This window comes from Erithacus rubecula (assembly GCF_903797595.1).
Source record: "Erithacus rubecula genome assembly, contig: SUPER_Z_unloc_6, whole genome shotgun sequence".
Classification (NCBI taxonomy): Eukaryota; Metazoa; Chordata; class Aves; order Passeriformes; family Muscicapidae; genus Erithacus; species Erithacus rubecula.
In genome coordinates this window covers 985,487-1,113,071 of record NW_027635650.1, presented here as the reverse complement: position 1 = coordinate 1,113,071, position 127,585 = coordinate 985,487, and the positions used below count along the sequence as shown (strand labels likewise).

General features: G+C 37.7%; 2 protein-coding genes across 15 annotated transcripts; both read left to right on the top strand.

Moving 5' to 3' along the window:
* Positions 1-27,155: 27,155 nt before the first annotated feature.
* On the top strand, positions 27,156-72,426 carry PTBP3 (polypyrimidine tract binding protein 3). Of its 5 annotated transcripts, none has more exons than XM_079331649.1 (15): positions 27,156-27,449; positions 31,026-31,117; positions 41,824-41,895; positions 44,472-44,635; positions 45,474-45,620; positions 48,617-48,781; positions 51,455-51,565; positions 53,717-53,891; positions 56,766-56,843; positions 57,497-57,627; positions 60,196-60,229; positions 60,861-60,953; positions 61,494-61,710; positions 62,747-62,824; positions 63,519-72,426. In XM_079331649.1, the coding sequence occupies exons 3-15, from the start codon at positions 41,871-41,873 to the stop codon at positions 63,649-63,651; spliced, it is 1,551 nt and encodes a 516-aa protein (XP_079187775.1). In that variant the 5' UTR covers positions 27,156-27,449; positions 31,026-31,117; positions 41,824-41,870; the 3' UTR covers positions 63,652-72,426. The 5 variants fall into 5 exon arrangements, with proteins under 5 accessions (XP_079187775.1, XP_079187777.1, XP_079187774.1 ...); XM_079331651.1 differs by lacking the exon at positions 27,156-27,449 and adding an exon at positions 27,535-27,604 and having other exon boundaries at positions 56,799-56,843; XM_079331648.1 differs by lacking the exon at positions 27,156-27,449 and adding an exon at positions 27,535-27,604.
* On the top strand, positions 63,908-122,476 carry SUSD1 (sushi domain containing 1). 10 transcript variants are annotated; one of them, XM_079331638.1, is made up of 17 exons: positions 63,908-64,047; positions 73,605-73,771; positions 82,929-83,060; positions 84,805-84,960; positions 85,623-85,775; positions 87,076-87,252; positions 89,177-89,356; positions 91,339-91,518; positions 96,717-96,811; positions 98,392-98,581; positions 99,558-99,652; positions 100,716-100,902; positions 111,521-111,614; positions 112,720-112,975; positions 116,439-116,478; positions 118,506-118,599; positions 121,387-122,476. In XM_079331638.1, exons 2-17 carry the CDS (start codon positions 73,687-73,689, stop codon positions 121,523-121,525), a joined length of 2,253 nt encoding a protein of 750 aa, XP_079187764.1. In that variant the 5' UTR covers positions 63,908-64,047; positions 73,605-73,686; the 3' UTR covers positions 121,526-122,476. The 10 variants fall into 10 exon arrangements, with proteins under 10 accessions (XP_079187764.1, XP_079187768.1, XP_079187771.1 ...); XM_079331642.1 differs by lacking the exon at positions 85,623-85,775; XM_079331641.1 differs by lacking the exons at positions 63,908-64,047; positions 73,605-73,771 and adding an exon at positions 81,123-81,223 and having other exon boundaries at positions 82,932-83,060.
* Positions 122,477-127,585: the final 5,109 nt, after the last annotated feature.

Below are 127,585 nucleotides of genomic sequence, written 5' to 3'. Positions count from 1 at the left end.
AAAAACTTCAGTTACTTCCTTTCTTTTCAGTCTGAGAGATCTTTTTGTTTATGGTACAAACTTATATAAGCTCATTTAATTGGAAACATTACTACTAATTTAAGAGGCATTACACCAGGCACAGTGAATGTATGGTACAGACTTCCAGGTACTCTGGAGACAGGGGAAGTTTATTCAATTCCACTAGCACTTCTAGATCTACTTCAGGGGTACTACATGTGCTTTCAGTGGCTCACATTATCCCCTCTATGATGATTGTGGCAGATATCATTTAGATGCAGGAAATTATGATATCAAGTGCCTGGTACAACTCTTGTTTGTTCAGTATCAGGACTTTGAACTGAATTATAGAAGATAGAAGGTTTTTTTAGAACTGGAGTTTGCAAATGGCGATACATTTCTTCTACCAGTGTTTTAAACAGCCAAGCATCTACCTTAAAAGCATCTTCTGGGGAAGATTTCTACAGACAGCATTACTTGCTACCAGTCCCTCACAAACCATCTGTTTAACACAGCAAGATCACCTTTTCAGCTCACAAAGATGAAAATATTAGTGACTCGCACTGCATAAATATATCTATATATATATATAGTTTTATATCTGTTACCAAAATGGGAAAAACAAGGCAGTTTCATGAATAAGTTGCAGTACTTACCTACTAGCACATTTAATTTACCAGGATTCATAGTACTGTTTCTTTTTAGGATTTGTTTTTAGCAGTGATATAGGCAAAGGCAGGAGACTAGTTACCATATCAAGCATTTGCATCTGTTCCAACTTAGAGAAACTCCCAAAACTACAGTTCTATTTAGCCAGAATTCCATTTATTTAATAAAAAGAATGTTTGAAATCTAGCTTTACTCATTGCTTAGATAACTCATCTCTATTCCCTTGCTTGTGGCCTTGTATTGGTTTCACATTTTGCCCAGCATTAGCACTGCATGTGCTCTAAGATTTTCTTTTTTCCCTCTTTTGCCTGTACACCATACTCCAAACTTTCCTGGAACAGTCCAGGGTATTTGATTATCCTTAATTTACGTCAGTGTTCAGAATAGAGGAAGAAGTAAAAATCTGCCAGCTCAAGTCTTTTTAAAATTATCTGTTAGATTAACTTTGATCTGGTTATGCACGATCTGGTTAATCATATCATAGACTAGCCAAATTAGTCCAGGTTTGTATTGTTACCAGCTACTTCTTCCTGTGACCACCAGTGCTCTGCATGTGCATCCACAACATGGCCCTCACAAAGGGAGGTAACCTACTTACAGAGGCAGATGCATGCTTTGCAGCCCTAAGTGGCACATCACATTGGGCAGAGGCAAAAATATGAGGAGGCTTAGAGAAGGCAGCACAAAGCACCACTATCAGGTGCCACTATCAGGTGCCCCTGCAGTGTTGCTCAGGGCATTATGAGGACCTTTCCATGATGGAAAGTGTTATTTGTGGGCTTGGAGAAAGTCACCTGGGGAGCTGAGGAGATTGTCCAGGAGATAGTGATCTGTGATCTGATCTATAGAGAGCAAATGAAACAAAAGACTGGCACTTAGAGATAGGGTTGATGTTCTCATGTGCCAGGTCTGCCCTCCATGATTTTTCTATTTAAGATCCCTACTTCTCCATGTTTAAGGTGCCAGGAAAACTACAAGTAGAAAAAAAAAAAAAAAATCCCCTCTATTACCAGCTGAATCATTCCTAGTCTCTTCCTGTGTTTTCCAACCAGGGTACCTTAGCTCAGCTGTGCAGGTATAAGATTGTGGTCCTGCTATGAACCAGAATGGGAAATGCAACCAGGGAAATGATGTCTTTTTCTTCAAGTTAACCCATATGAATTCTGCAACTTTGTTAAAATTAAAAAAAAAAAAAAAAAAAAAAAAAAAAAAAAAAAGCAAACAATGAAAACCAAGAACATAACCAAACTCAACTAAAGCAACTAAATCTCAAGCCACAAACCAAAAAAAAGACAACCACAACCACAAACCCACAAAACACAGTAAAATCTAAACAAAATAGCAAAACCAAAACAATAGAAAAAGTTATATTTTGTTCCATAATAATAGGAAATAAATAATGGGAGTTGGATACATAAAGCTGGGCAAGCATGGATCTTTGTGCAGAACAGAAAGTATACAATGATTGTATATGCCTTCAACACTGCTATGTTATTTAAGTTTCTTCAGTTTGTGGTTCTGATTTATCTGAAGTTGGCAAAGTCTTTACAGCTAATCATATACGAATTTCCTCAAATGGACAAACTGAACTATTTGTGTAAAGCATTTCTCTCTGTAGGATGTCCTCTGTCCTTCTGGAAACATCTCCTTGCCATTCTCCTGCCCTTGAGAATTTCTTCTGATGTTGAGCTGGGTGTGTTTCTCCTGAAGACCTCTAACCTACAGCAGTCCCCATGGTTCCTCACTTACCCATGCAGCTGACTTAGATATTATGTTACACTGGGATGATTAGTGTCGAGCTCAGTTTTTTTTTTTTCCTCAGAAACAGCTGGCTTAATTGCACATATCCTCTGATTGTCGCTGAGCAAAGTGGAGAATAGCAAACATCCTGAGTTAGGATAAGGATCCAGCTAAAACATAGAATTCTATCAGAATTCATTATCTGGTTAGGAACCACATTTTCCAGTGCAAGGTGGAAATTATCGATTCCAAACAATTTTTGAATCCCTAAAAAGGGATTTCTATGATCTTGCTGCAATGAAAACATCTTTCTCTACATTCCATAGTCTAAAATCTGAGTTGGTTGACAGGAATTGATGATTGAGAGAAATAGCAATGTATGAAAGTTTTAGAAACTGATAGATGGCTAAAGAGCTGTAAAATGGAAACTGGTCAACCTCATTATAGCTTTTACTCTCATTGAAGCAGTTTTCCTCTTAATGGCATGAGTGAAAAATACATGATATGGTGTGATATGGCATGGTATGGTGCAGTATGGTGAGGTATGGAAAGACCATTGTGCTCGCAGATAAAGTGCACAAGACTGCCTTCACATGAAATAGCTTCCCTTGCCAAATCAGACAGTGCATTAGTAATTCACCTTTAATAAGGATTTTTTGTCTTCTCTGGGGAATTTTTAAAGCAATGTCTCTTTAAGGTCTATTTGTCTAGATTTTCTGTTTAAAGCATGACTTCAGTGCTTACAGACATCATATTCATCTATCTAATTTGGTCATAGTGTGCAAGTCAACAAAGTTTATAAAACCTATGAGTATCACCGCCAGCCTGAAAAAATGAAGCATGTGTGGTGAGTGATGATTACTGTTGAATTTTTTTTTTTTAAGATCTTTGAGGAGGGAGCTGCTGCTCTGAAAGATGTGTGGCAGCTGGGGGAGGAATCATTGGCTCGGTCGGCTAGAGCATGGAGCATGCTCGATCAGCCGCGACACAGTCATTTAGCGCTGCACTCGGTGATCCTGGTGGATGTTTTCCAGCTCAGAATATCCCGTGATTCGATGAAGGTCCCCTGAGGAGGGCACGATGGCTAGCCAGACGATCCTGTTCCCGCTGCTGGACTTCAGGGAAGCGGGAGCAGTTAGGAAGGACGCAGAATTTGACCACACGGGGGTGCTTGTGAGAAGCGAGGATGAGGCGAGCGCCCGAGTGTTTCGGGAAGCACGACACTCGCCGGTAAAACCCCACTGTGCAGGGGTTTCCGCTGGCTTCACCCAGCAGCCAGTGAAAACAATCACCATATTGCCTATATGTACTCCAGGCAGGAAGGATAATAATGTGCTTGAAAAGCAGTCACTTTGAAACAGCATGTCAGACCTAGAGGGTTTTTACCTACAACACGAATTAAAAGATCACTTTTTATCACTTGGATAAAGTTAAAAAAACCAAAACCAAACCCAAAAGCAAAAACAAAAAATGCCAAAACATGGAAGAGAAAAAGAGAAACAAAGTGTGCATACAGTTTGGGGATGCTAGTCCAAGACACATAGAAGATACCCTGAAGATCTTAAACTTGTGTGTACTGCTGCAGCAAGGAAATGTTTCCTTAACAGCTAGCATAATGAGGACAATGCAGCAGCAGAGAATTAATCTGCAGAAGAGATCCTTCTTGATATCTTAGCAGAAAACAGATTTTGCCAATAGGCATGAAAGTCAAAACAAAAAAATTTGGAGGGTAATCTGTAATTTGTTTTGGCTGAGAATGTTGGTCTGCAGCAATAGCATTCTGCAAAAATATTATTAAAACTCATCAAAGAAAGAAGTAAAAGATATTTGAAACAGCTTGAAAATTAAGTAACATCCATCAGTTTTGAAGCTGCTGTATGCACTTTGTGGTGTTTTCTTCTCAGCCTGAGCTCAAATGAAGAAGAAATACATTAACTGTTTCTTGGGGAGGTGGAACATGAGGTCGTCTTGACCTATCTCAAAGATAGAGCATATTTCTAAACCCTTGATGTTTTTACCTGACCTTGAAGATAAGAGAAGAATCTCAGAATCATTCTTGACTTGAACATTTCTGAATCAGGTCAGGAGGTTTAAGCTGAAAATATTGCAACAATTCCAAGGAGAGAACATCAAAGTCTGTTCCTTTTTTCTTACTAATCAGCAGATAAAGGAAAGCCTTCCGTTATTTAAAAAAAAAACAACAAAAAAACCCCAACAAACTAGTGGGAGACATAATTATTATTAATTTGAAGTGAGGAGACAAGTCATGCATTCAAGAGGTAAAGGGTATGACTTTGATAAAGTAGTAGTGAATATGTAAGATGTGTATTCTTTTTGGTAAAATCTTGTTACATTCATTCAGCATGTATTGGCTGAAGCCAAGAGAAACTTTTAAGCAAGATATACTGATAAGTGTTTTGGCTTTGCCTCTTGTTTTTAATAGACTAAAACCCATGTAAAGGGAAAGAGTCATACAAAACCGTTCCATATTAAAAGACTGAGTGGCATTTCTCAGGGATTGGTGTTGGGGACAGTGGTCTTTGAACATCCTTGTTGGTTGATGCCCCAGAGAGTGGGATTGAATGCAGTTTGCCAATAACACCGAACTGTGGGGTGCGGTCAGAATGCTGGAGGAGGGAACCAGGAGGACCTTGACAGGTTTGAGAGCTGGGCTTATGCAAACCTCATGAAGCTGAACAAGGCCAAGTGCAAGGTGCTGTACCTGGGTTGGGGCAGTCCCAAAGACAAATACAGGCTGGGCAGAGAATGGATTGAGAGCAACCCTGAGGAGAAGGACTTGGGAGCGTTGGTGGCCGAGAATGACACGACCCAACAATTTGCATTTCAGCCCAGACAGCAAGATGTGTCCTGGGCTGCATCCAAAGCAGTGTGGGCACCAGGGGAAGGAGGGGGATTCTGCCCCTCTGCTCTGCTCTGGTAGGACCCTACCTGGAACCCTGCATCCAGTTCTGGGGTTCTCAAGAAAAGAAGGAGCTGCTGGAGTGAGTCCAGGCTACAACCCCTTTGGGGCTGCACTGCCTTTGAAGTCTGTTCCAAGACAAACCATTCTGCAATGAAAATTATAATTATCTATTTTGACACAGTAAATAAGGGAAGTCCAAGTTGTACAAGTTGCTGAAGACTACATCTATAGTGTCTAATCCTGGTAGCATTTTAGTGCATCTTTACTTCCAGTGTTTCAAACCTCTCACTGATATTCATAAAGCTGAGAGTTCCTCTTTTCAAGATTATAAGAAATATTTTACCAATATGACAGAATTGTTTGGCTCATAGGAATTGTAGTAGGATAAGATGCTATCAGACTTAGAAATTTGACAACTTTATACAGGTTTTCTAAATTCATATATAGGGTATTCTTTGGTTGCATTTTGAAAAAAACATTACCATTTGCCATTTTCTATGCAACTCTCTCAGGCTGTTTTGTAACAATATTGTAGTTCCACCAGGCAAATGGACTGTAAAAAAATGTGCTGTATAGCAGAATGATTTTAATTTAAATGTGTGGCAAGAGATTTCTGTGAAATAAAAACTGCATTAACAAAGCTGGCACTTGGCCACAATTGACTCCATTCTGGTGGCTGCAACCTGTGTCACCTGCAAGGTTGTTTACTTATGGAAACAGGTGGAGCACAAGTTGTCTCACTGCTGTCCTCAGGAGGCTCTGGTACAGGTACAGAATATATAGCCTAATCTCAGCTTGACACTGCAGATCTTTTGTGTCATTCCTACTTGTTATAGTAGGAATAGCACTCTTGCAAGTGTAGTGCTGTAGCTAATTGCTCTAATTTTCTTAGGGAAAATTCCAGTTTCCTACTTTACCTCATCCATTCTTCAGCCTCTTCATACAGAAGCATAACTGTCAGCTATGTCAGAGAAAAAATCCAGGTGAGGGAGTGAAGGGGTGAGGGAAGGCTACTTCTCTTCAAAACATTCCACTAACATTTACGATTAGGGTCTACTTTTAAAAAGCAACAGAACACCTCCTTTGCTTACATCTTGAAATGAATGCCAGTGTAATGCAATCGGGGTTGCTGCATCTTTGGTCTTCAGGCATGAATGCAAGGAGGAGGGTGCAATATTTTCCTCCCTCATTCCTTGGGCAAAGGATTAAGACTAACTGACTTCTGTGTTGAAATCTAGAAAACCAAGTTATAATGACACTTTCTGTGCATCCTAAACACAGAGAGTAAGTGAACAATTGGTTCATTAAAGGTTCTCTGTATGGTTTTCTCTTTGTAAATTGAAGTTTCTAATTTATTAGAAATTGACAACAAAAATGCAACAATGTACCTTTCACAGCAGTAGAGAAGATAGGTAACAGAATACAGAATTAATTAATCATTCCATGGCATTAATAAATTTGAAGTATGGGTGAGAAGCACAATTAGAATATGTGTTATGAAAAATAAAGTTTTGAAAATGAAGATGCTATGAATTATTTACTTAAAAGAAGAGAAAGTCAAATTAAAAGCTAGAACGAAAGAGAAACTTTATATATTACATGCTGTTTCTTTTGCTAACAGGCAGCTTATTTCTGCAGTGATGGTATAGTAAGCTACAAGCTGCTAAACAGATACTGGAAACAAAACATATTCTGTGCAGCATTTCCAGCATCAAAACCAGAGACACCTACCTATTAGCCACCTTAAAACTTTAGTTCATCTCCTTTAGAAAAATAAATAGTATTTTACAGTTAACACAGAGTTTTAACTGTGGGCTGGGGAAGGAACAATGCAAATTATCTGTAAAGTGTCACATAGAAGAAATACTGCTCTATTTTCCAGATTTTTAATTTTTTTTTTTAAATCTGACTGAGAATTACATTCTAGTTTCATTGACTGACTTAAATATAACTATAGGTAGTACAATATGAAAAGGTATACATAAAAAACCTAATGCTTCACCTGAGAGCTGAGCTACAGAACAGAAACTTGTAGCTGAGCCCCAGTTATTCCTTCTCTCTGCAGGTGTGTTTGGCCCCAATGGAGAAGATGGAAATGTAGTATCTTTGTACCATATTGTGTTATTTTTGGACTTCATAGGGTTTATTCACCTTTGTTAAGGGTGTATGTTAACAGAAATTAATGTGGATTAGTTAGTCTATTTGCATTTTGCTAAAGGGTAAAGAGAAAAGGTAATTCAGATGTTAAAGGATTTTCAGTGGAAAAAAGGGTTAATACAGTGAAGTGTGAGTGAAGAAAGGACTTTGAAAAAGAATGCAGCAAAGACACTGCAGACTGATTTTTTTGGCAATCACTACTACAGGAGGCATGTTCCAAAGGAAAGATTTTTCTAAAAGAGGAAACTAACAGGGAAATTGCTCCTGTCTGCCACACCACTGCCCTTCTGATGAAATATAACATTAATGGTAGCTGGAGAGATTTATTGCCCCACAGATCATACATTGAATCAAAGCATTACTCTGTCACAATTTTTTAAAAAACCCCATACAGACAATCTCATTGCAGTGTTTCAGAAAAGAAGGGAGTCCCTGAAGTAGCCCTTTAAGAGGCCTCTGGACAGGAGAGCTCTGCTTTTCCTGTCATTCCAAGTATGCCTGCCACTGGGCTCATCATCCATGACTGACTGTGTCTTGTCTGATCTGTTACTGTAGGTGCTCACAGACACTGGCGTTGAGGAGTCTCTCACAATCAGTCAAATCAATATAATATAAAACCACTGGCCTCCTGAACTCAGACAGACCTACTCTCATCAACCTTGCTTTTCATGTAGGATTAATTCTCTCCCTTTGTTGCCACATTGGCATGGGTCTGTGGCAGCCATGTTCAGGTGGCAGCAGTATCTAGGATCTCTGCCATGAGCTCCAGACTGAGGAAGCAAAAGGCGAGAGAAAGCAAAGAATAGGCACTGAGGTATACAAATAGGTTGGTTTCCACTGAAACACAACAGTAGATCATGAGAGTTTATGTAAAGACAAATTACAAACATTCTGCTTAGGGGTAAAAGCAGTCGTCACCTTAAGGTGGATGTTTCTAACAGTTGTTCTCAGTTACCTGCATTAAAACACTCATTATTTATTTTAAAATCTTTCTTGTGATCATTTCTCCCTGGAAATGATAAGAAATATATTATCTCAGCTTTCAAATGTGTCTAAATATTTACTAACAACTGTAATTTCTGTTTCCTGAGGTCAGATTATTGAAAGAGTTCCTACATGGAATTACCTCTCTCACATCTTTTGTAAAGGGGCGGGGACTTTTCCTTTCCTGCTTGCACAGCAACTGCTGAACCTGAACCCACACAGTTTACTTTCAATATACTGGGCCCTGTACTGCAGTAGTTGCACATTAGCTAATGTGATTTCTTTCCAACAGGGATGCAAATGACAGCAGGCAATGTTTCAGCTTAACCATAGCTTCCTTATTTCAAAGGTGCTCATGGTCCATGTTCTGTTCCATTTTCTGAATATAGCTGGAACTTTTGGTCCTTACCCTGCTAGGAATATAAATTAAAGGAATAGTGCATCTTTTGTTCAGGCAGTCAACCTGCCCCCTGAACTTGCTTACCACTTACTTCTGCATGTTTCCTGAATGACCAACACAGCCCTGTCCCACACAGCCTCTACAATTACCTAGGAAATGATCATAGATGCGTCATCTTTGTGTAGGGTGTCCCTATGAACCATGAAATATGGTCTCATATACTGAAGCAATACACAAAGACAAATACAGCACCATTCAACAACTTCACAATCTGTCTACTACTGCCTGTCTCTGTCTGTTGCCAGTCACTTGAATTAATATGCAGTGAAAACAGACATCTAAGGATTATCCTTCAGTCTGTGACTGAACAAGTTGCCACAAGCATCAAGTGGGCTGGAATTTTCCCATGTAGCTCTTAAATCCTTAAGCAGCAGAGGGAAGATCAATCTTTTCCAATTTACCACTCAATACTGAGTCACTCACTAAATACAAATGTTTGTAGTAACCCAGAAAAATTCTACGTTAGTCATCCATGAACAAGAATACTTGTGGCTAGAGGCTTAGCTCCTACAGTAACCCAGTCTTTAATTTTGGCTTTTCCCATATCTCGCTGTACTTCTGCAGATTTGCGCTGATAATGCCAGACTCACTGTGCAAATAGCTGAGTGCAAGTTCTTTCTACCTATCCTCTTTAGATGCTGCTACAAAGACTTTCATTCTGCATTTCTTGGTTCAGCTGATATTTTTTCAAAGCCTTATTACTCTATATAAAACAGCAGGGACCAGGTAATGATTAGAATATTGGAGTATTATGTTGCTTATACAGCTTCAAATGGAGTGTTGTAAATGGAAAACTCCTCTTTGCTAGCTACCACATCATTCAGCCCTATTAAGATCCAGTCCTGAAAGTGGTTGAGAATTCTTCATTGAAAGTGAAACTCAAACTTGAGTGCAAGTACACCACAAACTTGAACAAGTCATCAAACTCAGTGAGGAGAAAGATAAACTTTTGCTTGGTGCTGTGCATTATATATGTACATATGTATTTGTGTTTGTCTTAAACTTGGTCTTCCAAATAATAATGAGAATAAAAATATATGCGCAGGGAGAGGCTGCAGGATAAGTAAACTAGTTGGTCTGTAACACTTTTTTTCCAAGTGGAATCACTCCTTTGTAGCACTCCTGCACATTCTGATTATTAGGTCCTTCTTATTTTTATGTATCAACATATGTCTCTTTCTTGCTCGTGCTGTAAAAATCAGGAGCAATACTCCATGATGAAAAGACATCCTATGTAATCCTATTGTTGTGTAAATCAACCAGTGACTCAATTAGTAATTGCGTTCAGCTAAATACAGGCCAGTATAGGATTTATTCTGACATTCGTCACTTAAACAAATAGCCTAATTTTATTCTGAGAACACAAAGCTGAGCAAATAGAGCTGATTACCTAAGTGAGGCAGGACATCTGGCAGAGAAGGAAACTGTGCCTGTACCACTTCCATTTTTCCCTAGAAAAAAGTCAGAACAAAGTTACTACAAAGAAAAACACTCCCCTCCACACACACAGAGACACATAATGCTGTGTGTGAAATGCCCACAGCCATTTGTACCACCATGCAGCACCATTGCAGAAGGTTAACAATGGCTCACCTGGAGCGAGTGTTTCTAAACTAAGAGATGTTCTTGTTAATACTAGACAAAGTTCTCCCTAGTGATAACCAAAGCACTGCTTGAGCAACCAAATGTTTCTTGCTACTACACATCCACATAGCTGTCAACTCTTCCAGCCACAGTTCTAGAGAAAATTCTGGCTGTGAACACTTCCACTGGCTGAGGCCAACACCTTCAGCCTTCTGATCCATGCAGAAACCTCTCTGAGGAAAGGCACACTTTCTTTACAAAGAATTGCCTGAGACGCCATCTTATAGAGCAGTTATTTTGTAGATCAAAGGGAAAAGACAGGAAATGTGCCAGCAATCAGAATTGCTATCTTCTGATCTATGTGGTATTCTAATGAACAGGTCAAAGAAAAATTGTTAGAATATGTTCTAAGCTGTCTGCAGCACTTATCTGAACATTATTTTAAAAACAGTAATGAAACAGAGAAATTTAAAAAATCCGAAGCAACAAACCCACAAACAAAACAAGCAAACACAAAGTAAAATAAAGAAATAAAACGTTCCAAAACAAGGACATAAGCCAAGCCACTTTAAAAAATATCAATTAAAACTTCAGGAGAAGAGGAACTCAAAACAAATTAAGAAACCTTGTTTTTTAGAATAAACATAAGGACAATCCCACCATAGTGAAATAATATCAAATACCAGCAGGACTGCCAAAAATAAACAACATGATTTATTTTTGACAAGGGAAGTCAGTTAATAATAAGTCACAGTGAAACACAGTGAATGGAGAAAGCTGTGATGCTAATGCTTGGAATAATGACTGAGGTTTATGAGTATTCTTGATGAACAAGTATTTATTGGAACAAGAGAAATATAAGATAAGCATATTCAAATACACAGGATCAGTACTGAATAAAACAACTTCACATAAATATTAGTAATTAAGCTTATTAAAATAAAACTAAAATCTTGCATAAAAGGATGATATGAAACCGTGGTTTCTGTATGTGATTGGATTGAAAAAAATCAGTCTACTATCAGACTTAATGTCTGTTAAAAATAATCTGAAACAAGGGGAAAAAACATAACACAACCCCAAAAGAAGCTGGTAAAACTGATTTTTTTACCTAACTGACACCAGAAGATTATAAAATATTACTTCTCATTAAGCAAAAGAGAATTTATATCCACTGGTTTCAGTGATTTTTATTATAAGGAAAATGTGCCTTGGTCTGTGCAGTTATTTACATCAGATATGGTGCAGGCCCAAAGGTCTGACCACAGCATTCTAGCTATGAGCTGAGACTTGACAATGACAGCCTATGATAGTACCTGGCAGCACCCCCAAAAAGCCCTCCACCACTTTGCTGGTAAGGCACTGCACTCCTGAATCCTCAGTCAGCATCACCTTCCAGGCTCTAATCTGGGGCCTCTTCAGGTTTTTGTACATCCTCCCTAAATTACAGTTTAGTTTTCGCATAATCTTATATTGAGATTTGGATTCTGAAGTTCAGCTGTCCGTCCACTGTGTTTGGTCATGTCCAAGCTCCTTTGTTTCCCATTTGTGGTGTAAAGAAGTTGTTTACAAGAACCCCAGGAAAGTGAAACCCTCAGGTTGATAACTAAACCCTTCAGAACACCTCAGTTCCACGTGTGCAAATGAACTGATGGTGAGTTTTCTTAGCATTTCTAGACACATAGAATCATGGAATGTTTTGGGCTGGGAGAGACCTTAAACGCTATCTAGTTCCAACATCCCTGCCATGGGCAGAAACAATTTCCTTTAGATTGGATTGCTCACAGCCCCATCCAGCCTGGATTAGAACACTTCCAGGGATGTGGCATGCACAGCTTCTTTGTTCCAGTGTCTCCCACCCTCAAAGTAAAGTATCTCTTCAAAGCATCTAACCTAAGATTACCCTCTTCACATTTGAAGCCATTCACTCTGGTCCTCTCACTACATGTCCCTGTAAAAAGTCTCTCTCCGGCCTTTTTGTAAGCCCTTTAGGTCCTGGAAGGTGCTATAATTTCTCCCTGTAGCTTTCTCATCTCCAGGTTGAAAAATCCCAACCCCCTAAGTCTGCCCTTGTAGGAGAGGTGCTCCCGCCCTTGTTTATTGTCATGGTTTTCCTCTGGGCTCATTCCAATGGGTCAATGCCCTTATGCTAAGGACACAGAGCTGGATATAGGGTTCCAGGTGGGATCTCACCAGAGCAGAGCAGAGGGTCAGAATCCCCTCCCTCCCCTGCTGCCTATGCTGCTTTGGATGCAGCCCAGGATACAGTTGGCTTTACAGACTGCCAGCACACATTACTGGGTCATGCCCAGCCTCTCATGCACCCCAAGCCCTTTTCCTCAGTTTTCAATCCATTCTTGGTCCAGTCTGTGTCTGTGCTTGGTATTGCAGCACCTTACACCTGGTTTTGTTGAAGTTTATGACATCTGCATAGGCCCCTCTTTCAAGTCTGTCCAGGTCCCTCTGGATGGCATCCCTTTTTCTCCAGCATGTTGACTGTACACACAGCTTGGTGTCATCAGCAAGCTTGCTGAGGGTACACTGCCTGTGTCACCAATAAAGACACTAATGGCCATCCCTGAGGAACACTACCCATCACTGGTCCCTACTTGGACATTGAGCCAGTGATCACAATCCTTTGAATGCAACCATCCAGCCAACTCCTTCTCCACCACGTGTTACATCCATCAACTCCAGCTTAGAGACAATGATGTTGTGGAAGAGTGTAAAAAGCTTTGCACGAGTCCAGGATAGATGATGCCAATCATTCTTCCTTTATCCATAACTGCTGTAGTTCCATGGTAGAAGGCCACCAAATTAGTGAGTTATGATCTGCTTTTCAGCAAAGCCATACTGACTTAACTGCTTTTGCTTCAAAAAGGGAAGTGAAAACCACTAGAATGACCCTGAACTTCTTTCAGTGCAGTTTGTTCTTCCTTATAGCTCACTGGAAGTTGAATTGCTTTCTTCTAAGAACCAGAATTCCCTTCTCTCCACCCACACTGAGATGCTAAAAATTGTCTAAGAAAGCAAATAATCTGAATCCTTCCTTTTCATAACAGTGCATTTCCCTTCTCCTCGGGTGATTGATATGGTGTGCTTACAGACCTCTTCCACAATTTTCTGCTAGTGAACACGTGTTCTTCAGAAACAGTTAACTTGTTCTTTTCCAGCACATATTTTGTGATAGTGAACAGAAATCAACAGATTTTTATTACTAGTGTTATGCCAACGTCTCTGTAGAGTTTTACTCTGATATCACAGTGAGAAGAAAAAGCAGAAATGGGACTGTAGCTGAAAAGATTTTTATAAAGCATTATGCAGTGGTTCTCTTTGTAAAAGCAATTCAGGCCAGTACTGATGCAACTAAAAGCAGGCTGCTTTCCTTTCTTGCAAGCAAGATATTTTCATGATACACCATTTTTTAGTCACTGTTACCTAATTTTATACAGTGTCAAAAGGATTATTTATTTTTTTTCCCAGTGCAGCAACATTTAACTGAGCTGTATTCAGCTATAGGAGTAAGTAATCTTTCACATTCCTTAATCTTCATCATTCATGGCTGCAAAATCTTTTCAGTGTTGTGCACACCAAAATAACAGACAATCTAATGATCTGGCTATTTCTATTTTGACTGTGTTTCCACATTGCAGCATTGGTAAGGACAATGCACTGTATTAATTTTGCTTTAACTTATGTATGTAATAAACAGAAAACCAAGAGAAAAACATAGAAAGAATAGTTATGCTATAGTCTTCATAGTAACATATCTCAAATAAGTTGATATATGGGGAATACTGATTGCAACATCTGCATAACTAAATGCAGATGGTCAGAAAAATTTGTGACTAAGCCAAGCGTCCACTTGTAATTTCTTATTTCTGTTTGATATCTCACTGATTCAGATCTTAAAATTGTTTTTAAGAAAGCCAAGCTCACAGAAAACCAAAACAAAAAGCTGAAATAAAGTCATTACCTTCTTCAAAGTGAAGTTTTTAATAAGTCTGTAATAAATTACTGGTGAGTACAACTAGCATAAATGCTAGGCTAACAAAAATCTCACTACATAACATATTAACTAAGGTGCAGCCTCCCCTTTGTACATTCACATACTTGAGCATATAAAGAATCGAAGGGCCAATGTAAACTTGAAGATTAATTTAAAAGACTCTTGCTACATTCTTCCTTCATTTGATATGCTATGGATAACTTCAGACAAGGGCAGATCATCTGTGCCAAGCACAAAACTCACTGTTTTCATTCCCTGGTGCCTTTGAAAATTAGACACTCTTATTTCTACTGAAATTGTTTGTACACCTTTGAACCATGCGGGCTCTTAATAAATGTATCTTATTTTATTGCAGTCTGAAGCATCTGATTATGAGTAGCCATTTATGCAGAAGAAATTATATATTCTTTAAACATCATGAAAGCCATCTAGTGTTTCTGTTCTTGTAATTTTCTTCAGGAAGCTTTATTTACCTGGTGTTCTCATAACTATGGATCTTGACTACAGGATGGACAAGGAATGCAACAAAAAAGCATTTCTATGGGGTGAGAAATGCCATAGGGAAAGTGACTGGATCTCATCATTTGTCATGCTGTCAGCAGTGGAGAGAAGTAGGGCTGTGATATAACCATGCACTTCTTTATGAAGTACGTTTATGAATGTCAGAAAAGACATTTCATAGCAGGCAAAAATGGGATACTTTATTTTAGTGAGGCTAAGCAAAGCTGGCATGCAAGACAGCTCTAACATGCAAAGGACACTGCTGGGTTTCAGCTCCAGCTCAGCTATGTCACTCTGGGCAACTATTTCTATGCATCCTGTTCCTCTATGCATATGTTCCTCTGCCATATTTTATCTATCTCTATTGTGAACTCCATGAGACAGAGCTTTCCCCCACCAGTTTCAAGACAGCTGTCTGCACAAATGAGCCACATTTCTACTACAGGATAGGAATATTCTAAAATACCAATGATGACTAATCACACCAATTTTAATTAAGTCCATAGGAGAAGGACCTAAATCTTGGGGAAAAGTGAATACTCACTGAGGTTGAGAAATAGTGACTCTTTGTAAAAAGTTATTTTAAACAAAAATCAAGGTACCATTTATGAAAACCAGGTTCCTCAAGCTTTAAAAGAAGACTTGCAGTTTCAAATAATACATTCATTCATTATTAGTAATAATCATCAGGACTGTTGCTGCTGTCTTGTACAGGAATTTACAGAAATTAGTTGCAGCAAGATATACATTGGCATGTTATTAGTGCTCACATGCACTGCACTGTCAAAGAGCATACTGGAGGTTGAATGTGTCTCCAAATACCTGAGAAATACTTCAGTATTCTGCACCCTTCAATATTGTGCACCCTCAGGTGCACCCTTCTCTGTTGTGTTGTAACCAGGGTAAGACTTTTCAATCATACCGTTTACATTCTATAACATTTGTCTTGTAATTCTGACATCTGTGAAGGAGGTAGTATAATGCAGCATATCTCTCCACGGTTTACTGTTCTGCAGATCTTTCAAAACAGAGTATCTGTTATTCATATAGGTGAAATGCACTTCAGACCTTCACAAAATTATTATTTCTCTTGCTTAGTGTGTATTTAAACATTTCAAGGTTAAATAAGGTTTCTACCCTGTTGCCATGATGCCCTCAACAACTTCTGTCCCCAAATGCTACCACATTTAAAGTCTATGGCTTGGAACCCAGCTTAGGCTTTGAACCTACAGAAAGATCTGTCACCCAGATGAAACCTCAGTTTCTCTTTTATCTTACCATGTCTGCTTAGGAGATGTAGACACGCAGGTTTATATTGAATGGAAAGGAAAAAGGATGGCTGGAGGGCAGTTGTGAATCAGAAATTGCCTCTCTTCCACCCTTCAACAAGTGTGACTTCTGTAGGGTAAGAATGAATGCCTGACCATGCCCTCAGTGTCGTGCTGGAGATCAATGCAGAGCAACTCTGCCAAATCAGCAGGAGATTTGAATGTCCTATCACGTTTCACACAGATAACTGACCTAAAATAGTTTCATTCACAGCATCCTTACAAACTCTTTGAAAGGACTTCAAAACAGCACTAGTGCTGGAAACAGCCTGTGGCTCTGCAATGACACATATACTCATGTATAGTGCTCTGTCTCGAGGAGCCAGTTCCCTACTGGGAACTTGACAAGAGTTAGACATAAAAAGTAACAATTTGTGATCGTACTCTGGATTTTGTTCTCACTCAAGGTTATGCTAACAGGAACTAACAAGGGTGCTAACTACAGATAAGGTCTGACTTTGTTCTGAAGTCTTCTAGAGTGAGGTGAAGCATAGACCATTGTGTCACTCTCATCATCTCAGAAGGACACAGTTTCATAGGTAAAGAACCAGGTCAGCTACATGTTCAGCCCTGTTTAGGTAAGATGTACTGGAGGTCCCACTGTGCTGAGTAATACTGAACATTGGGAAAGCTGGACTTGACCCTAAGTGCATTGTTTGAAAACATTAACTTTTTGCCATGAGTTTGTTTGCTTGTTTGTTGTGAGTACACGTGCATGTAACTCTACTGGAGATTTTAAACAAATGGCAAGGTTACAAGAAATCACTTCAGATGAACAGTGAATCTGCTCCAGGTTTGCAGAAGTTACCTTGAATATATCTATGACTATTCTTGCATGCAGAAAGGTCTGAATATGTGGACTTACTGGATTTAAATTTCAAAATACTCACAAATATGAACTGAGTAAGTTACAACCATAAGGATTCTCTCAAAATCCCATGTATTAGTACTTAATATTCTTCAAAATACTATTATTGTTAAAAAAGCTCATAAGTAGTTTCTTTAATCTTATGTCCTCTGGCTGGAGTTTTTCAAGATTTTTTTTCAAGTTTTTAATTTTCAGGTCCTCCTGAACATGAGATAGTGTAATAAACCATTTCTTTCTGTGTCTCTGATTTTACAACTGAGTTACCTTGATTTTAGCCACCTTGCCTCCCCACTGCTGCCAAGTACTTCTTGGTCACTTTTGCAATAATAAAACAAGAAAAACTTACCATTAATTTATTTCTTTCTGACACAATGCCCATTCAAGCCTTCTCAAAAATGATTTCTGTTGGTACAACTGACCACATTTTATATTACATAAGTTCTGAGAACACAGTTTGAAACCAGAGATAGAAATATAAACACACTTAAGCCCAATGTCCCCAGCTCAGAAATTAACTCTGCAGTTTTGATCCAGTATCTCATACAGCCTGAATTAAGTCCTTGAATCTCAGTACAAAAGACTTGCAGAATTAGACTCTGGTTCTTAATGTACTGCCCTTACTGTAAGATTAAAATGACTGCCTTCCAGTGCATTATATAAATTATATATATTTTTATAGCCAAATACAGTAGGCCACTCTTTTATACTACATTTTTCATTCCTTCAGACTGTAAAGAGCTTTTGATACCCCAACATATTATAACTGAAATAAGATACATCCTCTAAATCTGAAGTCTTCATACTATGGTCAAAGGATATTTGTACTTGAGAACAATGGGAAATAAATATTACCAGGTATTCCTACTCAGTCCAAAAGGAGGAACACAAAAAAATGCCACAAGAAACATATAAAGAGACTGTGTATGGCAACTGCTTTACAAAAATTCTCAGTTTTCAGGCAGGAAGGAGCAAAAATGAAATCTGCTAGGAGCATATCTTATCCAGTCAAAAACTAGAACAGGCTTCCCAAAGGCAAGGCACTTAACAAAATACTTTAACTCTTGGTTAGCCTTGAAGGGGCCAGGCTATTCTATTCTATTCTATTCTATTCTATTCTATTCTATTCTATTCTATTCTATTCTATTCTATTCTATTCTATTCTATTCTATTCTATTCTATTCTATTCTATTCTATTCTATTCTATTCTATTCTATTCTATTCTATTCTATTCTATTCTATTCTATTCTATTCTATTCTATTCTATTCTATTCCATTCTATTCCATTCCATTCCATTCCATTCCATTCCATTCCATTCCATTCCATTCCATTCCATTCCATTCCATTCCATTCCATTCCATTCCATTCCATTCCATTCCATTCCATTCTCTCTTGTTGCTTATCTGTAATATATTAAAGTCTGAGTCCTGTAGGCCAGTTGCTGAGCAAATATAGAGTGTGTAACTAGCCCTACCCTGAAGAATGTGTCAACCTAAAGAGAAGCAAATGCTTGGGTACACAAAATAGCAGACCAACAATGCAGTTATTAATAGAGCTGTTGTAATTCTTACAAATTAAGATTTTGACAGATGTTCCCCGCCTTTTGATATCATTATCAGAGATATCCAACTTCCCCAAATGAGCATTTTCTCATACCTATGTACAAGTACAGTCATACACAAAACGGATTGGTCATTCCATAGAACTACATGAGAAAAATGAGTCATCAAGAAAGAAAAAAACAGAGGGGAAAAGCATTCTCCTAAAAGCTGTGTCAAATCTCTATTGTCAGCTTCTATTCCCCACACTCACTTCATCTCCTGCTGGATTATCACCTTTTCTTTAGTGCTACTAGGTAAAACATTTGTAAAACTAATCTGAGCTAGTTAAAGCAGTCTTCTTAAATAAAACTAAGGACATCTTTTTCATACTATTTTCTAACTCAGCCAAAAAGGCAAAATAACTCCATTCTCATGTTCATTTTGCAATTTTCTGTTTCCCCTGACAGTTAGTTAAAAAAGCAGAAGAGAACTATGAATAGAAATATATCTTCACATAGACAGATGTAGCCTTGTAAATCTGCCGGAGTATGGATAGTTCCCTGAGCAGAAATAACAGGGCTTATCAAAAGATCATTCAGGACAGTTATGAACAATTTGGTATATGAAATAAAGCCTAGGTTTAAGTCTAGGGTATACACTGTTACCAGCAGCAAGTAGAAGCTCTTCCAATGGAAGAGGCATAAGACAAAGCATAAAATTACCAGATTTGGTCTCGGTCCTTCTGCATTTTTCTAGGTATTGAGATTTTCTAGGCATTGTGTCTGATAACAGACACAAACAGACACTATGCTACAGCCTAAAAAGTCGTGGCATAAACAGCTTAGTTTAGAAACTACATATTATTTAGATCCACAAGGCTGCAAGAAGAGAGATTAATCTTCAGAAATTGCCCATATGACAACTGTGGTCTGTTTGTGACCACATATGACCAAAACAATGAGCAAACTTTAGTTCAAACTCCGAAACTCTGTGAATTCTTTGGTACTAATTCTAAAGAGTAGTGGTATAGAAATAAGAAGTTGTAAGCATGATACTCTTTTAAATTAATCAAAATCTGTAAGGGATAATATGAATACTAAGAAAATAGAAATTGACAGTTACCTACCAAAAATAGATTCTTTGAATATTGGGAAATGAAAAAAAAATGCATGCTAGACATATAAAATAAAGACCTTCTTCAACTGCTAGAGCCATGCACTGATAGGAAATTTAGTCCATTAATGAAACTTACTACCATAAACCCATCTATAATTGGAAGAATGTCAAAACAGTTCTTCAGGGAGAAAAAAAAAGGTGCTATGTGATAATGGAATATTATTAGAGAGTTAGAGATGCCTAATTGGCCATCTTGGAAGCTCTGATGTTTCCCTGGCACTTCCAAATACGCTACAAACAAACAAAAAAACAAAGCTTACCACTGGAGGGCATTTCATGTTAAGTTGTAAAAGAAAGGCACCTGGAGGTGCTAAGAAATTTATTACACAGCTGTTATGTCAAGATGTAGCAGAAAGGCACATGAAGGAGGTAACAAACTGTTATACCCATGTGGCACTGTTCACACAATGAAGTACAAAGGCTTCTTTACAGAACAGATGTGATAATTTCTCCATTATGAAGTATAGCAGTAATCTCTGTTGAATAAAAAGAGAAAACTCACTGAGTTTTACAGAAGAGAAGCTGTACTAGAAATCCACTGTGCCCTAAAATAGGCAAGATAGATGTTTCTCTTCAGTCAACAACCAAGTCAGCTAAGAAACCCTAGCCAAAGGATTTCCAGTAATCACAGTTTCATTACCAAAATTACTACATCCTGAAGATATTCTCATTAGCTACATTAGCTACATAAGTAAAGCAAAAAATGCAAAAAAGCCATTTCCATCTGGGGGAAAAATGGAGTGAGAAAAACTTGAGACAGAGTGTTTTGATGTTATCCAGAAGGCTTGGGGGTGGAATCTCTTTCAATAGAAGATGCTATCACTACTCTGTGGTGGGGAATACGAATATTTCTTAATTCAAAAGCAATGTCTGCTTTTCCAACAGGCATTCTGCTCAAAGGAACCTCTGACCATAAGTTTTCTCCCAAACAGCCCTCAACCACTAGCGAAGATAAAAACCTTTCTTCTGGTTTCTCCTTGACTTGATACCCCATCTTCCCTGACAAGCCCCTGCCAGAGTCCCCATCTACACCATCTGACTGGAGCCTCCATTTAACATCATGTCTGTGCATTCAGTCTCTGCTTAGCTACATCATAGGTGCACTTGCCCCTATTGTGCCTGAATTATTGTTTGGATTCACCTGCCTTCAGTGCCAGGGGTCAGTATTGTGTTGCCAAAGTCACTGCTTGGCCTGCCTCGTGGTTGCTCTCCTGTGCTGGTTTTGCACATTTGACATTTGGCAAGGAGGGAAGAAGCCACCCATGGAAATGATTTTTCTGAGAGGAAAAGGTTTTTTTCTGAAACCTTGTGGGAAACAGCCTCTTCTTGCTTTTACCTGACCCTTCCATGCTGAAAAGACACTTGCCTTCCTAAAAAAGTCCCACTTGTCCTTAGGACTGTAACTTCTGCCTCTGGGAGCCCTCCTTAACAACAGTCCTTAAATGCTTTTCCAGTCTGTCACATCCAGTAACATCTAATAGGTTTGTAAATGGTGGCAGTGAGTACTCAATTCAGCATAATAAAAATGCAATGGGAAACAGGATAAAATAATCCCTGACCATCTCCAAGTATGCATTATGAATTAGACTGAGAACATACCAAAATTTTTGATGCACCCTCAAAACAGCTACCTCACTGGTGATGCATTACGTACATATCCAAGATTCATCCTGATTGGATCCTGGGAAAAGAGCAACGAAAAGGACTAAGAATTAGACCTTTGCTGCCATACTCACTGCATGGACTCCTATTAAATTTTTCTACTTTTTTTTTTGTCTCAAGGACAGAGGGTGTCTCAAAACAGTCAGATACAGCAGGAGGTGTTTGGTACTATATTATCAGCATTGTCCTGAGAGCTGAAACATCAAGTACTCCTCTTGCTGTGTGCCTGTGTTTTGTCTCCAGATCCTCTGCTCTGTGATTCAAATTGCTACCTTTGAACTTAAAACATGGATTTGGGGTGATATTCTGGGTTTCCTCTGAACTGGCCAATGCCAAATATTTATTTAAAAACAAAATGTATTTACCTCACTGGGGATGGAGGGTTTATATTCCAAATTTTACAGATTCTGTCAGTTCTATGCACAAATACTGATTTTGGAGCATAATTTTACATCCCAAATTTGCTACATTTTGCATTAATGTTTTTCTTTAAGGTCTGGTAACAATTTAAAATTTTATATCAACAGGCACAATCAGAATATCTTTAATTTTCTGCCATTCTTAAATATTACAACTATTTCAAGCTCTTAAAATCCAAACTTGGTCTAAGACTTCTGTTCTCACTGGATCTTTTGCCACCTTCTAAAGCATCCAAAGATCTTGCCAGCTCTGGACTAAATTGAACAGGCTGTAGTTAACAGGCTAGCTCTGCTGTGACCAACACTGGTAATTTAGTTAGTACATTCCATTATACAGACATATATTAATTTGTCGTCATTTGCCAATAAATGCTATTTAGGTTTATTGTGATTAGAATGATTTTACAGTGGAATCAGGAGATAAAACATGGTCTTGAATAGTAGGTGAGTCCTAACTAAAAAACTGTTTTTCCTCATGTGAGATTATTACAGACTTTTATAGTGAAACACTATAGCTAAATCCTTTAGGTAACTTAATGCATGACTATAGCAAGAGCACATATATTTTAACACATTGTCACACTTGCCAGAACAGAAATTTCCTGAATTTATCTCAGGCAGAAATTTCCTGAGTTTATCTCAGGCAAGAAAAACAACCACTCTCCACTCCCGTGCCCCCCAACAAAAGCAAAAAAAACCCCACCAAACCAACCAACCAACCAACCAACCAACCAACCAACCAACCAACCAACCAAAAAAAACCAACAAAAAAACCCCAACAAACCCCCCCCCCCAAAAAACAACAACAAAAAACCCCCCAAAAACAAAAACCAACCAATCAAACAAAAATTCTACTGCTGCTGAACCATGGTCACACAGTGATTTCAGTCTCAACAAAACTCAGGTTTCTGATAGTAGCTTAGTAGCTTAGCAAAACAATTCCTCCCTTTTCTTTGCTGCCAGTAAAATTTCGTTAAAATTCGCACCCAGTTTTCCGCAATGCACCAGGCCTCTTAGTGGAAGACACAGAATGGTAAACCACAATATATAATTGTCACTTTGAGTGGTTCCCTTAAAGAGCTGGCTTAGTCAGAGAAAGAATCTATTTTTGTTTCTCTCCAAAGTGATCAGCAGAGTCAAAGCTGCTGCTTGTATTTGTGACTCTCAGTGCAGCCAGGAGTTCAGTGGAGCTGCCAAACCCTGCCAGGGGCTGCCAGCCTGTACAGTGCATGCTAAACCTGAGAGGGGTTGGACCATGGGAGGCCATGGCTGCCCCTTCCAGATGTCTGCTCTGCTACCCTACTGCACTAATACTTAACAAAAAGATGGAGGAAGTTACTTTTCTAAATTCTGTTTGTGGAGTGACTTTGCAGTTTAGTTGCACCAAAACAGGTGAGAAGCTGGTTAAACTGTAGTAAATTGCAAGGTTTAATCAGGACTGTTATTTCTTTCAGTCTCTAGTTGAAAGCCTTGTGTTGTTAGGCTGGAGCAAAGCTAAATGACCTAGTCAATGAGTACCCTGCTAAGAAATCTCTTAGGTGTTTTTCCAGGAAACCAAACAAAGAAGTTCCTACTAGAAATGGTACTGTATAGTATTCTCAGAAATCTAATGTATCTGGTTGCAGATAAACACATAAACACAACATGTTACAAAGAACTGGAATTTTAATAGGACAATTACCTGAAAAAAACCCCAATGTATCTATTTATTTGGAGTAAATAGGAGCTACATAAAATGGATAATAGGTCCTCATTGAATAGAGAGCAGCTTAGAAGACCTTTTAGTTGCCAAATATTGATTAAGGTCATAAACACTCAAACCCATGGAATTACAATTACAACTCCAAAACTAGAAATTTTTGTTTTGTTTTGTTTTCATAGTGTAAGCAAGTGTTGGCAATATGGACAACAACAACATCAGTATGAGAAAAATACAGTAGGTGTTAGTTTCTTTAAACTTGATAAAATAACATCAAAGACAAGTAATTTTTAGTAAAATATGGTGGTGCTAAAACCAGATAAACATAGTTTGTTTAAAATAGATCAGGTTGACTAATTGCATCTGTCTACTCGTATTTGTATGCTGAGCAGACAAAATATTGTGCACCCAGGCCTTGATGCTATAATTGGATCTGTGCATACAGATCTCTGTTCTTCCTCAACATTCTGTTTAATTAATTTACACTATATACCTCTTTAAAGTAAACAAGACCATCATTCAGTTTATATGTTCATATAAAAGAGGCAGCTGGAAACAACACATCCATTCAACACAATCACATACACTGAATTTATAGACAGCACAACTCCATGGACTTCCTGAAAGCTGCAAGAAACAAGAAATTGACATGGAGCAGGAAGAATACAGTTTAAATTAATGAGAAAAAGAGAAAAAGCAACGACATAAAGAATCAGACAAGCAAGTAGAAATTATTAACTAGATATTAAAATATTAAAAGTGGACCAATTAAAAACAAACAAAACCACAAATTAATAAAACCTCCAAACCCCAAACAAACAAAAAACCCACTAAAAGTGTGACAGGTGAAATAGGAATATAACTCTCAAACCCCAAGTTTGCTTTCTAGAAGTGTTTTCTCTCCTATCTCTGTCTTTTCCCTTCACTCCTTGACTCCCAGGAAGGGAATGATAAAAGTTTTCTTCCTTTCTGTTGTTCCCCGCTTCTGTTAGCAAACAGCTCAAAGACCCTATCACAAAGGATTTATTTTCCTTTTCTATTATAACAATCTATCAAAATTTCTATTGGCTTTGTGAAATGCAGTTGAAAGTTAATTTAAAAGCATTCTTCAATGGCAGCAAAGTCTAGATTACTGGCAAAACACACTTCTTTCTATTTTTATAGTGTACAGAGCAATTACAGGAGAACCCTTATAGTATTTTAAAATTACATTGTATATTTAACTTGTAACAAGAAACATGTGTGCTAAGGGATGAAACTGTATGTCATTTTTCACAATCTGACCTCTAATGAAAAGTTCTTTCAAAGGACTCCAAAATCCTTAATTTTTAGATTTATAAATGTATAAAAATTTAATAACTAACATATATAAAATATATTGAAATACATTGGAAATATTGAATATATTAGTATATTCTCATATGCCTGTATGTATGTTCTCACAGTAGCATATCTAAAATGGATACACCTATATTCTTACTTTCTTTTCTATAATCATAATAACTGACCCAAACATAACTATTTCTGGGTCTGCTGTTATGTCTAAAACTTATTTTTGAGCCTTATGTTAAGACTAAAATTCATTTTATTCAAACAGCTGCTCCCCAAAGTAGTTATTTGATCATGGTGGTTTGTCTTGTTCCTGTAGTTTGTGGGGGAAGAGAAAAGCAAACTTCTAGATACTCTTGTTTTCTTAGGAGTGAAGTCCATCAGACTCACAGGACATTCAAGGATTGTCCTGTGACTGTCATCCATTTGATTGAGGCTACACTTTCGTTTAACAACACAGCCCAGAAAAGGAGTTATCTCAGGGAAGTCCACCCTACACAGGAGATAACCAAAGGAACACAATTCCTTGGAGATACACAAAACAAAGATGTCTCTGTCTGGTATCTCCAGGGCACCTCCTGTCCTCCAGCACTCACTTTTAGGGAGCAGGATGTAGACGCAGCTCACTTGAACTGCACACAGCCATGAGTATGTCACCAGACCTTGCTTGGCATCACTCAGTTTCCTGCTCTACTCTCCAGACAGGGGACCAGACATCTGTCCACTGTCCCACCTATGGACTCTGGAGCTACCAGCTTGAGCTATTACTTTATTGTTTAGTTATTGTACCCAGAGGATGTGGATGTCTGAAACTCTGCTATGGGAAACCTGGGGTCAAGATGGTGAGGAAATCTGGTGTGACTCTGTGAGTGGGGAGGTGCAGCTGTGAAGAGGCCTTAGTCCCAGCTCAGGTGGTGCAAGAGTGACTGCCAGAGTGGCTCCAGGTCAGGTGGGGAAGTTTCCTTTACATATGGCACAGCAAATTTACAAAGCCACATGTCCAGCTTTAACAGAGACAGGAGCTGACCACCTTTTAATAGCGCAACAGCTGTGCCCCGTGGAGAGGTGGCATGCCCAGCATCCAGCTCGGGACTGGTACCTGAATCCTGTCTGGTGGTGCTGGGTGAGCAGCTGGCTTTCTCCCTCTGTCCTGGCTGCCCTGGGTGCTCTGTGGGGACCCAAAGGCTGGGGGGACACTGGGGCCCTCAAGGGATGGTGAAATCCCTGACCTGTGGCTGGCCTCTGAACCTTGCAGGGCCAGGGCCAGGGGAGGAGTGGATAGGAAGCTGCCCAGTAGAAAAGGACCTGGGGGTGCCAGTCTACAGATAATGGAACATGAGTCAGCAGTGAGCCCAGCTGACCAAAAATGACAATGTCATCTTGGCTTGTACCAGAAATAGTGTGGCCATGAGCACCAGAACAGTGACCACCCCTCTGTACTGGGCACTGGTGAGACTGTGCTTCAAGTGCTGCTTTCAGTGCTGAGCAGGAAAGACACTGGGGTTCTGGAGAGAGCACAGAGAAGGAAAACATAATTGAGGAAAGGCTTGGAGCACAAGTCTGATGAAGAGCAACTGAGGGAGCTGGGGGTGTTTATCCTGTAGAAAAGCAAGCTCAGCGGAGATCTCATCACTCTCCATAACTGCCTGAAAGGAGGCTATAGTCAGGCCAGGGCCGGTCTCTTCCTCCAGGCAACCAGGGATACGACAAGAGGGAATGGTCTCACGCTGTGCTAGGGAAGGACATTAGGAGGAATTTTTTTCACAGAAGGGGGGATTAAAGTTTGGAATGGGCTGCGCAGGGATGTAGTAGTCACCGTCCCTGGAGTGTTTAACGAAGGACTGGACGCATTGCCACGGTTTAATCGACATAGTGTTCGGTCACAGGTCGGGCTCGATGACCTCGCAGTCTTTTCCAACTTAAAGGATACTGATGCATCGCTGCCGCGCTCCCACGCCCGGGGCAGGCGGGCGAGCCCCTGGCACAGCCCGACCGCGCCCCACAGCGGCGGAACCGCCGCACTGCGCAGGCGCCGCGCAGGGAAAGCCGGCTGGGGGAGGCGGGCCCTCGGTGCGCATGCGCCACGATCCACTCGGAGGCGGCCCCGCCCGCTGGTCCGGGCCGGGCCGGGCCGAGCACGGGGGTCTCGCTCCGCCGCCGCGCCGGGGACGCATTCAGGGGCGGCCAGCGGCTGCTGCCCGCGGGGAGCGCCCTGAGGCTTCTACCTGGTGCCGCCTGGGGCGGGGCGGGGCGGGGCGGGGCGGGGCGGGGCGGTGACCAGCACATCCCGGCTCCTTCTTCCTCGGAGCAACGGGGGTGGAGAGATAGGGGCTGGGGGAGGTTCTCTCCGCCTCCGTCGGAGGGAGCGGAGCGGAGCGGAGTGGAGTGGAGTGAGGGGAAAGGTGGGTGTCGGAGAGGGGCTGGGTTTTGGAGGGGCCGGGCTTGGGGTGGGGATATTCCCGAGGGCTGCTCCGCCAGGTAGTTGTGGAAGGAGGAAGCCGGCGGCCGTCACCGACCTGGAGCTGAGGGGCTGGGCGCTGCCGCGGGGAACTTTGTGGTACTCGGTGCGTGCGGGTCTCGCTTCCGTTCCCTTCCTCTTTCTCTCTTTTTCTCACAGCGCGGCCAGACTCGCGTTTTCCCCAGGGCCGTGGCCGGGGTGGGTTTCCCGCCCCGTGGGGGCCGTGGCCCCGCGCCCGGCCGCCCCGGGATGCGCCGGGAAGCGCCGCTCCGCGGGGCGGAGGTGGCGGCCGCCGCTCGGGGCCTGCGCTTGCCCGGCTGTTAAACTTTATTGCGGAGTTACCTTTTTTGAGGTAGTAAAAAAGGTCCTTTGGCGCGCGGGTTTCTTAGCGGTGAGTCGCAGTGAGTTTTTGGGTGTTTGGGTTTCACGTCGTAGGTGAAGTTTACTACGCCAGGTCTGGGGCGTGCTTGTCTGTAGCAGAGAAAGCGTCGAGCCTCTGCTCCTTGCCTGGTCGCTGGTGCTTGGTGGAAGTGCTTATGTGAAAGCGAACTGATTGACATCTATTCTGCAGGGTTAATCAATAATCAGAATGGTTATTAATGTAATGCATTTTTATAGACCTTACTGAAAGCCTTAACTATGCAGAAGATTGTTACAGGGTGACGTTGTGACACCATTGTCATCCTCAGAAGATAAAAATATTTTAAACAAGTCTGAAGTATTGTTCTCCCATTACTAGGATAGTGTGATGGTAGCTGGCTGTTGTATGTCTTGATAAACTTTTTCAGCTTGAAACTAAGTAATAAACTCAAGTTCATTGTGTGTACTGCCAACTTCCCTCACTGCATTTTAACTGAAAATGTGGTTGCTGTTATTTTTCCTTTACCTATACATGTTTCAAAATCCGGAGTCTAGGAAGCATGACCATAGTGGGAAATTCAGTTGTCCCAGGGAACTAACCTTGCCTAATGTTTATTTTTTTTTATCATAATCGTATGCAGAGGTGAAAATACAAGTACTTACTGAAATCAGCTTCCAACTTCATGCAAAGATGTAGATATTGCATACACTACCTTGAACTTGCATCCTGCATCTCAGTGGCATGTAAAATCTTTGCTATTCTTAAAATCTAGGTATTCTGATACAAAAGTTAAGAAGGCTTCTTTTTCCCTTGTGATTCAAAAAACTTCCTGATGTCTTTTAACACATTTTGTGGTAGAAGCCTTTATAGGGAGATGTGTTGACTAGACCAGTCTTTTATAAATGCTGATTAATCAAACAGCAAATTGTTTTAAGAGGTATCTTTTTTAAGAATTTAAATTTTAAAATGTACTGAGTAATTCTGCTATGTTCATCATTTTTTCACATTTTCTTTAAAACTGCATGTTGCAAAATTTCAGGAGAAAATTAGGGAAGTTCTCACTGGAGTGAGAATCTTTTTTTTTATTCATCTGTCAAATGTGCTTATGGAGGAACTTGTGACTTTATTTTTCCTTTGTTCTATTTGAGAATACAGGTCTTTGGGTTTTTTTCTTAAGTTGTGGAATTGCTGTCTAATGTAGGTGTATGATTCCTATGCTGTCATACACCTAGTATGATGAGTCCCTTTTGCCAAGTATTTTTAAAAATTTTCATAAAGGTTTTGTTATTTTATTCAAGAAAGTAGTGGAAAAGAGTCGTCTGTCAGTTGATGTACTGCCCTGAAATACTAATGAAGATACCTTAATATTGACATTGATTCTGCTTTGGGCAGAAATGACGCAGGTAAAGTATACATAGTTCTTAAACTGTACAAATCTAACATTGCAAAGTAGAACTTCCCTAATAAACTTCCTTTTGAGAGAGTAAAACAAAGACTATAGATACATTAAAAGTGAATCAACTGAGTGTTTTTAAAGAAATTTTTGGAAGTAGAGCCTTTGTGTTTCAGTGAAGATACAGGTGGTTGGTGAAAACTGCAAGTTTGAGTATGCTCTCAGATGCTAAGTGCTGCCTGTGACACTTCAGGAACACCAGGGGGTTTTGGGTGATTCGGGGGTGTTCTTTTTTTGTTAGAAGATGCTAAATACCTTCTGAGAATTGAATATCGTTGGTTGATCACTTAACTGTTAGTCAAAAATGCAGGCTGTTAAGATAGGTGTTGATTAAACTGCTCTAGTAAACCTAAAGTAAAACAAAATTTTTCATAAGCCATTTTGTGACTTTTTATTTTCAAGGTAATTTACTTAAAAAAAAAAAAAAAGAAGTAAAAGAGGAAAAATTGCATTTCCTCGCTGCTTTAATACAGAAATGGTGGCATCGGTTTATTTCTGTAGAGTGTTGAGGCTAATTTAGATCCAAACCTTAAATTTAATGAGGATGAGAAGATGTTTAAGTAAACACAGAGAAATAATTTTTATTTTTATCAGAAAACTTCTGTAGAAAGCTGTCAACATTTCAGTTTTATGGCAAAGAAATTGTCTCTTTATTTAAGCTTATTGTGTTAGCAGGAAAATGTGACACAAGTTAAACTGGTAAAATGCAAAGAAACCAGAATGGTGTGAACTGTAATTTTTTGTTGGCTATGAAAAGCAGACTAGATATGTACCTAGACCTATGGGTGTTTGTAATTGAGGTTAGTGGCTTCTTTAAGGGTTAGTAAGAGGGCAACTCAGAGACAACACTAAACACAGCAACTGCACTTTATTTTCAAATTAAATTCCGTCATTCTGGTTCCAGATTAAATCTTCAGGTAATAAGACTATGGAATTCTGGAAGCTCAAGCTTTTGAAGAGTCATCAACAACTTCCTTATTATTATCCATGGATTTCTGGCTCAGAAGCCTTTGTTTATTTATTTATATTCTATATAGAATTGCAGAGTTTACTTTTTCCTGTTGTTTCTTAAATACTAGTTTTTAACCCACATGTGCTTGTGGGAAACATGTAGTGTAGCCTAGTATGAATAAGGTTACCTCTCCTGAGCTTGGTCTTCACTCCCCAATCTTGTTTACTACTGCTAGCTGATATAATCAGAAATGGAAATCATCTCTCACAATCAGAAACATGAAAATAGCAAAATATAAACGAATCTTCTAGTTTTCCTAGCAGCTGTCAAATTACTGTTCATTTCATTTTGTCTGTAGTCAAGAAAATTGTTCTGCTTTGTGTACCCTGTCTGGGGAGACAAGCAGTTGATTTGGGTTCTACCACTGAGTATTTGTCAGGTTTTCTGCTGAACTTATCTGTGTTAAGTGATAAGCAAAGTATTTGTCAACTGTCTTTTAAAGGATATCCTGAATAAACAAAATCTTGTATCAAAACATGAGGATGAGAGTTAGTTATATAATAAAATCATGCCTGCAAGGTACATTTCTTAATTATTTTGCACTCACTAACTGTTGCATGTAATTGCACTCTTACTTTTGGGTTTCCTGCTTTTGACCATTGTATATATTTTGTACTTCTGGTTTCACTTGGTGCTGCATATTTTTAATGAAAGACTATATTTAAGAGACTTTTTTTCCTTTTTCTCATTTCAGCATGTGAAAATTGTACCTATTTCTTCAGGTCTGTGGATGTGAGTTTCACTTTGGTGTTGGAGGCAGTATTTTTGAGACACTTTGCAGAGTGGGTAAGTGAAAAAGCATTTTGTCTACTCCTCTTGACACCACTCTTCCCTGCTCTTGCTGTTTCCCTCTTGGCTGAAGTTGTTCAAACTCAGGTCTACTGCCAAAACAGCTGCACCATCCTCAGCAGTGCATTTCTGCACCTCCCTCATAGTGTAGCAACTGTCATATGTGAGCTGCATGATAAAATAAAGTATTCTGGTACTATGCTGCCTTGCCGTTGTTAGTCACTGCAATGAGAGCCGTGAAAACACAAGGGTGAGGAATAGTATGACTGCCTTTGCTCACTGCAGCCATAGATCAACTTAAACTGTCCAGGAAACCACACCCTGAATTTCTTGTGAAAGCCAATGGAATGAATGCTCATATGATTCAATAAACCAACCATTATCTTTGCAATTAACTTCCTTAATCATGCTGAACTGCTAGTAATTTAACTTGTTGCCATTCTTCTGTTGCTATTCTTATTCATGAAAAGCCATGGTGTATTGCAATGGCTTTTAAAGTCAAGGAGAAGATAAATCATTATTTCTGTAGTGAGTAGTAGAAGCAAAGGAATAAGAATTGTGTTTGCATAGGTACACTCTCTGAAAGTGTGCATACTTCATACCAGTGCACAGTGTATGATGGGCTCAGTGATCTCTATTAGGATCTTACAATTTAAATGACACATTACTGTTTTCATGGAAGGTGGATTGCATTAATGACGGAAATATGGATGATCCAAAACCAGTTCATATAGGCAGAAATCAAATCATACCATGTTGTCTGCTTTAGGTGGGACCAGACTGTATGGCAAAACAGGGAAATGATAAGCCTTTCCTTGTCTGTCAGCTGCATGGTAGCTACAACTGAAGTGGCACATGAGAAGGATGTGACAAAATTCTAGAGTATTGCTCCAGCTATTGATCCAGCTTAGTAGATGATTCCTAGACTGCACTGCTTTGGAAAGGACAATAAACATTTTTTTAAAGCAAGAATTCAAAGCACTTTTTTGCACATGTCCAGAGTGATAACATAACTCAAGCACTGCATTTGAATGTGTAAATTATGTTTCAACACTTTGAGATACTCTCCTATTTTAAAGGTATTTTCCAACCTAAATGATTCTGTGATTCTACATGTCTTCAGGCTTTTAACCATCATGTTTTCTAGGTTAAAAACAAATACTGTTCAGCAGTTAGCAAGAAATGCATGATGGTGCAGTGATCCCAAAGACCACTGAAAATTAAAAGAATATAGCATCCAAGTATTTTATTGACTTGTAACATTAAGAAGTGATGTAATTTAATTAATAAGTTACATGTAGTCCCTCTTGGTGTTTTTAGGCCTTCTTTGTCTTTCCTGATTGTGCTCAGATTAATTAGGATTTTGTTTCTCTTTTTTTGTTTGGTTTTTTTCTGTAGGTTTTTTGCTGGTACACTTTCTCACTTTATTACACATGATACTGAATTCATTTTCTTACTCTTTTGATTTGTCAGTTCATCTGTTTCTATTTTCTAGTCTCTAGTTTGTCTTTCTTGCTCCATGTATACAGACAAGCTGTTTGTTCTGGTCTTATGTTACCAGGAAAGCTACTCTGGCTTCATGTCTGTTCCTTCCCCTTCATCTCAGTTATCCATCCTTTCCCAAAATATAATCGATGTTGGAGTAATTAATGGGAAGTTATTCAGTGCCATCAGTATATGACCTTGGACATGATGGAAGTTGTAATGCAAAACTTAGTTTCTCTGGAGGAAACTTCTTGAACTCAAAAGCAGGTGATATTCTAGTTTGTCATTTGATTTCTGACCCTGTAAGAAACGTTTTTGTGTGTAATAAAACCTGGTAGAGAAACTGAGTTGTCTTAATTGTCATTAGTTTGAAATTCTGTCATAGAAGAGTCTTGTTTCTATATAATTTTCTTTTACTGTGTACATCTCTGCTTGCAAAGGTACAATGGTTTTCTGAAATAGAAAACAAATGTATGGAAGTAAAATTAAATGCTTTTAAAGTGTGAAAGTAGCTTGGAAATACCTCTATATTGCTGAATATTTCCTGCAGTGCTCCATAACATACTGTCCATAGGGAAATCGGACATCTTGCTCATAGTAATTTTGTCTTGCTGTTGATGTCACATATCAACTATACATGTATATATTTATATGTATATACTGTAATGGGACTTCTGTGCCTATGAAAAGGTCACTGTATACTGTTCCTCTGTAGCATCTGCACTATATAGCTTGTTTTTGGTGTATAATGGTTGCTCTCTGTAGGGCTGAACATTGGACAATAAATGCAATCTTTGGTGTAGAATCCATAAGCAGTAACATTGTAATTCGTTAGAATTTTTTTATTTTTGTGAACTTTATTTTGGACACAAAAGTTCATCTATTTTGTGTACAAAATGATATTTTTAGTGCATGTGTGTGACAAGTGTAGTCTAACATGTTGTGAAGGATCTTATGTTCTCTCAGAGGAGCTATTTATCATGGCACAGATTGCCATTTCAGTGTGTACCTTAAAATATAATATGAGAGTAACTCAGAACACACACACACACACAAAGCAGTGTCTCAGCAGGATCCAGCGTTCTCAAAGCATGCAATCCAAGATAAGATTTGAACTGTCCTAGACTGAAAAGTGTTAGTCGTTCAATTTTTAACCAAATGGCCAAATTTAAAACTGTAGACTGTAGTATTTTATAAAGCACAGAGTATTAATAGGTTGCATGAATTTGATTATTGATAAAATTTAGGTGTTGTATTTGCTTCATAGGGTTTCTTCTCCAAATCATGTTTCTTGCATAGCTGGTTGTATGTTTTACTGTTAAATCACTTCATAGTATACTTTAATCAGGGAAAACTAATTTTTTTACCAGCTGACTTGTGTGTTCCATTGAGAGGTGGAAGAAATGAAGACTGTTAGATGATGTATCACTGTGAAGTAAAACTGAAGGGAAAAGTTCATGTTGTGTAACTAATGTAATATTAGGTGCAGGATTGAGCAAGGGGAAGGAGAAGTCCTTGGTCCATGTATACTGAAGAGGTGAAGCATTCATTTCAATAAAAGATGCATGTTTTCTGGATATAGGGCATAATGTAAACAAAAACAGGGGTTTATTGATGCTGTGCTATCTCCTGAGTCTGCCAACGGGCTGAGATTATGACTTTCCCTTCCCTTACTGTATTAATATGGAAACTTTTATCTAAAGGATGATCCTTACAGGGACTAGTTTGTTATGAAGTTTTCCAAAAGATGATGTGGAGGTGGCCCCGAGAAACACAGACCACCACATGAGAGTATTTCTCAGAGTGAGAAACTGATAAGAAACATTATTAAGGAAGCAGAGAGGAAACCAAATACACACAAGACAGAAAGCATCAGAGCTGTGGGATTCATAGGTTTGATCATGTTTTCCTTGCATACAACACTACTCTTCTAGAAAGCATTAAGGAGTAATTAAATATTCACCTTGTAGAAATATTGAATCTACTGTTGAACTTGAGCCAAATCTTTCACCTGCTAGAACAAGAGCTTATTCAACTCAGTTTGTGTGATGCACATCATCAAACAGACTTCTATTACTTTCCAGCCTCTTTAGTTTGAGTGTGTAATTCTTAGAGCATTTAGTCCTAGATTTAAATAATTGTTTGTGCATATAAATTTTCCTTTAAAAAATGTAAAAATTACTCTCTTTTGTATGAAATTTTAAATTGTGAAACAGAAAATTCTATAGTCAAAAATCATACAGTCAGGAATACACACCTTTAGAGTTTCACAGTTAATTTGAGACTGGAAAGATTTTTTTTTTTTTTTAACTATTTGTAAGACACTAAAAATTAAGTTTGATCAATCATTTAACTTCAAAGCATGAAACTACTTTATCTGTTAAGAGTCAAGACTTTTTGGTATCTTCCTGTGAATCTGTGATGGTTTTTGGATACATGGGAAGTGAGTTTGCTCCTCCCCTCACCCTCCAATGTTATTTTCTTAAACTAAGCTGTGTATATTTGATCCTGCCAAACAATAGGAATCAAAGTAACAAAAGCAGATGTCTTTTATGCTGCAAGGTAGAGCTGCTGATAAACACTATCCTGGAATTTTTCTGTTTCCAGAAGGAACTAGAGTTAAAAATGGGTGCTAAAAATGATGCTTTAGATAGCAATTTTGCAGAATATTTTGTGATCCAACCAGTTGTTTTCATTCTCTTTCTTCGTGCTGTGCAAGTTAAACTATTTCCTTTGCAAGAGAAAAAAAATAATCCACAGTTCATCACATTTTCTCTTTTATCACAGTATTTTTCTTTCTCCCTTTAGCTGCTTACCATTACCTTTCTGTAATTTGCTAACATCTTTCAAATTTTTTTCCAACTTTTTTAATACATGTTGTTACATAGCATAAGAGTTGTTACAGATCTCTTAGCAGTTGATTTAAGTGGAAGAATCTCTTTTATATCCTTTCTCATATTAGCTCTTTTGTTAAAACCCCTCTTGAGTTTTGCTGTTACCGTATTACTTGGCATTAGTGTCATGGTTTTGTCCTATTTCTTTCAGATCTACTCCTTTATTTTAACTTTTAAGAATAAATGATAAATCAGATTGTGCAGTTATGATAGTTTGTAAGGCTATGTAAATTTTATTCTGACCAAGTTCAAGAGAGACAGATTATTGGTGGTTTATTTGGGGTCCTGGGTGTTAGAGCATGACTTGTGCATGGTAAAGTATAAAATGATGCAAAACCCTACACGGAGTGGCATTGTATAGATACGTTTGTGACTTTAAGTATAAAATCTTTAAATTTAAAGCCAAGTCTCTTCATCTGTACAGCACTTAATTCTGTATAGTGTTTATTTTCCTATATTCACTTTCTTATTAAGAATTATAATTAAGACCTTTAGTAAGGAATGTGTTAAGTGTTCTATTGATAGTTGGGAAAAGGTATATATGTGAAAAAAATATATTGTGTAACGTAAGTAAATTTTCTTCACAAAAACCTGTGATAACTCCTGAGGAAAACTTAATTTTCATATATTTAAGGCTTAAGCTGGCTAGAAAGCATAAACATCAATCTTTGTTTTTAGTAAAGTTTGTATTTATACTGCCAGAAAACAGTATTATTGGAAATTGTAAAATGATGATATCACAAAGAAAAGCATCTTTGATGACAGTTTCAAAGAAAACTCTACGTCTGCCATGATGCCTGCTGGATCTCTGGAATATTCACAGTGGTGTTTGGGTTATTGTCCTTTTGGATGAGCTTAAAAGCCTTCACACTAATAGAGGTATTTCTGACTTTAAGAATCAAAATGCGTATTTTATATTCATTAAAAAACTAAGCTTGTCACTCTTAATTTTACAGTTTTTGATAATCAGCTCTCAAGGTTGCTTTTGCATGTTTTGCATCTTCAAGAGGAAAATGTTATTTCCTTATGTTCTTGCCCTGTAACTAGCATAAATGCAAAGTACATTATATTTTTCTCTTAACATTTTAATTACTGTTCTGTAACTCTTTGAAAGTGTCCAGTACCTCGTGACTGGTACAGGAGGGAGCCTCAGTAGCTGACAACAGAGGCAGTGGAGCCAGCTGTGTTTCTGGCAGACCCAATGGGTGTCCAAAGCTACAGAAGAGCAGCTATTGCTGCTAAGACAGTGCTTCTGGGGTGGCTGGTGACCAGCAGCTTGAGCCTGTGCTTGATGGTTCTCTTTATAGTGAAGGAAAGGAAGCTTGCTTGTTTGTGGTCATTGCCTATAGTATCCTTTTTCAGCTTACTGAAATGGTAGGCTTTATATGTGTACGATCAGTTCATTTTTAATACAAATATATGGTTTTGAAATTTCCTGTAGTTTGCCTCTACTTTCTTTGAAATCTTTTTATTTTGGCATCAACAGCATTGTACTTCATATTAAATCCCCGTTTTGGAAGCTGCATATTTTTTGCAAACATGAAAGAGGAAGAAAGAGTAAATGGATATAGCAATTATTTAGAGACATGCTGCAGAAGTAGAAGATAATGGAAATTTTCACTCTTTTCATGGCCCCCAGCTTTTGTTTTCGCAATCAGATTCTATAAAAATTAATAAAGTATGCAGTAGAGCAGTTAGTTTAAATATAACTATGGTTTATTACTGGTATAGCTTGAAATTACTATGTTTTGAAATTTGCCCTTTTGGGGGAAATTTCAAGTAATTAATTTATTTGCCACATAAACTCTTGCAGACAAAATGTGCAGTTTTAATTTACATGCATGGAGAGAGGAACTTTTTGAAATAATTATTTTCCCTTAAAATTGCCTATGCTCTTTTTTCATAATGAAACATATGATCATACTCTTCCTTATTGTTGTCTTAAAAATAATACCATAGAAAGATGACTAGCTAAATTCTAGGAAAACCATTAGTACAAATATAAGTTTCCCTGGAACTCTCCCATTTTTAGTTGAACTGAACTGAGTAATTTTTGACTTCTAGAAAATAAAAGAGAAAGAAAATATTGCAGTTGAAAGCTGAGGGGAGGGTAATAAGGGTGTTACTTATAGCTATTTTTTAAATTAAAGGATTGTTTATCAGATTCAGTGATTCCAGAAGTAATGCGAAATAGATGCCTGCCATAATTTTAGCATATGGATATGTTCTAAAGAAGAATTTTGCAGTACTAGACTTACCCGTCTGTTTCCAACTATATTCTACTCACAAAGATTTTAGAAGCTTAGAGTTGCTGACTTTCAGATGTTTGTTTTATGCTTTCGCTATGAACGCGGTGGGTTTTATCCTGGAATTGGAGTATAATTTCCATAAATTGCTATCAGACTTCTAAAAATTGTAGAACAGGTGAAGCAGTTTCAGGACAGGCACCTATTGCTGTAGTCAGTCGTGCAATATGCCTTATTAGTCAGGGAAATTGATGTGGTAGGTACAGAAGGATACTTTTCTTTAACCTATCATCGAGTGCCACACTTTGGGGTGGGCTCTTATTGGTCTGTTTACTCAGCATTATAGATGTTACCCGTTTTTAAAGAAATGTCCAAAATCAAATTAAGCTTTCTAAGAAACTGGTTTCTAGTTCCTTCTCAGTAATACAAGGAAATAATTAAGTTTATTCTAGATTTAGTTAATCTAGCTGTAGCTGTTATATTTCTCTTATTTTACTCGTCACCAAGTAATAATTCCCAAAAAATGTAAAGATGCTGCCTTGCAGTAGGAGAGGTGGAAAGTCTTACGGTGTAAAAAAAACAAGTCTTAAGATGTTAGATGATTCATATGGAATGATGGAAGGTGTGCAGGAACAGAGGAGGATATTGCAGCCTTGGTTTGGTAGCTGTCCTTGTTTTGAACAATTCCATTTGCCTCATTTAGCAGTCTAAAAGAGGGAATATTCACCATGTAATTGGTCCAGTCCTGGCACTCGGAAGGCACGGGCTGCTTTCTGTGAAGTAGGCTTTGTGCTGGAAGATGTGTTTATATGGGAAAGGTTAGGCAGTGTGGTTACTTGTCCTGCCTGCCTCTTCATTTTCACTGTGTGGCCTCACAGAGAGCTGGTGCAAACTCATTGAGATTAAGCGGCTATTTTACCCCACATAGTTGTGCTGTGAAAACTGCTGGACTTAAATCGTGGATAACTAAGAAGTAACCAGTGGAAATCTTGTATACAGAGAGAGATTAGGGACATAGTAGGACTCTCTAGCCTCTGTAGAAAGATTCAATTGGAATCCTGTAAGCCATTGTCTTGGGCACAGTACCCTCTTGTGTGGACTTTTTCAGCACTAAAGGCCTTGCAAACCCGTTTACCTCAGCAGTCTTTAGCAGATCTTTGTCATCACATTAAATGCTTTATGTTACAAAGTATTTTAAAAATATCTCTTTCATCTCTATGTGGGAAAGAAAGAGATTGAACCAAAGGTCTTTACAGACTTAAATTTTGTAATTTCTTTGTGTATTCTGTATGAGCAGAATTGTGAAAACATTGAAGAGGTAAATGTCATCTTTTTCATTAATCCAGAATATCTCAAACATACACATTTTGTACTTCAACTTGCACAACAGCCATGATGTCAGTTCATCTTTGCAATCTCCTAGAACATTTTTGCTTTCAGTCAGTGACTGAGAAGGTTTATAATTTATAAGCCAGCTAAATAAGGAGATGATGAAAAGCATCTTTTTGGTATTCTTGTACTTGAGAAATACCTTGGTCAGCCACTTGCAAAAACAGTGGCATTCCTAGTAGTTTTCATATACCACATCCTTCCAAGAGGTATGCTATAGTTAATAAATGTGCTGTAATTGTACGAGTAGGTATATAACTTAGTATGGATACAGAAAGTTAAAAAATGGAACAGTGTTTCATTGGAACATTCAGATAATTAAAAAATAACCATAATCTTCAGGTAAGATTCTAAATTCTTCTGTAAGAAACTGAGTTTTGTAGTCAGGGCTCTAGATTTAGGAAGCCTAGGCCACATCAATTATTCTACCATGTCTTGATTTAAACTTTGCTTTATTTGGTTTTTAATGCAAACATAGTTGAAAATATGACAATTTATAAATAATCCTCGTATCAGGCTGAAAATATGAAGACAGTTATGCATTGGAAATTATGATGGTTCCCAGTATTGTATGAAGGCCAAAGCTTTGTTGATCTTTTATTAAACCAAGTAAAACAATTGCATACGTGATGAGCTTGGAGTTTAAAGAGTCCCTTTGTGTTTTGGCTACTGTAGTGGGTTAATGGTTGTCAGTGTAATAGCAAAATCTAGGCAACTGTCTTAGAATATAGTGGCTGAATGATGTGTCAGTTTTAAGTACAGGCAAATGTCATGGATGAAGGATGTAATCTTGGTATAATTATTCTGTTGAAGCTGGTTTAGTCTACCATCCTGGACTAGCAGCTCATTGTGTGCTGCAGTGAGCTACAGCTTCAGTTTTATGGATACAGGCCAGTTGCACAGAGAGTTGTAACGCAGGTCACTCCAGCCATCTGAATTGTGTTTCTTTGTGTGTGTGCTAAAAATGGAAGAGATTGGAAGATTATCTTCTAAAAATATGAGGTGTGGTTTTTTTTTAATACCAGTGTATATAAAATTAAATATGAAATTGAAAGATATGTTGAACATGGTAATATGCCTGATTTTTTTCACAGCCTTCTGGAAATAGGCAGAGATTTCTTCTGTTGAATAAATGGTAAACTAAAAACCAAATTAAAGCCTCCACACCAGGAATTGCATCACTTTTTCTTCTTGGCTTCCAGTAGATAAAAGGAAGGCTAGATGTAATAATGGACCATCATTAATACCTTTTACTATATCTGCACATACAGCTTTTGTTTAATTAGCATGATATGCATTTTACAATCAAAATATGCGCTTTTGGTGCAGCACCTGAGTGCTGGTATACTCAATATACTGCTAATAAGAGAAAATTGTATCAGTATTGCCTGTTAATTATATTCTAGTATCGGTGCAAGTACGGTGTGATACACATAACGTCTAGTAACCATTTAACTGATATTTCTTTAAAATACAGGGTTTATAGTTTTTAGTTCCCTAATTGTAAAAATGATGTTGCTGTTTGCCACAATTAGATATTATATTTGAATATACTGTTAAGATGCAGTTTTATGCAGTTAAAATATGTCTCTACTGTTGCTGGAGAGGAATGAACATACTTATGTGTTGTTCCATCCCGTATTAACACCTATGCTCCTTCATGAGCAGCTAAATTTGACTGAAAGGGTTTTTAAGCACCCTAGCTTAATCACAATCTTCTGTTGTGAATGACTTTCCCACACTATGAAGCAGCAGGAGCACATGATTAACAAGCATGAAGGGAACCTAATTGCTCCTTAAAGTACAGACCGCATATAAGCCAGTACTCTGAGCAGTGTTTTTGCAGCCAACACAAAAGCATGATGGCTTATCCCATACCCCTTTCTTTGCAGAGGATCCTGCCACTTCTTAATCTCCTTTTCAGCTGAATAACTAATCTAACTCACCTTAGAATGCTGGCAGGCTGGAGGATTGATTTAATCTCAAAGGAAAACTCTTTGGCACTGGTCTTCATGCAAGATAAACAGTTCATATGCATACTGGACCAAGGGCTATGGGAAGTTCTCTTTCCGCCAAAGTGATGAGAAGCTGTTTGGATTAATTTATCCCGTCTTGTAGAATCACTCCCTTGGTCTCTATTTTTCATTAAAATACTTTTATGGAAGAGTGTGGTGAAAGTTTCAGGAAACTTAACTGCCTTTTAGAAGTGTTTTACTAGCTTGTTTATTGCCAGCATTTTGAAGATGATGCTTGGCTGGAATATTACAGCATAAGTAAATGGGCATAACTGGGGCTAGATGCTGATTTTTGAATGAAGGACCTGTAGTACTCTTCTCTGTCAGTAGTTAAAGCCTCAAATTGTTAATACTCTTAAAGCAAGTACTTTGATCTTAGTCCTAAGAATTTGATGGTAAGTCATATGTATTAAAAAAAAATGTTTATTTTCTTAAGGATGTGTTATTCTTGGTCTTTTAAAATGTGAACTGTAGTGGGATAGATTTAAATATGAAGTGTAACACAGCTGAATTTGCTAAATTGTTGGCGTTTTTTTTTTCCTGAAAAATAAGTTCCTGGCTGTTGTGGGTAATGTGTATAGGAAAGAGATGTTCTTAGGAAGAATAAGTAAAGCTTTTATATTGAGCTTTCTCTGTAATAGCTTTTACTAGTAATCTTGTCTTTTATTTCTTAGTGTGGTCCCGGCAAGTGTCTTCTGCTGTCAGTAACAGACTTTTTACCATGAGCAATTCCACTCCAACTACAGGTATACATAAAAAAAAAAAAAAATCAAAGTTCTTCAACTTTTCTTTCTCTCTTTTTTTCTCCCCTTGTTGTTTTGTGTGTGTTTGTGTTGAGGAAGATGCAATAAATGTGTATGTTTACCTGTAGTTTTAGATCAGACAAGAAGTTGAAAGTGAGAGAAAGCTGGTACAGCTTTTGTTAATATTACTTCCAGCATTAGGTGTACATGGAGTGTTACTGACCAGTGGTTGCATAAATTAACTTTATGCCAAATAAATTAATTAAATCCTGACATAGGCAATTGCCTATCAGCAGTGGTTTCCAAATAAAATATTTTATATCAGGGCAAAGGACAGAGCAGATTATCTTTTGGTGAGTGTCTAAGACTTGCTGTATTTTCAGTAGGGAAGAAGGAGGAGTCTGAGGAGCTAGCTTGAAGATATATTTCTTTTTCATTTCTTTGACTTGTGCATGTCAGGTTGTTTATACTTCTGCTGATCAATTCAATGGGATGTCCAAATGTTTCTGCTTGGTTTGGAATAGCATTAACTTATAGCTCAGCAATGTAATATCTGAAAAATATATTATTAATTAAGAGAACAGTAACTGATCCTTCACAGTGGTATCCAAGATGCCTAAAAGATATAGAGGTTTTTGGGATATATTAGTAGGCATTCTGATTAATAATAATATAAATCTAAAATTAAATATAATCACTGTTGAAATGCATGTTTTTACTTAATACAGCTGCTTCAGCTGCAGAACTTAGTTTTTGTTGTTATGTTTAGGGTTTTGGGTTTTTTGGTCTGGTGGGTCACATACCTAAAACCTGTACCTCTCTACCTCAGGTTACTCAGAGAATACATTTGTATCAGTCATGAACTGCAACTGTAATTAGCTTCCCTGTGTGTATCAGGAATCAATTTTCTCTTTGTTCATAAGGCTTCTTTTGGTCTGTCTGAAAGTGTTTTTTACTTTTACTCAATTGAGTGTACAGTTTAGAAAAATAATCACCTTGGCTTGCTTTAAAGAATTATTGAATCAATTTTGAAATTTGGATGCTGGAAGATAAAGATAGCTATCACTCTGCATCAAAATTAGTATCAAACTGCAGCTGGAGAAAGGAGTGTAGTTTAAAAATCTTGGAAGTTTTATATTTGAGATGTGCCAGCGTTTATTGCCGATTTCATAACTTAGCTAAGGTTTTGCAAGAGAAGAACGTCAGTAGTTTGCCACTTAGCTCCATTTTTGGCACCTCTTACAATGTGTCAGAGCCTGGAAGATGCTGCTTCTGCAAGAGTCTCCCATATTAAACTAAGAGGAAAATTCATCCTAGGCTTCATTTCCTGCTTTCTTTAGTCAAGCATTCCTTGACTTAGTCTAAGTCAGGGACATCTTGCCCATTTTGAACCTGAAAAGTAACAAAATTGGTTGTTAGAGTTTATTAGTAATATGTCCTTTCATGGCTTGATACCAAATGTGATTAATATGGTCATGTTTGTCCTAAAATTCACATTTTTCAGAATGCATACAGAGCATGTGAAATTTCTTGATGGAAAAAGCAGCACATAACAGACTTTTCAGTTTTGCAGGTGGAAGAATTATTACATGTGGTATGTCTGGGGCTTTGATCATCCAATTTGAAATTTTGCAGGCTTCCACTAATGAAAAGACCCTCTGTAAATGTCCTTATCTAAAATGACTTGTGTGAACCAGTTCTCAGCCTTAGACTGTATGCAAAACCTACAGCAAAATCTGAAATTTCTTATAAAGCTCATACAGAAATTTCTTCCCAATCTTTTCTGTTTTTCCTTGGAAGACTAAATACAACATATTAGGTATTAAGGCTATGTGTCTTGCAACTGCTTCTAGAACAGTATGCTTATTCCACATGTGGTGGTCTACTTAAAAGAGCTCTCAAGGATGCCGAGTAATGTTCTTGAAATGTAGTCGTGGGTCACTTACCAATCCAGATCAGTCGCTTACAGGATCCAAATAGGCATATGTTCAAAAAAACCCCACTTTTGGCAGTGTCAAAGTGGTAAACTTCCGAGTCTGTATGGATTTCATGCTACCTTTTTCAAAAACTATAAAATTTAAAATGATTTGGAACAGCAGGCTTTCTATAATAAAGTGAAAACAAACCCCAAACCTTGAGTTAGTAACTCAATCACAGAAAGATTAGTTGGTGATAAAAGAAAAATAAAGGTATTGCCTCTCAATTACAATTTTCCTCTTTCCTGTGTAACTGATATTTTGTAAATATTTTATGTAGGCTTTTGGGATGAGGTTACTGGTCTCCCATTTAAAAAACCAAAGCAACAGCAAACCAAAAACAAATCTCCAGAAAATAAACAAGTCCAAATCAAAGCCAAACATACTCCACCCTCCCCTTGCTATCAAGATTTGAAATAGCTGATGTCTTCTTACACGATCCCTTTGATAGATATGAAATATTCTTTCTTAAGGTTCAAAGAACTATCCCTAAGTCAATGTCAGTGCTGTGGCAGTAGTCTCTCTCCTTTAGGTTTTGCTGTGTACACTGTGCAATGGGTTTGTCTTGTTTACTTGTCTATTTCCCTCCCTAAAATATTTTAGATAATGAGAAGAAAAAAAGTAAAGGAAACAGATTGCCATGTTCTCCTTCACGTGTTCTTCATATTCGTCAAATTCCAAGTGGTGTTACTGGAACAGAAGTTGTTTCATTAGGTCTCCCTTTTGGCAGAGTAACCAATGTCTTGATGCTAAGAGGAAAAGGTCAGGTATGTTGTTTTCAGTTTGAATAATGAGCAAGACTGAAGATGTGGTTCATATTATGATAATTTTGATCTTGTGCTTGAGTGAATGATTGCAACAATGTCAAAATATTTCATTGATAGCAGAAGATTTTAATATTTTTAAGTATGAAAGGATGTTTTGAAATTTATTTTAAACTTTTAATATGCTTTTGGATTAAATAATGAACTAGAAATTTGTTGAAAATATTGCTAAACATTGTATCTACTTTGTGAGAACATACAGGTAATCAGGAACATGTCTTCAAAGAGCCTGCCTACTTAAGTTACTAACTTGCATTTTAATTTTTTGACATCTGTTTAATCCTGCTAGATGTGACAGAATAGTTTATCATGAAGAAACAAGAAATCTTGAAAATAGTAAAGGTTCGTTAAAAAAATTGTCTGCAGTACTGAGCTGGATTAATAAAGGGCATAAACTGATGGTTGCTTAATGTTCTGTTCCAGCGTTTTCAGTCAGTATCCCTATCAGCTATCTAGGTAATAGTGCTTGGTTTCAGGAATTTAACAAATTATTTAGCCGTGTGGTACTTTTAGCCGTGTTGTTTCCCTTATGTCATACTTATTTCACGTCATCTTAAGTGACGTAGTGTACTTACAATGTAAAACTCTCTAAGAAAATGCACAAATTGAATAAAACAGCCCCATAAGTGTGCACACACAAATGCATTCTAATGCTGAAAAAAATCTGTATTGTACTTGCACGTAATCTTTTTCTAGTGGGAGTGGAATTGGGAAAAAATGATGCTTTTTTTCTCTCTTGTAAACAAAAACAGCATTGAAATCAGCTATTTATTGGTTGCAGGCATTTTTGGAAATGGCCTCCATAGATGCTGCTGTTTCTATGGTGAACTGCTACACTCCTGCTCCTCCCCACCTCCACAATCAACCAGTTTATATTCAGTATTCAAATTACAAGGAACTTAAGACTGACAATCAACATAATCAGATTGTAAGTACAATATTTCCATTTATCAGGATATAATTGTGTGAGTTGTGAATGCACGTATTAATACAGGAAGTATTAAGGCCTTTTCTGCTTCTCACATTGTCCTGCCAGCGAGAGTGCACAAGAAGATGGAAAGGGTCTCAACTAGGACAGTTGATCCCAACTTACCCAAGGGATGTCCCACACCGTAATGATGTAGGGCTCAACACTGAAAGCTGGGGGAAGGATGGTGAGGAAGGGATGTTCAGAGTCGTGGTCTTTTTCTTTCCAAGTAGTTGTTATGCTCAATGAAGTTCCTACTTTCTTGGAAATATTTAAACACCTCTCTGCCAATGGGGGAGGTATTTAAACACTTAGTTTTGCCTTAATTGCACATGCAGCTTTTGCTTTGCCTCTTCAACTGTCTGTAAGTGAACCCATGTAACTGAAAACTGAGTTTTCTCAATTCCACTCTTCCAATTCCCTCTCCCCTTGTGCTTAGGGAAAGTGACTGAGCAGTTTTGTGGCACTTTGCTGCATACCGGGGTAAAACCACAACACTAGTAAATAAACAGGTTACTCTTCACTATACCAGTAGACAAATCCTGATATATATGATTTCAATAACTTCTTACAAGCAGAGGTTTCTCAATATCTGTAAAATTATTGTGGAAGAGCTCAAGTTCAAAATTAGTTCATCATGATGGCCATGACATCAGGTGAAGGTGGCAGGAGGACTGCTTATATGAACAAGGATCTCCTGACTGGGCATAGAAAAGTTGGAATCATGAACAGGTGCCCCAAGAGGATTATAGAGCATTATGTGAACAGGCAGGGATATGGTTAGGAAAATCAAAGGCGACATGGAGTATTGAATCATGTTTCTGATGACAGATGTGAAAAGTGTGAAAAGCAGCAGGTTTGGTTACTTGAAGTGTATCAGCAGTAGAAGTGAGATTTTTTTTTTGTTTTTTTTAAATATGTAGACCTGCTGCTGAATGGGGCAGGGACAAAGAAGGTGGAAAAGGCTGATTTACTGAGAACTTCTCAGCAGCCTTTCTTGGTTAAGATTTGCCTTTGTTTTTACCAAGCGCATAGGAACAGTGAGAAGTCTTGATGAAATAGAGTAGAATCACATTAGAGAACATTTAAACTAATTGGATAGACAAAAAGTCCATGGCCCATTAAGATACAGTTTTGAATGCTGAGGGAGCAGATTGATATCATTGCAATGCCACCGTACAATCTTGAAAATGTTGTGGCGGTTGTAAAAATTACTGGGGACTACAAAAAAGAAAATCCTTCCCTCCTCCTATCTTGAGGAAAGACAAGGAAAGATGAGGAAGTAGAAAAAGATCTGGGCAACCACTGCTTGATCAGCCTTATTTTGGTCCCTGGGTAAGGAATGGAGCAACTCATTCTGGAAACTGTCTCCAGACATTCTAAGGAGAAGAAAGTGGTAGTTATCGTCAAGCACAGGTTTTTTTAAAGGATGTTATGCCTGACCAATGTGATAGCCTTTTATTGCCAGATGACTGGATTGGAGGACAAGACAAGAGGATATTGTTTATCTTGACTTTGGCAAGGCTTTCAGTTTTGTTTCCAGTAATATCCCAATTTATAAACTGACTAATGCAGTCTAGTTAAGTGAGCTGTGAGGTGATTTGAAAGGCTAAAATGGTTGTGACCAGTGACATAAAGCTGGGGTCCAGTCATTGACAGAGTACCCTAGGGGTTAATACTGGATTTTGATTCCTGGATGAATTTCAGTTGATCTCCCATTCAGATACATAAGTTATATACTGTGATATATGCATATAGTGATATTTTTTTTTCTCTGTAAGAATGTTGACAGTAGTGATTTGGGCATAAATCATTCATTTATGCTGACACAAAACTCACCGAAGTCTTGCAAACATGTCAGTCTGGTAAATATTGTTTGTTTCTTTCCTCATCTAAGATTGCTGGATTGGTTTGTTATCTGCAAAACCAAATAAATAATAAGATTTTTGTTAAGGATGTAGTTTGCATAACAGCTTCAGGAAAAGTATATGTGTGTGTACATATATATATATATGCAAATAACACTCCTCCGGTCTCTGAGTGTTTTCAATTTGGTATATGGCACTTGCTGTCTTCTATAATAGCATTGTCTACTTTTAAAAATAAGCTGTTTGGCACTTATATTTGAGTTTAATCTAAATTTTAAAGAGACATTAGTAGAGCAGCTGAATATTGATACTGTCCTAGTCTCTAGGCTGAGCCCTGAAGTGCAGATTATTATTGTATTATTTATGTTTTTCTGAGACTAAGTAACATGTGCCATGTGCTTTAATCTATTTTCCAAAGAAATAATGTAGCTGAGACATGACTTCAGGTCACAATACTGCATTTGGAAATGAACATTTCTCCACAATCCTACTACTCACAGGAGGTATGAAGGCCCTTTTGGGGAAAGCCCATGAAAAGCCAGTGAAGAGACTTGTGTAATCACAGAAGTCTCATTCAAGGAGTGAGATTTGAACCTATTTTTTGTGGTTGTTCACTTTGCTCTGAAGGAAGAGTAAGGTGGGCACCTTTTAAGCTTATTCCCATCTTAGTTTCTGAAGAGAATGAAATCCTAGTAAAGCAGAGCAAATATTTTTGGTATGCTGAGTGGTTGTTAAACTATCACAATATTACAATATTGTCATCAATATTGTCATTAATAATTTTGCTGGAAAAATGTCTAGAAGGCAATGGTTTACTGAATCAAAAAAAATTTTGGACATTGCAAAGCAGTAGCAGTTTAACAAAAAAAATAGTGGTAATTCTGTGAATTGCACTGGCTAGTTGTAAGGGAGGAGCATGGAAAAAGAGAGTTAGGATTTATTTATTAATGTGGGATTTGAATCAATAATATAAAGGAAATACGCTTTTTGAAGTTATGTTTTATGACAGTTTCATTTAGGAGAACTTCATTTCAGTATGAATAATTTGTATATAAAATAACCATGCTCTCTGCTATGACTTAATTTCAGAGACCCCAAGCTGCATTGCAAGGTGTGAATGCTGTGCAGCACGGAAACGTGGGTATAACAAATGCTCTTGCTGCTGAAGGTGGGGTCCTTCCAAGTCATGGTTCTGTTCTTCGAATCGTTATTGAAAATGTTTGTTACCCTGTCACTTTAGACGTGCTGTGTCAGGTAATGAGGATTGCTTAAAAACAGTCACAATCTGTTCAAATGTTGTTACTGTAAATCCATTAATGTATTTTTTAAAAGTACCTGTGTTTCCTGAATCTTCTGAGTGAGGACTGTCTCTTTAAAATAATTTCCTGCATTTGGGGATCAAGGTTTGAAGTAGTTCTACATAAATGAAATTCAAGTAAACAGGGCTTCAGTACTCAGATTTCTATGTTGTCTTGTTTAGTTCTTTGCTGTGGAAGCAGCAACAAACTTGAACTATTAATTCTGCTTTATGATCAGATAGTGAAATATTGAATGTTATGAACTTGTGAATCCATATTTTAGCACCTTTTCTTGTGAACAACTTTGTAGTTTGCTTTATATATAGGGTTTTATGTTCACTTTTATACCCCAGTGCAAGTGATGTAATATGCAAATTTCTTGGACAAATGTTTTTGGTTGTTCATCTTTGGAATCACATTTGACTACCTCTGAAAGCTTAGCATAATGGTAGGCTGTAGTTATGAAAGACATTACTGTAACCTGCTAGGTGTTTGTGCTGTGCTGTTGAAAGCTCTAAGTTTAAAAGAGTAACTTTGAGACTATGTCTTTGCATCCAAAGGATTTGTTGAAACTTTACAAATATTGCAAAGCTTTTCATACTTGAAGCTTTGTAATTAGTAAAATTTATGCAGTAAAAACCATGCCCCACATTTAAGTTGCTTAAATAATACAATTTAGATTAACTGGGATGATTTTGTAGGAACCCACAGTCCTGGAAGATTCTTTTCCTGCTCTGCTAAGATCAATAGTTGTTTTTAGCAACACACTGTTTTTACTCTTACCTCTTAAAATTTATGTTTCTCTGTATCTCCTCTCCATGATGTTGATTAACTAGTGTATATATTAATTGTCACTTAGATGTGGTGATTTGCCTGATCCAACCTTCTTATGCGTCTTTGAGTGTTGCTCACTCATTACTGAACCTGTGCAAATACTATGTCAGCTGCTTAGGATTATTATTGCATTCAGAATAACCTTGGAACAAGCTCCTGTGGTTATGGTAGCTGTATTAGTTCTAAGAACGCAGCAGCAAAGAGGAAGTTTATATTAATTTACTTTCATTTGATTTTAGTCTACTTCAGGGCAGCACAATTGCGTTTTCAGTATTTGAATTGCTCTCACTCAACTACTTTTCCAATATGTCTTGAAAATTTAGCAGTGTTTGGAAAAGGATCTTATTTGGAGTTCTTAATTGGGGACCATCTCCTCTAATTAAAGCAGCACTTTGTGCCCAATAGCTACAATCTAGCTTTGTGTGGTAAGGTTAATGGAAATGAGTATTTTTACTGACAAGTATAGTGTCTTATGGCACACTAGTAGGCAAGCTGCTATCTCATACTTGGATTGTATTTTGCAAGTTGTCTTGCTTGTCAAGAAATTAACTTTTTTAAAACCCCAGTTCACCTTAAAATATTTATCATGAGCTGAAAATTCAGTGTTATATTTTTGTTCAGTAGATTTGCAGAATTTGTCTAATGTACAGAACATAAAGGTGGATAACTTGAAATGCAGTTTGCAGGTCCCATCTCAACTGACTTTCAGTAATAAGGAATAATATTGTTAGAAATAGACAGATCCATCAGGTCAACACGTGGCTCCGTAGTGTACTTGAATAAATTTTGGGGTTCTTGACCATGGGATAATCTTTTCAACACCTGTTCCATGGACACCTGATGTGACGCACCTTTTTCACTCAGGGGGGAAAAAGGATTCTACTGTAGGAGCTAGTGGGGCTTGTTGACAGATCTTTAAACTAGCTTGGAACGGGGAAGGGGAACATTATTGTAAGCTAGAGAACAAGAGGCTGGAGAGCAGTGCTGCGGAAGGGGACCGCATGGCCTGGTCAATGGCAAGTTGAATATGAGTCAGCAGCATACAAGATCTGGAGAGGAAGCCTTATGGAGAGTGGCTGAGGACACTTGGTCTTTTCAGCCTGGAGGAGACTGAGGAGAGACCTCACTGCAGTTACAACTTCTCAGAGAGAAAGTGAGAACAGCAGGTGCTGATCTCTTCAGTGTTGTGACCAGTGACAGGACTTGGGGAAATGGCATGAAACTGAGTTGAGGCATATTTTAGTTGGGTTGGAGAAGGTTTTCCACCCAGAGGGTGTTGGGCTCTGGAACTGGCTTTCCAGAGAAGTGATCACAGCACCAAGCATTACAGAGTTAAAAAAGCCTTTGGACAATGCTCTTAGGCACATGGTGTGACTCTTGGGGTGTCCTGTGTAGCCCTGGGAGCTGGACTCAATTGATGATCCTTATGGATCCCTTTCAGTGTGTTCTCTGATTCTGACTTGTGAAGTCCATTTCTAAAACCTCAACTCTGATTTATTACCCACAGTTTATCTGCAGACACTGGACAAATACCTGTTTGGACTGTCCTTCCCTTTTCTTAATTGATTAGACATTGCTAATTCTTTAAGGAAATTTTATCCTATTTTCTCATCTTTTGTTGCCTTCCTTGAATTTTTTTTTTTTTTACCAGAAATGAAATTCTGAGTTCACATAATTTTTGTTCAGCTCTCACAACAGAAATATTTTTGAGAAATGTATTTGTAATATTAAATGCTAGTTTTAGTGTGCATGAATTATTCACTGTTTCTTAAAGCCTGTGTTTTTTCCCTAACAGATTTTCTCTAAATTTGGCTTTGTCCTGAAGATTGTCATGTTCCATAAGAATAATCAGTTTCAAGCTCTGCTCCAATATGCTGATGCAATGAATGCATATTATGCCAAAATGGTAAGTATAGTATATTCAGCTTGATTTTGTTTGTTTGTTTGATGGGAGGGATTTCCCTGCTTAGGGATAGGGGAACCATTCAGAATATTTTGACAGTTAACTTTGTGGTTTCTCCTAATTCTAACACTCTTGTTGCACATTAATAACTTTGACATATCTCTTTAGTTAATAGGACAGCACTCTATCATCAACTGCAAACGAATGTATAGCATATAAGGCCTGCATGAGTCTTTCAAAATGAAAATCCTTGATTTTCTTGAGGCTGAACAGGCCAAGCTACCTCATCTTTTACTTGTGAAAGAGATGCTCCAATTGCTTAATCCCCTTCGTAGGTCTACACTGGACCCATTCCGAGAGCTCCATGTCTCTTTTAGGCTGAGGGCCCACAACGGAACACAGCGCTCTGAATGTGGCCTGACCAGTGCTGAGTAGAGGGGCAGGATCACCTCCCTTGACCTGCTGGCACTGCTCCTCAATGCAGCCCATGATGCCATGGCCTTCTTGGCCACAAGGACAGTTTGCTGGCTCACAGGCATCTTGTGGTCCACCAGGATCCCCAGCTCCTTCTCTGTAGAGCTGCTTTCCAGCAGGTCAGGCCCCAGTCTATGCTCTGTATTTGCCTTTGCTGAATTTCAGAAGGTTCCTCTCTGCCCTTCTCTCCAGCCTGTTGAGGTCCTTCTGAAGGGCAACACATTCCTCTGGGGTATCAGCCACTGTTCCCAGCTGTGTGTTGTCAGTGAAATTGCTGAGGAGGCCTCTGCCCCTTCATCCAACTCATCTTTACTTCTCGTATAAAGGGAGCAGGAGGTAATAAATAGTCAGATGTGTAGAAAAGCCTTAGCAATCTTTACATGAAACCTGTAATTTAAGTCCCAGGGAGGCAGACTGGATACCTTTCTAGACCGATGGTCAATTCAGCAGATGGGTGTCTCTTTTCACTGCAGCAGGGCATCACCCACAACAATTACGCGCCATTTTGGATGTTCTTGGGCACAGGATCTGTCTGTTCTGTGGTTTCACTTGAAGATATGACCAATTTGAGGGCTTATATTGGAAAATACCCTTAAGGTCATTGAATCCAATTATAAACCTAATGCTACCAAGTTCACTTCTAAACCATGTCCTGAAGCACAACATCTGCACATCTTTTAAATACCTTCAGGGATGGTATTTAAAACCTTCACCACCTGGCTGTTCCAATGCCTGTTAACCTTTTGATGAAGAAATTGTTCTTAATACTTAGTCTAAACTCCCCTCACAGAACATGAGCCCATTTCCTCTTGTCATGTCACTTGTTACATGGGAGAAGAGACAGACCTCTATGTTGCTACAGCTTCCTTTCAGGCAATAAGGTCTCTCCTGAAACTCCTTCAGGGCAGACAACGCCAGCTCCTTCCAGCACTCCTCATAGGACTTGTGCATCAGAGGCTGATTCATTAGAGTTCCTCATGTAAGGGCCAGCTCATATAGTTAAAATTTCCAAATTGGTATTACTAATACAGTTAAAGTTTCTGAATTAATATTCCTATTGACATCTGATATTGTATGTTCAGTGGGAGAGAAGTAAGGTTAGAAACATAGGAAGTTAAGTCATGCTTGAAGCTATGTTTTGTCCAATTTGCACAAGGTGATACAATGCTAACTAGTGGATTACAGTAGAACTCTACATAAGATGTTTCGGTAAGGATAGTGGCAGCATAATTGTCTACTTTGTATTTAAAAAGAAAGCTTAATACCAGAAGGTGAATTACTCTTTGGATACAATTGCAAGGTGTAAACTGAATGGTGGTGGAATGGTTTTGATTGGAAGCACCTATAAAGGTCATCCAGTCCCATCCCCTGGGGTGAGCAGGGTAACTTTAACTAGATCAGTTTGCTCAGAGCCCTGTCCAATGGGCATCAACTTCCTCTCAGGCCAGCCTGTGCCAATGTTTCATTACAGTCATTGTAAAAAATTCTTCCATATAGCTCATCCACATCAACCCTCCCAGTTCAAAACTATTACTCTTTGTCTTATGACCAACCTGCCCTACGAAAAGATCTGTCCTGATCTTACCTTCAAGTAGTGAAAGGCTGCAATAATAATATAAACTTACAGTGGTGGCTGCCATGATGTGTTTTATCTCTGAAAATGTAATTATTTTTATTCAGTCGCTAGATGGCTGTAGTATCTACACTGGATGCTGCACTCTGCGTATTGATTTCTCCAAGTTAACTAACCTAACAGTGAAGTACAACAATGAGAAAAGTAGGGATTTCACTCGCATTGACCTTCCTTTTGGTGATGGCCAACGAACCGTGGAGACATCCTTATCTACTCCCTTTGGTAAGAAACCTTCACTTCTAGTGCTAAATACACACTGAGATCATAATTAAGCATTTATGCTCTGGCTTCATATCAGATTCATAGAAGGGTACATTTTGCTCACATATTTATGTCCAGTAAAATTTGTATGGAAGGCGTGAAGTCCAAGTCATGGTAAATGAATATCTGAAACAAGGACTACTCGTGGGCAAATTTAAAGTGTTGTAAAAAAACTACAAATTATTACTAATATGCTGTGAGATGGTATCATTGATATTGGTAATGTAGTAAATATTGCATATCAGAATGGAAGTCATCACAAATTGACACTGGATGCCTGAATCTGCTTGAAAATAAGTGTTTTAAGGGTATTAGATTTCATTTGTTGATATTTTTGGATAATTGAGTACTGCAGGAAACAAAACTGTAAGAAAATCTAAAATTCTACAGTTATTTATGTATGTCTGTACTCATCTTCTAAAATACAAAATTAACAAAATTTTCTTAAATATTAGAAGTTATTTTGGTGTAGAGGAGACAGTGTCTGCTTGAAGTGACACTGGAAAAATGCTCACAACACAATTTGAGCAATTTTAGCTATTTTTCTTTCTAATGACAACCATTGGCAATAATACACAGCTAAGAACTGTCTTAGCTGTTGAATAAGTATTAAGTGCTGTCCAATTGATTAACACAGTAAAATGTGTGGGAGAATGATTCCCTATCTTCCTTTGCTTTTCTGTGGCAGCTAGGGCAAATACTGGGTTTGGTTTGAATTTTTTGGATAGTTGAGTTAATTTGGATTAGAATAAGAAACTGAGTTGCACTCAGTACTTTCTTGATTTTGCTCCCCTCAAACACAGGCCTTGGATCTTTATGTAATGGACAACTGTCTTTACAGTCTGGGGCAGAGGACGATGGTGGAATTTGCCATGCAGCATTATAGAGATGTGCTTTTACAGGTCTAATACATTCTAATCAATTAGACTTGCACTATTTGAAATGTCAGTGGGAGTGCAATTAGAGTAGTTTATTTCTGAACTTGCTTGTAGGGCAGAAATAACTATGCTTTTTGAGAATAACACATGAACACTTCTTCCTATCTTCCCCTTTACTCTTCCAAGCTTCTCATTTTTAAGTGCCTTGTTGTATTTTACTGTAAGAGTGAGAAGTGCTGGAATAGTTTGATGTCTGTACTAAAATTTGTCTATGTGCATCACAGTGAAGCAGCTGCAGAGATATTTTAAAAAACCAATAAAAAATAGTTGTAGACAGGGAGAAGCATGTTTCCTGGCCTTTCTGTCACTGGTGGGAATATACACATATTTCCATTAGCATATTTTGAGAGGCTTAATTACAGATGAGGAAAAGATATTCTAGTCACATATTTCCACTGTCTCTTATTACTAGTGGATGTAGTTTTGGTGCAGAATTAAAAGGAAAAGCTGGTAACTATCAGAATAATACATTTGATTTTTATTATAGAGTTGAAGTTATCTTAATAGCACAACTGAACTGCTCTTCACACTTTTTTTCTTCTCTTTTTTCTTTAATTCTCTCTTGCTTTTTGTAGAAAAGGTACTGCACTGTTAACAAAAAATTTTGTGCATATTTTACGTTTAAAGGGTTCTTGCATCAGTGAGCAGAAATACATTAATTGGCTTGCTTAGAAAGCTAGGCTGAAAGCCTTGAATCAAACAAATTAAAAAAAAAACCCAAAACAACAAAACAAAAAACCGAAAGAATTCCAGGTCATTCTGCATTAGCTCAGTTTGACAGTTTTTACGTTCCTGATTTTGGTATCAGGGTGCAACATGCAGGTCTTATTTGGCAGAATACAAGTTCTTGATCTATTTCTTCATTAATGTTTCCATTACCGTTTTTGGATTGTGAATAAGTGATTAATAACTATATTGCTGGAATACTAGTATAATGTCAAGAATGTACTTACTGCTTTGGTGTGATAAATGTGTTCAGTTTTTTTGTATGAAAGACACTTCGTTGCCACAGATAAGAGGAGGTGAAATGTGATGCAGTATTCATGAATACTTGATTTGTGGTGTCTGTTCCATTTCTTTTTGTAATTCATAATAGATACTTCTTTTGATATTGTATTATCCCTATCAATAATCATTTGCTAGTAGCTCTGTTTTAGTCAGTGATGTGGAGCTCTGAGTAGTAAGACATATCTAACCAACTAACTATCTAACTGCTTAGAAGACAGCCTTGTATGCTATCCTGGGTACTTAACTCCACATACTAGTGTGAAAATCACTGAGCTATCTTTCATGCTGGGACTCCCCATATATTGCCATTCCAAATGCTTGTGATTTCCAGGGGAACTATAAAAAACAGTGGTTATTTATAAAGTTGCACAAACTTGGAAAGTACATCTCTTTAAAATGCAGAATGTGTGTGCTTTATGCATTTCAGCAGCTAGTAAAACTTAGAACCTCAGATTAGCTGTAGAAGTTTGATTATCATATACTGATCTTAGTATTCAGGAGCTGTACCTCATCATTGCACGACATCTTTGACTGTATTTACTTGCAGAAAATTTCTAGAATATATGTCTATTGTGTGAATATTAACTATTTTATGGATAGTAATTGCAGCTGTGCTTTCTGTTTTAAACTTCTCTAATTTACATTTTGCCCTGACTTCATTTTAGAGAGGAATGTTGAGGCTGGCTAGAATATTTGCCTTCAAAAATGGCTGAAAATTGTCTTTGTGAAACATAGAATCTTGGACTTCAATGGGAGTTTGTAAACATCTGGAGTCACAATTAAGGTCAAAACAGCAGCACTGGTAGCTGATTCTTATTGCTGAATGAAATCTCTTCTGTTTTCTAAAACTTTTAAAATATGTTTTTAAAACTATGTCTGTTCTCTCTAGCCACCCAAAGTACCATCTTTCCATCATATACAGGGCCACCTGGGTTTGCCCCACCTCTGGGCTTTCCTCAGGGAGCAGGTAAGTTTGTTTTCTAAATATGTGGTGCTTGTAGTTATGGCTAGTGCCCCATCTGAATACATCTGTTCAGAGCCATTTGTTTTAAAATATAGCAATCAGAACACAGTATTAATTTGAGTAATTGCAATTCTTTCTCATATATGTACTCAATAAAAGAAGTTTCTGTAATAAAAAGCCATATAGTGATGTAGCTTATTGTTAATAAGCAAAGAACCTAAATGCCATGATCAAGATTACCTGCAAGAGAAGAAATGAAGCATTTGTTTTTTTCCGAATCATAAAACTGCTAAGGCATTCAAAGTAAATAAAGGGAAGCCTCCCCTTTTCTGGTTATCAGGTGAAAAATAGATACTTTTTTAAGACTATGATCTTTTCATTTCTAGCACAGGCTAAATTTGTGTGCTGAATTACTTTTATATGTTCTTGGGCTGCAATTTATGTCCCCTTTTGTTTGAGTCTGTTTGTGTACCTGAGTGTTTCTTTTTTCTCTGAAAAGGAGTCCTTCATGCTTTATTGGTCAGTTACTAGTAATAACTATATTCCTTAAAAATATTTTTCAATTGAACATTGATGTTTTTGCCAAATATAACCTGCTTGTGTATTCTTTCTTTTCTACTTTGAGATGTCAAGCGATGCTATTTATACCTCTCTAGGTCCTTCTGTTCCACCTGTTCCTGGAGCACTTGGTCCTCTTACGGTCACCACATCAGCAGCGCCTGCACACATGGCTATTCCTGGTATTCCAGGAAACTCAGTTTTACTAGTCAGCAACCTCAACTCTGAAGTAAGTTTGATTGGTGGAACTGATGCAAGTGTTACTTTGTACCACCTGCCAGAATCCTTGCAAACTTGCATTAGCTGAAGGAATAATAGAAATTCTCTATGCTGATAATATTAAAAAAGGATACCTATATTTTAAGGTAGTTGGCAATATTGCTGAGGTTTAAAAACTCCAGTCATCAGTGAAAACTTTATAGCACAATTTACTGTAGTAACCCTATGTTAGCAATGTAGCTAGTAATTAGAGAGAGTCTGTGGTCAAATATAAGAAATGCTTGAAGATGTAAACAACGTGCATATGATAATTTACTGGTGTCACTCTTAGTATGATTCCTTTGTGTATTGTTTTATCTGTAAAGGCAAAGGATATTTCCTTACATTGGGTAAAAACCAAGGAATTAAATGGAAAGGAGGGAACAGAAAACGGAATGGAAGCATGCCAAATCAAGTATCTTTCTAGACACCTGTAGGATCTTTCTAGTTTTGCAACTTTTTCAATATTGAAGCAAAAGAACACAGATACATTGTTATTGACATCACTCTACATTTATTTTTAAAAGTTAATAAGTACCCATGTTCAGTGTTCCTAGTACCACACCGATGCTTTTTCATATGGTGGCATAAATTACTAAGGACAACTTGGAAAGTCATTTTTGTAATGGAAATGACATAGGCTAGTCTATAATATTACTCATGTTGTTCGAACACTGATCAGTGCTCAATTCAAAGGAATATACATATTCTTAAAAAATTAAAATCAGAATTTACCAGGGCCATGACTTCAAACACAATTGTTTTTGGCTGTTGATAAGCAGTCCTATTGCAGCAATGTAAAATTCTTGTTACACACATTCAATATATTTCCTTAACTGTAAAACTGTTAGGATTTGTTGACACAATTGAAGTTTCATTTCGTATTCTGAGGTTTAAAAATCTGTTCACCAGTTTCTTTAAGCAATTGTTCTTTTTCTGTTTTCTTACTAAGAGCAAAAGTCACAGTAAGCATCAAAAACCCAGCTGTAGATAGGGCTGTAAGACAAGTCACTTTTTCTTTGATTTTTTAAATATATCAGTGACTTTCTGATGATGTGCTGGATGTGCTTTCTGCAGCTGACTATTTGAGATGATTTTCTGAATTTGAAAGGAATTTGACTCTTAGGAATAAGCACATGTGAAGCATAGGTCAGAACTCTTTTTAGGACATTGATTTACAAAGTACAGATAATAGCTAAGATTTCTTGTAGAACTTAGTGCTGTAATGTATGATACAATATAAATGTATTAAGTAATGCTCAACTTCTTAAAAGGATTAAAATAAGAATGTACTATAGCATTAATTATTGGAAATATGTTTCTTGGCAGTTCTGTAACACTTGTCCTTCAGTACTGGCTGTCTGACTCCTGTCACTCCATTTTTTTTTTTCTCTGTATAAAAAATGTGGTTGACCTTATTTCAGTTCATATTTCTCTCCTGTTTCAGGATTTCAGTGTGCATTTAAATATTCCTTCATGACTTTCAAATTATCTGGTTTTGTCTTTTGTTCTCCCCCCACCCTGCTTTTTTAAGTAGAAATATTGAGGTTTCAGTTGAATAAGAAATTTTGTTTCAAGAGCAGAAATCTCCATCCTGAATTAAAATATTTTGCCAGAAGAATAGACTCTTGACTAAGTTAAATTTTACATTGGTAGTAATTATTCTCTGCCACTAAATGCTGGTGATAGAGGGGTGTGGTCTTTCACTAGGCTGCAATGTCTTCTATTTTTGAATAATTTAGGTATGTTCGGTACACATTTGAAAAGTTGTGTTGAGAAGGAGTAGGGCTAGGGAGTGTAAGTAGTGCTTCTGATACACACTCATTAGTGGCAAAACCTTTGCCTCAGTTGAAAAAATGTTGGCTGCATTAGATTGTCAATTATCATCTTTGGTATCTGGCAGAGAAGAATTTAATTGAGAATCACTGAAGAAAAATAATTTCTTTATCAATATTTAGCTTTGTTTATAGCTTCTAATTGAATGCACTTTAAATGCCACTTTCTGTGTGCTCCATACATAAGCAGTTAAATTCTCAGTGTCTCCCTTTAGAATATCATAGCCATGTAGAGGGATGGGGACAAAACTGATGACAAAGCAAACACATTTTGAAGCAATTTAGTTTAGTTTTCTTGATATTGTCTTGTTGTTTACAACATACAAAGGAGTTCTTTAATGCTTTATTTTTAATTTAACAAATACCTTTCATTTTTTTCAGGGGATGGGCTTCTAGCTTAGAAAGGATAAGGTCAAATAATGAAGCTACTTAAAAAATTAATAGCTTCAGCATGACAGAATGACTCGAATGATGAAAATGCTTGAGCTGAAGTGTTTGCTTGTTTATGTATTTTACATGTGCATAGCAAATGTGTATTAACAAGAGTGCCATACACTGTGATTATTGCAGGGAATGGCTTTTGGAGAGACAGGTTTATTTATTAGTATCTCTTCCGTTCTTTTTGTTTACCCATGCACTTACGGAATAGATGTCTTTAATTGCATGGCTTTAGAAATAATGTACTCATTTTATCATTTAAACAGGCCATCACACCTTATGGACTTTTCATCCTATTTGGTAAGATATGTCAAATATACCTTGACAAACCACAGGGCTAGTAGTTCTTTTTATTTGACTCACGCTGGTTAATTGAAATTCCATTGCTCTGTGCACGTCCAGGAAATGCACTGAGTGAATGCAATGGTTTTAAAATGGCAGTAAGTTGAGTCAAGACTTAAAAGCCACAGATGCCAAAATGGAAAAACTGTTAGTGTCAGAAGAATTATGGTGTGGGGTCCAATTTGTTTACTACAAAAAATGGGAAAGCAAAGTAAGATGAAAAAACCAGAGATTGTATCAGAGGAAATGCTGTACAGAATTAGTTTGTATGTTAGTTGCAGGGGACAGTGTTTGGCAGAATAATATTTTAATATGCCTCGGTTAAGAGGACTTTGACAGCTATTGCACTGTTTAAAAACTGAACATAAACATGCAGTAGTATGACTTGGATCTGGGGGATTTTCCTCCACTTATGAGCCCTGGAAAATAATACACAAACTTTAAAACTCTCCTTATACTAATATTTTAACCAACCTGTTTAATGAGGTGATTATTCTCTGTAACACTAGTGTTAGTCAAAGGAAACAGACTTGGCCTTGTGCTTTTCACAGTAATGCTCTGGAAAAAATTCATTTCTGGATTTCCACAGGTGTGTATGGTGATGTACATCGTGTGAAGATCATGTTTAAGAAAAGAGGAATTGCTTTGGTTCAGATGGCTGATGCAACCCAGGCTCAATTAGGTATTGATTTATAAGCTATTTATAAGTTATGCTTCAAACTAACATGAATTTACTATAAAGGAGGAATTTGTCATCTGTCAGTGACAAGCATAAACAAATTAAATTCATCATTTTACTTCATTACTACATGCAAACTTTGATAATATCTTAGTGGTTTAGAAAAAAAAAAAAAAAGTCCTGTCAATCTCAATCTAGTAAATATTAGAATTAAAACATACAACTCTCCTGTCATTTATTTTAATAATGTATTCTATTGCTTTTCTGTAATTTATCTTTTATCTACCTATTTAAGAATAATCAACTGGTCTGTATTGAAATGTTGTTTTCTATTTTTTTGGCATTTGAGCTGAGATTATATTATGTCCTTTTACCATTTTTAAATATAATGTTGTGACATAGCCCACCTGGTAGATGTGGAAGCTGCAGTTTAAATTTAGAATGGGAAATTTGACACTAAGTAGAAAACAGTATTACTATTCAGAGAAGTGATTTTTCTTCCCCTCCATTAATTCCTGTTCAAATTACTTTTCCACTGGTTAGCTATCAACTACCTGAATGGACAGAGGCTTTATGGAAGGGTCATGCATGCTACTCTTTCAAAATATCAGACAATTCAACTTCCTCGTGAGGGGCAAGAGGACAAAGGTCTGACAAAGGACTATAGCAATAGCCCTTTACATCGCTTTAAGAATCCCTGCTCTAAGAACTTCCAAAATATCGTTCCTCCATCGGCCACCCTGCATCTCTCCAACATTCCGTGAGTATTTGCACGTGTCATCTTCTTGGAAAGATGTTTTTTAAGTTATGTTGTCAAATTTAAAAGTCTGACAGAAGTTTTGATTTTCTTTCCTTGAGCTTTTACAATTCACTCTGCTGTGGGTCATTCTGGTATGTAATTAACAATAAGTGAATCCTTTAACTGTCCCATTTTTATCATTAGCAAAGAGGATAACGGAAAGGATTATCGTCTTTGAGTTTTGATCAGCTTACATTTTCTTAAGAGTATGCTTTTGGTTTTTGAAATATTAAATCATGTGTCACATTTTCACAAAGGTTAAAGACATGTTTTTTGAGGTAATGTATGTGACAACAAATTCATCATTGACATTGCTATTTAATATAGATACATTTTTCAATAATTCTAACATGTTTCAAAGAACACTCTTTACAGAATTCAGATGTCTTATGTGGAGGGCAAATTCTGAGGAAGAAAATAGTATTTAGTATGCTCTTTAAGACTGAAATAACCTTTTTTATGTCTATAATCTTATCAGTAGTGTGTAGAGTAACAGCCAAACACAAGTTTTTACAGGCTTCTTTTGTTGGGCAACTGTGCAGGAAGGGAAAAAAGGAAACCATGGAATTTTTCCCAAGTAAGAAAGGAAATTATAAGACACTCTGAAAACAGCTTTTTGAGTAAAATGAAAATCTTTCTAAATTGAAAATATGTGAGGTGCACTTTCACAAATTGCAAGAAGAAATGCATTCCTTAAGCTTTTAGGATATTTTTATGTAACCTGAATTTTACTGAGAAAGAAACAGGGTTGGATGAAAAACAATAGGGTATTTCTTAAATATTTTTGTAGCACAATATGAACTAAAATGTAGAGTAAAAGGCAAGTGTTTCAGGTTGAGTGTTGACATAGTTTGAGTTGATGGATATTTAAATTTAAACAGCAAAAACTAGTTTAGAAGCCAAAATTGAGATCTTGATATTATTACCGAACTCTACTTTTCTATAAGTTGAGGGGAGTTTGTTTTGTTTGGTTGGTTTTTTTTTTTTTTCCAATTAGGCCTTCTGTCACTGTTGATGATTTGAAGAACCTTTTTACAAGTAAAGGATCTACTGTGAAAGGCTTCAAATTTTTCCAGTAAGTTCTCTTGTAAAATTGCTAAGCAAGCTTTCATCTTGAAAAATAGCTAATTGCTTTTTTGTGACTTTATGTATGTATCTAACTACAGGCAGAATTCCATATATAGCTATAGGAAAAAGTGGTACACCTGTCACAATTTTTATGGTACTTTCAGTCTTAAAATTTTATATTGGATACTGGGTTAGCATAACTAAACTAAAAATACCTAGCCTTTGACAGATTCCATGTGTGTTCAAAGTAAACAAGTTTAAGGAAAGTAAATGCTCACTTTTTGAAAAAATACAAGCTTTGTGTATGTAAAATACCATATAAAAAATGACTGCCATGATGATGCATATACATTGATTAAGGTTAGTTGGCAGCATTGTTCTGGTAAAATCATACCTGGTAGAATAGTCCTATCTATATGGACAATGCAATTATTTTTAGAGGTCTTCAAGCCTTATTTGACCTGTTTTTTTGAAGTCCAGTGTAATGAAAGAATGACATGACTTTAAGCCATAGATTTGCAAAATTTATGTAGTTTTGTTATCTTTACATTTTAGCAGATGGATAAAGAGCTCTGATTCTTTTGCTGTTGAAGTATGTGTGATATAGCTGAGAAAAAAAAACCAAAACACTTATGCCACTTTTCTGTGATGGCTAGTAAAAATTTGATTAGGATTAATAATTGTTTGTTTTTGTTCTTCAGGAAAGATTGCAAAATGGCTCTTATTCAGCTGGGTTCTGTGGAAGAAGCAGTTCATGCTCTCATTGAGCTTCACAATCATGACTTTGGAGAAAACCAACATCTCAGAGTTGCCTTCTCAAAATCTTCAATCTGAATTTTCTGTGAATTTTCCCTTTAAGGCAGCATAATGGTTTTAGATATAGAGACTGTGACAGTTGTGACCAACTCTATCTCTTGAAAGAAAAACCTCATTCATACACAAAGAATTAAGTGATGATTTATTCTGATTCTAGCTGAAAGTATGTCATCGATATAAGGATTCTTCTGTGAAATAGGTTTATTTATCATCAAATGTCCTCCTTAAAATTATATTTTGAGAATATCCTTTCAGCTTTTGTTTGAAATTAGCCTTACAAAACAATTTAGAGTGCTTTTACAATGTACCAAACGAGTATGTTTAATGAAAAAGTAAATCTACTCTGTGCAGATCGAACACTAATTTGAATGTGAAATAGTACTTGGATTTCTTGAAGAAAAGCAAACAGTAACTGTGAGTATCATCTAAAAGTAGTATTTATGTTACCAGGGTATGTGTCCATACTTTGGTGAATCTTTACAAATAACTTGTTGATAAAAATAAAATGTCTGTGCTGTTCTTATAGATTAAATTATTAGAGAAAAGGCAGTGCCTTCTCTCTGTGGAATAAAAGGTATTTGACAAGTTTCTTCAAGGTGTGGTATTGGAGAATTAGTTTGACTTGACTATGGATTGGAAGCTTGATTCCTATTTCTACTATGAAGAGATGTCTACCTTGGAGAAAATAAAACAAGCAAATGGCCTTGATTTAAAATATATTTTTTTTTTACATTTCTCTAAATAATTAAATGTTTGAAGTCGTATGGAAAATATTCAGGTCTATGATGGTTTCTCAACTTTTTAAGAAGCTATTTTTGCTAAGATCATCTTTCAGGGCAGAGAAACTAAACCTCGAGGTTTTTTACTACTCTGAATCTAATACTTAAATTACTGTGTATTTAACTAATTTCTTATTATGTGCCTTACTTGTGTGTATGAAACAATAGATTAGAGTGTTGTCTGAAGTATCTTGCAAAAATATTGTGAGCTTTGTGAAAATTCTTGTCTTGCTCTTTTTGGAAATGTTTTCTATTATACTTCAAGATAAATTTTTTTCATTAATTAATACTTTGAATTCTAATTTCTTGTGCTTTCTTATGGAGATTGGATAAAGATGGGAATGAGGTTTCATTTGTTGTGAAATCACATAGGAATTCTTTAAATTTACCTTGTTGCACTTCTGTGATGGTAGTTCTTCCCTGTTAAAAAGTTCACACCTAGAAAAAATATACTACAAAAATGAAACAAATCTATATAGAAAGGCCAAAAAGCAAATCCCATTAATTTCCTACACTTCATCTGACTTTTTGAGAGACACAGGCTTTATCAGAATATTCTCTTTTGGATTTCTGCATTTCTCCTTTTTTTTAATACTTTACAGTATTAAAGTTAAGGTAATAGAATGCTATCATTCTTTACTTTGTGAGTATGAAAAAATGTTTGATACTGAACCTTGATTCCTCTTTGGGAAATGAGCTGAGATGCAGTTAGGTTTTCCCTAACAGATGAATACTAATGACTTTTGATCATATTTTAATAAGGTGAATTGCATTTTAAGAACTTTTCTTTCCTAGTGTTTTCTTTCACATAAATTAATTGAAAATTGATTTAATTTTATTTTACCACATTCTGAAGACCAATTTCTATCCAACATGGTATTAATTTACTTCTAGCTATTGCAGAATTTGTTTCTGCTATAAAGTTTTGCGATCCATAACTGTTTTTGTTCATCTGATTTGTATGGCTTTGTCTTTCTAGAAGAAAGAGTATGTTTCTGCCATGATCTAAATATTCTGTAGTGAGCTTTCTCAAATTTTCCCTTTGAATTATTTTTGCAAAATCAGCCTTATAGTAGCTTGCCAGATACTGCCTTGAGGTATGTAAACTGATTACAGGTGTATTGTTAAGGAAACTTCCCTGCTGACCATCCAGGAACCACTCTGTCAGTCACTCTTGGACCACCTGAGCTGGGACCAACTGTAGCTGGATCCTTCCCAGCTATGCCCCCTCACTCACACAGTCACACCAGGCTTCCATCCTCAGGTTTCCCATAGCAGTCTCAGGTGTCCCAATCATTAAAATAGTTTAATCACAGTACAATTATAAGCTAACAGCTCGAGCTAGTGTCTCTGAGGAGGGACATGGAACAAAGGAGCTCCTGGGCTTTGATCCCCTCCCTGTTCCAAGGTGAAGTTCTGGGCTCGTGGGCTCCTGCCGTGTCTGAGTCCTGTCCCCTGGTTGGGCCACAGGTCCCCGGCCCTTGTTGTGCCGAGGGTCAGCTCTTCACGGCCTCTGTGCCTGGGCTCCACCAGCCAGAGCTCCACCTGCAGCTCCCACTGCAGCTGCACCCCCAGCTACCTCAGTGAACGTGCTCCTCAGCAGTAGCAGCCAATTTGACTGCAGAGATGTAGTTATAATAAGTGCTGTACCGCACAACTATATAGATATGCAGAATGTACTATGTACTGGAAAGTCCAACTGGCTTAGGAATAACATTCCCCTAAGTGATGTTACCTTTTGTATTTCACAGAATCCCAGAATGGCCTTGGTTGATTTTATGTGGTTCTCACAGGCTTACTGCTAAGTCAGTCCAGGTTGTTCTCGTTCCTATCCTTTCCTTCCAAGTGTGTTGACTGCACCACAGACCTTGGTGTTGTCAGCAAATTTGCAGAGGGTGCAATTGATTCCACGGTCAATGTCACCAACCAGGATGTTTAAGAGTTGTGGCACCAGTGCTGTTCCTTACAGAACATTGCTCGTTATTGATTTCCACTCAATCACTAAGCTGTTGATCACAAAGAATGTGGCCATTCAGCCAATTCTTTTTCCAGCTGGAAGTCGACCTATCATATTCAAGAGACAAGGAAGTTTTGTGGGACAATGTCATGCTTTGCACAAGTCCTGGTAGATGACATCAGTTGCTCTTTTCTTGTCCACCGTTGCCATAACTGTGTTGTAGAAGGCATGATTTGCCCTTAGCAAAGCTATTTACTTCATCATCTTACTGGGAACCAAGGTGGGACTTCCAGACTTACAGTTCCCTGAGTCTTTCTTATTTCCCGTTTTTCAAATGTAGGCTATATTTCCACTTTCCAAGCAAAGCTTTAACTTTCAGGGTTTCATAGACTTGGGCCAGTCAGAAAACCACTTCCTTCCAGGCTACATGTTGTTACTTCAACCCTCTGTAGCTTTTCTTTTAGTTTGAATTAATCCAGGAATTCCTTGTTCATCTAATGCCATCCTGATCCTTTTGCTTGACTTCCTTTTTGTAGGGATAATCACTCCTGACCTTGGAGAAGGTGATCCTTGGATACCAACCAGCTTTCCTGGGTACCTCTTTCAGGCCTTTATCCCATGATACTCTACACGACATATCTCTGAGGAGGCCAAAGTCTGCCGTACTGAAGTCTAGGGTAGTGAGCTTTTCTGTGCACCTTCCTTGCTGCCCTAAGGATCTCAAACATCATTTTGTGGTCCTTGCAGTCAAGGCTGCCCTCGAGCTTCACATTCCCCACCAGTCCCTCCTTGTTGGGAGAAAAAGGTCCAGCATAGCACCTCCTGTCCTTGACTCCTCTATCACTTGAAGAGGGATGTTATCATCAATGCATTCGAGGAAGCTCCTGGATTGTTAATGTGCTTCTGTGTTGACAGATATTAGGGTGGTTGAAGATCCCCATGAGGAGCAAGGTTTATGTATGTTAGAGTTGCCCTCTCTGTCTATAAGGGGCCTCATCTTCTCTGTCTTCCTGGTCAGAAAATCTGTAGCAGACCCCCACTATAAAGGCTCCTGTCCCTTGCCCGCCTTTAGTCCTGACCCATTAGCTCTCAGTCAGCTCCTCATCCATCCCCAGCTGAAGCTCCATGATGTCCAGCTGGTCATTGACATAGAGGCAACACTGCCTCCTTGTCTACCTTTCCAGTCTTTCCTCAAGAGCTTATATCCTTCCATTCCAATACTCCACTCTTTGGAGCCATCCCACTATGTGTCCATGATATATCAATGGGGTCATAGGCATCACCACATCTCTAATTTTTCTTGGTTTTACTCTTCTTATGTGCTATTTGATAGACACTCTGAAGATGAAACCCTAATGAAGCTGACTTACCGGCTGGAGTAGCTGGAATTCCTTTGTGGTGTTGTTCTGGTGCTTTTGTGCTGACCTGTGATCCGTCTTCAGGCTCTAGAAATCTATTGCTGGCACTGGCACCAAACTGGTAGGAGTGGGATAGACAGAGGTTCCCTTCCCTGTGGCATTTTTAGTTTAAAGCCCTTCTCACCCTCTTGGCAAGACTGTGGCAGAAGATGCCCTCTTGTGACAGATGGACCCTGTCAACCATCAGTAGACCCAGTTTCTGAAAGCAAGTCCCGTGGTCAAAGTAGCCAAACCCCTGGGGGACAGCTCCAGAAGCATTTGTTGATTCACCAGATTTGACTGGCCCTTTCAAAAACCTTCCCTTTGACTGTGAGCATTGATGTGAAGATTGCCTGCAGAATCATAAAGATTTTTAAATTCGGAAAAATCTGAAAGTTTACTTTCCAAATTTGGAAAGATCTGAAAATATATTATGTTACCTTTTTGGTTTTTTGATACAAGTATTGTGTATCTTTTTTGATTCACCTTCAATGTTCTATTTTTGCAACCAAGTTATTCTTGTCAACATACTTTTAGATTTATGTGTATCTGAAAGATGCTGCCTCTTGGGGAGATCGCTTTTACAAGTTATGCAGATAAGCTTTGGAACTTGCCAGTACATCTTTAGCATTTGCTTAGCAGTATGAGGGCACTAGTTAAGGGTACTTTTTCCCTTTTAGTATTCCACCTTGAATAATTGAAAGCACAAACATAACACCTTTGTTATTACAATGTATTGTTAGGAAAGAATCATGGCAGAAGGAATATTTGTTATACTTCATGCTTGACCCAATAGTGCCTGGTACAAAAGCACAGTTGCATCTCAGTTCTTGATGCTCTAAAGCCAGTAATAGCAGATCCCTTTATCTGTAAAAAGGGCAGGATTTAGGAAAGAATGTTATTATTCTAAGAGTCTTAAAGTGATGTGGATGGAAAAAAACCTCAAAAGGCCTTAGTCCTACCTTTCGGTCAGATTATGGACAACTTTAAGTAGCTACTCAAAGAATTGTCCATATAAACCAAAAAAATCAAATGGAGCAAATTTTCTGTTCCTCGCTGTTCTGTTTGACAGTCCTCACTGTCAATTTGCTTCCTTAATATATGACTAGGCTTTAAATGTACTGCATTATATATCTTTTGCCTTTTTCCCCTGTTAACTGTGTAACTCTGAAGAGGATTCTGCCTTTATCTTAAATTGCCAAGCATAGGTTTGTAATTTCTTTAACATATGTTATTAATTTCTGAAGTATCTGGTAATGTACACAGTGTAGGTTGCTATTTGGGCACATGGTGTGGTTCCTTGGAACTATCTTGTGCGGGGCCAGGAGTTGAATTCGATGATCCTTATGGATCGCTTCTACTTCTGCATATTCTATGACTGTATGTTTATGCCTCTGTATATGTCATGTCCTTGAATCAATTCTGAGTTACCTCCTAGACCATTTTTTTTTGATGGATGCACACTTGGTTCAAAGCTTAATAAGGCCTTTTTAACAACCCAGGAGCAGCTAAGTGCCTTTTCAAATGATCCTTCATTTATTATATAATGGTAAAACTTCTGCTTTTTGAACTTCTGCAGAACTCTTAAAACATCAGAACTAATTTCTGAAACTTTGACTCATAATTTGACTCAGTTGCCTTGTCTGCTTGTCCTGTAAGTTGCACTGGTTTTGTGTACTGATAAATTGAGATCCTTTTTATTGGGAAGATATTCCACACGTCTGTGGAGACTTTCTTATTTGTGGCATTTTCTGATTACAGACAACAAACCTGTTTGTATGCCAAGAAAACTATTAGTCTTTGTGGATAGTGCTGCCAGTGAAGTCTGTCTGATCAATTATCTTGCCCTCCTCTGATTCATGTCTGTCAGATAGTGGTACGTTGGAGTTATTTATAAGAGATGTAGACCTATGACTTGCCATTTTATGCTGTAGCTTATACTTCTGTTTTTCAAATGAGTGGCCGGCTACCTACAAAAGGATTTGTTTTGCCTTAGCCTTTACCCCTAATACTTTGTTAGAGCACAACTACCAGACTTAATCTTGGTAGTGTTATGCTGAAACAATACTAGTCAGATTGCACAGAATTTTTTCTTTAAATTAACTATCTTCTGTCTTCTGAAGTTTGGTTTGCTATATATAAGATTGTTTGCTTGCTCTTTTCAAAGCAAATCCTAACAGAACATAAAATTTCTGAAGTATGTTACTTCAGGGTTTTATTGATTGGGGATGTGGTATAGGAACAAAATTGGACCAAAGTTTTTGTGCCTTCAGTAGTTTTATATGTAGGATTTTTCATATCTGTAGGTGTCTTAAGTAAAATAAATACATTTTCCCCCTCTGGAAAATGTATATTGTGAAAAATTAATGTTGTCTACTGACTATACAAGAAGTGAACTACAATTGTTTCAATACACATTTAATTATTCTACTGTCTTTCCCATTACAATTTTTTCTTTTGTACTGCAGTATGCAGGAATCCAAGTATAACTCACGTTATTTCCAACTTCAGATAATAATGAAATGTTGTGCTTGGAGCAGTCCCAAAGAAATTAAATGCTTACATAATTGAAGGTCCTTGATAAATGAAGAAAGCTTTTACTTTAGTAGATTAATGTCATCACTGTAAGCAGTTTTTCACTCCTTGGAAGCTCTGCTTTTTTTATGAGTGGGAAGCTACTACACATAAATTTGATTTGAAGTGCTTTCCAAATCTTTTTGAATATGTTACCCACTTTCTGCTGAAGTTCGCTATAGAACTGCAGCAGCACAAGACAAAAGTTGCTAACCAAGTAGATTCTTTCATCAGAGTATGTCACTTCACTCTCTCACCAAAGACTTCTGGTTTTACTGAGTTATACAAATATCTGTTTTCTCTCATGCTCCTTTCTGACTGGAAGACCCAGTGCAAAGTGGCCTCTGTTTGAGGCTATTACTGGTGGTAGAAACAGTGGAAAATGAGATAATAATGTGAACCAAATGATGTGAGAGAAGCAAAAAGTTAATATGTTGCTTTTAGTACTGTACTCAAGTAAACATATCTAAGAATTGCTGTCATTCCTTCATTTCACATGATCTGTTCATGAAAGTTCCCTTTCAGTTTATAAAAATGTTCATCTAACACAAGAAACACAAGAAAATACTGTAAATATTTGTAACATCATGTTTTGTTTGGTTTTTGTTTTTGTTTTTTTTTAATCTGGCAAAAGAGTGTTTGGGGAAACAAATGGAAATGTAAAATGTTTTTATATAAAGATTGTCTGTATATTTTAATAAGCAAAAGCTTTCATTTATAAAGCATCTTGTGGCATTGCATGAAAAGTATTCCATATTTGTGGAGATGAATTAAAACTGAAAAAGATATTAAGATGTATTAAAGAAACCTATTTTGTGACTGTGTAGTGCATGGTGAACTTGATTTTTTTTGTGCTGTAATATATTTTGTTTTTTTAGGTTAGTAGGTTTTCACATGATATCTATACCTAACTAATTTCCTGACTCTAGTAGTTGCAGCATTTAATAAATGTAATCATGACTGTACTCTCTGAAATTTTCCTGTGTTCTTGTCTATTGCTTCATTTTTTTTCTGGTCTTATAATTGTGCAGCTAATAACATCTAATTTTCTATTTTTTCCTTCAGCATACATGGGCATCTAAACAAAAGCTTTTCATATCAAAAGTCTTTAAGGGGGTTAATGCACCTCTTCAGCAAGAAGTGAAAGTCAGCAGCACCTACACTGTTTCCTGAACTGGGCAGAAGTTCTTCTTTTCAGTAGGATGGAAATATATTCTACAATTCTAAACCAAAGTGGTTGATGATTGTTTTGGTTTTTGAGTCAGGGATGAGAGGCTTCAGTGATGAGAGATTTGAGGCCTTATCACTGAGAATTCTTTTATCTTTTACAATGCTGTACTCTTTTCTAGTCTTAAGATCGAAATTCATATCCTTTGCACGAAGATTTAAAAAATGTAAATAACAGTTTAAAAAGATGGTCTGCTTTCAGCTTCCTGTTTCTCAACTGCCTTGTTGGTTGCTTTCCTTTCATACTCCTTTGATTGCCCTTCTGTAAATTAGTGTTGCACAACATTAATTTCGACCCTCTAATTCATGCATCCGAAATTCAGGATTGATGGTAAACAGATAGTCTAAGGCAATAAATAAAAATATTAGAGGAGTGCAGCACCTCTTTCTGAGCTAAAATTTTCAGCTAGTCTGGCAAGGGTTTAATTGTCTGCCACCTAGTAAATTATGCTATTACGAATCTCTGAGTGTAGATGCTTTTGTAGGGAGAAAAATCTGATTCTGTTTAGACTGAATTGCTGGTTTCATCAAAATGCCTATTCTCCATAGGCTACATATGAAGTTGCCATGTATAACTGTTGATTTTTTTCCTTGATACTTAAATACTTAATGAGCATTCTGGGGAAACTTGTAGCTCTTGGTGGCCATAATCTGGCTTCTTTTTTTTTGATGAAGACTGCCTGAGAATGTATGAGAGAGTGAAATTCCTGACTATTGTCTTCTCCCATTACTCCTTAACCAAAAAATAAATAACATCTTGAATTCTTGTCTCCTCTTGTTAACCCTGCAATACAATCACAGTAATTTTTATTCCTTAAGCAGTTTTTATAAATGTCTGCCTTGGAAAATGAAAAATAAAGTACAACTTTTAAATAACACATATATAAAATTTTTTATACCAGAACTTTCTCTGTTACTTGCAAGCTGAAAGAGAAAGGGCAGTAACTGGTGAAGTTGCCAGCATCTTAATTCTCATATGGTTTGGATCAGTCCCAAAAGATTTCTTTATAGCTCCAGGACTCAGCCATTTGCAGAGCTGGAAAGAAGATAATTGTATGCTTTGAAAATAAAAATTCACACTTCCATTTTCTTAACTGTGCTGAGATATTTATACTTGAGTTCTTTGACATGTAGCAGGTGATTACAAGGATGTCTAAACAAAAGATAATGAAAGCAGAAATTGGGGTAGAATGTAGGTGAGAGAAGGTGTGGAGGGAAGAACAGACCTCAGAAGACTTAGTCATCCCAGAGACCATTTCCAGACCAATGCCCTTGCTGTTATCCATAAACTTATCTCAGATACTGAAAAAAAACCTGAGAGAAACAGTCCAGTGACAATGAGAACAAATGCCTTTGGGCTAGTGCTAAGGTAGCAGTATGAGTTATCTGGCTCAAAAAAAGCTCTTACAACAAGAGTAATACTTCAGTCTCAGGTTAGAGATCATTCTTCTTCCATAGTATTTGCTGTTTCATCAGGGTAGCACTTTTAGGTCCTGTGTTTTATTTCCAATCTGTTTCAAGTACAGCTACTCTGTCCTTTTGTGAGAATCAGAGCTTTTAATGGAAGCAAAGTATACCTTCTGTAATTACTCCCTTAAATCTGCTGTGTAAAGTGTTTTTCTAGCTGTGCACTGTAGGGAGATACAAGAGGGCTGGAGAGGGATTTTTCACAAGAGCAGTACGACAAAAGCAAATGGCCTTAAACTGAAAGAGAGCAGGTTTGGATTAGATCCTAGGAACAATTTCTTTAGAATTTCTGGTGAGACACTGCAACAGGCTGGTTAGAGAAGTTATGCACTTCCCATCCCTGGAAGTGTTCAAGGTTAGGTTGGATGGGGCTTTAAGAAACCTGGTCTGGTGGAAGGTGTCGTTGCCCATGGCAGGCAGGTCAAACTATATGGTCTTTGAGGTGGCTTCCAAGAGAGACTGTTCTATAATTACAGTAATTGTTTCTCATGTGTGTGCATATTATTTGTACAATGAAGGGTTTGTAAAGGTTTTTATTGAGGGTTGTCTGTGAGGTTTTTTTCTCTCCAGAGCCCTTCTTGGTCTGCAAAGCCACATTGGTCAATGCTTGGAAACTTGTTTTAAAGGACAGTGGACTAAAGGATATTGCATAATGCTGCAGGCTTACAGCTCTGGGGTTGGATACAGCTTCCATTTCTACCATGTGCTGCCTGGCACACACCTAGAGAATATATTCAGTAAGTGTCACTGCCTGTAAAAATAAAACTGAAGCTCTTTTTGAAGCAAAACATTAAAAAAAAGACAAAGGCTAAAGAAATTAGGACAACCGCTGTTCAGTACTCTGAACTCTGTTGATGGTCTGGAGAAAACTGTAGCTCCATGGTCTATTTTAGTTAATGCAATGTGGGTGGGTGCTGGAAAAGAGGGTTGTGGGTTCTTTTCTAACTAAAAACTTCTTACAAAAACCTGAAGTTGTCATGTTTGGTTCTTACCAAAAAACATGGCAATGTTACTGGCTGACTTTTCAGCATTACTGATCACCTCTCTTTCTTCCCTCTTCCAATTCTCTCCTATGGCCAAATTGTCCAAAAACAATGAGAGATTTAGTAGCAGCAATACAGTACCTTCAGAATGTCATTTCTGTGTATGCAGAATTTGACTTATCTGGTCATCAGATTTGAAGTATCTTGTGAATTGTATAACTATGGCTCATCATTTTGAAAAGCTCTGAAAGTAATTTTTTTATTTAAGGTAAAGTAAAAAGTTTACTATGCAAGTAATGTCTTCTATCACATCTATTAACTGAAAGTGGGTTCTATACTTTTCTCCATATGTGATGTTTGGTTGTGTGATGTTGTCTTTTCCTTTTTGTGCATATGTTTGCATTACAGCTGTACAGCTTAAAATTCTGTCTTGCTGAGGTTTAGTTATCTTTTCAAAAGCATACAGGGTTTATACTGTTGTTGTTTGTGTTTCAACTAGTTTATCTGCTCTCTCAGGGCCTTCATTGGTCTATCAGATACTGAATTGGTTGAAGATTTTTTAATAGCAGACCTCCCACTATTAACTCCATCATTGTTGAATTTGTTTGTTTCAACAGCAAATAACTATGCATTATATTCTTTGAGCATTTGATCTTTCCATGTTGATTTAACTACAGAGACACAAAGGTTAATGAACAGCATGACACTTCTTGATGCTAAGACTTGTAATGGTATACATGTCTTTTTTCCTGCTCTGGTTTGGTACTGCCAATTACAGCCTGTCTGACACAAGATGGCCCGAACTAATTTCTCCTTCAAGGCATGCTATATGTGCTTGTAAGATTCCCAAAGAACTTAAAACTCTTTGTGGAGCTCCTTATTCACCAGTGCAGAACTATGCTATGTATGTGAACAGTTTTTCATTGAGGAAGTTGTTAAATCACTGTGTATCTCTAGCTTTTACACAAACTGTTTATTCTCCAGGGCTTAGTTTCTCCCAGTTTTATGTAATGGGAAGATTGCATTTTTCATTTAGGTTTTTTTTTTATGCATATGATTTTAATCAAGGCCCTTCAAAAATATTTTAGGTCATTGTTGCCATTCAACATCAGGAAAATAGATAAGGGAGAGGTTACTTTTGAAGGGTCTGACCATAAGATGTTAGCAGCAGCATTCTGTCTTGCTTGGGCTATTTCACTCACTTACTGTCTCATGAACAGGAAAATTGCTTCTAACTTTGCAGATCAATTGTCTAGAAACACTGGGCATGATTAAGATGCTGAACTTTCTCAATCCTGCTCAATAATCTTAATTCTGTCCGCATTGAAGACTAGTGTCCAATCTAAACAACCACACTTCTAAACTGACATACACAGGATTTCTTACTCTCCAAATGATGGGACTGTACCTTCAGCCAAAGTCTGGTGTACATCTGTGCATCAAATGGGTATAAAATAAAACAAATTGTAATTGTAATTGTAATTAGACAGTGGCTTCATGTAGCACATAGCAAGAAAAATTTCTCAGCCTTGTGCAGGCCTGAGTGGTCAGTCATCATTTAGTTCTCATGGGCTTACATTATTTGAATGCCAAGTCTTTCTGCTGTTTGGAGAGTTCATGAGCCAGTGGTGCCCTTGTGGCAAGCAGGTCCATGGTATCCTCAGTTTCATGGGAAGGAGAATAGCCAGCAGGTCCAGAGAGGTGATACTGCCCCTCTGCTCAGCCCTGGTGAGGCATCACCTGGAATGCTGTGTCGAGTTCTGGGCTCCTTAGTACAGGAGAGACATGGAGCTCCTGGAGTGGGTCCAGTGAAGGGCAAAAAAGATGATCAAAGGACTGAATCTCTCTTATGGGGAAAGGCTGAGAGAGCTGGGTGTGTTCAGCCTTGAGAAGAGACAACTGAAAGGGTGTATGAGTGTCTGAAGGGAGAGTGTTGAGAAAATGGAGCCAGGCTCTGCTCAGTGATGCCAAGAAATAGGACAAAAGGCAGAAATGAATGCACAGAAGTTCCACCTGAACAGAAGGAAGAACCTCCTTACAGAGTGAGGGACAGTGCACTGGAACAGATTGTCCAGAGAGTTTCCAAAGTTTCCCTCAATTGAGATATTCTGGATGGAATCCTGTGCCATGTGTTCTCAGATAACCTTGTAGGAGTGGGGAGGTTGGACCAGGGTCCTCCAGTGCTCCCTGCTAACCTTTCCCATTCTGTGGTTCTGTGATTGTAAGACAAACTTGATTTCTTGCAGGTACTTTTTGAAGATAAATAGGGCTTTCAGCTTTGCAATTCAAATTAAAAATAAAAGAAAATACTGGGTGGCCTTTTTTTTCCCATAGAAATGCCAATCTTAAGTCTTTATTACAAATTCTAAGAACACAGAAATGCCATCACCCAGGGTGTATTTCTCCTCTGATTGCCAGTAAATGTAGAAATAATAGTTACACCTAATTTAATTTTTCAAGACCAAAGAGCAGAGCTTGTGCTGGTTTTATACCATAACAAAAGGATTCTCTTTATTTATTCCAATGAACGTGTAATTTTATGTATTTAAAATCCAACTCATTCTGCTGGCTTTGTATTCCCATGGTCTAAAAATATAGTAATTTTAGGTAGTTTCTAATTGAGATAAAAACAGCTACTTTAGATCGATAAACATGTTGTAGAAGTTGTAATTGCTAACAGAAAAGCTCAGGGAGCGAAGGTTGAGGTATTTACTATGAAAGGTTTGGTGACTAGATTACCTTTTCTTTTCCACTGCACAGTATTGATGCAAATCTGAGATTGCCTAGTGACAAAATACAATTGGTCCATAGATAAAGAAGCCATGGCAAAAGAATTCCCAGCTGCCTGAACAGCTTCAGAGTGGTTTGGTTTATTATCTCTGGTCACAGGACCATGGAATGGTTGGGGTTGGGAGGCACCTCTGGAGATCATCTGATTCAACTTACCTGCTAAAGCAGGTTCACAGGAACATGTTCATGCAGGATGGCCAGGAACTCATAAGATGCAAATATGGAATTTGTCTTCATAGGTAATACAATTTGACAAGTTGCCGTATTTCCCATCTAATGTTTTTAGACTCACTTTTAGACTCATCTTGCCCATAAATACAGCAAAGCTGATGGTGAGAAAAGGGATTTGGGTTTTCTCCTGTACTGTCAAAGACATTGTCATTAAATTTTGACTTACTGACAAGCTGTTAGTAAGTTTTATGCAGCTGCAGTAGAAAGGCCAACACCCCTGTGGATGAGCTTGGGAAGTCCGGCAGAGAAGAAAGCATTAACCTTGTTGCCAAGTTCTTTCTCTTTAGAAATTAGCAGATATTTTAGGATTTGAAAGGAAAAGACGTCTGTTCATCTACTTGGAGCTGAAAAAAAATCACAACATATATTTTATTTAGTAACTTTTTTTTTTTTAATGTATGAAGGGGGTGCTGTTAGTGGTCCTCTCTGAATTTTCCTTTGTGCCTATCTGCTTCTTACCTCCTAACAATGGTCTTCAGTAGGCACAACCCTCAAAAAGAAACAGCATGAAACAATCAGAAGCAGTGGCTATCAGCAGTATTCTTGGATGATATTCCAGATCTGACAATACTAGGACACCCCCCCATAAATACACACTAAGTCCTTGTGTCTTAAAGACTTCTAAAAAGGAGGTATGGAAAGGGGGCTGTGGTATGAAAGCTTCTACCAGAGGTTGTGTTTCATGATACATACTTATGTAGGAATACTATCCCAGTTACACATCTAAGTGGCAGGGAGAAGTGAAAAGAGGCAGAGAGAGGTTATCTTCAAAGTTCCCAGTGGGTTTGTGGCAAAGCCCAGTTTGATCTCCTATGCTAAAGCCCATAGATAGCAGCCCTTTTGCTCTGGAGAGCTGCTTTTCTGATTAGCATAACTGTCAGCTCAGCAGGCTTTATCACTTAGTATGCCTTGTTATAAGATAGATAGGACATATGCTGATATGTGTTACATCCAAGGTCTATCCTCTAAGCAAATAGTATAGAAGCGTTCAATATTTAAGATTCAAAGTCAGGTATCCAAAGCTTCTACAGAAACATTTTCATCTTGACTTCATCTGCTAGGAGTAGAGACCATGACATAGACACCCTGAGAGTACAAACAGAAATACTGCAAACAACTTGAGTGATAATATTTCCTTTAAGAAAAAATTGTACAAGATACTGCTTTACTTCTGCACAGCATTTACTGAAGCATTTTCAATAGAAACTGCAGAGGGTCAGCCAATATTTGCAGTTATTTCTGAAATTTGGAGTTATTTTCAACAATTGGTGTTTCTTATTCTGGGAACTAAATTTGTAACCAGAAACAAGTTATTAATTTGATTAATTTTAAATAGGCAAGAGAGACAAAATTCAGATAGAAGGAATTTTCCATCAAGCTGCAGTTACTCTTTTCATTGCTAGTTGGGAAGAAGCACTTGAATAGCAAGCTGTTCGAGAATGCAACTGCACTATGAATAGCTGAGTGATCTGCTAACAAGGATGAAATGCATTTACTCACTCTGGCCGAAGATGTTTGCTGTGGTTTTAAAAATGTGTTTGCTGAAAGAGCTATTAGTATCAAATATTTTGTCTTCATGTGTCAAAATAAGCACTGTAATCTATGCCAAAAATCTTTAGGAGAAAAAAACCAAAGAGATTTAGATGGCATGGTGATATTCATTGTGTGCAAAGGAGACAGAACAAATACAGATGGCTGAGAAGATGTTTAATCCAGTTTGCCCTTCTGATTTTCAGTTATCTGCATTTAGACACTTGCCATCTAAAAATACACAGGAAACTTTGAAACATCTCTGGATGAATTTAGTTAGTTTGACCATCACAACTACTTCTTTTTCACAAAGAAGAAAAATTGAAGAAAGTACTGGTACATACATCTTCTTCATAATTTAATGTTAGGGATGAAGGAAACACCATAATTACAAAGCTTCCTTGAGGTTTGACAAGGATAAGATTAAAATTTTTATTCTATCCAGAACAGAAAATATAGGTAAATATTAATCTGTGTTTTCATTAGAGAGATTTTTATGTGAAACAAGCAAGATTTGCCCAAGATGTTAAGGATCAGCATGTTGGGACACTAGCCTGTCTTACCCTCCTGAATCTTTAATTTCTTTCTGTACCAATTAACTAGGGCTTGGGCAGGTGACCTCAGGGCAGAAGTGATCTGTGATGATCTCACTGGTGGATTCAAACTTGAAGTAGTGGAAGAGATTGTTTGGGAATGCTGTGAATTCTATATCACTGTCAGCATAAAGAGCAAATTAGACAAGTATGTCAGGAATCACAAAGTTGACCTTGGTGTAGAGCAGAAAACAGAAAAAATTACCTCTCAACATCTTTTGATTATTTCATATGTCCATGCATTGAATTTAAAGTAGTCTTTATGTAGTTTAATTACTTGGTTCTGAAGTATGTCTTAAACACAGTTAATTGTCTGAGACACAATGGACAGGAACATAATAAGGAGGTTAGTTCCAGTCAAGGTCCTGTACTTTTTTTTCAGCTGATACACATCTTTGTTACTTTCTTTAAAGAATGTTTCCATTACAATTTTTAATTTGTTCTCTTTATACATATGATGTATTTCTTCAGGCTTCATGCCAAAAATATTTTCCTGTTTGCTGCATGAGGTGTTTATAATTATAAAAAGTTGCTTCCACTACTTTTTATGAAAGGAACAGTAGAAATTGCAGTGATTAGTAGGTCTGCTACACAGTGGGCTGCCAAAGAAGAGGAAAATTGTGATCTCCAAACCATTTTAATATGTTGTGCAGAACAATTGTTCTCTGAACCATTCCTTATAGTGATAAGCTATTTAACACAACTGACAATGCATACTTCTGATTTCATTAATTTTAAGGGAGAAATATGCAGTAATGACATCTGTAATGTGAACTTCCAAAGGCAGGATCACTTGTCACCTGGCTGCTGCTGAAGAATCTGGTCAAGATGAGTAAGTGTAGCAGAAGCTGTTTAAAAGTGTATACACGGTTAAGTGGTCAGAACAGTAATTTAAAAACAACAAATGAAAAAACAAAAACAACCCCCAAAACAATGAACCAAAAATCTAAAACCTGTAAGAGAGCCATTTATGTAACTAAATGAATAAAGCTGATAATTCTATGAAACTGGGGTTTGTGTCCCTTGAGATCAGACAGTGATAGTTTGGTGTTATAATACAGCAGTAAAAGATCAGGTTGTGTCATTTAACTGCAGTGGTGATGGAGGACTGGGCTGAGTTAGCATTCAAGGGCGTTAATGAAAAGCCACCATGGCACATGAGCAAAACTTCCTCAGGAATCTCATTAGAGCAAATATACCTAATTCTGCTTTTGTGTTGGGCTTCTGCAATTCCTCACCTTGGCACTCCTCTATTGTGGTTATTGGGGAACTGCATTTGTAGATGGAAAGTTTATGCAGCTTTCTAAAATGTGGGCTCACAGACACGAATGAGAACCGTGAGCTCTAGGGCTATTACTGCTCTTTAACAGCAGCAAACTCTTCAGGCAGCGCTACTGGTCCTGCCCAAACCCGAGGTTTGGGGATTCACCTGAGCTTCTAAGGCCTGCCCTGAGACAGCTTTAATTCAAGCACTAAGGGCTGCGCCAGCTTCTTACATCGCAGGGCTGATGTGCCATCTTGACCCGGGGCTGCAGCTGCGAGGCTGCAGGCCCCATGTCCCGCCTACAACAGGTGTGTCCATCCAGCCGCCCTTCCCGGGAATCGCAAATAATCCCACCATCCGTCTCTGCCCCCCGCCCCCGGGCTATGGACAGCAGCAGCCCTTATCAGCCTTGCCACCTGCCTGGCAGGGGCAGAGGCGGTGTCCCGGGAAAGGAAAGGAATTGTGCCAGGAGAGAAAGGGGAAAAAAAAAAGGAAAGAAAAAAAAAAAAAAGAGGAAGAAAAATAGAGGGTTTTGTGGGCAGCGAGGCCGGGGAGGAAAGGGGCCTCTCTGAGGGTGAAAGGCCCCGGGCGGCCAAGGGCGCGGCGGCGGCGATAAGGGCGTGCCGCCCGCTAGCCACCTCCGCCCGGACCCGCGGGCTGTGCCCTGCCCTCTCTCCGCCCCAGGCACGATGCAGAGGCGCCGGGGCCGTGCGGCCATGAGCTCGGGGGGCCGGCGGGCCGCAGCGCCGCTGCTGCTGGCGCTGGCGGCGCTGGCGCTGTGCGCGGGGCGGCGGCGGGGTGAGTGCGGCCGGGGGGACACCGACAGGGACAGGGCACCGGTCCTGCCCGACCACAGGCGCTGCTGTGGCCGGACAGCCCTTAACGTGGTGGCGGAGCGGTCCTTGGTGGTGGTGCTGGGGGCAGCCCGTGCTGGGGTGCGTGGCGTAGTGGCGGAGCATCCCGTGCCGATGGCGGTGATACTCGCGGCGCTGGTGGCGGGGGTGGCTGGTGGTGCTTCCCTTTGCAGTGGCTGGTGTGTCTCCTCGGCACCTGCCGATAGCGGTGGTGGCAGCGACCTCGTGGTAGGACCAAAACAGTGAGGTGGCAGTAGTGCTGGCATAATAAATTGTGTGTTGTGAAGGACAAGTAAGTAATAAAATTTCAGCCATAGTAGTAAAGGAGTCGGGGGTTGGAAATATGTTTTTTTATCTCCTGAAGCAGCAATCTGAGGAGGATACCCTCATGTCTTATCAGAAGATTGAGGCATCGTGAGAAAGTTCTCTCTATGGCTGTTAGTAAATACAATTTTCTGGTCTGTGTTGGCTGCCATTGCATGCTGGCAGTTTTTGTTTTGTCTTCTTATCAGAAACACGCACGCAAGTATATAAAAGCATGGATAAGAAGTAGAAATTTATGATGCTTCCCACAGCCTTAAGACACTCCTGTGAGTAAATCAAACCACGTACATGTGGAAGGGCAGTTTTATCACATTGATAATTTGACGCATAAAATAATACTAGTGTTCAACTGCTTTCTCCTTCCAGTTATGGAATTTAGACATGGTAGAATATTCAAAATTTTGTTGAAGATGCTAAATATACAGTGATGTTAGTATTCTTATCAATTTCAGCTATCTTAGAAAAGTAAGAAATTCCATACTTCCGTGTCAAGCACCATTAGACATCAGCTTGTGCAGTCTTAGTTCTTTCTTTTAAAATGTAAGAAGGCATTAGCATGTGCATGCTTTGCTTACATTAAATCCATCCATTCTGATGGATTTAGAAAGAGAGGGTATGTGTGATAACAAAGAGATTATAAAAAAAAAGGAGGAAAGTGAACATAATGCCCTGGAAGTATGAATACAAAAAAGAGAGCAAATTTGAATTTTATTCTAATTTCATGCATATTTAAAGCTCTATCAAATTATAGTAAATTAGGTTGTGTACTTCTCAACCACTTTTGATATAAATTAATTTCTAAAATTACTTTATTGTAAGTCATTTTACTCCTGGCAGCATTCACAACATTTTTATGAATAACATTTTTACTGTATGGACACATGATACAAACAGATTGATAAGTATCCCAAATGTCTATGTGTAAATAATAGAAAAAAAAAACCCCACAACAGAGGAAACAGAAATAAAGACATAAGAGAAAAAATGCATATGGAGAAAAGATTAATTATATTGGATAGAGCTATGTACTATGTGCCTTCTAAACCTTTCTAATTGCTGAAAAGCTCTTTCATTATTGGTAAAGAAGAGAAGGATGAACAAAATGCTCAGTGTAGTTATTTGTTTAGTCTTTTTTGTTTATTTTTCATTTTTAGTCTTTTTTTATAATAGCTGTGGTTTTTCTACAAGTTTCAAAATGAGGTGGTGGTCTATTCAGTGTGTTTTAATCTGGATTGTATCTCCACTTTGAATTCTGTGCTGGTTATCCTACCATGTCACTTGTAAAGTACTTTAAAAAAGGTAATTGTGTTTTTTTGTCCTTAAAGCAGTTGTGAACAGATCCATTTCCGATGTCTGTGCAACTTGCCACATTCATGCAACATGTCAGCAAAGTGGAGGAAAAAGTGTTTGTATCTGTAATTATGGATTTGTAGGCAATGGAAGAACTCATTGTCAAGGTAGGCTGCCTGTTTATAAAATGGAAAAAAACTCTGCAAATATCTAAAATGCTTCTTCTCAAGTAATTTTAATTAATTCTTTGAAGCATGCTAAAAACTTTGTCATTTCCTGGCAGAATTTCCCATAGAATGTATTTGGATTGTTTTTCCTCACCAAGAGGGTTCAGAATTGTTTAATGTTTTGTCACTGTGGCTGATAGTGTTCCTCTAAGAGGTCTCACCCATGACAAATCAGTATGTGAATCAAAGAACAGTGTCAAATGCTGTGTCACAGTGTCTGTAATAGCTTACCAGTGCTTCAAGGGGATGGTCCTTCACCAACCATTTCCTCCTCTTCATTTCTTCTTTCGCAAAGCACTGGCAGCATCTGGATCCTGCACAGAGTTCAGGTATCTCGTTGTAGGAAAAACATAGAATCATAGAATGCTTCAAGTTGGAAGGGACCTTAAAAAATCACAGAGTTCCAGCCCTCTTTCCATGGCCAGGGACAGCTTCCACAAGACCAAGTTGCTCAGAGTTCAATCCAAGCTGGCCTTGAGCAGGGATGGAGCATTGGAGCATCCACAACTTCCCTGGGCAACCTGTTCCAGTGCCGCACTATACTCACAATGATTAATTTGATTTATACCAAATCTAAATCCATCCTCTTTCAGTTTAAAGCAATTTCTACTGGTCCTAGAATTACAGGATGGTGTCTAAAGTCCCTCTCCAGCTTTTTTTGAGGTCCTCTTTAGGTACTGGAGCATAATAAGGTGTCCTCAGAGCCTTCTGTTTTCTAGACTGAACAACCCCCAACTCCTTCAGCCTTTCCATGTGGGAGAGATGCTTCAGCCCATGGTTATCTCATTGGACTTGCCCCAACAGGTCAAAGTCCTTTTTATGTTGGAGACCCCTGAGCTGGATGCAATGTTCCAGGTGGGGCCTCACCAGAGCAGAGCAGAGGAGCAGAAATCCCTCTATCAACAGCTGAGAGGGAGATGGACACTACTGACTGGTGATCAGAATCCAAATTTACTGTGAGCTGTATATGCTTATATACCATTTTTGGAAGGGCAGTAATTTTTTACTACATTGATTGGGTTAAACATCAAACTTACACATTTTGCATCATTTCTCCTTGATTCAGTCTTGTTCCCTGTTGCCAGTCTTGATCCAATCTTCTTGCTGTGTTTGTTCTTGCCAAGGCACCTTGGTTATCAAACTGCTTGTGCTAATTAAATCCACAGTACTCTCTAGCTTGGATCTCACACCCCTCCCTCCCCTGCTGGCCACACTGCTTTGGATGCAGCCCAGGACTTGTTTGGCTTTCTGAGTTGTGAGTACCCATGGCCAGATCATATCCAACCTCTTACCAGCATCCCCAAATCCTCTCAGCAGGACTGCTCTTGAGCCATTCTCTACCCAGACTGCATCTGTGCTTGGGATTGCCCCCACACAGGTATTCCATGTACTGCTAAAAACAGTGTACACTGTGAGGAAGAGCAGAAGGAGAGAGCAGGACCCTCTTGTTTCAGCAGCTCTTAGATGCTTTGATCTACTTTAGCTGTGTCACAAAACTGTATTCATATTTTCATCCAGGGACAACACTTTCTATTGTTCTCCAGTTTACCAGCAGTGTTTACATCCCAAATAATTTATAAAGAAAATCGCTAAGGAGAAGACTGGTTACTGGAGCATACGTGAGGAGAGGAGGATACCTCACTTTTCTTAATTCCTGTCTGATGTTTTTTCAATGTACTCACAGATAAAGATGAATGCCAGATTGGAGCCAGCAAGATCTGTGGAAATCATACTCTGTGTCATAATACACATGGAAGCTTTTACTGTGTTTGTCTTGATGGATACCGAGCCTCCAACAACAACAAGACATTTATTCCCAATGATGGCACAAACTGTACAGGTAGACTTCGCAAAGAATCCTGAGCATGACAAATCCAGAACTTAATTTTCTACTGCAAAGGTTTTTTTTCTTTCCTCATCACTGTAGGACTTCTTTTCTGAAACTATATCAGAGAACTTTTTGTTGTCGATGTGCTTGTTTGACATGCAGGTTCCGAACAGCTATGAATTATTTCCATTTAGAAGTCTGCCATGTTACAAATCATTGCTTCACAGTCTCATTCAAACAATGATCTTTTCAGAAAAAGTAGCAGCAGCTAGATTAATGACATAGGATGATACTTAAAATTCTCCAGATAGTAATTTTTTGTGTTTAGTGTAGAACATTAGCCAGTTCTGTGTTAGTGATGGAACTGTTGTAACTGTTCAAGAGATGCCCAGATACAGGATTTTTCTCCAATTGTTTGAACAGCATATAACTTTGGAAATTATTTGTCAAACAAAGAAGCAGTAATTCTAAAGAAAGCTAGCTACAGAATTGCAGCAATCCTCTTTCCAGGTGCTTGAAGATGGGACAATAATAAGCTCCTTTGTTTTCCTAGAAGTGCTGTGAGAAGCTATGTAGAACTCTTCATGGAAGAGATAAGCTTGGGCCACATTTTACTGAATTAAAGCAAAATAACCCCTATTATGAAGTGCATCTGCTTTTCTCTGAATTTTTAGATATAGATGAGTGTGAGGAGTCTGGGTTGTGCGGTCACAATGCAAGATGTGTGAATACTGAAGGAAGCTACATGTGTTACTGCAATGATGGTTATAAATTACAAACTGGAGAGCATTATTTTCATCAAGATGGAAACATAGTTTCATGCAAAGGTGAGAGTCTTTAGATGCCGTTTTTGCTAGCAGATAAAATCGTGTTGCACCATAGTGCAGTGCCTGTTCTGGCCTGCACTCCTCTAGGGCAGAAACCCTTTCTCTGGACTTTGCTTCCTGTATGATTTTTTTTCTCTTCTTGCATTTAATTTGTTCCAGTGATGTCAGGATCCCAGAGTCAACCCCAAATATTCCTACAGGTTCTCAGCAACACTTCAGATGTGCAGGTTCAGAGAAGCTTGATAATGTGAAAGTTATGTAGTTAGTTTCTGAGTGGAAAGGAAGTGTGTTGTTATCCAGTTATTTATATAATCACACCACATAAAGGGGAAGAGAACAGAAGCTAAATATTTAATAAGAGAAGTTAGATGAATGAAAAAAGCCTAGGGGAGAGGAATAATAAAATAACAGTTTAGCTATTTATTATATACTGTGCCTTCTGCATATTTAAACAGTTCAATTTATGTTGGCATAACAATAAAACCTCAACCAAAACCAAGTTTCCAATTTGAAAGTATGTCTTTAGTGGCAGTTTTCACAGATGCAAACTGCTAGCAGAGTAAGCTGTGTGTATTGGAGCATATAATGAACACAGGTGTCCCAGGTGGAGGGAGCTGCCTGGATAATATTCAGCTTTTATTTCTGAATTATTGCCAGAACTGCCAGTAAAGCTCACGGCCTGTAATTGCTCAGTTTTTCTGACTGGAGTGCTCCCCTTTGCTTGCCAGAATTGCTGATAACCCTCCTTCTTATCTCACTGACGTGCCTCTCCATATTCTGTGGTGAAGCAGAGTGTCTGTACAGATTGTGTTCCTTGAAGAGTTGCAAAAGGGAGGCCTGTCCAAGCAGATGTGCTGGAGGAGTGGAGCTTTTGTATGCAGGCTGTTTCAATGAGATGAAGAATTTGAGGGGCGGAACATTTATTTTCAGTTTATCTGCTGCAAAGTTCTTCACTTTGCACAGGAAAATAAAGCTGTGCATGGGGGCCTGAAATTTTCCTCTGATGTTGAAGTATCATTCAGCCACTGCTGTAATGAGACTGGCCCTTGCAAAGCACTGTCCCATTGCAGTGTCTCATCTTTGGTGAATGGCTCCAGGTGTTGCTCAATAACTGCTTCCCTGTGTTCCTTCAGCTGTGGCCAGGACAATTCTTCAAATCTGATATTCTACCCCTTTGGCAACCCTTCAGATCATCAGATGAGGTGTATTTTGTGATATTACCCTCTAGTTCAGCTAATTTTAAAGTGCTCAAGTGTTATGATTTATGTACTGTTTATGTACTGTTTCAATCTCTTTGCAGAAATTGGATGTGGCTCCCCTCCTGAAATGAAGCATGGCTACATTGTGGGGAACTACAGCTTGCTACCAGGAAGTGCAGTTCATTATGAGTGTCAAGAAGGGTTTTACAGCAATGAAGGAAAGGTCTCATACTGCACTGCAAATGAAACTTGGGAACCTGCTACTTTAAGCTGTAAAGGTGAAAAGAGTCTTAAATCTTTCTTAAGTTCTTCATTAAAGGGGTTCATGAATGGGAAGTGTGTTGTGAAGATAGTGGACTGTTTCCAAAATCTGAAGGATATATTTGTTCAAGATCTGGTTATTTGCAGAAAAAGAAGAAAATAAAAGGACATGTTATTGTCCTTGAGTGTAGTGACATTTTTGATGCTGATCCCTGCATTTTTACAGACACTGCAGTGTGCCCTGCTTGTGAGCTGAGGCCTAGAAAACAGCTAGATTTCTTTAGCATTTTGCTGGACAGGCTACTGAGTTGGAAGGCATCACTGACCTCTCATGAAAGCATCAATTTTCCTGACACCTTGTGGAGTTTTGTCTGAAGGTTTGCTGTAATTGCAAAAGAGAGGCATGATAGCACTCATCATCTCTGGGTAGTCTTCATAATTTTAAGAGCATTTGTGCATGAACAAACACTTCCACATCTCTGAAGAGTTAAGTTTCTTATGACTGTCTTTAAAAGGTTCACTTCCTTTGGTGTTCTAGTTAGCCATTCTCTGATAATATTACTGCTTATGACTGGAGTATTCTTTTTGTGCTCCCATGAGTTGTTAGAAAGCCTTTTTATTAGTTAAATGACACTTGAAGTGTTAGCTAACAGAGCTGTGTATATCACACTATTTATATACACTGTGTATAGCAATTCTGCAGGGCAGAACTCTCATCCTGGAAATTGTCACTTAGTGAAGGGAGTACTTTCTGTCTCTGAAATGACAACAGTCCTCTTGGTTTCCAATTCTTTCCCTTTCCTTTTTTAAAATTTTTTTATTCTGAGAATGGATAGAAATGTGGCATTTATGGGAAGTGAATAAAATAAAATAAGGGTGCTAAAACAACGTAGCTGGGAAAAGCAAAATGATGACTATTACTAGAAATTAATAAGAAAGAAAAGATAAAACAATTATAAAACAATGCAAGTAACACTTCCCCGCAAAAAACATAAATAAAGGACAATGAATCTGAAAACAAAAAGGGAGTGCCCAGAGTCTCAAGTGGTCCCTAGAGAAAGATTGTAGAATGCAATTCTTGTGAGTTGTTGATGTATTTGTTTTTGTTAATATATTTGTTTTTCAGAAGTTGTTTTTTCATATGCTTTTTAAAATTTCTACAATCAAACAGTACCTCAAGTCAGATTTTCTCAGCACATCTCTTATGCTTAATTGAACTAAAATACATGGTACGCCAAGAAGCAGCCAAAAATCTGAAATATTAAACTTATTGCCTCCTTGTCTTGCAAGTTCTTTTCTTGGTTTTCAACTAGGACTTCTCTTGTGGAACCAGCAAATCTGATTTTTTTTTTTATTTTAATACTAGCAAATGTACCTTTAACAAATTATTTTCTGTGCATGTGTGTGTATGCTACTTGATTTCTTTGTTTATGCATTGCGTAGGCTCTTGCTTTAATACGAAACTTTAGTATTGTGTGTTGGAACCTTTTCTATGGTTTTGCATTTTTACAGTTTTTGTACACTTTTAAAAGTTTTGCTTTCTCAAGGCAGTTTCTGCTCATTGGTCTTGAGTGATGCTCATTGCAAATACTATAGAACCACCTTTTCTGATGGAATCAGGTTTGTAGAAGCAGGAGAATCTAAAGATTCAGAAGAAAACCAGGACTTTTCTGTATACTAGCAGCTAGACTGAGGATGGATTCATAGATTTAGACTGCTATTCTGAGAGACAGAGAAGTGTCCTTTTATTTGGAAGCAGATGATTGGAGTAGCTACAGCACTGTCAGTCATGGTGGCAATATTGCAGAGGACCTGAGGAAGTGTTGTATTACTACAGGAGAAGAGGGTTAGCTGGTGAAGATGAAAGAAATACTTACGTGAGTGCTGCTGCCATTGCTCCTGCTGGGTGACTAACAGGACTATCTTCCTTCATCCTCTCAGGTGTGGACTGTGGGGTTCCACCCTCTGTTTTGAATGCACGTCCAACATCTGTGAGTGGGACCACCTACAGAAGTGAAGTTACTTATGAATGTGCTCGTGGTTTCCTGATGGCAGGTGGCAATCACACTGCAGTCTGCAATGCCAAAGGACAGTGGGATGGGCCTGATTTAGTGTGCAAAGGTAAGTAAAGTCTGCCTTTGGATTTATTTACCATAGCTACCACTTAAGTCACTCTGATAAATATCAGTCATCCTCTTTGGGTGTTCAGTTTATACAGTCTTCTGGCATAGAAAGTTGTCATAAAACAAAAACTGCATATTGAACAGGTTTTTTTAAAAATCTGTGTTGCTAATGAAGTTGCAATAAATTATTAAAAGTTAACATTCCAAGAACATAATCCTAATGCATGTCAGAAATTGGGATTACCTTGAGATGAAAAAGCAGCCTACATTGCTGATGTTTTTTCAATATCACTCTACTTTTCTGATAACAGTTGAAGCCACTATCAGAAATTAAACTGCTATTAGTTGTTAACATACCTTCAAAATTCCTGTAGTTGGACAGTTTCCAGTTGCAAACTATGATTGTTCAAGTGTGCTGTTGCTATTTGAGATGAGTCTCTTATAGTGCTATGATTTGGAAGAATGTAGCCTAAAGAGTTTCTCAATAAGATGGAAGACATAGGTACATTAAAAAAAAAGTCTCCTGTTTTTTGTTTTTTTTTTTTTTTTTAATCTGGGCTCATATCCTGAATTAGGAGACCTTAGAATAATTAAACTTTTAGTTGGTTTTCACATTTGCACAGCTTCACTTTTCCATTTGTTGGGTTAACAATATCTTTTCAGCTGGATCAAGTTTCAGTTTATTGCAATCAAATGTAGTAATTTCTTTGAATGATCCATGTGTATGCTATAACCACTCCCCACTTTTAGAATGACCATTAATATTCTTATTCTGTGTCATGAGTCTAAGTATAAAGTTTGCACTGAGTTTCAGTCTGCTTGCAGAATGGTCATGGGCAGGTAGCTGGAGCAGCAGGAGTTTTTGTGTCTCATCACATACTGTCCTCGTATGAGTTAAGGACATGCTTGCCTGTGCATTAGTTATTCCAGGTCTTGGTCTGATGATTTATAGTAGATACATTTATACTCCTTGGTGTATTAAAAGGAAGCTAGTCATGATTGTGGATGTATTGTCCATTGCAATACATATGTTTAAATTTTCCATTAAAGGTTGTACAGATCACGAATATATAAGCTTTGGTTTTTACTTCTTTGATTTTCTTTTTTTAAAAAATATAATTTCAAAATCACTTAAAATTATTGAATAGTTTAAAATGGTTCTTTTAAAATGGTTTTAAAAGAAAACTTGTTTGCACCAAATATGCTTTAATGAGGGTAATGTTTTAATTTTTATTGCTTCTTAATTCTATTACTTCTTATGACTGAAGTGGTTTAGAATCTTTTATTAAGGTATAATATTAATTGAGAATTGAAAAGCAGATTTTACCCTAAATAATACCATTCCATCTACTTGATTTGCACTTTTTATCCTTTTTGTTCCCTGTTTTATTATGCAGCCCCCAAAACCGTAGCAAATTAATTAAATTATTAGTTAATTATCCCAGCTTTCCAATTATCTGTAAAGTGGCTTGCATAATCTATCAATTTTCCCTCAGAATTGCTCATTCATCTTATCTGTAGCAGGTTTTTTTTTCAAAACTTGAGTTAAATCCACTGACTAAGAAACATAACCTTCTTGATGCTGTTCTTTCATGGTACTTCTTGGTCCATGTGTCTTTTTTAATGTCTACTGTTACTAATGGTAGGTAAAATAAAGAATAAATAGCATGTAGGGGAAAAGACAGTGTTGTGGGAAGATAGACTTATTCATAAAAGTATGCTTTAAGATACGTGCTTTTCAATTCTGATCATGACACTGTTTAATTTTATGGATCATCGTGTAGCATAAACGCCCCACCTCACTAGAAAATCTCCAGCTACAAAGTCCTGGGTTCTGATGTACTGGTCTGACTTCTAGAAATCTCTAAGAAGTGGAAAAAGTGTAACTTGCTGGGACAGTTCATCCCTCCATCTGTAACATTTTTATGTCTTGCCTGTTTTCATTTCAAGCTTTTGTTTTCCTGTTTTCCTCTGTTCCAGAAATAGACTGTGGCAAACCTCTGCTCATTCCACACACGACAATGACCTGGGACAACTCCACCACTCTGTGGAGCAGAGTGTACTATCACTGCAAAAAAGGATATTATTTCAATGGGGACAGGAATTTTTCAGAATGCACAATAAATCAGTCATGGGAGAATATTACATACGTATGTAAGGGTAAGTACTGATATACAAAGTTGCTGTTTAAATTGCAGTTTAATTGATTTTTCATTCCTGTTCTGAAGTTAGGAGCTGGAGGAAGAATGACAGCAATAAATCCCCTTCTAGTTTATAATGTAAGGAATGTGGTGGTACTTTTGGATGGAAAGGCCACAGAAGAGAGTGTTGGGAATACAGGAGGTTCTACTAGATGCCAGGGATCTTTCTATAGCTGTCTTGCTTTTTATCTCAAACAGAAGGAGACTAATGCAACTGGAATTTTATTTTCACTGAGAAGATCCTTCAACTTTAGAAGCCCATGGAGTGTCACCAGAGGAGCAGAAGGCGTTCGATAATATCCATTACTATAAAGTGCACTCCAGTGAAAGTAGTGGCAATTGAATTTGAAGCCCTTTATCTCTCCCCTGCCTCTAGTTTGTATTTTGTTCTTTTCTCATAATGACCAAAGCAAAATTTGTTTGTGGTTGCCTTTCCAGCCTAGATGCAGTTGTCTGAATTTCACTCCAGATTTATTTTCTTATACTGACATTTTATTAACAGCCAGAACTAGCAAATGTTTTGTACTATTGGCTGTTGTGCTCTTTAGTGTTCTTTTGTGTCTGAAAAAGGAGTTGTCTGCCACGGACTAGTTCTTAAGTAGCAGTGCCATCTTTTGCAGAAGAAAGTGTACATTTAGCTTTGAAACATCTCCATGGTTTTCAGAAGGACTAGAAATGCATCCTTGACTGCTGCCATTGCACTTCACACAGTTACTGCATGAGGCCTCTCTTGCCTCACTTAATTTCTTGAGCATCTACTGTGAACATAAAACATGTGACATCAAGTAAAATGAGTATGCAGAAAAGCAGTTCTTTGTGCTGTTAAAGTGCCCAAGTGAAAATGGAACTGCTGTTGTTAGAAGTCGTGATTCATACTTCATTTAGGAAACTCGCATTGCTGCATTTTGTGAATTGATTTTGAAACCAACATTGTGTAGAGTGATTAAGTTAGATCTGTCAGTCTGCTGAGAGTTGTCTTGAGTGCCCTGAAGCTATGAAGAGCCTGAATGTGCAGACTGCAGCCACAGGATTATCGTGGATTTCAGCAAGAGCTTTGCCAGATTCCAGCTCTAGCTGCTGGAACAGAGTCAGATCAAAAAAGTCAGTTATGGTCAAATGGAATGGTAAAGAAGAATTACCAAATATAGCCTAACTAGTCCAGACTCCTCTTAAAAGAGTTAATCATCAACAGGAAATTGTTACAAAATCTTTCATCTTCTTTACTTCTACATTTTTCATATTCACTCAAGGTAACAAATTGCTTTAAAATTGAATGAAATTTCTGTTTATGCAGTGATGCCTTTGAGATTTACATGCTCTTAGCAGTGTGTGTATAATTAATTGGTAAAGCACATTAAAATGAGAGAAAGTTATGTACCATTCCAAAATAATTTATGATAGATGTTGAAAAAGCAATTGTCTTTTCATTCTGCCTCAAAAATTCCATTAGAAATAATGCAGTTGAGAACATCTGCAGGAAATTCTCTGTGACAAATAATTTCTTCATTTATTGAAAAGTGATTGATATGAATTCCTTTTATTTGCATTGTTTTGTGCATTGTCTATATATGGGATATATGGTAAATATATATGTGTGTATGCAAACACTTTTCTAAGCTGCTAGTTTAGGTATTAAAAACTGTCTTTACAAAGTTAATTTTACTTGTGATGCTGATTGGATTAAGCCATCAATAAGGTATGGCAATAGTAAAATGGATTGCAGTTTTTATCAACCTCTTATTTATACATGTAAAATGTGGCAATTGAAGTGCAGAGAACAGACTAGCAATTAAAATACCTGCTGTCTAGTTACTCAGTGGGTGATCCTGGACATCTTGAGTAGCTGATCCTTACAGAACTTCTTTCCCTGTGGAGTGCTTGGTTTCCCAGAATCAGAACAGTTAGTGTTGGAAGGACCTCTGGATATCATCCAGTCCAATCTCCCTGCCAAGGCAGGGTGTCCTAGAGCAGGTGATACAGGACACGTTCCAAATGGGTTTGGAACATCTTCCTGCTTCCCTGAGCAGCCTGTTCCACTGCTCTGCCACCTTCAGTGTAAAGAAGTTCTTCCTCATATTGAGGTGGAACTTCTTGTGTTTTAGTTTTTGGCCATTGCTCCTCATACTGTCTCTGGGCACCACTAAAATGTCTGGCACCATCCTCTTGGAACCTATCTTTGAGTTCTTTTCATTTATTTCATTGGAAAAATGTGGTCTGTATTAGTAGCAGATGGCATTTTCAACCACTTACAGAATTAACAGGCAAAAATATACAAAGAAATCTGATACCTGGGTTTTTTCTTTCCACTACATTTCTTGTATGCGTAGGGATAGGTGGCAAGAGTTCTGTAAATGAACTTGCATGTGTGGATTCCCTTTTAGCTACTTGTTGAAGATAAATGTCAGAGTGGAGCGGATTCTATTTGCTTTCTGGTAAAAAAAAGTTGATATCTTGAATTTCTTGACATAATTTCTCCCCCTCCAATACTTGCTGGTGCTGTTGGTGTTGTGGCTGGTTTTTTTTGTGTTTTATCATTTGTGTTGTGTCTTTCCTAACTGCCAACAGCCAGGTGCTATCTATCCTCTCCCAAATCTGCCTTTCTGTATTTGACCTCTCTAGGATTTTTTTTCACATTTCACTTCTGTTCTCCAGGCATTTTTTTGCATGTTGTTTCTAGGACACTTTCTCTTGAGATGAGAAAAAGATTGTGAAGTTAACCTGAAGATCAGTGGAGTAGCAGTGAACTTCACTCACTTTGGTTAATCACAAGTTAAAATTTATAGTGCTGATATACAGGCAAATGGAAGGGCTTTGCTTCTCCCATTTTATTTGTGAGTTTGAGTGTAATATAATGATCAAAATCACACACATTTAAGGCCTGGATCCTACTGTGTGTTTCACAAACCGAGTTCCCAAACTCTCTGAGTCACTGGCACTGTTAGATTTCAAAGTGGAATGAATGTTTCAAGGAACCTGTCTCCCTCTAGATGCAGAGTACTTTTTTCAGAGAAACCTTTGTGCTGTTATTGGATACTATGTTTATGCTACTGGGATTAATGTTAAACCAAGCCCTTTCTGTATATTTGGTTGTCCAAACAAAGAATGTGTGATCAGTAGGAGTAAAGGAGGAAAAGCAGTCCCCTCAGAAAGCTGAAAACTTTGTTGTGGTAATTGCTCTGTGCAGGTTTTCATGCTCTTTCACTCACATCCATTTAAAGTGGAAACTTTTGAGAAAAGATCTGCCAGCTGTTCTGTGAATTTATGGTCATTGCTCGGTGGCCTTGTCCTCAAAGTTCGGAAAGCATAACAAAAAAAAAAAAGATGTAGTTACAGAAAAAAGAAAAAAGCTACTGGTTCTGCCATCTTCCTTCCACAGAGGCCACTGTATAAGATTTCTTTCCTTGCCTAAATACTCAGAACAACCACTTTTGTTGTTTGTGGCTTTAGTTTCCTTTTGTTTTCTTATTTTTTCTTTTTTCCCCTGTATTTTATAAACTCAAAAGCTGCAGATTTTCTTGCTAAGAAGCCTTGCAGATTACTCCCTCACTTGCACCCCCCACCTCCTTGTTATGAATTTTAGTTCTCATGGGTATGGGAATGGAGATATCATGGATATGGAAACATTTTCCTTCTCTCTATGAGTCCTTCTTGCTATCCACTCTTTTAATAAAACTGTTCCTGATTTAAGGAGTACAACAACTGAATGTATTATTTTGCTTTGCTTGGCCTTAGATTGCAGGACTGTGAAACAGATAACAGTAAAAATAAACAGCCCTTAAATATTACAAAGCTGTTTGTAAGAAATTTGCTCTAGAGGACAAACAGATTAATCTTTTTTCTGTCCTGGAAACATGGAAGCTTTCAACAACATTTCCATATACAATGAATGTGGAATGGAGGAGTTAAAATTTGTTGGAAGATAAACTGGTCTAGTGAGTGAGGCATCTGTTTGCTGAATATATGGAGTGGACATAATGTTAGAAAACAGGTTTATGGCAGTTCTAATAATCAAAGAAAAAAAAGGAAAAAGTACTGCAAAATGTATTAACAGTTAAATTGTAGTCCTAAACAGCTGCCTAAGTATGAAATGCTAGAAACTTAATGTACTGATTTAGTCAGATGCCTGCATGCTACAAAGGGGCCCCTGTGGGATGCTAATGAAGTTTATATACAGAGGAGGGGTGCCCTGACCTGTGCTTGCAGAACAGTACACCAACTATTTTGTGAATATTCCCTGAAGTATCTACGAATGCTGTCCTATAAATGTCTTTCAATTTTTCAGCAGCTAGTAAGTGTTTTTTGGCTTAGAATCTATATCTAGATTGGGTTTCTATGACCTTGGTCATGTAGTGAATGTAATAAGAAAATAAGGTAGAAGGAAAAAGAAATGAGAATTTGAAGAGTGGTAAAGGAAAGGAGTATATTCACTGTCGATCTGAGCTGTGACCAGAAAGAGATTTGTTCTGAACTGTGTGAGAATGTTATCTCTTCATGTGAGAACAACTGTGCTGTGTCTAATGACAGCAATGAGAGAACTGGAAAAAAACGTATGGATGAGCTGAACTTCCTAACTGTGCTTTTTCTCTGAGAAAGCCTGCTCTTGTGTGTAAACTGACAGGTGTGTTGAGGGATGTATCTCTGGTTGCTAAAACTGTACTTCCTACACACTTGGTTCTGTGGGCTCCATTGTTTTAATCTAGTGTTTATTTTGAAAAGTGTTCTGCTGTGTTACTTAGTTTTATTTGTTCTACAACAAGAAAAAATGTCAACACCTTTTGAAAAACAACTCAAGTAAATTAATTCAGTGACGAATTAACTCTTTTCCAGTCTAACACAGAACCTTTCTTAAAAGCTCCTTGTGTGAGTTTATGTAATGCTGGCTGTATGTTTAAAGAGTTCACAATCTTTAGCTCAGGATGTGCTTCTTCGGTTAACCTGTTACTTTAAGTTTAGGAGCCAAGACAATTGAGAGAAAACTTTCTGCCTAACATGTACTTACCTTCCTTGGTTTTTTTCCTGTTTGGACAACAAAACAAAGCAAAGCAAAAAACCCCAAGACCAAACCATAAGAAAAGTAAGAAATAAGCAATTTCTCCCAACATAAGATTTGCATGAGTAGTAATGATTTTCTTCCTGTGTTCATGTTTTTGGTCGCAGAGGAGGAATTACTGAGTAATTTATCCATATTCAACGAAACATGTGTGAGGTGGCAAAGGAAAACGAGAAGACTGGGAATGCAGGAAACATACACAGTAAGTAATAATGGAGGTATTTGAGATTGGGATTGACTTTGTTCTTGTTATGTCTGTTGAATTGGTGGATATTTGATTTGTGGGTTTTGCTTATATGGTAGTTTGTCTTGATCTTCCCAGTGGAATACCTAGAAACCTAGGGGTGACTGGCTGGGTTAGGAAAGAAGAAAATTCCTGTCCTAAAGCTTCAGGGTCTCATTCCACTAAATCACCTAAATGCATGCTTGAACCTCTAAGAGGTTACAGCATAAGTTTATGTTTTAGTAAAGTCCCATTGAAAATCTCAGGCTTACATTGCCATAGAAAATATTGCAAAACTTGGGGTCTGTCCCTGTCTTTGTCAAGCATCTCAACTGTACTGTGTCTCACTTGCAGACACTGGATAAAACATGTTTTAGAAATGCAAGGTATATTGGAATAGTGTGCCTTGCTCAAAAGGTTCAACTAATGTATATCTGAACACTTTAGAACTGTTTCTCTTGGAAATTGGAAACAACATTTGTAGCTGCTTTTTTTTTTAATTTTTTTTAAATTTTTTTTTCATGAGCATAAGAATAAAAATCAAGGCATAAATTGTCAGAAACAAAGGAAATAGTTTGGTCTGTGTTATTGAAAACCTCAATAACATGATAAGAATTCCCATGTTTTGACAGTAACATCCCAAGAAAGGTGTTTTTTCCTAAGTGTGTTGTTTGGATTTGGTTTTTTCAGTTTTTTTAGTACATACAAGTAAGGAAGAAAAATAAAAGATTATTTAGGGTGTCCAGGATAAGTACATTAATGTGAAAAACATTTCAAGGTTGGATAACAATTTTGGAAAACAACCCATCTTTTGTGTTTTGACCAAAGTATTTTTAGTATGTGTACTTTCATTGAGCACTGCTGAGATGGAAAACACAGCTTCCCAGTTCTCCTAACAGATCAAAACTGGGTTTATGTAGCCAATGGTAACTGGTAAGCTGTGGATCTCTGGTATAATGTACTCTGTGCACATGCTTTTCCTTAATTTAGTCATCTGAAAGACACTCCAGAATATCCAGAGAAGGTGAGCTTTGTCTGTCCCTTCATGTCATACAAACAACAGATTTCTTTTTCACTACAGTGGTACAATCTTAGACAAGCTCGTCTTTTACTGTTGTTTGGCATTCCGTCTTACTACTGCTTCTGTGGGGTAAGGAGGAAAACAAGCACAAGGGAAAGAAAGTAACAAGTAGATGTAGATCCTCTATCTGTGTGCTGTAAACAAGAAACTGTATTTGCTTACACCTCACTGTTTGAATAGGACATCTTAGTAGGGTCAACAATAGATTAGGTTCCTAATAGATTGGATCAGATTCCATAATAGATTCCTTCTACCTCTTGTAGAAATATATGAAAAAATACGAATAATTTTAACAGCCATAAGAAATAAAGATCCAGTTTATTAAGACCTCCCATGGACCCTATTTATTTTTCTTGAACTGATACTCTTAATCAGATGTAATGCTGTGTTCCGTTTAAGAACCAGTAAGATTAAATAAAATAGTATTCTGAATTTTGGAGAAGCACAACGAGTTGCACTATTGTCTTTGTTTCAATAGTTTCGTATACTGGGCCAAAGATTGGATGAGAAGATATTCTCAGAAGATGTGATATTTAACATCAGTACTAGTGAAGAGAAGCCAAAGGTGTGTTTAGATCTGAACTCTGGAAGTAACTACGTGGTGAATATAACAGCCATTTCTTCCACAAACATCACTGTCTCAGTTACACTAGCAATTCAAACAAAGGGTATGTTGTGTTTTGTGTGCTTACAAAAGAACTTACTGTGCTGCAGAGTTCACTGATTTGAGTCCAACAGACAGGAAAAGGGGCTGTTTCCTAGACTTCATAATTCTTTATGCTGACTATGTGCATGTAGCCACTGTCAGCATCCTCTTTTTCTGCAAGATGTTTTTTTTTTTGCTCACTTGGCCATTGACTCTATGAGCAAGGAGAGCAGTGGCAGTAAGAGCACTTCAGAAAGATTTGGCAAATTTGCTTTTTCAGGACTTGTCTTCTGGCTGAGGCAGGATTGATGCAGAATTTTGGTCCATGGTGCATGACTACCAGTTTCCATCTCTTCTCTTGAAATATGGTTCTCTGCCTGTAGGAGAATTCCCCATTGATTGGCAATTTGATACTAATCTGAGTGGTATGAGCATTACAGACAATGCTCCTATGTTTAACAGTGATTAACAGGGTTCTTGTATTTACCAGTAATGTTACAGAAGTTGTGTTCTAAAAGTGGATTTCAGTAATGGAGACTTCAGGCTTGCCTCCTAATTCTCCTGGTACTAATTCTAGTGAGACAGACCTTGAGAAGTAATTGCTTTTGGGATCCACGAAAATGTTTTTGCGCACATGCTTTTTTCTGGAGGGCATCAATTAGAACAAATTGTTCTGTGATAATTTTATTTACATCAGGAGGCCTGAACCCTTGATTCTTCTGTCATTATAACCTTCTAGGCCTGGACAAGTAAATTGTGTATTGGATTTCCTGAATAGCATGCTTGGGTTTTTCTGAAAGCGAATTTCTCTGGAAAATGATCATGCTTTACTTACCCTGTTTGTTCATTCAAAAAGAAATGGTAACCTACCTTTCTGTCTCAGAAGAGAATGAAATTCAAAACTTAAAAAAAATTATTCTCAGCTACTCATATTCAATTAAGTTGAAGGAGGTAAAGTTTTTAAAATAAGTTAATATCTTTTTAAATTGTCTCTACAGTAAAGGAAGCTTTCAATAACGTATTAATTTTTAATGATACCTGCTTGAAGTGGAGGAGAAATGTCAGGGGAACTGATGTGGAAGACAGATACTCAGTAAGTGACAATCTATATTTTGAATCTAAAAAGCAATTTTTATCAATCAAAAACCTAGTTTTTCAAACACTCACTGCTAGCATATATATAAACACTATAATAGTGTTTCATAAAACCCCAAAGAATAATCTTGCATAGCAGCCAAAGAGAGACCATGCTCTCTTGTAGTCCCCAGTTTCTTGCTTATTTTTCCCATACTTAGTTTGCTCTCCTTATCTGTAGTTTTGAGTTTGCCATATTCAGGCAAACAACTCACACAACTCTATTCCGGTTCCACTGAGTCAGTTCTCTTTGCCTTGTGGTATGCCCTTATCCCAGTGGGGAATTTCTGCATGAACTACTTCTGCCGGGACTCCTGACCACCTGCTATTGTCTCAAGTTTCCCTGTGCCAGGAGGCACCAAGAAAGTATCAGAAGGCATAGGAGCTATTTAAAGGAAAATTAATGTACCATTACTATCCGTCAAGCATTTTAGTTTTCATTAACAGAGAAATCATTTGATCAGGAGAGGCCTTAAGTTAGTGACTTCGTGATCATTTCAGTCGTCAACAATAAAACACGAAGCCTTACTGACACAAATAAAAGAACACATGGTACTGTAAATTTCCCTGGAAATATAGGTGTCTGTAGACAGATCCCAGAGTGCAGTTGACATTTTGACATGCGTCACAATAACTTGATTTTGTCTCAATCCTCATGGTGAAACTGGAGAGGTGTGTGTCACACAAGCTTACTTTTATAATACGACAAGAGGGTATACTTCAGGGAAAATCAGCTGTTATTGAAGCTGATATATTAGCAGGAAATATGGTCTAGGGGGAATTAATAAAAAAGAGGATAGACTAGGAGGAGAAGTGAAAGAACCAGGAAAATATCAGATCTGAGCAAGGCAAATCAAATTTTGGAAGCACTGGAATTTGAGTAACTGTCAATTCCAACAGTTTTGACACATAATATGCAGTGCTCTCTTCTGCTGTTTCTTCTAATTAAGAGCATGAGATGGCTGAATGCAAGTAATGTATTATAACATTTAAATTTTCATGCTGTGATTGTTTGGTTACAGTTTCATGTCCAAGGCCAGCGTTGGTACCAGAAAAACTTCTTTCATGAAATGACCTTTGAACTTTCCACACACAAGCAAGCTCCTGAAGTTTGTTTAGATTTGCAACCAGGCACCAATTACTCTATTAATATTTCCATGGTAGCTTTGAATTTTTCACTGCTTGTTTCTATGACAACACAAATTACAGGTAGGTCTTGCCATTTATTTTATATATGTACAAAAGCACCTAGTGGGTGTAACAGATTCAATTGAATCTGCATTGTTAATCTCAGTGTTTTGTGGGGGTTGTCAAAGTATTCTTTCCATGCTCAAAATTGTCCATTGTTTGTTTTCATGGATTTTTTAGAGTTCAGAGGCAGAAGGGGGAGAGAAATTGAGGTGCAGATTGCTAACATGTCATTTTGGGACGTCAGGGAAAAGATAGTTTGGTGGGAAGCACACTAGAGTGATATCTAGGACAGCTGAGTTAAATTCCCTGCCCTGTTAGAGGCTAAGTTATTTTCTAAGAAAAAGTTCTCTCTACTGTGGAGTTAACAGCTCAAATGCACTTTGTATGGGTACTTGTGGAAACAGAAACAGATACTACTAAAGTCTGCAAGAGTCCAAAGTAGAGTGTGGGAATCTGCAAGTACCTCATACAGATACTTTTGCCTCTAATTGGCAAAGAGCAAAACACAGAAGGCATTTAAGCAAATAAGCTTCTGAAGGTAGAGCCTCAGCTTCACAATTTAGTGAGATGTATGTCACTAAAATGCCCTGATGAGAAACATCATCTGGGTCTTGTTTTGTTTAGAACTGTTTTCACCAACCTTGTACTGTCAGACTCTGTGTATTAGGTGAAGTGCAGTGCAGTGTTTGATGATGGTACCACTCTTCCTATCAAGGACACAAATTACAATGGATAAGAAACATGAAAGATCTCTGAGCATCTGTAACTCTGTTCAGCCACTAGATGGAATCAATACTCTTCTGACTGCTTAGGAAGAGCTGGAGATTTGTGTTTTGAAATTGATAGTGTTGCCGTATTTTCAGTAGTAAATCTGATTGTTTTAAGCTTCGTAAAAGGTAAAACATTTCTTGTTTCTTAAAGCTGCTGTTGAAGATATACAATGAACTGTCTGGTTGGTTTTTTTACATGAAATTATAGTAATAATTTGGTAATTCTTTTTCGCAAGTTTCCTAATTGCCACTCATTGCCCATAGTTCATGAGGATATGTGTCTTTTCAAAAAGAGCTGGTAAGATTTTGTTGATAGAGTTAATTTTTTATTACATACTCAGAGAAAAGGAAAAGCTGTTTACTCTGTCATCCCGTGGTATTTCCTCAATTCTGCAGGATTGTATCAGGTTACTGACTCAGCATAGTTCTGGAGAACACTTTTCAGCAGGTGCTGTGTGAAATGGCATTTGTCTTGGCAGCTGGCATACTTTCATCTCTGCTGAGTTACTGCTTAACTAATGCACATACCTAGCTCCAGGAAAGGTCTTTGTGTAATAGTTAGGTAATTTCCACTTTAAAGGAAGATTTTTATTACACAAGCCCATTTATACCTGGTAGTTATCTTATTCAATAATCAATAAAATACAGGTGTTGCTCTATCATATTAGGAATCTCTATCTAGAACTTGATGTGCAAACACTTCTAATTTTTAAAATGCTATTGATAAAAACATTCACGTATGTATTTTTGAGTTTCTGCAGAAATTGCAGAAAATTAAAAAGCCGATAATGAGCTTGCTGCAAAACTTACCAAATAATGGAATTTTAATGAGATTAATTGTGCTGTTATCTCATCTAAGATGAAGAGGATCCAGCTGAAATAATTCTTCTGGCAGTGCTGCTTTGACTTCTGTGTCTTAAGTCTTGGAATTGCATTACCTATGGAAGCAATTTAATTTATATGAAACTGTAATTTAAGAGGAGATGTATAATTTTCATCTTCATTTGCCCAGTTATTTTGTAATCATGAATATATTTTCCATAGTGGATGAAATTATCTCAATTTATCTACCAAATTAATTCTGAAAAATGGCTTTATTAGCTCTGGGGAGTTTCTAGCTAAATGATATTGTAAAAATGCAAGATATGCCTTAAGCAGAGAGGCTCTAGGGAAACTGAGACTTAATAAGTGTTTTAGTGATTATGTTCTCATGGGATGTTTAAGGTTTCATACGCCATCCATTAAGAGGTACATGACCAGTTTGTTTCCACAGCTGGAGGCAAATACAGACATTGTGTCTCCTTTACTTTTACTAACATTCTACATTTTAAGAGTTTGGAAAATCTTAACTCTAGAATTTTGAATAGCCATGTCCCAGATAAGTGGATCATCACTGCCTTTCATACCTAATTTCCTGACAAAGATAGTGATTGTATGAATTTTTAGACTGTTGCAGAATACAACGAGTGTGTACAGGCTATTAGTAAATTTGGGTGTTTTTTCCAAAAAACAAGATTTATGAATGCATGTTATGAAAGTTACTTCTATATCGTGAATATCCATATATATGTCCATATTAATTCTGAGTGAGCATACCTTATATTACCTTATATACCATATTATTTGTAAAGAAAAAAGCCAAGAACTTAAAAGGACTTAAAAGCCTAATTTTCTCCCTGGCAAGTAGCATCCTCTAAAAAATAGCTCTGTACTGAGCACAAAGTTGGTTTTGCCCATCATCTTGTGGATGGTAAATACAGTCCAGCAAATGCTTTATGGATCACTGTAGCAGACATCTTGCACTGTCTTTTATATTGTCTTAACATTTTAAAGAAACTCTTGCCACTTGTGTACTGGAAATAGGAAATTGAGTCAGTTATCAAAAATTAATAGGCGGTTATTATATTGTAGCTGTAAATGTATGGTAGCAAGATTGTCCTTGAAGCAAAGAATCTCATGTCCCTTTCCAGAGAAGGAAAGAAATGTCTTGTGGGCCATACTTGTGGTTATAGTACTTACACATAGCTCTGTTCACTTTCCTTTTGGAATATCCTTTATGAAGGCATGCTCAGGGGAGGCATTGTCCTTAATTTCACTACCTGTTTATACTTACGAATTTAAGATGATTGTAACTATTTTTCAAGGGCTTGAAAAACAGAGTAATAAATAAGAAACTAGGTCTATTTTACTTTCATTGCTAATGTTCTAAATAAGAGTAATTTTTCAGTTAAAATTCTATTGATATTTGAATCTTTTTTTAGCTTTACTTTGGGTAGATTATGAAAACTGTAGTGTTTGGGGAGTTTATGGATACCTATGTGTTTACTGAGTCTGGTTTGCTTTTTTTTTTTTTAATTAGAGCAGACAACTATGATTTAAGACATAGTAAGACAGAAGTGTTTCTGGACACTAGAAGTAGATCTTTTATGCCTGAGTTACTGATTACATTTCCTTCTTGTAAAATAATTCATATTAGGTTCTCATCACTTTTCCTCCTCTTGATTTTCTGCTTAGAAAGAAGCTGTATTTTGAGTTTGTTCAAGGTGTACTATTCACACATGCTGCAATTCCTTACATATTAGTACCTGTACTTTCCAGGGGGGTTGAGTAGGTTTGTCCTTGAGTCTGTGTACCTCAGATAATTGTAGTACTTCCTGTGTTTCTCAGCTGCTATTCTTTTTTGGTTTAGCCCTGGATTTACCTGCATGCTATGTACTCGTGTGTGTCTCATCTCTGTACTCATATGAACATGAGTGAGAAAGTAAACTCACAAGCAGAGAGTCTAGAAAGTGACTTGAATAAGAAGAATGCATTCCATCACATACTAAGTATAATCTTCAAGAACCCTGCCCCTTTGTATTGGTGTGTAGAAAATGTACGAGATTACAGATCAGATTGTGATGTCTGATTTGTTCTTCTGCCTATGAATGTACACACACATGAAAAGGATAGACTATTATTCTGAAGTGTTGAAGGATGGAAAAAATTTACACTCATTCTTTCATAAAGGGACTTTTTTGAAATCTGGAAAAGGAGGGAAAACCCAAAATCTACTTTCCAGTGAGGAACTGAAAGACTGTTGGAGGTGTGGTGATCTGACAGCTCTTACTCTGAGACCACATCATGTACCTCCAGGAAAGTGTCAGAGCATGAGAATTGCCAAAAAGGGAGTTTCTGATTTATGTAATGGGGAAAGAGAAGTGATGAAAACAGGAGCATGATTACTTTTTTTTTTAATGTAGAGGGAAATTAGCCGCCAGTCATGTAAACAATTTCATACATGTGCATGCACTTTGTATTTTTCTGAAGAGATACGTGACATTCAGATAATTTCTCTTATTCTCTTTACAAAGCAGTTGATATCGGTGGCACAGTCTATGGTTTACAGACAGTGCTTTGCAAGAGGAATGAAACTCTTATTTCTATACTGTTTGCTTTGGGTGGATTGCTCACAGAAGAGAAACAAGCAAAAGAAAACGTGCTGTCTTCTGTCACGCCTTCTAGTTGAAAGCGTCAAAAGCACTTTGCTGAGTTTTTCCTGACCAAATTTCCCTCCTCTCCCATGGCCAGGATCTCGGTGCATATGAGCATATTCCAGAGTCCTGCCACACATCCCATTTAAGCTGCTCCAAGTTATGCAAAGGATCACTGCCTTGGTTAAGATCCAGGAGGAAGGGAGAGCTGCAGAGTGCTGAGCACAGGCAGGGGATGCCGGAAGTAGGTGTCACTGTAAGCCTGGGTGCTTGCTCTGCAGGTCCAGCGCAGTGCTGCACCCCTCTGCTTACCCAGGCAAGACCAGCAGCTCAGGAAGTGGGGTGAGAGAAGTAGTGGCTGTTTACAGGGTCCCAGACCAGACCTCTTTCACTGGGAGTAGAAGGCTCCAGGAGTCATACCAGGTCCTCTCTTGTGGAAGGACCAGGCAGGCCCCTAATGCAAACACCCTGAGCCAACAGCAGTTCTGCTGCCAGACCCTCAACACCTCCCCCTGGTTCTGCAGAACAGCAGACCTGAGCACTCCCCACTCCTCACTTTGTTCCTGGAGATCACAGGGGAAAGGTGCTGCAGAAAGAACCAGGGCAGATGACAAACCATAGAAGTGTTCAGGGAGGGATGAGCCAGGAGCCAGGGATGGCCCTGGCTCACCTACACACAGGGCAGCAGCTCAGGGGACCATAACGCAGCCTAGAAAGGAGCCATTCAGGAAGCAGGAAGATGCGGGCAAATCTCATTGTAAAGGTGGAGTTCCTGGCCCAGAGGTGCTCTGCAGGTGCAATGGGGCCTCTTCAGGCCCTGCTGTGACCCAGAAAACACCCACTGGGCACGGCTGGCTCCCTGGGTGTGGTGTGGCTGTGAGTTGCACTCGCAGGGTGAGGGCAGCGCACTCGCTGGCACGGAGGAGACCGAGAGGGCCCAGCCAAGGTCCCTTAAAGCATCTCTCTGTCCTTCATCTTTCTTTCTCCTTTCCTAGGACGTTTCCCTCCAAAGGCATGCTGGCTCTGGGTGGTGTTGTCCCAGAGAGAAAGGCCCGTTTGTGCAGCAGAGCTCAGGCTCCTGCCTGGAAGCCGGGCCCGCAGAGGCCGGGACACAGCTGCAGGCAGAGCTGGGCCTGGCTGGTGACAGCGCACTGCGCACGGCTCCTCTGCACTGCCTGCCCTGCTTTCAGAGCTTCTGGGGACAGGCAGCATGGTGTGATGTTCAGCCACAGAGTGGTAGAACAAAGGCTATAGTCAGCAAAGGGAATCACATGAGTGGGGTTTCTAGAAATGACCAGTCTTTAAAGAAGATCCTAAATTATTTTTTCTGTAGAGGTGGTCTTGATTTTTCCTTCTTCCCTCTGCTTGCATAATATTCCTCTCTAAGTGAAAAATCTCTTCTCACACTGTACTAGGACAATTATATTTAAATATGTACAGTAAAGTTAATTACTCTTCAAAGAGTAATGCAAACAGTAAACAATGTTTTCCTGTGCATTAACACCTTCACCTTATTTTAGTTTTACTTTTACTGCAGTATTTTTTACTTCCTTGTTTTAAATTTTAGCAAAAACCCTTTGGACATAAAGCGCTCAAATAAATATGTGATGCCCAAAAGATAGACTGATAATAAATCCTCATAGACTGGTGTCTGTAGAGCAGGTATTTGTGTATTGCAGTGCTGGTGGTGTGGGGGCTGTCTCCACCTAATTCATCCTTTGTCGAGTGCTGTGGTATATTTATACAGTAAGTTTTGCTTAGTGTTATTGTGTCACTATAAGATTATCATTTATGCACCAGACCTTGTTTGGGTAGTATTGTCTCATGCTTATAAATAGTATTTTTGTACCTCCCCAATTTGGGGGTTGTCAGGGGTCTTCGATGAAGGCTTCCAAGGTCTTCTTTACATCTGAACTTTCTAACTTTGTCTTCGGAATCTGCTGTTATAGTGTTCTTGGTCTGTCTAACCAGCCTAAGTGCACTATTTTGTGGCTAATTTGTTTTATATTTGCCAATTTCTCATTAGTATTATATTTATCCATCTCTATACCTATACATCTGGTTAATTTTTTTTCTGCTTTTTTGTCTATTCAGCATTAAGCAGCTAGTTATATACTAGCCATTACATTGTATAGAAAGTATTGTATTATTGTGTAAACCTTGTATTAATGTATCAGGTTATATAATATAACCTGATATGGTATAAAAAGTTATGATTCAGGTTTTATAAGTATAGAAAGTTATGATTCAGTTTATATTGATATCAGGTTATACAGATATGTCAGGTTATATGGATATCTTAGAATTCAAGTTATTATAAGCATCTCGTAACTTTGGCCTAAGTTATATAGGAAAGAAATCCCTTGTTTGCAGGAAATAAAGATCATGCAAATGGTCTTGTTTCTCTAAATAGACCAGTTTTGTTTAAAACCTGGCCTTAAGAGGAGTCTTTATTTTGACTTCTTCAAACTTCAACTTCGGTGAAGAGTTGACATGTGATTTTGGACTTTATCGTTCAAGTCCATTACTATCTTTAAAGCTTTGTTGTTGCCCTTTCAGTGTAATACCAAGCAGACTTTAGCTTCAGCATTGAGGCATGTGATGATTCTCAGTGTTGCTGCAGCAGGAAGCACTTCCTGGCATGTACCTTCTTCCCTGCAGCTTGCCTTCAGGTTCAGAGAAAAATCAGTAGATGTATTCTTATTGTAGAAAATTAGCCTTTACATGAAACATTCAAGTGCTACTAACATAAGACTGCTATAAGTGCCTAGAGTGGGACAGTCTCTGGATATACTTTGATTTCTTGCTATGCTATTCTCTGTTTTTCCTGGTGTTGCTATAGATATGTTGGTCTGTTCTGCTGGTGAAGACTTAAAAATTAATTCTTTAAGAAAGTCAAGGTGCTAATAGCACCTGAACAGACTGAAGGATCTTGATTTCTTCACACAACTCACCTAGTGCAAGTCCTTACTTCTCTGTAGTATTCCCCTTTCCCCCCCAACTGTTTTGTGTGGTGTTAAGTCACTGTTTTCAACATGGATTTTTAAATCTGGTTATAATTATGACCTCCCAGCAGACTTTTTTTATTTTTTTAAATTATATTTTTAAGTGCTTAATTTCTAGGAGGGTTTTTTTTTAATTAAAAAAGTCAGAGTGGGCAAATACTGCATATGGAATAACTCCCCCAGGGTTTATTTTCTGATCACTGAAGCAAAAATTAAACTACTCCTTTCAAGTATATAATTATTATTATTACTCCTTCACATTGGTACACACTGTTCACTCTTCTTATTAAAATAAGTATATTGTTTCTGTGAATTTGGTGGTTTTTTTGCTAGTTTTTAACTAGTATTTTTTACCAGAAACTAAACATAGCGAAAGATTCCATCCTTTGACAGCACTATATGTTTTTTCAGATTTTTCTCTTACCCAATTACTAGGGCTGTCAGTTCTGGATGGCTACTTATTTTCATGATTTGCATTTTCCTGTCAAATTATAGAAAATAGAAAAATCAGTTGTTCTGACTTTAGTCAGTGTCTTCTTGTCATCTGAGTCCACATCTGTTTCCTTTTCTGCTGTTTATCTGTGAGGACAATGCAAAACCATTGCATGCAGTGCACATTCTGGCTGGCGTTAGAGAAGAGATTCCCAAGTTTTTATTATATATACTTAGGAGAAATTAATAATGGTGTCTTGTGGTGATACTGAATGTCAAAGAAAAGGAAGATAGAGACAAAGTATACCACATAAAACCACCCTGAGAGATATATTTTCCTGTCACTTTTTGTGTTGACAGTGTCTGTGCTAAGGAACCACTGAAATTAAGAGATAATTTCTGTCTCTTAATTAAGGTTTGCTTAAGTTGCAATTTGCAAAGGGCCTAAAGATTGTTTGTCAAATATTATTTGTTCATTTATTTTGTTCAGATAGAAATTCTTCCAGTACCTTTTACAGTATCTGCAGCTGCAGATGCATTGAAAAGACCAGGAACAAAGACCATTTCCTGTTCTTGGAAGCAGCCATGCAGTACGTTTCATTAATTCAGAAAACTCTCAGAAAGAATTTTCTGCTCTGTCTCTATTAGAGACAAGTCATTCTAGAACAATGGCTGTCAGAGAATCATAGAATGTGCTGAGAAGGGACCCACATGGATCATCGAAGTCCAACTCCCAGCCCTACACAGGACATCCCCGGGAGTCACACCATGTGCCTGAGACCACTGTCCAAATCCTCCTTGAACTGTGTCAGGCTGGTGCTGTGGCCACTTTCCTGGGAAGCCTGGGAAGTTCCAGTGCCTTCACCTTCTGGCTGAAGAACCTTTTCCTGATAGTCAGCCTAAACCTCCCCTGATACAAATCCAGACCATTCCCTTGGGTCCTGTCACTGGTAACCACAGAGAAGAGATCAGTGCCTGCCCCTCTGCTTTCCCTGGGGAGGAAGCTGCAGACCACTACATAAATCTTACTCTAATTTCAATCCTTAACTTTCATAGCTGGTTACTTCACTGGTAGCTCACCCATAGCCTGGTTTTGCAGATAACCTGGTAAAGGGAGCTACCAAAGCAATTTATTTTGTAGGTAAGCTTTCAAGAGGTTCTCCTGAGGATGACTTTTGTCAAGGAGTAGAGGTGTTTGTTGCTAAGGATGCTTGTATGGCCAAAGCTGTTAGCTTTATTTTGGGCATACCATGCTAAAATTGTATCCCCTCACGAGTTTCATTTAAAGCAGAGATCATACAAGCTTTCATATTTCCTCTTCATACGTTAAAAACCCAAGATTTTGTTTGCCTCATATGAGAGGATTTCTGTATCCATCTCTTTCTTGTATCCTGTGAACTGGTTTCCCGTAGCTCTGTTGCACTGATGACTGAAATTCAGGCACCCTGGAATGTCTTGTGTGTCTTGTGTACCTTGGGTGGTACTATTCAAGTATTACATAAGCCTGTTTCTTATGCCTTTTAGAGCAGCCTTTTGGATTTTTTTTTTCATTGTGGTTCTTGACACTCTTTTGAGATGTACTAATATGCCATTCCTACTACTCAAAGGAAATTGAAATATTTATCATAAATTCTTGTTAGAAGCCCAGGTGTATCACCTTGTATTTTATACTGGTGGATTCAATCCCAGTTTTGAAAAGCAGCAGCTGTTAGGGTGGTTCAATTCTCCTTGTGTAAAGGCTCTGTATTTCTAACACTGAGCAGCAAAATTCATCTGTACATACTGGGATTTTGCACCATGATTGTTAAAGAAATGCTAGCAGTACTAACCTCTAATAATATTCCTGCAGCCTGGTACTTCTGCTTTCAACATGATGTATATTTCTAACTCCCTTTTTAGTAGCTACTTACCGTCTTGACAGTTTTTCTAACAGGCCTCATTTTCTTCTGCAAAACAAATGATTTTCTGTATTTCAAAAGATACATGCAGTTCTTTATATTCCAGCTCTTTGAAAAATCCATGCATCTCAGCAATATTTTATGTGATGTCACCTTTGGGAAATCTGCATTGGTTTTCTTCTGTTTCTCTTCATGACTTTGATTATTCTTTCTAGCTCTGAGCCATTTGTTTTCTGCATTTGCACAATAAGCACTGCATTTGTTCCTCTTCAGTTAGATATCACATCAGCAGCCTGATACACTGGTGTTCAAAAAGCCTAGCTGTACCTGTATTTACCTGTTCTTTCAGACTTCTGGACTAGATGGCATCTTTGCTTCACACTCTGTTCCCCTGGTTGTGCACACCTAAGCTATTTTCCTTTTTGGTGTCAGGGTGGTAGTGGTAGTTTCCATGTAATTGTGGTACTGTCATCACTGCCATTGATATTAGAAGAAGAACTATTTTTTCAGCATTGGTCTTGATGCAAATTCTCACTAAAACAGATTAGAAGTCTGTGTCCATATTGAAATCCAATTTAAGTGCCTGGATATTCCTACTTGACTGTGAATGGTATCTAAGGAAGTTGCATTCTTGAAAGTACTTTTGATACTACTTAATTCTCCTTTATTCATACTGTTGTGTTTCTTGCAATGGGTTCTGTGCACAAATTCATATTATTCTTCTCTGTGACCATTTCAATTACATAATCCTGCCGTCTCCAGCAAAGTTTTCATGGCTCATTTCTCTGTAGTCAACCACCATTTTTGGGCATCTCTCTTTTCCCAGCAAGCAGAAGTACTGGGTCGGCCAGACCATCATGAGCATATTTCCTCTGTGTTTTTCTTGGCCAGTTGATGTTGCCTGCAGGCTTTAGCTGTTTGGGGTTCAAGGTTCAATCAAGGATGTTTTGGCAGACAAAATAGCTGTCAATTGAAAAGAAACTGAAAAATATCTAGGAACTGGTGCCTGAAGTATTTCTAAAACCTTTCTGAACCACTGTTGTTTGTTTACTTTTCAGATCCCCCTTTCCCAGAAATAGAATTTGTTGCAGTTAAAGGTTCTGCACCTTTGCTCAGACTCCGGAAAGCAGAAGATCAAAATGGACCAATCAGGTTTGTCCTTGTGCTCTTCAGCCTTTCAGAGAATGTTCTGCAGATTCCTGTTATACACAGATTAGAAATCTTTTGAGTGGCAAAATTATTTTTTTAGCAATGAGAAAAAACTTAAGCTGTAGCTCCCAGTTTCTCCCCATTTAGCAGAGTAGTATTTAGTAATTATTTAGTATTATTAATAATTTGATTCAGGCTTTTTGCTGGTGTCTGGAACAAAGTCCTTGTTTGGATAATTGTGAGTTTTCACCACTGGCTTTGTGGTTTGATTTTGTTTTTCTTTTCCCTTTATCCACAGTGAGGTTACAGTAGATCTCTATTGATGGATCCAAACACACCTCTACTGATGTGATTTTTCTTTTCCAATGAACTCATGCAGACAATTAATATTTCCCCTGAGACCTAGAGGAAATACTGAAAAACATCCTTATTAATGCATATTTTGAATATTTTTGTGGTAGTATATTACTATCAAAATGTCTTTCTAGAGTAAAAGGATATACTGCTTACTAAATGCTGTTGGTGGCATAAGGAAAAAGTAACATAGTATTACACTGAAGGAGAAAATACTTGAAAGCTAGTAGCATCTTATGCAATGGCTTGTGTAACAACCTTAATGAATACTCTTCCCATGGTTGAATACGATAGACTTTTTTTGAGAGAAATTAAGACAGATTTTATTTTTTTTTTTAAGATGGTATTTGTCCTCTCCTCCTTTCAATAGAAAGAAACTTGTTTCTGTGAACTTACAAGTAAGTTTTAGAGAAAATGGTATATTATTTCATAGGTGAACTTCAGTATGAGGAGGAGATAGTCAGAAGTACTTCAGTTTTATGTTCCTCTGAACATAAATAAGCGTGTAGCAATAACATGCATGTGATGAGAAGAGCCAGCTCTAAACTATGCATGCAGTGCTTTTGGATAGAAATGAAGTGGAACACACATGCACAGAGAAATATTTTAGTATAAGAAGTGCTTGTATTGGACATTGTTAATAAAAACAGTTAAGAGGCTACAAATAGGAAAAAACTAGTATGGATTAATGGATATCTGATGCTTATTTCATTGAAATGAGGGCTAATATTTATTTTTCTTTGTTTCACTCTAGTTTTTATCAAGTGATTGTGCTTCCTCTGGATTTGCAAAGCACTTTTATTTGTGACTCCTTTGCTGGTACAACTTTCTTTAGTAACACCACTGACAGTAAAGGATATGTGGCAGCTGAATTTCGGGCGAAGGACGTTGCTGATAATATGTCAATTACTCTTGGAGACAGACATTATTATGGGAAGTTTTATAATGCTCCTTTAAAGCTGGGAGAAGAGTATTGTGTCTTTTTGAAAATAATAAGTGAGTGGAATAAGGTAATGGATGTTTTAAATCCTCTTCTTTACACCTCTTGAATGAAATGTTGCTGGGGGAGAAGACGAAAATGTTAGCTGGGTATTAAATTTTTTATGATGTTTTAAGGATCTCCTAGTTGGCAGAATCAGATTAAATCTGGAGCTGTTCAAATATATCTTATAATTCCTAAATGGTACTTATGTCTTTGTAATGTTGAAGCAACTCTGAATGCCAAAATTCAAACAGTGGAAAATAATTTAAAATGAAAGGCCATTCCTGCCCTCAGTAATTGAAGGTGTCTGAGTTGGGCTAGAATTTACTAAAAGAGATTAGTACGAGAATTTGAAAATAATTTCTTAGCAATGATGAGTTCACACATTTAAATTTTTAATTAAATATTTTATAACAAAATTAAATTTAACAAATTTAGAGTAACAAAATCAAATATTTTATAACATACAATTCTCCAAATGACATAAAAAAATATATTTTATCACATGTTGTTACCTTCCAAAAGGCAGTGTGTCAGCTCAAACTCCATTGAGAAAGCCTTATGAAAAAAAGTATATTATTATCATTTTAAAGGAAACTTTTAATTAAGAAACATGAAATTTCTAAAATGTATGTATCGTCTAATTTTCCAGTTGTATCTATCTCAGAGTCAACAGTATAAAATTTTTTTATAATATAAGTCTCAGCAGTAGAAAGTTTTTCTTGTATGGGACTAGGGATAGTTGGTGTGCAATACAGTTCCTGAATGTCAAATACAAAAGCTGAACTAAACAACCCCTAATAAAGAAAGGAACACCTAAATAGTGCTGCACCTGCCATCAAAATAGAGTTTTTAGGACTTTGTATATACAGCACAAAACAAGGACACATGCATAAACTCGTTCATGAGTCATTTAAAAGTAATTATCTAAAATTTTAGGAGCTTATACACAAATCTCACAAAGTTAAAACAGCTTCTATTAAGAATTAGTGATGTCCTCATTTATGCATGTTCTGCGGTGCTGTTTTCATAGTGGTGTTTTACTATCAAAATGTATTTCTAGAGTAAAAGGATTTACCTTTTACCTGTAACTGCCTCAGTTCAGAGTGAGTGAAATAAAACAGTGCATGTAATAAGAGGATTCTGGTATCTATTACTCTGAGAGATTTTTATTGCAGAGATGAAGCCTGATACAAGTTGTTTATTGTTTGTCATAAATTTTTTATTAATTATGTGAGGGGGAAAATGACAATAGAAGGCATTTTATTTCATAAATGATGTTAAGTTATTAACATTGACATCCAGAATATCTTGGAATTTGGACAATGAACTATATTTTATAGAAAAATATGGTCCATGGAGCAGAATTGTTAATCAGTCAAATGCATACGAGTTTGGCCTCTTTAAGTGCTACTAAATGTATCTCTGAGCTTAGTTGATTTATCCTTGGGTTTTATACATTTATATTTTTTAATACTGGGGTATTTTAACTACTTTTACTTGTTACCTTGAACAAAGTAGATTCTTATGCATCTTTGCCAGCTGTTTATTAAGCTGTTTATTAAGCTGCTTCTAACTTTCTCTTTCTTATGGATTATTTCCTGATCCTTCACTGCTAACATTTGCAATGTATTTTCTAGCCACTGATTTGATGGATTAATATTATTTATTTGTGAACATCACTCTTGCTTCCTACCATTTAAAATGCACCAACTCCTTAGTGTACACACTTTCTTTTATGGCTTTTGTTGGTTGATGAAATACACAGTTACAAGCAACAGTTATGAATCATTACTGGGATTGCAAATGCCAAACTGCTTTGGTTTGCAGCTCTGCTTCTTTGAAATGGAATTTGGACTGCTGGTTCAAAAGTATTGGTTATCTTCAGCTGTCATGTGCTTTTATTTTGTGCAATTCCTGCTATTAGAAGGAAAAAAAATCAGAAATATGAATTGCATGTTTTTGGGTTTTGAGACTTTCTGAAAGCCTGATTACTTAAGTAACTGCATTTGGATTCAAGAGCTCAGTCTTCTTTTAAAAGAAGTTGCATGCCTTTCAGTTTTTAATACCTGTGAAATCAGTATTTCTGAAGTGTATTTTGCTTGTTAGCACATTTCCATTTGAATACAGACAGATTAGAAATAGATGTAAAAGGCTCCTACCCAATGTTCTCATTATTCCCTTTTATATTCTGGTATCCTTAAGGATCCCTTCTGTCTTCTTTCGTACTAAAAATGGTACAATTTGTATCATCATGCTGCAAGATCATGGCTTGGTTTTGATTTTTATTGACATTATGACTGAATACCCCTAACATATTATCGTGTCAATTTTCTATCGTTCTGATTTTAAGGTCTTCAAAAGGGTGTCTGCTGTGAGATTTTTACATTCAGTTTATTTTTGTTTCTCTGAGATTCATGGGACCTCTGTAACTTCCCTAATAGGCAGGAGATGTCTGATTCTCTGCACACTGTGTCATGCAGGTAGCTATTTCAAGGTGATGACACTCACACCAGTGCCCCAGAATATGGCATTTGATTTGTTTTCTAAATCTCCCCCTTTATCTTCCCTCTTCTAAGAAGATTTTCCTTGTCAGTCTTTTTAATTAACCAGAAAATTCCTTATAAATAAGGGGTTTAAGAGTCATTGAGATTCCACAATTCAGCATGCAGATACACAGAGGTGAGATTAATCACACAAATGTGCCTTCATCCTTTTATTCAAATGCTTCAAAACATAGCGTTCTTTCTCAAATGTACTGTTATTCAGAGCAACATAATACACAATTTGCTACAATATAAAAAATACATGTATTGTGTATGTGCTATGTGAAAGTCTATGAAAATAATTTAGCAGGAAGCACTGCAAAAATGCACTTCACAGTAAGTAGACAATAGATAATAGACCTAGAATATAACTTTTTTTTGTATTTATAACTATGAAGAGCTGGAGAAAATGCTCCAGAGAAACCAAAGCTTACTGTAGAAAATCAAACTTGCTTAACTAGTCTGCAAAAGCAGACCCATTTTACTTTAGCTCTAAGTACTCTATAAAGTTATTAAAAATTACCAAGCATGTTATCATAACTGAAGAAACTGCTACATCTAGTATTTGTAAAGCATGCCATCACATACTTTATTTTAAAATATGTGTTCTGCATGGGTGAGTGTTAACACAGCATATTCAGCCTTATCTTAGCATTTCATAAATGATGAATTCTTATGGAAGCAACATCAAAGATCCTTCCATGGATGGAAAGTTGTAAAAAGAAAGCAAGAATAATGAGCTAAAAACTAGAGCCAGCCTTTCATCAAAGCACTACAACTAATCCTCTATTTATAATCTTTTAAGACAATATAGAGGCTGCTACCAAGGGAGTAACAAACTCCAGTCCCAATAGTAATTTTTGTTGATGGCTGATCTTTCAGAGAATGTTAGTAAGAATAAATTTTTCTCATGAGTGACAGTAATTTTTGTATTTTCTTTTTTAGGTAAGAACACAATCCTGTGCAGTTTGGGCACAAATTAAAAGTAAGTAAATTTTTCTTTCAGTAAAAAGGTCTGAGTTGTCATGGCTTTGCTGTAGCTGTTTCTTCTTTTACTGTTCATGATCTGTTGCCTTCAAGGATTCAAAAGATTAGAGATGGAAAATTTTCCTTGCTCTTCACTATGCCATTCCAATGGATTCAGCAATCCATTCTAAAACAGACTCTCCTGTTCTTCCCTGGTTTTCAATATTGCTATTTCTGTGCATCATGTCCAAATCCTTACAGCAATTTTTGTGCATAAATGATTTAAAGCACAGAAAATTGAAATTTTGGAAGCCTATTTTAAGATAGTTCTATATTGGCTTAAAGATTTTAAAAAATCAGTCAAACAACAACAATAAATAAAAATAAAAATAACTAAAAACTATTTTTAAAAACAACTCACTCCAAACCCAAACAAAAAAAAAAATTACAAAAACCCCAACAAAAAGCAACTACAGAACGTCCCTACTATATGTTTTAGCTTTTAGAGGCCATATTTTTTTATTTTAGAATGTTTAGATGTTCCATCAAGAATTACAGATTTTTACAATCTTTAGGAAACCAGAAGATGCTATGCAAAAATGAAAAATATGGCTAATTTGTATACTGGTAAATAGAGTTTTTAATTATATAAGTGGCATAACTTTAAAACCCAGTAAATTTCTCAGTGTGGTTTTATTTTTATTTACTTTTGGACTTTAAAATGTTTCAAATCAATGAGTTTACCTCGGAGGACTTTGGAATCTGCTAGAGATCATATTTCCCTCCTTTCCACCATAGTTGAAACTACTCTTCACCAACCTCATATCTCAGCAAAAAGCCAATATTTGCCTCCCCTGACAAAGAAAGCAGCACCACTGGAGTCTCCTGTGAGCCCTAAAATCTGCTTTTGAGTTGAAAGTCTCCAAATTTGAGTTAGGAAAGGCAGTAATGCTGGAAAATGAGACAGTACTTTGGAATGATGTCAAATCATGTGATCCACAGAGTGCTTGAGGTTCACCTCCTCCATATCTGATTATCACTATAACTGATCTTCTGGTGACAATCTCTGCTTATTTCTGGGTTTTGTTTAGTTACTCTTTAATTATTCTTATGACCTCTTTCATTTACTACTACACTTTGAATACAAGGCAGGCAGTTCTTTGTTGTGGAAACTCTGCTAAGATCCAGGACTCCTTAGGTTTGTCAATTCCATTGCTAGGACTGTTTAGGATATAGCTGCAGAATAACTCTGGAAGGACAGAAAATTGTCTTTCCTGAATTTGTCATTTATCAACGTGTAGCACATTATCCAAGACTGTCTTACAAATAGGTGGGTTTTGGTTTGGGGGCTAAAGGAATGAACATAGGAAAGTGAGAGTAGGATAGGTCAGGCCTTTGGCCTTCTGTTGTGAATCCATTTACCTTGATATCAAATGGACTTGTATAAGTGATTTTTGCCCTAATGTACTTTTGCAGCTGGGGAGGCTGAGAGTATTTTTGGCTTGCTGAATCCTTTGAGAAATATTTATTAATTCATCTTGTGTAGAAGGCAAATCTGTGAATTAAATTTAAACCAAATGGCCCTGTTTCAGGTGCTGTCTAGCTAGACATTGTGTGATAGATCATTGTCATAAAAATGGTAGGAAACTGTATTAAAAGCACACTTTCTCCTGCCACAAATAAGTAAAATTAAGTTTTAGAGTTTTTCATGATATACATTCTACAATATGGAGAGAAGACAAATCTAATTTTTATAGAGGGCTGACATCTTCTCTGAAGATGTGTAACTTGCTGACAGAAACTAGTGTTGCAGTATTATAAGGAGAAGTATATCTTTTACCAAAAATGAGCATAATAATAATAAATTTTAATAATCCAGTTAATCTTTTTTCTTCAATTGGATGGTAACTACTAGATAGTCAGCTCCCTTACTCTCATTAACTGAGCCAGAAGTCCAGCATCTGGGTTTTGTTACTATACTTCAGCAATGAGCAGACTGAAGCTACACTGTTTGGTTTGTTTGAATTGTTTGATACTTTCTTTCAGATTTATCACGCCCTCTACAATACATGACTGCTGTTGGATTAGGGTCAGTGGCTGCTGTCTGCCTTATATTGTTCCTGTCATTCTCTGTGGCACGGTATGTGGTGTTGCTGCCTCCAGTTTTGCAGTCCTCCTTCGTGTGTTTTTCTTCTCAGTTTTTCTTGCCAACGACCTTGGTTTAGGCATCATGGGTGGTTAGAAATTGTAATCAGAAGTGCTTTCAGTGGCCACTAATACTGTTCATTGCTTGAACTGATGTCCTCTGTATCTTTGCAATTACTGGCAAAGCATTTGAAATGTGTAGGGCTTATCTTAATAAAAGAAGTATTTAAGACAGTGAATAGAACCAGGACTTTAGTACAGAAGTGTTCTGATTTAATGAGAATTAAATACATGAAGTTTATATGCTGAAAAAATGATGCACTTCGCTTATGTACAGAGTTAATTTTTTTGTCTTCCCAAATTTATTCAAAAGACCTGAAAATAATTGTTTTTCAGTAATGGTTGAACTTTACCTAAAGGCTGCTATAAAAACATTTAAAATTTTTAAGAGATTTATTACTTTATGTTTCATGATCCTTCAAGCAGGATCAGTAACTTCATCACTGTCTTCCTTTCAAAAATGAAACAAACATGCAACTTATATAATTGTAAATGCCTACATGCATGTAAAACCTCTTCACTAAAAACTATGTCTGTTGTTTTTTCAGTATGCCTATCAATAAGAATGTTTCCCTTGAAAGGTCAGGAGCCTCCAGCTTGGTGGCTATGAAATGTAGCATTGATTGGTTAAACTTCTCATTTGGTGCTCTGAAACAGAAGGAACTAGTCATATATAGGGCGGAAGAAAGTAGGTTTATTTGGATTGTTTGTGGTTGTCTAAATTTCAAATCAGTTCTTGGAATCAAAATTCTGAATTAAATGTTCCACAATCTCCTTTTTTTCTTTAACTAATTAAAGAAACAGATCTCAGGCTTCCCTTGGCAGTAGCATGCCTTGGTAAACTTGAGCTTGCAATCTTTGTTGTTTTGGGGATTTTTGAAAACCTTGTCAGAGTCAGCTTTGATATTTGAGGAAGAGGGGGCTTTTATTGTCTTGATTTCTAAAGTAGCTAACTCTTAATAGAGGGCTTATTGCAGGAGGAAGGGGATCCCTGGGCTGTCATGGTGTGAAAGGCTTCTCAGTTATTTCAGTTTTTCTGGCAAAAAAGTGACAGAGGGATGTTAGTACTTTACAAAACGATTTCAAGTCAATTACATTCAGAGTGATAGGAGAGTGATTTGAGGTATGAGACAGTACTGGAAGAATCATATTTGAGTATGAGCCACGTGTGAGAGAGTACAGAGAAAATAGACCCTGAACTTCCACTTCAGCCTTCTTTCGAAAGGACTGAGAGAAGACTAAATCCTTAGAGAGCTGATTACACTGACTATTTGACAGTGTGTATTGCAGGGGACAAAGACTTAATACGTCAGCAAGTATCTTTTAGACTCTTGATCCCATGTACAGAGAAATTCTTGAATCCGTTCTCCTGTTCTAAGGAATATCAGACAGAATCCTTGACAGAAGTTAAAACTGTTCCATCCTAGCAGCAGGCAGAGAAGGCAGAAGAACCCAGATTTCAGTTGTGATAAGACCTTCCACAATGCTCACAAAGAAGTATCTGTAATATTTTAAATAACAAATATGCTTTTAGTTATAATTAACCATCAGTTTAATGCATTTCTGAGTAAGAATGTGATTTGAAAAAACCTGTGTGAAGTCAGCCTTCTGCCTTATTCAGTTGTAAAACCACAGTCCTGTTTTAGATACTGTACTCCAAGACAGATGTGGCCTAGCAGGAAGAAAGAGTAGAATTTGATGAGAGAGACCTGGGATCTACTTAATCTAACTGCACATAGGACATTCTAGTGGCAGGTTGCTTGGCCTGGCAGAGAAGATACTACCAAGAAGCATGATATGCAAATATACACAGTGCCACTATATAAATATCAACTTCCTCCTGTTGGTAGTGCCAGTGGTACACATACCAGCCATGGGCAATATACCCATATGCTTCTGAACTGTAGGAGAGGGACACATGGGAGCTCATTGCTGTGAACAAAATGCAGCTTCTGGGTGGTCTGCAAGTGGAGGTTAAACAAACTTGTCAGTAATGACATAGCTAGGCTGATCTTGCCATAGTGTCAGGTGAATGGTCTTGGATTATTTCTTGGGGTTCGTATAAGCTTCTATCACAAAGAGCCACTGTATTCAAATGTTCACCAGCTTGCCATGTGTCTGCTGTCTCAGGAATTATGTTTCCACAATGGGTCAGGGTGTGAATTCCTGCTAGCAGGTCTGCTGACAGAGGTTCAAACTGTTCCTCAATGAGAAGAAGTCTGGCACTGGATTCACGAAGTGAAATCTGACTCCTGATGTCCTTAGATTTTATATCTTTCATTTTAAAAAATGCATTAGCCCATTGTTGTTGTTATTAAGGTGTCTTGTCATTGATACACCAGGCTCCACTCCTCTTAGTTCTTCGCTTTCTTTTGTATATGATGTCCATTCATATGCATAAGAACAGAGCCAGAGCTCCACATTTCTGAAGATCTGCACTGGGCGTCAGTGGTGTTGATGCCAAGGTTAACACTGGTCAGGTAATCATCTGGTAACCTATGGGAATGCTTCCTACTCTCACACTAGCTGTAATGGTCAGGATTTGTGCTAACACTGTGTGTCTTCAAAAAAGTTTGGAAGCACTGTCATGTATCTAGTAATAGGAGTGTGTTATATATGTAATGAATAATTTGAGTGATTACAAGTTCCCTGTCATGCCCATGCTTGAGTCTGAAAAATTGTTGAGATTTTTTTTTTTAACTAGATTTTTTTCTCTTTCCAGCTCTTGTCTCCACAGCTCAGTGCATCCCCCACCTACTGCTGTAACCTGTGAGGCTGTACATTTATCTACTACAGTACACATGACACAAGCAGGGATTGCATCATCATTCCTAGAGGCTGAAAATGTCTCTCTTCTCTGATGGTTTATTCCCTGAAGTCAGCATAGAAAAAACATGCTCTTCTTTCAAAGCCACCGTGTGTCGGGTATCAGCATGTCACATATGTATTATAGCATGGACAGTTTAAATGTGTTTGTCAAGACATTTATTGTATTGCCTTAATCCAGATGGTATGGTGTGTGAAGGAGAACCTTCCCTCACAAGCAGGTTTTCATGCATCCCGTATGGTGGTCACAGGCTCTCAGCTATTCCAGCTGCATGAGTGCCTGATAATGAGTGCATGTATTGTACTTGATTACACAAATAATCCCATGATCCAATTGAGACTGTTTGAGGATTAACTGCTGCTTTAGATACCTTTGCACACATACACTGGCCTATTATGAATGAAAATACAGACCTACACTTATGCAAGATAAAGTGCCTATTGTATTTCCAATTATAAAGGTAGAACGCTTCTGTCAGTCACTTATTATGATACATCAGCAACATATTACACTTGTTAGCCATGAAGTTGCCACATTCAAGTAGTGTCAGCAACTGATGTGTTCCAGAGATACTACAGTCATTGCTCATAGCAATTAGCAGTAATTGCAAATAATATACCAATCTATAAAACTGCAGTTAGCACAAAAGCTCCTTACTTTAATGGCATGTGAAATTAATTTAAAGAAGGACCTTCCTGTGTTAAGTGCAGTTTTGTTAATCTCTGTTCTGTAATTACAGCTGAGTAAGGCTATTAAACCATTGTCTGGTTAATTGGCTGGTGTGTAACATCTGGTTAGAGTCACTTAATAAAGTACAATTAACTAATTTCCTATGGAATACTCCCAGTTAATACATTTTTTTCTTCTGTAAGAAAGAATCCAGTGACTTTGGTTATTTCCACTCCTCTTCAGAAGTTGCTTTGTTATATGTTAGCAAAAAAATATATTAACTGGTGAAATAAAAAAGCAGGAGTTTTGTTTTTTATTCAGGTTTGTGATTTTTTTTAAAGTTATGTTTTGTGTTTTGTCACTTTAAATATATTCTATGCATTTTTGGAATTGTTGAGTTTCTGAATTGCTAAGATTGTGTTGCCTGCTGCTCTTATAATTTTGTATCTTTGTCTCCGTATGATGCAATTAGGGTCTTTTTGGGTTTAAAGTGCAAGAGCAGATTTTATAGTTAGAAGCAAAGATAAATAAAAACTAAAAGGAGTTTTTAATTTCTGCATCCAGCTGAGAGTGTTTTTTTCCAGGTTTCGGCAGATACTATTTCGGTTATCTAGCATTTCCACAGCAGTCCTTCAAGTTAATAGTTAATAGCTAAGTAAGAACACCTTTGTCTACTTTAGCATTTTCTGTTGCTAATTGAGAAAGAATAACTAAACCATTCATACTGGGAAACCATGCCTTAATTTTTCAGTTTCTCATGCAGAATTTGTTCTCACACATTCCATGCTAATTCCCTTTCTCAATGGAATAGATCACGAGATTTGGTATAGCAGCACAAACTGCACTACTTCATTCTGATTCAGTCTCTTGCTGCTCTAGTCCTGTGAGAGAGTTTGTGAGCAGCTGTTCCTGTGTAAGGGAGAGCTGGAAAGGCTGGAAATTATTTAGAGAGACAGATGTGCCATCCTCTGTGAAAAAACTGAACTTCTTTTTACACTTTACTGAGACCAGCAGTGTTCCAGTATGCTACCCTTGATTGGGACCATAAAGTCCATCTTGTCAATGAGTATCATTGGAAAACTGGAGGTTTTTGTGTAACCTTCAGGAAGTTATTTCTTTTCTATGTGCTGAGTTGCTTTTTCATAATGTAAAGTTTTCAGAGCAAGATTTTTTCCCTACTAAACACCCATACTTCTACTGGTAGCTAGGTACATATTTAATGACTGATACGGACATCTTAACACAGTATAGCTTCTTAATAGCCAGGAATGGACTGATAAGGGAGAAGAGAAGAGGCAGAACTCTCTGGCATCTTCAATTTTCCATAACAGCTACAGTTCTGCAAGTTTCCCTCTTCCCCTCTGCCTCCCTTGTCTCGCTGGGTAGATCTATCTCTTGCTATGAACACAACTTCATCTGTGTTTATCTTATTAGTTCATGTGTACTTATCTTTCTTCCACCTGTATTTGTTTCAGTTAAATGTAGAAAGAATAGAGAACTAATTTAATCTTGCCATCCTCAGATGTGGAAATGTTAACAGTTTTTTTTGTTAGACACTTGTTGTATTGCTCCCAAACTTTTCTGCTGAACTAATTGCAATGTGATAACCACAATATCATGCTTCCAGAAATTCTAGATACATTTCTAGGGATCTTTCACTGCTGTATCTTCAGTTAACACTGAAATTAATCTTTTTCTTCCATTTTTTTCTCTGCTTCTTGGAGAGGTGTTCCACACCCTGGCCAAGTAAAGTTAAACAAACTGAATCTACTCTGCTTTTACTGCTGATCTATACCACTTCATGGTGTTACATTGAAATTGAGAAACTCGTTGGTTTTGATCCATACCAATGTCTGCACTACATGCAAAGTGTTTTAATCCTCTTTATAGGAAATGGGAAATAGTTAGTCCTGGATGAACAATTCTCATAAGCTTAAGTGAAACTAGTTTTTCTGTTTCATTTTATTATTGTTAAGTAACAGGACACTGTAATAATCCAGCACTTATGCAAATAATTGCGATGATATGTCAAACAAAAAACATTTTATTGTAAAATACACTACTACACATTGCTTATGGGTACTTTCAACCTTTTGGTGAGATTTCTTTGTTTTGAGCATGATAAAGACAGCCAGAAGCCAGCCAGGCTTGTCTGTTTCAGTATTTATATTGTCGATCAATTTTTACAAACAGGGCCAGATAAGTGAGCCAGTGTCACATGGTTTTAAGCCTACAAATCCATGAAAATTAAATGCCTCACAGCCACTCCCTCCCTCCCTCCCTCCCTCCCTGCAATCCAGTGGAGTAGGGACGAAAATCAAAGTAAAACTTGCATGTTGAGCTAAGAACGATTTTAAAAATTGAAAATATAATAAAATACTATCATAATGGTGAATAATAATAATAGTGGAAAGAGAAGAAAACAAGTGATGCACAATGCAATTGTTCACTCCCCACTGATGGATGCCAGAATCTCCCTCCCCCCCCACATCAAACCCAGATTGGCTGACTTTCTGGATGACTACCCCCAGTTTATGTAAGTGGGCATGATTTTGTGGTGTGGAATATCCTTTAGCTAGTTTGAGTCACCTGTCCTGGCTAGACTCCCTCCCAGCTTGTTGGGTTTTTTGCACACCTCCTCACTGGCAGAGCATGAGACAAGAGGAAAAAAAAGTCCTTGATTAAGGATAAACACTATTTAGCAAAGCCCAAAACATATGTGTGGTTATCAACACCATTCTCATTCTAGATGCAAAACACAGCACTGTAACAGCTGCTGAGAAGAAATAGATTCTACCCCATCTGTAACCAGGACAACCAGTATGCTCCTTGTGTTTGTGTACTCAGATTTAACTATTCTGAATCACCACTCCTGTTTCTAAGGTCTTGTACTGTTTTGTGAGGCCATTTCATATTCAGCAGGGTTCAGCCAGAATCCAGTGTGGACACACAGGTCTCTATCTCAGATGACAGGATTATTTCTGTTCCTAGTGACAGAATTGCTAGAAAGTTACGAAAATCTGCGAAATAGCTAACTTTGCAATTCTTTCAAGAAAGGAACTGGTGTGCTTGAATCATAGACTGAGCAGATTCTGTGAAATTAGTTGGTGATCTCAGTGCTGAGTTCTAAAGTAAGGGAATAAGTGTCAGTGTTGCAAAAGTACTGCAGTTCCTAGCAGCAGAAGAATGACTCTTCGGACTCATTTCTGACAGTGGTGAGGCCTGAGGAGTCAGAGCACAGTGACTGAATTTGTGGTATTACTATTATGCAATTATTTCCTTTTTGAAGTTAACAAAAGTGACACCATTACAGTCACAGAAGAAAAAGGTGAGAATTGCTTTGGAGTTCTCTTTTTTCTCCTTCCCCTCTTTCCAAATTTTTGTGTGTATTTTTTCTAGAAATAGTGCCTTTGTTCCTGCAATCTCTCCATGCAATAAGGAACAGCAACCTTTCATTAGTGTTTTCCCAACCTGAAGGCAGCGAAATTTATGCAGTTCAGTTGCAGGTCATGTTATATGTCACCTGGAGTACTTGTTGGATTACCATATGCAAACATTATACATATATTGTGTGTGTGTGTGTGAATAGCTTATTCTGTTTCTTCCATTGCACTTAACTAACTGAAGATAACAGTCAAAATTCCCAGCAAGGGTGGAGAAGCTCGGTTTTCACCCCAAGACTGTACAAAATACTAGTAGAATGAGAAGAAAAAGAAAAAGAATTATAGAAATATAGCAAATTCTTGCCAGAAAGTAATTTCCAAAGGCCCAGATTTTCCTGAGCAGCTTTTAGCATGGAATATTTTAACCTGATTTGGTAACAGTTCATATAAAAGTCACTCCTGCAACCATCCTGGGAGGAGTGAAAAGGCAGCAGTGTGGTGATGTTCTGAGCTAATTACCACAAATCAGCTGTGCCAATACATTGAATAAAGACTCTTATAACAAGAACAAAAGGTATGTGAAAGGGTTGGTGAAAGACAGCTCTCAGCTATCCCTTTTAACTGTGTAAAATGGCCTTCTCGGTTTTACACTTAACTAATGAAAATGTTAAGAAGCTTCATTTTGGTTTGTATTCCCGTGAATTCTGACCCATTCTGGGTATTTTATTTTCATGCATTCAATTGTCCAGTTCTTTCTTCTAACTTGGAGTATTCCTTCATGCACAGAAAAACAGATCACTGTGGAATGACAAATTAGTAGCAATTGTAAATATCTGCTGAGAAGCACAGGGACAAGACATGAGTGTTTAACACATTCTTTGCCTCTGTCTTCAATGTGAACCAAGGGGTCTTAATACCCTGAGCTGGAGAACCATGACTGTGAGAACGATCAACTCCCAGTTAACAGGAAGTTGTGCAGGATCTGCAGCTCTAGTTGAACATCTATGAATCTGTGGGGTCTAATGGGCTTCCTCAAGGAATTAGATGATGTCATGGCAAAATCTGTCTTGATTTTTAAGCAGTCTTGGGAATCCAGAGACCTCCCACCTGATTTGAGCTGATGAACATTGTTCCAGTGTTCAAAAGAGGCAGGAAAGAGGACCAGGGAAAATATGGGCCTGTCAATTTCACTTCAGTGTTCAGTAAAATTATAGAAAGACTATTTTGGGAGGTATTGAGAAAGAAGAGCAATGCAGTCACTGGCTTCATGAGGGGAAAGTTCTGTTTGTCAAACCTGATTTCCTTGTGTGACAAGGTAACACACCTACCTGATCAAGGGAAGCCAGCTGATGCAACCTTTTTGGATTTCAGTAAAGCTTTCTATACTAGCCCTCCATTACTGGAAAGCCCTTCTGGAGAAAATGTCCAGATCATAGCTGAATAACCACATTATATGATGGGTGAACAACTGGCTCAGGGGTCAGGCACAAAGGATTACAGTGAATGGGGTGACACCAGACTGGTGATCTGTCACTGGTGGGGTTCCACAGGGCTCCCTCCTCAACCCTGGGCTCTTCAACAGCTTCAAGAAGGACTTGGACAGACTCTGTGTTAACCAGCGACAGGACATGATGGAGTGGCCTAAAGCTGTGTCAGGTGAGATTTAGGTTGGATATAAGAAGAACGTTCTCCACCCAGGGGGAGAACAGGCTCCCCAGAGAAATGGTCACAGCACAAATCTTAGCAGAGCTCAAGAGAAATTTTGAAAATACTCTTGAGCTTGTGGTATGACTCTTGGGGATGGTGTTGTGTGGAGCTGGGAATTGGTCTCGATGATCCTTGAAGGGCCCTTCCACTCAGCATATTCAGTGATTCTGTGAAAGAGTGCTTGAATAGCAGTTCTGCATTTTTACATTATACCAATCTCTAACTGGCAAATGATGATGATGATGATGTGATTATACAGCATGTTTCAGCATGACAATTTGAATCTGGCTCCTTCCAGTCCTGCCAAATACTACCTTAATCACATTACCCTTCAT

What these genes read in the sequence shown, in the direction of transcription:
- PTBP3 (XM_079331649.1), top strand. Translation starts at nt 41,871, where the DNA reads ATGAGCAATTCCACTCCAACTACAG. An exon ending in GGGCTTTCCTCAGGGAGCAG is followed by an intron (nt 56,844 to 57,496) that starts GTAAGTTTGTTT and finishes ATACCTCTCTAG; the next exon opens with GTCCTTCTGTTCCACCTGTT. An exon ending in TCAGCAACCTCAACTCTGAA is followed by an intron (nt 57,628 to 60,195) that starts GTAAGTTTGATT and finishes TCATTTAAACAG; the next exon opens with GCCATCACACCTTATGGACT.
- SUSD1 (XM_079331638.1), top strand. Translation starts at nt 73,687, where the DNA reads ATGCTGCAGGCTTACAGCTCTGGGGTTGGATACAGCTTCCATTTCTAC. An exon ending in TGGAAGAACTCATTGTCAAG is followed by an intron (nt 83,061 to 84,804) that starts GTAGGCTGCCTG and finishes ATGTACTCACAG; the next exon opens with ATAAAGATGAATGCCAGATT. An exon ending in GAATGCAGGAAACATACACA is followed by an intron (nt 96,812 to 98,391) that starts GTAAGTAATAAT and finishes TTGTTTCAATAG; the next exon opens with TTTCGTATACTGGGCCAAAG.